The 144,179-nt window shown below is 37.4% G+C and overlaps 11 protein-coding genes and 1 pseudogene across 17 annotated transcripts in view; 8 read left to right on the forward strand and 4 right to left on the reverse strand.

Annotated features, from left to right (window-relative positions):
• The first annotated feature begins 391 nt into the window (after positions 1-391).
• Positions 392-3,088, forward strand: LOC135674336 (proline dehydrogenase 1, mitochondrial-like). Its single transcript, XM_065184104.1, has 4 exons — positions 392-1,054; positions 1,858-2,500; positions 2,572-2,812; positions 2,888-3,088. The coding sequence occupies exons 1-4, from the start codon at positions 545-547 to the stop codon at positions 2,934-2,936; spliced, it is 1,443 nt and encodes a 480-aa protein (XP_065040176.1). The 5' UTR covers positions 392-544; the 3' UTR covers positions 2,937-3,088.
• Positions 3,089-8,375: 5,287 nt separating this feature from the next.
• LOC135674338 (uncharacterized) lies at positions 8,376-13,457 on the forward strand. The gene is made up of 10 exons (XM_065184105.1): positions 8,376-8,541; positions 8,660-9,661; positions 11,342-11,426; positions 11,554-11,649; positions 11,759-11,911; positions 11,987-12,094; positions 12,578-12,697; positions 12,786-12,911; positions 13,026-13,109; positions 13,209-13,457. Exons 2-10 carry the CDS (start codon positions 8,673-8,675, stop codon positions 13,332-13,334), a joined length of 1,887 nt encoding a protein of 628 aa, XP_065040177.1. The 5' UTR covers positions 8,376-8,541; positions 8,660-8,672; the 3' UTR covers positions 13,335-13,457.
• A 1,517-nt stretch (positions 13,458-14,974) lies between these two features.
• On the forward strand, positions 14,975-16,542 carry LOC135674339 (heavy metal-associated isoprenylated plant protein 39-like). Its single transcript, XM_065184106.1, has 3 exons — positions 14,975-15,132; positions 15,244-15,325; positions 16,077-16,542. Exons 1-3 carry the CDS (start codon positions 15,124-15,126, stop codon positions 16,316-16,318), a joined length of 333 nt encoding a protein of 110 aa, XP_065040178.1. The 5' UTR covers positions 14,975-15,123; the 3' UTR covers positions 16,319-16,542.
• A 2,267-nt stretch (positions 16,543-18,809) lies between these two features.
• LOC103985929 (DEAD-box ATP-dependent RNA helicase 12-like) lies at positions 18,810-28,154 on the reverse strand (annotated as a pseudogene).
• Positions 28,155-36,319: 8,165 nt separating this feature from the next.
• On the forward strand, positions 36,320-37,351 carry LOC103985928 (LIM domain-containing protein PLIM2b-like). The gene is made up of 5 exons (XM_009403780.3): positions 36,320-36,508; positions 36,601-36,700; positions 36,819-36,847; positions 36,920-37,009; positions 37,100-37,351. Exons 1-5 carry the CDS (start codon positions 36,374-36,376, stop codon positions 37,349-37,351), a joined length of 606 nt encoding a protein of 201 aa, XP_009402055.1. The 5' UTR covers positions 36,320-36,373.
• Positions 37,352-42,885: 5,534 nt separating this feature from the next.
• LOC135674340 (F-box/LRR-repeat protein At3g48880-like) lies at positions 42,886-47,988 on the forward strand. The gene is made up of 4 exons (XM_065184107.1): positions 42,886-43,044; positions 43,272-43,364; positions 46,296-46,669; positions 47,264-47,988. Exons 3-4 carry the CDS (start codon positions 46,314-46,316, stop codon positions 47,871-47,873), a joined length of 966 nt encoding a protein of 321 aa, XP_065040179.1. The 5' UTR covers positions 42,886-43,044; positions 43,272-43,364; positions 46,296-46,313; the 3' UTR covers positions 47,874-47,988.
• A 4,001-nt stretch (positions 47,989-51,989) lies between these two features.
• On the reverse strand, positions 51,990-65,295 carry LOC135674342 (uncharacterized). 3 transcript variants are annotated; one of them, XR_010513592.1, is made up of 9 exons: positions 65,139-65,295; positions 64,939-65,065; positions 62,414-62,541; positions 61,480-61,619; positions 61,281-61,349; positions 59,301-59,439; positions 55,039-55,101; positions 54,820-54,950; positions 51,990-52,216 (listed from the first exon to the last, which is right to left on the reverse strand). XR_010513592.1 is itself a non-coding variant. In XM_065184108.1 (9 exons), the coding sequence occupies exons 1-9, from the start codon at positions 65,266-65,268 to the stop codon at positions 52,130-52,132; spliced, it is 927 nt and encodes a 308-aa protein (XP_065040180.1). In that variant the 5' UTR covers positions 65,269-65,295; the 3' UTR covers positions 51,990-52,129. The 3 variants fall into 3 exon arrangements, 1 of the variants encoding a protein (XP_065040180.1); XR_010513591.1 differs by having other exon boundaries at positions 54,820-54,957; XM_065184108.1 differs by having other exon boundaries at positions 54,820-54,863.
• A 962-nt stretch (positions 65,296-66,257) lies between these two features.
• LOC135674343 (uncharacterized) lies at positions 66,258-80,785 on the forward strand. 2 transcript variants are annotated; one of them, XM_065184109.1, is made up of 6 exons: positions 66,258-66,467; positions 69,799-69,984; positions 70,114-70,206; positions 73,920-74,072; positions 79,105-79,258; positions 79,437-80,785. In XM_065184109.1, the coding sequence occupies exons 1-6, from the start codon at positions 66,384-66,386 to the stop codon at positions 80,492-80,494; spliced, it is 1,728 nt and encodes a 575-aa protein (XP_065040181.1). In that variant the 5' UTR covers positions 66,258-66,383; the 3' UTR covers positions 80,495-80,785. The 2 variants fall into 2 exon arrangements, with proteins under 2 accessions (XP_065040181.1, XP_065040182.1); XM_065184110.1 differs by having other exon boundaries at positions 66,259-66,467; positions 73,920-74,066.
• Positions 80,786-81,617: 832 nt separating this feature from the next.
• Positions 81,618-83,553, reverse strand: LOC135674345 (calcium uniporter protein 3, mitochondrial-like). Its single transcript, XM_065184111.1, has 2 exons — positions 82,918-83,553; positions 81,618-82,294 (listed from the first exon to the last, which is right to left on the reverse strand). Exons 1-2 carry the CDS (start codon positions 83,458-83,460, stop codon positions 81,830-81,832), a joined length of 1,008 nt encoding a protein of 335 aa, XP_065040183.1. The 5' UTR covers positions 83,461-83,553; the 3' UTR covers positions 81,618-81,829.
• Positions 83,554-110,113: 26,560 nt separating this feature from the next.
• LOC135674346 (uncharacterized) lies at positions 110,114-114,802 on the forward strand. 2 transcript variants are annotated; one of them, XM_065184112.1, is made up of 4 exons: positions 110,114-110,404; positions 113,418-114,023; positions 114,125-114,235; positions 114,491-114,802. In XM_065184112.1, exons 1-2 carry the CDS (start codon positions 110,152-110,154, stop codon positions 113,735-113,737), a joined length of 573 nt encoding a protein of 190 aa, XP_065040184.1. In that variant the 5' UTR covers positions 110,114-110,151; the 3' UTR covers positions 113,738-114,023; positions 114,125-114,235; positions 114,491-114,802. The 2 variants fall into 2 exon arrangements, with proteins under 2 accessions (XP_065040184.1, XP_065040185.1); XM_065184113.1 differs by having other exon boundaries at positions 113,457-114,023.
• A 4,161-nt stretch (positions 114,803-118,963) lies between these two features.
• LOC135674347 (E3 ubiquitin-protein ligase RMA1-like) lies at positions 118,964-122,987 on the forward strand. 3 transcript variants are annotated; one of them, XM_065184117.1, is made up of 3 exons: positions 118,964-119,141; positions 121,761-121,852; positions 122,005-122,987. In XM_065184117.1, the coding sequence occupies exon 3, from the start codon at positions 122,159-122,161 to the stop codon at positions 122,864-122,866; it is 708 nt and encodes a 235-aa protein (XP_065040189.1). In that variant the 5' UTR covers positions 118,964-119,141; positions 121,761-121,852; positions 122,005-122,158; the 3' UTR covers positions 122,867-122,987. The 3 variants fall into 3 exon arrangements, with proteins under 3 accessions (XP_065040189.1, XP_065040188.1, XP_065040186.1); XM_065184116.1 differs by having other exon boundaries at positions 121,780-121,852; XM_065184114.1 differs by lacking the exon at positions 121,761-121,852.
• A 16,033-nt stretch (positions 122,988-139,020) lies between these two features.
• LOC103985648 (pentatricopeptide repeat-containing protein At2g20710, mitochondrial) overlaps positions 139,021-144,179 on the reverse strand; it is a 6,557-nt gene continuing 1,398 nt past the window's right edge. Inside the window, exon 2 of the mRNA XM_009403407.3 lies at positions 139,021-140,609. Coding sequence (XP_009401682.2) covers positions 139,284-140,609 — 1,326 coding nt within the window. The 3' untranslated portion in view covers positions 139,021-139,283. The remainder of the gene's footprint in view (positions 140,610-144,179) is intronic.

Here is a 144,179-nt window from a genome sequence, read left to right on the forward strand (position 1 = left end):
GGATGACGTCGTGCTCTTATCGACAGAGACGCCAGCAGCGTCGTGAGTCAGCCCGCCCTTCTCGGACACGCCACTGTTGGACCGAACCGCCCTTGTAACATTGCAGGAGTGACATGGCAACCTTGCGAAAACCTTACCTTCCGCTACTTAACTCGTGGGTAAATGGAAACAATTCCACCGCCTGGTCATGCGCCTTCTCGTTGCCCGATCGATTCATCGGGAAAGGGTCAGAATTGGAGTGCGAGGAAGGGAAACGGAGATCAACGGCTTCTTGTTTTTACCCACTTTCGTACATCCGTTTTTGATTCGGTGAAGAGATGGAGCCCGCTTGGGTCCACTTTCCATTGCACTCTGAAATTAAATCAGATGGGGAGACTCCTAACGGCTGAGCTTTCCAAAACGGAATTCCCTTTCCCTCTAAGAAACGGCATGTCCAACGTTCGTTCCCTCTCTCACCTTCTATATATGAAATTGGAAGCATCGAGCTCCCACGCGCAACTCAGAGAAGGAGAACACAAATCGTACCCCGAGACGACGCCATCGGATGGCAATAGCTACGAAAATCCCCACAAAAATCCCCCAAACCCTCGTCGCCCGATACCTCTCCTCCGCCTCCACCCTCGCCGATCAGCTCCCCGAGGCCCCCTCGCAACCACCGGCCCCGACACTCGACCTCTCCGACACCCGGCAACTATTCGCCTCCGTCCCTACCGCCACCCTCCTCCGGTCCCTCGCCAACCTCTCCACCCTGGCCGCAGGGCCGATCGTCGACCTGGGCGCGGCGGCGCTGCGGGCGGCTGCCGCGGCGCCGGAGGGCCGCCTCCTCCCGGCTGCCGTCCTCGGGGTGGCCCGCGCGACGGTGCACCGCCACTTCTGCGCCGGCGAGGGGTTCGAGGAGGCGGGCCGCGCGGTGGAGGCGATGTGGGCGGAGCAGGGGCTGCGCTCGATCCTGGACTACGGGATGGAGGACGCCGAGGACAGCGCCGCCTGCGACCGCAACCTCGACGGGTTCCTGCGGACGGTCGAGATGGCGTCGTCGCTCCCGCCCATCTCCGTAAGTAGTTTACTTTTGGAACAAGGAATTCATACTTGGTTAATCGTGGAACGACACCTGTTGGTTCCAGACGTTTCAAACGGAGAAGCGTGTTTTGGTAGAACGGAATCTTCGTAGTATAAATTAATTTGGGAAACGCTTCTCTACTTATGGTCGTCAATAATTTGATGGTCAATTCAAATTGAGATGATGGAGATGCTATCGTTTCAAATTCTCATTCAGACCACCTATGAAGTTGTACGTAGTTTTCAACCATTACCGGATCAAGAGGAGTAAAGACCATTGGAGAAGGAAAATAGATTAAAACATGAAGAGAACAATTCCAGTTGAGTCCAATCACTTTCATCGATCGCATCGTTGAAGTGAAGTTTGAAGTGAACCAATCAAATCCACTAATTGCATTGTCCAATAATTTTTGTTCTTTCCTCTTCGCATAATATACATGATTACTATTGTTCACATCATAATTGCAATGGTTCTACACATAATGGTGCTTCATGTTTATGAAAAAAGAAACTGAAAACCTTCATAATAAATGATAATTCTCTTTCTATTTCCTGCAATACTAGCTTAATTATCTGAGAGATTTAGAGAATGAGTCGAATTCAGACATAAGACTCCGAGCAAGTGATAAGTTCCAATTAGTCTTGTTCAGCTAATTTCAGAGTACCAAAAAAAGATCAAAATACTTGCTGAAATGCCAACTAGCTGATTAATACTCCCAGTGTTCATGTCATGTATTCAAATGAGGATGATTTATAGTTCCAAAGGACTAATGATGCTAACATAGTTTTTATGATCAGGCAAGTGTGTGCGTGAAGATTACAGCACTTTGCCCCATCTCCTTGCTCGAGAGAGCCAGTGATCTATTGAGGTGGAAGCAGAAGGACCCCACATTTCTGCTTCCGTGGAGCACCCATTCATTTCCCATTCTTTGCGACTCCAGCCCTCTCTATCTCACCCCTTCGGTGCCAGATCCTCTGACAGAGACCCAAGAGCTTGATCTCCGATTAGCCCAGCAAAGGCTGTCAAAGATCTGCCATAGGTGTGCAGAAGCTGGTATCCCGTTGGTGATCGATGCAGAATACGCCTCGCTGCAGCCTGCAGTTGATTACTTCACGTACTCAGCAGCAATACAGTTCAATCATGGAGACCAACCTATGGTCTACGGGACAATCCAGGCTTACTTGAGGGACTCCAGGGAGAGGATGGTAAACGCCGTCGAGGCCGCGGAGAGACAGGGGATCCCTCTGGGGATTAAACTAGTGAGAGGCGCTTATCTAACAAGAGAGACCAATCTGGCTCTATCTTTGGGTGTGCCGTCTCCCATCCACGGGAGCATCCAGGAAACACACCAGTGCTTCGACAATTGTGCTGCCTTCTTGCTGGAGAGGGTCAGGAGGGGATCCGGTGCAATCCTGCTTGCCACCCACAACGTTCGATCTGGTAAGTACAGAGAACACAGGGAGTTGGAAGTGTAGATCTTGCGTTGATGGTGTACCGCTACTGTGTCACAGGGCAAGCCGCTGCAGCGAAGGCAGAGGAGCTGGGAATCGGAAAGGAAGACCAGAAACTGCAGTTTGCACAGCTACTGGGGATGGCGGACGGGCTCTCTCTAGGACTCAAGAATGCAGGTTTCCAGGTGAGCAAGTACGTGCCTTTCGGGCCGGTGGAGCAGGTAATTCCATACCTCCTCAGGAGAGCCGAGGAGAACAGAGGACTCCTTTCCACCTCCACTGTAGACAGACAGCTGATAAGGTTTGTGGACTTGGTTACTTTGTTGGATGTTTCCTACTTCAAACTTGTAACATCGCATTGCTGCATGTACTACAGGAAGGAGCTCATGAGAAGACTTGCAACTGCAGTTGTTGGGAGGACTTGAAATTACACAATTTTTTTTTATTTATTTCTCTTTTTTTTAGAAAAAAGAAAGATGGGGTTATTATCACCCCATGACAAACATGTTACTAAAGTATACTAAGAGAATGTATGAATAGCGTAAGTAATAGAAGATTCGATATTGTCATTTCCTAAGTTGAGTAGTATATGAAGATTTAATTGCAGACACATATGCCTTAAAAGATTGTTGTTTAGAGGTAACCGAATGCTTACAAGCTAACTACTTACTGCAAGATAAGGATTTACATTACTGAGTCAAAGACCAGAAACCAAGATTAGAGCATAGCCAAGACTGCTTTGCGGTATCCCCTCCGTTCACTCCCATCATATTCTCTCCTTCAGTCCCTTGTCTCCTCAATCCTCATAAACATCACAGCTTTATTTTTCTTGGAGTAACTCTTCCTCCTCTCCCCCGTTTAATCCTTTTAGCCTACATTTTCGTTCTCCTTTGTCGATCTTCATCGACACATATTGAAGATCAACCATGGTGAGCTCGCTTTTCTGTCCCGAACACGAGATGAAAGAATATGTCAGTAGGTGTTCCTCAATGGGGATTGATCATGGTTTGTGTCGTTTGATATATAAGGCGAGTTCTTCGTTGGGGACGGCAGTGAATGACGAGTGCAAGCTCAAGTTCTTGGAGCTGAAGGCCTAAGAGGAGCTGAAGGATCATCATCCCCAAGATCGTGGAGAAGCTTGGCCTAACCCAAGGAGAGCGACGAAGACTTCACTGCATCGTTGCCGGCTGACGAGTGTGTTGGGTACATGGCCCCTTAATTCAGCATACGGTAGACCTTAATAACGCACAGCTTATATCAATTATTAAAATCTATTTTTTAATTTTTAAATTTTTTTTTTGTTTTGATCTATTTTAATTCATGTGGTTTTGATTATAGACCACTTAGGTCTTTATAGTTTACTCGTATTTAAAATAACCCTTATATTTTAAAAAACGCAGCACATAAGTTCCTCCCGTCAAGTTTGAGTTGATAGACATTAGAGTCTGCTTACGTGGTATGTTGATTCATAATAAACTATTAATATAATGATACATATAATTTAAGTTTAAATAAAAGATCTATTTTAGTTCTTGTGGTTTTAGTCATAGACTACTTAGGCACTTATGGTTTTGTTCGTGTCTAAAATAATCTATATATTTTCAAAAATATAACATATAAGCCCTTCCTATCAAGTTAGAGTTTACAGATGTTAGAGTTTGCTTACATGCTGACTCATATGAGGCTATTAATATAATAACATACATAACTTAAATTAAAAAATTGATATCACCATCAATAGTAAGAGAAGCGTCATCGTGGAAGTGACCACTAGCTATAGCATCAAGCCGTTGTTTCCTAGTAGGGTATCATACGCACACAGCCTCTCCTATGTTAATAATAACGATGGTTTCTTAGTCCCTCTTCCTCTTTTTAGGCGTCTTTATCTCCATCGCCTCCCACTTTGTCTTCTCTTACGTCCCCACCTATTATGATTACGATATGGTGGTCCAACTCCTCTCATCTCTGCCTCTGGCTTCTCCTATCTCTATCTCTTCTCCTTAGACTATCGGTATATGATCTGTTGCTTCTTCTTCCTCGATAAGATAGATATTTTAAAAAAGACTTAAATTTCATATATCATTAATTAATAATTTATTATGAGTCAGCATATCACATAAGCAACCTCTAACGTTTGTCAACTCAGACTTGACGAAAGGAGCTTATATGCTATATTTAAAAAAATATAGATATTAGTTTAAACATAGATAAAACCATAAAGACTTAAGTGATCCATGACCAAAACACAAGGGCTAAAATAGACCTATTTTTTCAAACCTAAATTACACGTATTAATATAGTAATAGTTTATTATGAGTCAGCATGCAATGTAAGCAAACTCCAATGTTTGTTAACTCAGACTTCACGGGAGGGGCTTATATGCTACATTTTTTAAAATATAAGGGTTATTTTAGACACGAGTAAACTATAAAGGCTTAAGTGGTCAATAACCAAAATTACAAGGGCAAAAATGAACCTTAACCAATTTTCTTTTAATATAGACTTGTGACGATTAGGACAAAAAAATAAGGGGGCAGCCATGGTTATGGACGTGGCTGGGAGAAACCACAACAACGACAGTTAAGAGCAGAGGAATAAGAGAGGAAAAGAAGAGAAGAAACAAAGGCAACATGTATAAAAACCACTGAACATATTTTAGGCCAATTATGACTTTATATATAAAGCTTAGTTAACTTAAATATGATAATATATCAATCGAACAAGTCATATTAGTATAGTATCTAAGAACATATAAAGAGTTCCCTTTATTCATTCTAAACTTACTAAACTAAGACTACATATGTCATAGATAATAAATCATCAAAAGAGTCATATCAAATGTTTCATTGCTATAATTTTAAATTAGGATGAGAATTGAAAATAAACCTTTTTATATTCTGATATAAGTTCTCCCTTGGTCAAGTCGTGATTCCTGAGTGATATCCCTTCATTAGGAAAATTAGATAGATCAAATTAATTTCATTATATTGAGTTGACATTCAAAATTGATCATATCAAGAGGTTATGGGATCTCTTTGTCTGATCCTTATGACTTGTAAATCAATTTAGTTTCTTACTATTTATTATATAAAAAAAAATATAAGTTATGATCCAAGAAATAAAATTGAAGAAGAACTAATGAGATGAATGACCTTATGACATTTCATCAATTCATTAGCAATAAAAATGTTATCATGAACATTACCTTGTTGGACAAAGGTAGATTGTTCTTTAATTAGTAATCTAACTTATCCTTGTTGTCTATTAATTAATACCTTAAATAGGAGCTTGTAAATTATATTATCGTTAGATTTGAAGTCTAGTATCATATTAAGATTATCCATCTTAGATATAAAAACTAACAAAGTTCTACCCGGGTTATTGCTTTGCCAAACATACAATGGCAATAAAAATTAGGAAAAAAAACCCTACTATACCTTGAGGTTTTCCTATTAACTTTTATAATATTTAACGTTAAATCCATTCAGACTTCTTTCAAAATCCATTTGATTAAGAGCAATATGGATACTGGTTGTATTTCTATCAAAGTTCTTTGAGTTCACGAGGGAAGAAACATCATTCTATAATATAATTAATAGGAAATGAAGCAATCATAAAGCAATTACAAAAACTATAAAGAATATACTTATTACTAGAGATATAATCCCTATTATCTAACGTATTAACTTAATTTTCTAAAAGTGACCACCTTATGGAAGAAAAAAATGTTCCTATCTCCATGGCATTAATACAATCTTCCATAGGTAAGGAATTTGTAGACTTTTAAGATTTCATATGAGTTTCTAGCTTTGTATCATCTATCAATGAGAAAGATAATGATTGATATTAGTTAACTTATGTAAAACTTTACTAAGGGGTTCATCAAGGAAATATCCTATACCATACTAGTCATCTCTCTAACCTTAGTAGATTGCAACCAAGAACTTCTAAATCTATACATCCTACACATGTTTTCTTTTAGAGTTGCCAACCCTAATTAATAAGAGAGTATGGTGAACCATAAATTGATTATATAAGAATAGTTAACTAAGACATTATCAAATCTAGTTAACACTCGAAATTTACTAAGATGATTGGTGCACTAAGTATATTTGCTATCATCATAGTAAGATTAGACATTAAATAAAAAATCTAAAAAAATCATGATAGATTGAGATAATAGGAAAATGCCCTCACTTTATCATCAATTAAGTAAACTACATAGATCACTATAAAAATAACCCATGGAGCCTACAATCTCCAAGACTAAATATTGAACCTGAAAAAAAAATTTTATATGTAAGCAAAGTTCATAGTGCAAATAGCAAAAAAATTTCTTACTTGGCTCTTCTATTATTAGGTTTGAACTTAAGAACTTTTATTGACCATATATGCTCTGAAGTTGTACTAGTACTAAGATACCAATATTTGATCGGATCTCTTGTTTGTTGTTAGAATTTACTCTTTTAGGCTCAACTTAATTTTTTTTTTTTTATGAACCACATGTTGTCCTCCTACAAGTAAGTCTCCATATTCTATGATAGAAGAATCATGATAAATATAAAAATAATTATTGAGGTTTTTGGGAGTCAACGTAGCCTTGCCCAAGACCTCCTCAACTTTGTGAGCCTTCGTTCTTCTTCTTCTTCTTCTTTGCATGGCAAATAAAAAACTAAGTAGAGATTTTATTCTTCTTCTTGTTTGCATGGCAAATAAAAAAACAAGTAGAGATTTTAAACCTTCTTTGTAAGATGCTCATGTGGTTGGGTGGATCTCTTTAGATACAAGATTGATAACTCATAAGAGATCTTCATTTATTATTCTTTGAAATGCCTCCATCTTGTTCACCAACTCATCAAGAGTAAAATGACACCAACTAAAACTTGGTTATCATCCTTAATTGAGAGCTCAAACCTATTCGTAACAAAAACCTAGAATTAGCCTAGAGGAAATTTGATATAAAAGTATTGGGTTGAAGAAATTCAAGTGACAAGCTCAAAAATTAAATCTAAGTGGAGCAATCTCAACCTCCTCTCTTGGGGGTTAGAAGTTGACCGGTTACAAGAGTAAATTCAAAGGACTAGCATTTGATTAATTAAGGGTCCCCAATAATCACTTCAGGGTGGACTCAAAGAGATATGAAAGCAAAACAAACCAACTATAAGATGAATTATTTGCACTCTAATATATGTTTTCCACAACTTGGTTAATTTAAGAAATTTTAATGAAAATTTTTTATAAGCTTTTGGAATTGAGAATGCATCACTTGATGTAAACTTACCAATGAGTGAAGCTAACAAAATCTTTTTTTTTTTTCACATATAAACTATTTATCTTAACATCCATACGATAAGCTAGCTTGAAATCCATATTATCGGAGTGAAAAAGGATAAAAGAAAGTTTGAGAAAAAGCCATAAAAAAAATCACACATCTAAAAGCAGAAGAATAGATAGGGTCATCTCCTATTAGTTAGTTGCTCTATTTTAGATATTTTCTAAAAAAATAATATTTTAGATATTATGATTTTTTTAGATATTAGTTTTAATATAACTTTTATATTTGTTAGCTTTAATTTAGAAAAAAAAATAAATTATGACTAAATATAGTTAATATTAACTAATTAAATTAAAAAGATATGTATACATATCTAAATTATTTTTAACATTTTTTTATAATTATGATGAGGTTATATAAGATATATAATAATAATAATAATAATAAAGGGTAAATATGTTAAAATAAAATTCTTCATTTGATATATATATATATATATATATATATATATATATATATATATATATTGGTTAAATAAATGTTTGAGCAGCTTATTCCACGTTCGTCGGCTTTGCGGTCAGGTCGTAGTTGTACACCGCGTTACGGTCTCTCTCTCTCTCTCCTCGACTTGCCTTCTATCTATCGATCTATCTATAAATACACACCCGCAAGAAGAAATCGTTGAATCCGTCCCTTCATCCATCCCTCTCTCCTCTTCCCTTCTCTAGGGTTTCCAAATCCACACGCAAATTTAGGTTGCGAATCCATCTTTCCTGTCTTTACTTTGTAAGGTTGTTTTGTTTTGTGTGGATTTCATGCGATCGTGTTTGAATTGCGGTGGATTTTCCCTTTTTTTTGTGGGGGATCGTGCAGATCGGACCTAAAGATGTTGGAACAGTTGCTGATCTTCACGCGGGGCGGGCTGATACTGTGGGAGCTCGGCAACGCGCTCAAGGGCTCCCCGATCGACGCCCTCATCCGATCCTGCCTCCTCGAGGAGCGCTCCGCCGACGCCGCCTTCCACTTCGACGCCCCCGGTGGCGGCGCCGCCTACACCCTCAAGTGGGCCTTCGACAACGACCTCGGTCTTGTCTTCGTCGCCGTTTACCAGCGCATCCTCCATCTCCTTTACGTCGACGACCTCCTCGCCGCCGCCCGTCGCGAGTTCTCCCAGATCTATGACCCCAAGCGCACCTCCTATGGTGATTTCGATGAGATCTTCCGCCAGCTCCAGAAGGAGGCCGAGGCTCGGGCGGAGGAGATGCGGAAGTCCAAGCAGGCCGGCCGTGTCCCCGTTGCGCCCAGCAAGAAGCAAGCCCCTGGTGGCGCCGCCAGGGGCTCGGGGAAGCAACGAAGCAGTGGTGGCGGCGGCAATGGTGGTGGTTCCGGGAAAGATGAGTCTGATGGCGATTCAGGAAAGGGGCGTTGGTTAGCGAATGGTAGTTCGAACGGGCAAGAGAACGGAATTAAGGAGAATTCTCGCGCCCCAAATACTGTTGTAAAGGGAAAAGAGAACGGAGCCCCAGACATTGGGGCTTTCGATGTAAATAAGCTACAAAAGTTGCGATCCAAAGGTGGGAAGAAGTCGCATACTGGTGGCGGTGGCACTAAGGCTGCCAAGGCAGAGCCGACGAAGGCTGTGAAGAAAAATAGGGTTTGGGATGATTCGCCTTCCGAGTCAAGACTGGATTACACGGATCCAGCGAATGAGAGAGGGGAAGGGCATGCCGAGGTTGTGGCAGCAGATCAGGGAGAGAGCATGATGGATAAAGAGGAAGTCGTGAGCAGCGACAGTGAGCATGAGGAAGATGAGGAATTGGAGAACGAGAAGCTTGGCATCAAGAAGAAGGGGTGGTTTTCGTCTATGCTTCAGAGGTAACAATTTCGACTTGGATGCCTTCTTGTTTCAATTTAGTGACTATTTTGGTGTGCATATTTCACCTGTTGGTTTGTACTGTCAGTTGCTTTGATGGGATTCATCGTCTTCCCTGTTTAAATAGTCTATTTATGATCGTAAGGGCTTTTCCAAACACATTACTCTTAGTTACTCTGGACATGACTTAAATGTCCCAGATCTTTCTATCTCTTTGTATGGTTCCTTATCAACTGATGCTCATATAGCTGAATAGTTTTCTTGTATGTTAAATGTTGCATGTGGAACTATTGTTCTTTTTTATATCAGCATTTCATCCCCTTCTGTAGTAATGTCTTATTATTTAATTTAATAACTCATCTTTTTTTATAATCCAATGTTGAGCTGTAGATTGAATATTTTGATTCTTTTCTTGTTGCATCATTCAAGTGTTACCCACCATATTTGAAATTTCATTTTCTGTAAATTCAATGGATTAATTATTATCATCAACACATTCAACAATGTATTAGGATGCCTGACAGAATTGCCCTAGCTGTTCATTTCAGTGCGTTGGTCATATTTTATCTATTAGAGAGATAGATCAGCTTTTTTGTTCTTTTATTCATCAGAATTGCCAGATTGTTTCGTGAGACTTTATGGAGAGCTCAAATGTCTATCATCCCTAACTCTATGTAGCAGATATAACAGATCACTTTTCTGGAAGAGAAAATTGTGGGGTGGTGCACAAGGTTGCCTTTTGGTTCTTGTTTATTTTTGCTTGATTATCTTAGAGCTAATCATTAATAAGGACAAGAGTTTCAAGCCACTCGAGGAAATAAAGAATCTCAAGAAATATATTTCAAAGATGTAGGACAAGTTTCAAATAGGTTTTTTCTCTTACTAATGGGATGGATACTACTATAGCAATAACAACAGGCCATTCCAATTGTTTTGGGATTGAGCTAATCATCTTCTTGGATCTGTTCTTGCCATTGTAATTTGTTGAGGGCAGCATCATCAGTTAAGTTACTGGAACCTGCTGATTCATTTGTTTGGGACCTGGCATGCTTTAGCATAGTCCATGTAGGTCCATCTTTCCTTGTGATGGATGTGGTGTCTCTGGAAATGATAAACATGAATCTGATGATAAATTATACCTCTTCCTTTCAAGCATTGATAGAGTGTTTCAAATTCCACTGCTCTTATTTAAAGTGGGAGATCTACATAACCTTCAAGCTTAACTTGGTATAGAGGTTTCTTTAGAAAATATTTCTTTTAGATATATGTTTGCTAACTTATATGAGATCCTAGAAACCATGTTTTGGCTTACTGCAGATTTTCTTCTCTGTCAAATGATGGAATTAAGGTTAAAATTACATTGCATATAGCATCCATTCATAGTTGCACAACATGGATACTCTTTCTGGTGCTTAGTCTAGAATTCCATGTCTACATTCATCAAATTAATGTGCTTGTGGTGTAAATAGTATTATACCCACCATAGTACTTCTTAGTGATAAAAAAACAGAGACTTTGCAATAATTAGTGATCATACCAGTGATTTTGCTATTAAAACAATCTTCAGATCCACAGTGGTCTTTCAGTTTGTTTCTTTTACAACTTTAACTGCTAACTCATACAATCTCAGGCAACTGCAATTGACAATTAATAATTTGTTTGGTGAATTCTCTTGGTTTCAGCATTTCAGGCAATGCTGTGTTAGAGAAATCTGATTTGCAACCAGCACTGAAAGCTCTCAAGGACCGGTTGATGACTAAAAATGTGGTATGTGGCTATGTGCTTGGTCTCATGTGCTTGCTGCTCTTTTGCATGTACATGAAATTATGATGCTTGTTTGAGCTGGGTTTGCTACTGACTTTGGCTTAGAGTTACTTTATCATGGTACTTTTAGGCTGAGGAAATTGCTGAAAAGCTTTGTGAATCAGTAGCAGCTAGCCTTGAAGGGAAGAAGCTGGGCTCCTTTACAAGAGTTTCTTCAACAGTCCAGGTTTGTTGACCCTGTTGCATTCTTTGTGTGTGTGTTTTCTGTTGCAGGTTCCATTTAACGGCAGGTGTCCTGCAGAACCTCATATGTTAATGTTGGATAACATTTGCAGACAGCTATGGAAGAGGCGCTTCTTCGCATTTTAACTCCAAAGCGGTCCATTGACATTTTGCGGGATGTCCATACTGCTAAGGAGCAAGGAAGACCTTATGTTGTTGTTTTTGTTGGTGTCAATGGAGTTGGGAAATCTACTAATCTTGCCAAAGTAAAGCATATTTCTTTTATATGCCAAACTCAACTAGTATTGTTCCATATCTAAGGTATCTTTTCTCTTTTGTAGGTTGCATACTGGCTTTTGCAACACAACATTAATGTCATGCTGGCAGCATGTGATACATTTAGGTCAGGTGCTGTTGAACAGCTCCGCACACATGCACGCCGACTCCAGGTATGCTATGTTTCTCTCCTTTTATCTTATTTTATTCATGGAGTGGTGCTACTGTTCTCTTAATCTTGTTGTTTTTTTACTAAAGAGTATGCCATCTTTCCTTCGTTTATTATTGTTTGTTGGTAGGAGCTTGTTATATGCATAGAGACTGTCAAAGATGTTCACCAGACAACTGTCTAGCCACTTTCAGAAAACATGTTTGAATTGTCACAATACCTGGTGTCTTTCTACCAAAATAGCATTGACTGGTGAACCTTTCTTCTCTGGTTTTTGTGTTGAACACTAGGTTAATATTTAGGAGATGTATTGCTTTCTGGTCAAGTCAGGTAGTCCAATGATTAAAATTAAAATAACATTAGCCAACAGACTTTGATGCACATGTACAAGTAATATTCTGATTTTGGTGCAACACGAGCAATATTACAATTTCAGTGATAAGAAAGTTGAATGGAGTAACATTGTGATACCTAAAATGCTTTGCAGATTCCTATATTTGAGAAAGGCTATGAGAAAGATCCTGCAATTGTAGCTAAGGAAGCTATCCAGGAGGCTAAACGCAACAATTCAGATGTTGTTCTTGTTGATACAGCTGGCCGTATGCAGGTAAGATTGCTTAGTTGTTTGAGGACCATTTAATTTTCTGAACACTTTGGAGTTGTATTTTCTGTAACCTTCTTCCTCTCACATATAGGATAACGAGCCACTCATGAGGGCACTCTCCAAGCTCATCAATCTCAACAACCCAGATCTGGTTCTTTTTGTCGGAGAGGCATTGGTAGGAAATGATGCGGTGGATCAGTTAACAAAGTTTAACCAGGTATGTCAACTATTTTACTCCTTAATATTGCTGGCTATTTTGCAAGAATACCTATTTCAATCTTAAATTTACATGTTTGGACTGTCCATATTACTTTGTTCAACATCATTGCAGAAATTAGCGGACCTGTCCACAGTTCCAAACGCCAGGTTGATCGATGGCATCCTGCTCACCAAGTTCGATACGATTGACGATAAGGTTGCCATCATCAACTGTTTGCTGTAAAAGTTGCTTTTACATATATCGTTTGTTACCCATTCTCTTTTGGCTTTTGTAACTAGTGGAATTTTCGTGCAGGTTGGGGCAGCTCTTTCCATGGTTTATGTTTCTGGAGCTCCTGTGATGTTTGTTGGTTGTGGCCAGTCCTACACAGACCTTAAGAAGCTCAATGTCAAGTCCATTGTCAAAACTCTGTTGAAGTGAATGTAATCTGTTTGCTCTCTCATCATCGTTTGCTACTCCTCCATGAGTTTTAAATCTCCCATGACCTCATTCCCTTGACGTTGGAAACATACGAATTATATAATATCTTTAGGTTTGGATTCATTATATTGTTGCCTCTTTGTTAACAGAATTTACTTCATTCTTTTGGTATCAGAAACTATTTATGGCTACAGAATCTTTGCTGTGGAAACTACATTGCAACTATTTACAATTAACTTAGTTCACTACATTGGATTACCATCGACTGCGTCATTATTGTACAACCCACAGCAACAATACGTTGCCACCACATTCTTCTGCCTCTTTATTACCCCTCATTGTCAACTGCACAACCAGAGTAAAATGTGAAAGAGGAAAGAGAAAGGTGGTATAATGGTTACATATCATAAACATGATATATCTATAGATATATAGCTCATGCACACATCCAGGTATGTCTACTCGTATCATAAGAGACGAAAGGAGTTGATGCCTATGGGGAGTGCCAATGCCAATCACTCAATTATGAATGAATTGAAACTCTGGTTGCCGAATTGCATTCCACTTGCACATGCATGTCTTTTGTGGTTGCACTGTATCAATAGACCAAACTTTCCCTTTTTTTTGTTTCTTTTGTTTTTTGTTTTGTATTTTGTGGGGCGAAACTTAAGAAAGTTTCAAATGGGTACCCAATAGCGATCGTACTATAATGAGAGGATTGTTCGACCTCTCCGTCATCGCACTCAACTTCTTACATATAGCTATATGAATAATTTTTAATGGCTGAGTTCTACAAAGCAAATGTTTACATGATGGTTGTAGTGAAAGAATTTATTAGATTCATCACGAGAATATCAAATTTTTTAGTGCCAATATCTAGTACAATTTATATGAGCGTGAAATTAACATTTAGTAATAGAAAAAACTTTTAATAAAAAAGAAGTTAAATTCGATCGATGAGTTTGTTCTATGGGTACAAGGTTAGGGATGACAGCTGATTTTGCTAAATGCAATATTGGAAAAAAAAAAAGATTGGTTCTTAAAGAAAGACTTTAGCTTACTTAAATTATTGTAAGGCCTTAACTATTAATAGTAAGATTTTGAGATCAAATTTCATCCTCACCATTTATCTTAAAAAAAAAAAGATATTGAGGAAAATTTATATCTTAGGAAAATGGCTGCTCTTCTTCTTCTTTATTATTATTATTATTATTAGAATAACGATGAGTTTCCATGAATTTATTAATAAATGAGGTAAGCCTCCATTTACTTGTGTCTTACGGAAACCAGTGGAGTCAGCAGCGTGAAGAAAGGAAAAAAGAAACAGAAAAAGCTGGCTGTCGAAACAACAAATGCAGAAGCGGACAATTGGATTGTTTGTTTCGTAGCTGATTTCATTCTTCCTTGATTCAATAAAGAAAGAGAATATTTTAAAGGTGTCGAAAAGTTTATCTCTCGCGGATGGCCAATGAACCTTTTTGACAATCGCCTGTTGTCATCATTCCCAAACCTGACTCGCTGTGTATGTGGCATGGCCACAATGTCAGCCAGAAAAGTCCAGCGTTCACTCCATCCTCCTATCACGAATCTCCAGAGGGTCCAGCTTGCGTCGGCAGTGTATGAGGATAGCAGAGTCCCTACGGTGTTCAGAATGAACAATGGAACTCGACACCTTTTAAAGGTACCAGCAGGTGACAGGCTCCCCCTCCCCTTCCTTTTCCCACCTTCAGTGGTTCATTTCATTTGTTAGAACTCACCGGAGCCAGTCATCAATCTCCTTCCTCTTCAGATGGCACAGGTTTGTGTGCACCATTCTTCATGCTACTTTTGGTAGCATGGATGTAAATGTTGTGTATTGTGTTGCTTAGCTTTCATCTCTGTTAATTTTGGGATCCACTGGTTCGAACAGCAAAAGGTTGTCTTGAAGGTTCTGGCCATGGTTGATGACAAAACCAAGCAGAAGGCCATCGGAGCTGTGGCAGAGATTTATGGTATGTTCCTGTTCTACCTCATACTCCATCAAGCATCATCATTCCCTTTCATATGATGGTAAATCATTGATGCACTAAAGTAGATCAAGTAGGAGCCTTTCTTCTGGTTGGAGCATCAATATTTGAGTTCAGAAACTGCAAAAGGATTTCTAGCTTATTGCACATATAATTAGGATAACAGGGATGTTAATGAAGAGTTCAGATCTTACAACAGAGGTTGCACATAAAAACTCTACAATATTGATTTAATTACATCAATCAAAATATAAATATAGCCTTTGATTTGGACTTTTGGTAAGTTTTCTTTTCTTTTTCTTTTTTTTCGTTTTTGGTAAAACCAATCCATGGTTTTATCAGATCCTCTGGCTTTTCACCTACCAATGAAATCTAACATTAAATAGATTACTATTTTTGCACCAGAATAAGTAGTACAAGAAAAGTTGCATCTCTGCTACCAACAAAATGAGAACAAAACAATTATTATAGAAAGAATAATGAAAAATGAACTCACAGTCCGTAATATGGTCTTCCATCTTAGTCTATTTTCACTAACTTAGCTTATTTCTTCGAAGAAAATTATTTTGATAATGCAAGATATAAAACTAAATCGTCTGACATTACCTCCATCAAAGTGGCGCATAAATTTACCAAGAAAACTTGTTTGCTGTCCCAAGGTATGAGCATCTTAGATTACTGAGACATATAAACTATTATGGGCTATCCATTAGATACGATGTGATTCTTGGCTCAGGCATTGATTTCATAGAAGCTGATCTGAAGGAGCAGAAGATGACCATCATAGGTGAGATGGACACAATTGCCATAGCTAAGAAGTTGAAGAAGATGGGAAGGATCGATATAGTATCAGTTGGACCGGCTAAAGAGGAGAAGAAAGAAGAGAAAAAAGACGAGAAGAAAGAAGAGAAGAAAGAAGAGAAGAAAGAAGAGAAGAAAGAGGAGAAGAAAGAAGAGAAAAAAGAAGAGAAGAAATGAATGATCAAGTGGCAGCACGTCAGCATGGTCTTTCGTCACAATAAACCGAGGAGCTATCCTATGTCTCGTTAATGGCATCAAGAAATCGTCAACATCTTGCATCAAAACCATCCTCAAATCTTTTGAGTTGCACATCATAAGAATAACCCCCCCCTTGGAAACATTTTGCTGTAATGAAGAGCATCCGTCTTTGAAATAGCCTTGATATGCTCATGCGTTGCTTACATAGTGTCCATCTATGAATGATAGGCAGCATGGATGTCAAAACTCTCACACAGTGTTCTTGGCAGCAGATTTATACAGCATTTTCTTCCTCCTCTCTGTGTTTACGTAGGTCAGTTTGATTCAGCAGTAACCATGAAAAGAAAAGGAAAAAAAAATATTAACCCTAATCACAACAAGCTTCATAAAGAAATTGAAATGCACAACTGAGGCAGCCACTACAACCAGACACAAAACAACAAGCTCAGACGCAATCGAATTTATCTGTTGCTTTTTGCCCAGATGCAAACAGCTTGACAAATGTTGTGCTCGAAAATGACAGCTTAATTAATCTACATTTTCCAGGTTGTATGTGCAAACCAGTTAAGATTTGACATTTTGTATATATATATATATATATATATATATATATATATAATACACATGTGTAAACTTGTCATTCATCATGGGCTTGTCTTCAAGTTCAGATACCTGATTGAATTATCAGAGAAGCCAGCAGCGAGGTGTCTGATCCACCGACTAGTGTTTAGCCCTCGAGAATAAGAAGGATCTGCCCTCTTCTACGGTAGCAAATGAAAGATCTCTTACTTCAAATCAATAGGAAAATGATGGCTATAAAATGGAACTTCCTGCCAAACCATCCAACACCAACAGAAAAAAAGGAAGAAGAGGAATTATTTATTCTTTATGCAAGTAAATTGATATATAGATTTATATAACTTTTTTTTGCAGTGATAAGCAACGAAAGTGAGATTAAGTAATGTAGCTGACACCTTCAAAATTTGTAGGATAAAACCTAAACCCCTAATAATCTAAGGCAAGTTAATTTGATGATACATCCATAAACAGGTGGCTAGAAGTGATTCACTTGATCTCTAAGGGTTTCTTGACTTGCATTATATGCCAACATCACAAAGCAAATCAGTGTTAACTAATGTAGGATGGTAAGATTGTGTATGAGGTTATATCCAAAACAGGATGTTTCTGGTCCTAATCAGTTTGGTTTGAAGCATGGAGAACCCCACGAACTCTGCCAAGGACAGACATACATACGTAAGTCCACCAACAAGGGATCAACAACAACATGCCATTCCCCCCAGAAGTGCTTCGTTCCACTCGACTACTCTCTGATCTAATCGCAAACAAAAAGAAATAGATCGGTGTGTCGGCCACAAAATCCATTAGCGGCCGACGACACTAACCAGAAACTTATTGCAGTTGTTGGAGTGCCGTCTTCGTGGACATCAAAGTTGGCTTCGTGCTGCACGGTTACCCACACGAATCCATCTCTGTGAGAGTCTCTCAGATTTTGAGATGTGTTCTTGAGTCGACGCATGAAGCAAACCAAATAAAAACAGCACAGATGTCGGATGAGCTGTTGATAAAAACTATCAAATGAGACCAGAAGATATTGTGTAGGGCAGCACAAAACCATGACACAGATGTGTTTCACAAGTCATAAGAATAAAACATAAAATTACTTTCAATCTTGAACTCTAACCTTGTTCCAAAGAGATACAAAATGTTGACAGTCTAAACCGACAGTAAACATAAAATCTGTAATATGTTGTATTAAATACGAAAATAATTTTTTATGTCATGATTGAAATCAAATAATTAGATCTGATTTAACGATGCGTACCTTTTGATGTCATCTAAAAAAGAATCTCTGTTTGATATGCAAATGCATTGTCTTTAATCCAAGATCGATGTAAATCTGCAAAGAGGAACTAGATCCTTCTCTTCTCTTTCTATCATTTCACACGACCATCTAGATTGATGGTTAGAAAAAAGAATTGAGAGAAAAACTGTAATTCCTCGATTGAGATAACCTTTCTATTTCTTCTTATGTTCAGTCCCTAGAGGTTCTGTCTATTTATAAGCGAGAGCAAAGGGTCTAGAATAAATAATTAGAAGAGTTCCTCCGATCAAAGTTATCTCTTAAAGAATCATACGGACTTTTATTAAAATCTAATTAATTATATTATATATATTTTATCCTATTATAAAGGACGATAAAATCTAACACCATTCTCATTCGAACGTGATGAACAACCAAGAAAACTGGGATGACAGTATGAAACTCCGATCAGCAGCGATAAAAAACCCGTGAAGTGAGAAAAAACCTTCCACGGTTTTTGGTTTGTGCATGATGACTCCATCATACAAGTTGATATATATTATCGAGGAGTGATAGCAGATAAGATTTTTAATAAAGCTTTTTCAATAAAATTTGTTCAATAATTTTTTTTATCTTCTATTTTTTCTATCAAAGAGTCCCTACAGAGTCATCCTCAAGGCACTGAAATGAACCCCGCAAAAAAAATGCATTAGTGAACTTACACAAAATGGAATCGAGTGGCATCCACCACCTGATAAATAACTATATTTATCACTCGATGAAAATATGTAACCCATACATGTATGCACTTACACAAAATAATCTGCTTTATTTCAGTTCCAAGTTCTTGCTCGATCCTATACCTACAGTCACACAATAATAATTCCTCTATCAGAAGGAATAAGAGTAGGAACCAGAAAAAGAGGTATTAACGATTCTAGGACTGGTAAGAGTGGATACAAGTTAAAGTGGTCTTTGTAGGTGATGAGATTTGCTGCTAAACAGAGGTGACCAAATCTCCCAGACCGACCAACCTAACAAAGTCAGAAACAAGCCTTAAAATTGTAAAAATTCATGGAAAATTCCAATTTGAGAATGCCATGTATAAGAGAACCTATGATTGTTGATGCAAGCAACCAAATAGTACAAATTATGACTTCTTCCTCTGAGCACTTCAAGTTAGAAATCATGGACTGCTAGCCAACTTCAATAAAGTAATAGCATATATACATACACTTACGATTGTAGCAATACCCAATGGAGTTCTTAGGGAATATCAATTCCCCTAGCAAACAGATCTGCAAAATCAAGGGAAAATCCTTCAGAAACCAATAAAACTTTTGCTGGTCTTTTGCTTTTCTCTTTCCTGCTAGATTTCAAAGGTTTAATAGTTTAGGCTTATTTGTCAGTGGAAGTAGGAAATACAAAACTGTTCTTTACTCCAAGAGATTGCTTTCTTTTAGAGGCCAATTCCAAGAGTATAAAAATAAAAAGAAGCTCGCTACCATAGAATCCTCTCCATTTAAGTTTCCTCAAGTTAGTGATATGCAGCATTTAGGTGGTGGCAAATCACGCACAACTTTGTTTGATACCAATTTGCTTTCTTACACTGTTCCACAAGCGTTTCTTCAGTCGACTAGTATTCATGCATATATATAGTAATTAAGTTAACCACCTCATATCAGGTAATCTGAACAACTAAAAGAAAAGTATTGATGTAAGCCATAGTCAACATTGACTTGTAAGTCTGGGAGAAATACAACAGTCACTAACAAAGGCTTTTAGTAAGAATCAATTATATTCCATCATCATTCAGTCCTTTTTCAAATCACAATCGTAATGTTGTTGGGCTGATGGCCCATATTCAGCCCATGTGAGCTTTATCAGCCCATAGCCCATACCCCCTCTTAACCTAACCCTAATTAAGATTAGGGGGGTGTGGTGGCTGCGTTTTAGAGGTAGATTAAAGCTATAAAAAGGCAGCAACGAGGCGGATCTTTGGAGCCACGAGATTCCAAAGAGAAGAAGGAGAACAAGGCAGAAAAGGAAGAGAAAGAAAGGGAAAAAGACAAGGACAACGCAGAGAAACTGTTCTCAATCATCTAGCAGTGTTCTCATCTTAGGTTAGATCAAATCTACAATAGGCTCTTGCTGTGATTACTTAGGAGGTTTTAGATATTGTGGGCAGTGACGTGATTCTTGTATCCCAGTTATTCTCTTGTGGTTGTTGCTAGGGTTTTGGGCAAGAGATTGAGATTTGTACATTCATTATTCTTATAGTGGATTATCTCTAGTTTGCCCCGTGGTTTTTACCCTTCACATTGAAGGGGTTTTCCATGTATATCTTGGTGTTCTGTTTGACTGTGTTTCCATTTTATTCCGCTGCGTATTTTGGTCTTCTAGTATTTGTTCCTATACAAAGGTTATTCCTGTTTATATCCCCATCAACTGGTATCAGAGCGGGGTTTTAGTAATTTAATTTTTTGTATTTGAACATGGAGGCCAGTAATATTTCTCGCATGATTAGTTTGAATGGAAATAATTATATGATATGGAAACCAAGAATGGAAGATCTCTTGTATTGCAAAGATTTGTATGGACCTTTGCAGGGGGATAGTGCAAAACCTACAACTATGACAGATGATGAGTGGAAGAGGTTAGATCGAAAAACAATTGGGTTTATTAGATAGTGGCTTGATGATAGTGTCTTTCACCATGTTTCTACTGAAATTTCTGTATATTCTCTTTGGAAAAAATTGGAAAGTCTCTATGAAAGAAAAACAGTTGGCAACAAAGCTTTTTTGATCAGAAAACTTGTGAACCTAAAATATAGAGAGGGTGCTTCTATTGCTGAACATTTGAATGAAATGTAGAGTATTACTAACCAGTTATCCTATATGAAAATGTCTCTTGATGATGAGTTACAAGCATTGTTACTTCTCAATTCATTACCAGAAAGTTGGGAGACATTGGTGGTTTCCCTCAGTAATTCTGCACCATATGGTATTGTCACTATGAGTCAAGTAACAAGCAGTTTGTTGAATGAGGAGTTGAGAAGAAAGAGTTTAGCAACATCTCAGAATGATTCACAAGCACTTATCTCAGAGAACAGAGGAAGGTCAAAGTCTAGAAGTAGTTCACGTATGGGTAGGAGCAAGTCAAGATCAAGAAAAGATAATGTTTGCTATAACTATAGTGAGAAAGGACATTACAAGAACCAATGTAAGCAACCTAAGAAGAACAAGAAAAAGGGAAAAGAAGTGGAGTCTACAAAGTCAAAGAATAATACTACAGCTATAGTGCAGGGTGGTGATTATTTGATTTTGTCTCCTTCTGATGATATTTTTTCTTGTGTGTGTCAGGATCTTGAGTGGGTGATTGACACAGGTGATTCTTATCATGCTACACCACGGAGGGAGTTTTTTGCTACATACAGGTCTGGAAACTTTGGTGTTGTCAAGATGGGCAACTATGGCACATCAGACATCATTGGCATGGGTGATATCCATTTAAAGACCAACCTTGGCTGCAAGTTGGTACTTAAGGATGTGAGGCATGTGGTTGACTTGAGGCTGAATTTAATTTCAGTTGGAAGACTAGATGATGAAGAGTATGAAAGCAGATTTCACAGAGGGCAATGGAAGCTCAGTAAGGGTTCTCTTGTTATAGCTAGTGGAAAGAAATGTCATACTTTGTACAGGTTGCAGGCTAAAGCTTATGGTGAGCAGTTAAATGCTACAGAGAAAGACTTCAGTATGGAGTTGTGGCATAGGCGATTGGGACACATGAGCGAGAAGGGGCTGCAAGCTCTTTCCAAGAGAGAGGTATTGCCAGATCTCAGAGGTATACATCTAAACCCTTGTATTGATTGTTTGGCTGGTAAACAACATAGAGTTTTATTTGCTAGTGCTGCTTTGTCTAGAAAAATGCATGCCTTAGACCGTGTTTATACAGATGTATGTGGTCCTTTGAGGACAAAAACTCCTGGTGGATCTGTTGATGTTCTTGGTATAAGTGGTGCACTTTATTTTGTCACTTTTATAGATGATTTTTCTAGGAAAGTTTGGGCTTATGCTTTGAAGACCAAAGATCAGGTTATTAATGTCTTCAAAGAGTTTCATGCCAGGATTGAAAGGGAGACAGAAAAGAAATTGAAATGCATAAGATCAGATAATGGTGGTGAGTATACGAGATTGTTTAATGACTATTGCAGGTCACATGGAATTCAACATGAGATGACAGTTCCTGGTACACCTCAGCATAATGCAATTACAGAGAGGATGAACCACACCATCATGGAAAAGATCAGATGTATGCTTTCACAGGCCAAGCTACCCAAAAGGTTTTGGGATGAGGCTTTGAGGACTGCAGTCGATGTGATCAACTTATCACCATGTACAGCCCTAGATGGTGATGTTGCAGAGCATGTATGGTCATGGAAAGATGTTTCCTACAGGCATTTGAGAGTATTTGGTTGTCGCGCATTTGCATATATTCCAGACAATGAGAGGTCCAAGCTGGATGGTAAGTCTAAAGAATGTATTTTTCTTGGTTACTCACATGATCAGTTTGGTTACAGACTTTGGGATCCAAAAAAGCAGAAGGTGTTCAGGAGCAGAGATGTGGTCTTCTTTGAGGATCAAACCTTTGAGGATTTGAAGAAGAAGGCACCAACCAAGACTTCTATAGAAGGATTAGCAGATTGTGACCCAGTTATTCCTCCAGTATATCAGGGTGATGGGGGAGATGTGCAGGAAAATAGTGTGGAGCCTGATGTTGATTTACCTGCAGGACATGTTGAGCAAGAAGAAGTAGGAGAGCAAGTTCCCGCAGAACCTCAGTTGAGAAGATCTTCTAGACAACGTCAACCTTCCAGAAGATACTCTACAGATGAGTATGTGATGCTTACTGATGCAGGTGAACCAGAGAGTTACCAGGAAGCAATTGAGAGTGAGCAGAAAGAGAAGTGGTTAGTTGCTATGCAGGAAGAGATGGATGCTCTTCAGAAGAACCACACTTATGATTTGGTGCTGCTACCAAATGGAATGAAGGCCTTGAAGAACAAGTGGGTTTTTAGGTTGAAGACTCAAGAGTATTGTTCTCAACCAAAGTACAAAGCTAGATTGGTTGTGAAAGGCTTTGGTCAAAAGAAAGGTATTGACTTTGAAGAGATATTTTCTCTTGTTGTTAAAATGTCTTCTATTCGTGTTGCTCTTGGTATTGCTGCTAGCCAGGACTTGGAGGTTGAGCAGTTAGATGTGAAGACAGCTTTCCTTCATGGTGATTTGGATGAGGAAATTTATATGGAGCAACCAGAAGGCTTCAAAGTCAAAGGTAAAGATAATTTTGTCTGCAAGTTGAAGAAGAGCTTGTATGGGCTAAAGCAAGCTCCAAGACAGTGGTACAGAAAGTTTGATTCATTTATGACAGAAAATGGATACAAAAGAACAGCTTCAGATCATTGTGTGTACATCAAATGGTTTGGTGAGGATTTTATTATTCTCTTACTTTATGTTGATGACATGCTTATTCTTGGGAAAGATATGTCTAAAATTGACAGGTTGAAGAAGGAACTGAGTGAGTCTTTTGCAATGAAGGACTTGGGGCCAGCAAAGCAAATACCAGGCATGCAGATTTCTCGTGACAGGAAAAACAAGAAGATTTGGTTGTCACAAGAGAAATACATCGAGAAGGTATTGGAAAGATTCAGTATGAGCAATGCTAAGCCAGTTGGTTCTCCTCTTGCTGGTCACTTCAAGTTGTGCTCAGAACAGAGTCCGTCAAGTGATGAGGAGAAGGAGAAAATGAAAAAGGTTCCTTATGCTTCAGCAGTTGGAAGTTTAATGTATGCAATGGAATGTACAAGGCCGGACATCGCATATGCAGTGGGTGTTACTAGCGGATTTCTTGCAAATCCAGGCAAAGAGCACTGGGCAGCAGTGAAGTGGATTTTTAGATATCTCAGAGGGAGCTCTAAGGTTTGTTTAAGCTTTGGAGGTGGACCACCTGTGTTAACAGGTTACACAGATGCAGATATGGCAAGAGATATAGATACGAGGAAGTCTACTTCAGGTTATGTACTTACTTTTGCAGGGGGAGCTATGTCATGGCAATCCAGGTTACAAAGGTGTATTGCTCTCTCTACCACAAAAGCAGAATATATTGCTGCTACAGAGGTATGCAAAGAAATGTTATGGATGAAAGAATTCTTACAAGAATTGGGGCTAAAACAGGAAAATTATGTGGTGCATTATGACAGCCAGAGTGCCATCCATTTGTGTAAGAACCCAATGTTTCATTCCAAGTCAAAGCATATAGATGTCAGATACCACTGGATTCGAAATGTATTTGAAGAGAAGCAGTTGCAGCTTTCGAAAATTCATACAGATGACAACGGAGCAGACATGTTGACGAAGACCTTACCAAAAGAAAGATAGGAGATATGCCGACAGTTGGTCGGTATGGCTTCACATTGAGGAGTCATGGGACAGCCTCCCTTATGGGCTGAAAGGAGAGGTTTAGTTGGGCTGATGGCCCATATTCAGCCCATGTGGGCTTTATCAGCCCACAGCCCACACTCCCTCTTAACCTAACCCTAATTAAGATTAGGGGGGTGTGGTGGCTGCGTTTTAAAGGCAGATTAAAGCTATAAAAAGGCAACAACGAGGCAGATCTTTGGAGCCACGAGATTCCAAAGAGAAGAAGGAGAACAAGGCAGAAAAGAAAGAGAAAGAAAGGTAAGAAGACAAGGACAACGCAGAGAGACTGTTCTCAATCATCTAGCAGTGTTCTCATCTCAGGTTAGATCAAATCTACAGTAGGCTCTTGCTGTGCTTACTTGGGAGGTTTTAGATATTGTGGACAGTGACGTGATCCTTGTATCCCAGTTATTCTCTTGTGGTTGTTGCTAGGGTTTTGGGCAAGAGATTGAGATTTGTACATTCATTATTCTTATAGTGGATTATCTCTAGTTTGCCCCGTGGTTTTTACCCTTCACATTGAAGGAGTTTTCCACATATATCTTGGTGTTCTGTTTGATTGTGTTTCCATTTTATTCCGCTGCGTATTTTGGTCTTCTAGTATTTGTTCCTATACAAAGGTTATTTCTGTTTATATCCCCATCAAATGTCTAATTATTAAACTAGTATATGTATTAGTAGTGTTAGGGGAAGAAAAGAAGGAAGACCGAAAATCAAAAGAAAATACTAAATAAGTATTTTGTCTACTTTTGTGTCTCCGAAGAGAAAATACTTTCTCCTTCCGATCTTTATTGCTCATTCTTATTGAATCTCGCCATGGGATTTTTTTTTTTTTGGCTCTAATACCGCTTGTTGAGGAGAGAGAGAAGTAAAATAAATAAATAAACAAAGATCAATCAAATAATGTACCAAAAAATTAATGCAAGATTAATGTGGTTCGACAAATTTCACTTACATTTAAACAGAAAATCAAAATTTTTACCATGTACAAATCAAAATCAATCCATCTCCCTTGAGTTATCCTTACTTGAGTATAAATTTTCATGCACTTCATCTCATATAAACCTCAAAGAATTTATACATTTTCTTTCACCCAAACCCTAAAGAGTACCTCTTTAGACACCATAAAAAGAAACTCAAAGTACACTAAAAGTATTCTTCATTTTTTGTTCTCCCCATCAAAACCCAAAGATACATAAGATATTCATAGAAGAACCAAACCTTAATTTTCAAGATTTTCTTCAGAACTCTTTGTAATAGAATTTCTTATCATACTAGGACATTAAGTCCAGAAATCCTAAAATATTTACTAATCCCAAAAAATAGCTAGAAGGAAAAAAGTTTGAGGAAGTAACGGCAAACCTACGCAAACTAGATTCCTGCATGCACCATTGGGGAAGTCATGGAAGACCTAATTCGGATGATCTTGCAACATTTTAGCATGAACGTAGAAGCAAAAGAACAACTAAGTTCAATAATGTTCTTTGCTAATAGCTCAACCTGATTAACAAAGTTGCGGTTTGATTGATTTGAAGCCTTAAGAAATAGTGCATGTTTCCATCATTAAAAAGAACTACAAACAACTTAAAATATTTAAAATATTAATTTTTAAGAACTAATCTTTGAAAAAAGAGTATTAAGGCAGTGGACCTTCTGCCTTTCCTCCACAAAAAGAATAGTATTGAGTTATTCCCTTGAAGGTAAGTTCGTCCATAAGATTGACTATATATGGTTTAGAAAGATACCTGTCTTTAAAATCCTTCAGTCACAGTGAAGTGAATGTTTCTGAGAACAGTAAAATCTCTCCGTTAGCAGGAAGGAAACGTATAAGCTGCTCTAGAGACACAAGTTTGTCTGCCTACAAAAAGAGAGATGCATTTTTTTGTATGGAAAAATATGCAAGTTCATATATTTTTCTCTGCAAAAGACATAAACAGGAAAATATGTACATGTAAAATGGACAGTTTGTTCTCAGAAGGAAGTCATATTTCCCTTTGAAAAAGCCATACAGCAAAATGAATTAATAACTATGAAACATACATAGCACAGCATTTCTCGCATGTAAAATTATCCAGTGGCCTGTAGAAGCTACTTGAAAAATGCACACAAAACAGAATTAGTAAGGTATACACTCATAACTTATACCAAATACTAGATGCCAAGGATTGTCTACACTTGTAATATAAAGGTAGATAAAGGTATCACATATAGTTGCATTTGGAATTAAGATTAGGAGAACTGCAGCACATTAGTCAACTACAGAATTTAGAATAAACAAGATAGCACCAAATACTTCCCAAATGGACAACCAAGGAAAAAAGACTGTAAGCTAAATGAAAAAGGTGGCTTTGAACTCATCAATATTGTGAATCATGTAACAAGAGATCACGAGAAGCAATAATAGTAATCGAAAGAAGAAATGATCATAAATTACTTGAAAGAAGAGCACGTTAAGAAAGTAAAGGACATGTCAGATAAGAATAAACAGTGAAACACACATAAAATGGCGATAAATTATTGATGTATGTATAACTCGGTAAAGAAGTAAAGAGAGACGTTAAAATAGAGAGAGAAGGAGACTAGAGGAGAGAAGATGTAATTCTTTTTATTCAATCAAATGATTCATCCGTAACTCATATACTTTTAGAAATCTAAAATATAGCTTCTACAATACCTAAAATGAGTGTAATTAATACAAAAAGAACCCTTAGGTTAGTACCTAAAAAGACTATTTAATTTTTAACATAATTTTTAAAAATTTTAGATCAACTAATTGATGACTTTCTATTATTTTTTTTTGTCTAGAATAAACTTTTACGAAATCCTTATAAAGCTAAATGATTCTCTATCATTCTCCCTTGGATTACTTTGATGAAAATGAACTTGATCTCCAAGAATAATCTATAAGGTATTAGTCCAATAAATCTAGCACAAAGTCACGAAGTTCCTTCAAAGTAATCCAAGTTAAGGATTTTAATACCATTACACCGGTCCACCGATACGTAGACCTCCTGCTACCGAGCAGCATCAATCTTTTGGCTCCGTATTGGGTGATACGAGATTGTATCAGGCGGTAACAATCAAAATAAAGCTCTCACGGAAGAAGAAGTTATCTCCCTCCGACCTTGACTCCTTCGCTTCTGGTGTCGACCTCCCTCGTCGACCTCATCGTCAATAACCACAACCACTTGAAGAAGCCCTCATGGAAGAAGAAACTACCTCCCTTTAACCTTGACTCCTCCACTTCTAGTCTCGATCTCCCTCATTGACCATGTCGTCAAGAACCGTGACTGCTTGAAGAAGCCCTCGCAGAAGAAGAAACTACCTCCCTCCAACCTTGACTCTTCTGCTTTTGGTCCCGACCTCCCTCGTCGACCTCATTGTCAAGAACTGCAACCACTTGAAAAAGCCCTTGTGAAAGAAGAAGCTTCCTCCCTTTGACTCTTTTGTTTTTTTGTCCTGTCGCAACTCCCCTCGTAGCGATGTCTTCGAATGATGGAACTCGACCTACCATCGCCTTCATCTCTCATTTCTACTGAAGATGCCGAACTCAAAGAGTTTTATATATTCTTTTTATGCATACTGCTTGGTATGCCCCTGCATACCACTCGATACCTTGTACCATGCCATACTAAGCAAAGCTCAATGCATCGATACAATATAAAATTAAAAATCTTGATCTAAGTGGTATTTGAAGCTGGATAATCACACTACTTGACAAAAAAGTATTGAGTAATTCTAGCATATATCTAAGATAACGTATTTGATGACACTTCTCCATATCAACCTTACGGAGAACAACATAAAGCGGTTCGATTGCTATTATAATTTCATTCACAAACTCCCAAAATCTAGAAGATAGAATTATCTTCTTTACTTTTTTTTCATCACTTGATTTTGAATATCGTGAATCTGACCAATCCTACAACATCAGTATTGCCTTGAGACTATCTCTTTTCTTAGATTGACTTTAATCGATGAAATTTATAATGAACTAAATGGTGTTGAGTTAGAGTATCTCACCATTTATAAACTTTTACATCAAAGAGTGTATCCAATAATGATTGTATATAAGCTTTATTATGGACTGTGCCCTTGCCACACATTGTCTTACTAAAGCATAATCATCAAAATAGAGAAACTCTTCATTAAGCTGGTCTTCTTGAAATTAGTTTCATAATCAATCATAATTTAAACAATGTATTATGGCTCAATCTCCTCTATCATAGTATCCATTAGGTTCTCTACGTAGTTTGTATCTTGAATTTTATTTGAAGCATTAACTGACTTGTGAAATATAATTCTTTAGTTGTAATAGAAAAAAAAATTGATGATGCACATTTTTGTAGGTTCGATCTAACTATCACTTATTAGTGTTATCTCATACTCATCCGACTACTTTTTGAAGGATTTGATCTAAGCATTTAGTTTTGCCACATCCTCATCTAGATAAATATTATGTATCTCCTTTGGTGTAGGAGGTTAGATACTCGTGCTAGCCTTTTAGATTGAAGACATATACTTTGATAATAGGGGCCTTGAGTTATGTGTGTTGGAATCTTGTTAAAGTTGAACTACTTTGTTATTGTTTTATCAATATCCCACTTCTTTTCTTTTGGATAAGCATCATCAATTCTTGTCTATTTTACTAATTGTAGAAGATAAGTTTGCGGATCAATATCAATAATTTCAAGTGTTGCCCTCTTGCCAAGTCCTCTCATGAAACCTCAAATTTAACCCTATCACATACTAATAATCCTACTCAACTGACGGGTAGTTGATTACCTTATGCTGTCACTCATCTAAAAGTGGTGTAGACTCACTACCACCGCTATACTCTTATTCTAAATTAAGTCATCGATGTCTCATTGCTTTCTCATATATATAATGATACTCTAGTGATGCACGAATATTAATGATAAGATTTAGGTCAACATCATCACCATAACTTTCTTATTAATTATATATGGGTTCTGCAAAGCCTGCTTGTATTCTTCTTGTTCTTTGAGCTTTTATAATTTATCTTAAAGTACTCTATGGATCTTTTTATATTTTGTAACATTGGAATACCCACCAACCAAATGTTACTTTAGTTAAGTGATTCATCCACCTTGACTGATGTAGTCAATATGAATGCATTGTCAATGATGTCGGTTATTGTCCAAACAGTAGGCATGATCCCAAGCATTATCATATGTATATTCCTTTGGTATCGTGTTCCTATAAATATTTATCAAATTAGTAAATTATGATTAGCCCTAACTATCATCAAATTTGAAATAACAAACTATGATTATATATAATGAATTATACTTTATCTAATATAAACATGTGTTTGACCCTAAAAGACATCAACTACATATAATTGACCAAACAACACTAATTATGCTAATCACATATTAAAAACCTAGGATAATGTCTAATTAACCCTACTTTGCCACTAATACTTTGCCACTAACCATATGTGTTTGACCCTAAAAGACATTACCTACATATATTGAATATTGATGAAAACAATATTAGATCTGCTAATCATAGCATTAAAAACCCGTGATAATGTCTAATTAATCCTATTTGGGCACTATAAACATGTGTTTGACCCTAATTTACATTAATTACATAGAATTGACCCAATACAAGTCTAATATCAATGAAATTAGCATTAATTCCACTAAGTACAGTATTGAAAACTGTATTATTACCTAATTAGCCTTATTTTACCACTATAAACATGTTAATCACCCTTGATAACTATATATATTAGAGATAATCTTGTTATAAATTAATAAAGAACTAGTACAGGAATACATACTTTTTTTAATAGAGTAATTCTCGAGGTGTTAGATAGCTGTAAACCTCCCAAACGAGTCTACAATCACCAAATTTCAGCTTTGATTAAGTTGAAGAGTGAGAAATAGTGAGAAAGGAGTTTACAATCACCAAATTTCAACTTTGATTAAGTTAAAGAGTGAGAAATTGTGAAAAATGAGTCTGAAATCACCAAATTCCAGCTTTAATTAAATTGAAGAGTGAGAAATTGTAAGAAAGAGAGTAATTTGAGTAAGAATGAGTTAGAAAAAGTGTAAGAATAAAAGAGATTGAAAGAGGGGAGAGAAATGAGCTTTTAAACTCATTCAAATGATGTTAATGGTCAAATTGACCATTAGAACTAGTTAAATTAAGGTTGTAGGATCAAATCGATTGAACTCCGACTATTACCGATCGGTACAAGTTGATAATAATCAAATTTCAGACATATCACCAGGAGGGGGTGTATTATTCGATATGCCCCCTCGGACACAAACCACTTGGTTTAGGGTGGTCCACATTCCAATCACCCATCAGACCAGTACATACATCTCATAACATATCGACTCAAGTGAAATGACATTCCTCAGTTTAAGCCTATCAAAAATTGAAAGGCTTGACCAGTCTTAAGCATTTTTATGTACCGAGCATTATTAGTAACACATGATCACTTAAAATCATAAAAAACATTACGTTTCAAGGTATTACAGTTTTTTTTTAACACTAGTATTATCTTGTTTAAGCTTTCTGATCTTGTTTTAGGCTGAATTACCTATATTTGAATATATATATATATATATATATATATATATATATATATATATATATATATATATATATATATATATATATATATATATATAAGGTTTGACTATATATATCTAATTCATATAAGGTATTAGGCTATTGATACTTTTAGGTATATATAAATAAAATAGAGAGACAATCATAGAGAAAAGTCAAATTATTAGATCTGATAGGAGTAATAAATTTTATGATAGTTATGATGAGCTCAATCATAATTCTAGTTCTTTTGTAGCGAAATCTTTATGCTTAGTGTGTTTTTACTAAACATGTCACATAAGAATAGAATTATTTAAAGGTAAAATCGTACTCTTATAATATAATTAGGAGCATAATGAGTTTTTTTTTTATACTCAAATCAATTGGAGGTAACACTCTAAATATGGTTATGTATATCTTGAATATGATTTTTGGTAAGTCAATTCCATCAATTTATTTAAAGTTATGGACTAGTAGGAAACCCGATTTGAAATATTTATATATTTTTAATTGTTCTGTAGAGATAAGAATATTTAAAGCACATGAAAAAAAATTAAATTCAAGGACTATTTTTAAATATTTTATTATTTATCTAAAAAAATTTAAAAGGATACAGATTTTATTATTCTAAACAAAGTATGAGGATAATTGAATATGGTAATGTATGTTTCCTAAAAGAATAGTGAATCAATAGGAGTTTTTAAATATTAAAATTTAATTTTGATATTAAGGAAATATAAGTTCATATTTTTTATCATTTTATATTCGATAGATTATTGTTTCTCAAATCACTAAAAGAATTGATGTGGATCAATACAAAAATAATATTAGTGAACTCCCACATGATATTGATGTCATCACTAATGATCTTATATAATAATTACAATCAATAGCTTTAAGAATATCTGAAAGGAAAATATGACTTACTATTTTTTTATTATATAGTATATCTACAAAAATCATATTATGATATAAGAATCAAAAGATCCTTTATTGTTTTCATAAGTTATGAAAAGTAATGATTCTATAAAATGGTATGATGTAATAAAATAATAATTAAAATCAACGGATAAAAATGATATCTAAGAACTTATCAAATTTTTTAATAATTATAAAATAGTCTATTATATAAATATGAGTCAAAAAGTAATATCGAATAATATAAAATATAGACGTATGGTTAAATATTTTACTCATAAAGAATGCACCGACTATAATAAGATATTTTTTCTAGGTTTTTAGATAAACTCATTAAGAATCATTATAATATTAGTTGTTCATTATGATTTTGAATTATATTATATGGATATGAAAATAAGTTTTCTAAATGAGGATATAAATTTATATGTATTAACCTACATGATTCGTAAAGAAAATTAAAAAATATAAAATTTAGTATATAAATTTAAGAAATCCATTTATGATCTTAAATAAGTCTCTAAATAATGATATATAAATTTTCCTAATATCGTTACTTTCTTTAGAATTTAAGAAAATACTATTGATCTATATTTGTATTTGAAGGTTAGTATAAACTAATTTATTATATTAGTTTATATGTAGATAATATTTTGCTTACTAGTAGTGATCTTAATTTATTATACCAAATAAATAAATTTCTCACTAAGAATTTTAAGGTAGTTAATATAAATAAGGTAGTTTATATTATTAGCATTGAGATATTTAGGAATAATTATCAAGATTACTAAGATTATCTCAAAAATAATATATTTAGTATATAGCTTTACTCAGCAAATGGTAGAATTAAAAATTTTAGTCAAAATAAGTATTCTTAAAATGACTTCAAAAATAATTTATAAAGAAAATATTCTTTATATATACGCAGTTAGAAGTTTATTATATGCTCAAGCCTATACTAGATCCGATATCAATTTTGTAGTCAGAATATTATATATATATATATATATATAATTAGATCAACTTAAAATAATGATATTTTCATATGTTAATTCTATAAATTAGATTGATAATAGGAAGTCTACTTTATGTTTTATATTTATTAGTTGAAAGAATAATTTATAGAAAAAAATAAGTAATGCATTATTGTATTATTTATAATAGAAATTGATTCGTGACAAACTTTGAGGCTACTAATTAGGTTTTATGTTTATGAAATTTTATCTCAAGACTTAGTATTGTTAAACTCAATTACCAAATCACTTAAAATACTTTGTGATATAGTGTAACAATTTTATTTTGTAAGAATGACAAGTACTCTAGTAGTTTTATGCATTATGATATAAAGTACTTTATGGTCAACAAAAAAGTTCAAAAATAATTAATATCAATTAAAATTTGTGTTTCACTATATTGATTATTAATCCATTCACTTAGGACTTATGGCCTAAAGTATTCGAAAAAAAATTATGATGTATATTTGAGTGAACATTATAATTAATATTCTTATTTATGTAATTAAAGTTATTTATTTTTACTGTCCTGTTCACATTTATGTATGCATATATTATGGTCGAGTGTGATAATAGGATTGTCTTGACAAGATAAATTATATGGATAATTTTAAATTATATTAGGAATGACTAATAGTGTTGTGTTACATTAATAGTCAAATTTAATATGATATTATTATATTTATTAGATTTATTAGTTTATTTTATAAAATTTGTGTGTATGTGTGAGATATTTTTAAAAAAATTTACAATACAATTAAGTAAAATTATTTTTTAAATAAATTTTTATTTTATTTATTTTAATTTTAAATTCCTTTTATATCTTACCAATTAATGAGTCATGTGAGAGAATCTTAGATTATAAGGCTTTACCTAATTAAGTAAGACGTATTATAGATATAATTGGATTCTAATTATGATTATCAATCAATAGAAAGAAATTCCAATTATAGTATGATTCCGTAGGAGATACCTTGATCGGAGAGATTTTCCTAATTATTTATCCTAGATCCTCTGCTCTCACCTTTAAAAAGATAGGATCTCTCAGGAATAAAACAACCCATTATTGAGAGATTACAAATTTTCTCTTATTTCTCCTTTTTCTATAATCCATTGCTTATAGCAGTTCGGTAAAGAATAAGAAGAGAGGAGAAGACGAGTCTAATTCATCTTTTAGATCGATATCGCAACCTTCAGATTTGATGACAGTGTAATTGTAGATCAAATAAAAGCTTTTCGAGTAGTATCAAAAAGGTAAATATTGTAGATTTAATATATTATTATTTAATTTTAGCTTCTGACGTTAAAATTTTTTGTATAATAATAACATAATCATAATTTTTATGCTTTATAAATATATCTATATGTATAGAAGACTTAGAACTTCATAAGATTCGGACAATTGAAATATTTTTTTTTTTGTGCTTGAGTTAGTATCCTTGCTAAATTCAAATATAAAAGACTTGCGAGGATGTGAGAAAATATTTTGAGTGTTTTTTACTTTGGGCTATAAAGCATGAAAAAAAAAGAAAATTTTTGGGTTTATATAAGAGGATTAGAAAGGAAATTAATTTTCATTTGTGTAGAAAGGAAATTAATTTTTATCATCGATGTGATAAGAAATATCGAACCACATAATACTGACATTTTTATAATTTTCATTTAATTATTGATCTTTTGTATTGTTTTTTTTTTACCTATATTATCTTTCAATATATTTTATATTATCTTTCTCCTACATGTCTTCGTTGAGGCATATGACAATTGTGCTTAACCCAAAAGAACTACTTAACCTTTGTCAAGTTCTGGCAAGCCATGACCAGCTTACAATCTTTACTAGCATGCTTTTCTTTAAAAATGAAGCATGCAGGAATAGTATTGCCTTCGAAGCTGTCAGAGTTAAGATTAGATATACATCAAGTTATTGTTTATTGGAGGTAGTTATTTTTACTAGTAAATTCATTCCAATCCCACCTTAGCTATTTACAAATTGTTGTTAAAACAATAATTTTTTTAATTAAAGTTTTTTAATCAGATTCATAAAAAATTATCGATGCTATGGTTCTTAGATATTATAGATTAGAAAATTTAAATTACTTTTCTTTTTATAAAAACATGTGAAATTTAGGATCCTCTAATTACATTAAAAATCTCAAAACTTGCAAGACTAAGGTACAATTGTCTGCTTATTTATAGATTTGCAAACACAAATATAATAAATAAGTCAATAGGTTCCTCCTTCTATATGTTAACTTTCAGAGTTTCATAAAAGAAAAATCATAATTTAATATTATTATAATTAAATTATTATGATTTCTTCAAAAACTGGCTCCAAATTCTGCCAGGAACCATAGAAACTGCATGTAGTTTGCAGGCTATTTTTGTGTCCACTTAAAATAGGACTAGGAATTGACAGGACATAATAGAATAGATTAAATTTCTTATATTAGTTCTCATCCTTCTCTTGAATGATAGAACTTTTCTCTTCCCTCATGACAGAAAAGAAATTGAACCTATCCTGTGAAATTTGTATATTTATCCGGCTCTTATGGAGAGTTTAGTTCATTCAAGAGAAGAAAAAAAAACATATATTTATTCTCACAAAGTTCATATTTACCCTTATAAATTTTGAGACAACATATTTGTTCTTGTAAACATTAAAATTAGCATACATCCAGAAAATTGAGATCAATCATATATAATTATGCTTAAATATAGCTAATTCAAATTAAATATATAATATAAATTTTCTAAATACTCTAATATTTTATAATTGTAATAAGCCTTTAAAGAGTATTAATGTCATTTAAGGCTTTAGGTAACATATATGCAAGTTTTTAGATTTTGTAAGGGCATATACAGCCTGCATATATATGCAGAGGGAGGGATATATAACGAAATTCACTTATGTTATATATATATATATATATATATATATATATATATATATATATATATATATATATATATATATAAGAAATATAATAATAAAAAATAAAAATAAAATAAAATCCTTTTCCTCTCCTCATCAGTTTGACTGAGTCTTGTGGTCTGAAACTTGCATCCCTCCGGTTTCACCTCCTACGTTTCCTCCCATTCTCCCATATTTCTTCACCCACTTCATGCAAAAGGTTAATAATCTTGGTTTCGCTTGGCTTCCTTCGTTTGTGATTGATTGCAGGAAGAACTCCTGGAGTTTGGTTCCTTCACCATGTCCTTCAGTGGCACCCAGGACAAATGCAAGGCATGCGAGAAGACTGTCCATTTCATCGATCTCTTGACCGCCGATGGAGTCACCTATCATAAGACCTGCTTCAAATGCAGTCACTGCAAGGGCACTCTCTCGGTACGTCTCGATCCAGAATCGGCAGAGGTGGATATTTTCGCATTAATCATCGCATGCACTCTACTGTTTAAGATGTGTCTGTCTCTCCCTAGATGTGCAACTACTCTTCCATGGATGGTGTCCTCTACTGCAAACCTCACTTTGAGCAGCTCTTCAAGGAGACAGGAACCTTCACCAGAAAGTTTCCTACAGGTGTTCATCGACCCTTCGTCTCTGATCAGATACATGATGCTTCTTCAGTGATCTAATAGCGTTATATGTAGGATTATTATATTTTCAGTATTGATGCTACGTTCATACATGATCTCAGGTACAAAGTCTGGAGAGAGGAATGAACAGGTGAGGCAATTCGATCATGCATGATTCAAACTCTAAGCAGATGGTTATCTGATATGACCTTGATCTTACCAGTCCAAGGCACCAACCAAGATCTCCTCCATGTTCTGTGGAACTCAAGACAAGTGTGCCACCTGCAAGAAAACAGCATACCCCTTGGAAACGGTCTGCTCTACCCTCCCATATTACACGATAAGTAACCACAGGTGAGAGACTTGACGAGGCTCGTTTTGCTGATGCTGCTTGTGGTGGCAGATGACCATGGAAGGAGAGTCGTACCACAAGACCTGCTTCAAGTGCTCCGTCGGCGGCTGCATGCTCACGCCTTCGTCCTACGCCGCGCTCGACGGCATCCTCTACTGCAAGCACCACTTCGCGCAGCTGTTCATGGAGAAGGGCAGCTACAACCATGTGATCCAGGCTGCTTTGGAGAAGCAGAATGCTGGGGAGCAGCCGCCGTCGTCCGAGCCAACGCCTGAACCCACCGAGGACCAGGAGCAGACATAAGGGCGTGAACACAGCGAGAACATTAAACTTCGTCTCTTCTGTTTGCCTTCTTCCTCTCCCTCTCACGAGAAAAGATTGGTGTGTTTCTTCTTTGTTTGACTTAATACCGTGACAGATGCAACAAAGGAAAGAATGGTCAACTTCAATTTACTTGATGTGTTTCATGCTTAATATAACGAATGATCATTGGAAATAAACGCAGCACAGAAATCTGTGCTACTTGTATGCCTAAGAAACAGTTCTTTTCTTCTACTAGTTGAGGGAACATGATTGACCAAAAAATAAATGCTACTTTTTCATGCCACACTACTTTTACGTTGAGAGTTCATAAGTTTCATACGGATCGCAGATGACTTTACATTGAAAAATTAACTAAAATCTTTTCATGTGAGTATTATTTACAAGTTTTCTTAAATTAACTCAAATTCTTACGTATAGATCTTAATTTTTCATGACTGACTTTGCATCCTTTGGGGTGAGAGCTATAGCATACGATCTCTGATGTCTAAAATAGAGTAGTAAAAACCCATGAGACAATGGTGGAATCCTTAGGGTAGTGAACTAACTACATTCTATGCATCAGATCCAAAGAGGTTTCAAGTTGACCAGCCAGAGACCTTTTATCTAATAATGTTGCTCATCAGTTTGACCCGTGGATATCCAAGTCACATTACCCAAGTGAGGTAAGATGGACTACGTAACTCAGGTTAAACCATAGTTTGACTAACTGAAGAAGATGAACTACCCCATAATAAAATTAAAGAAAAAGATTAAAGTTGGATAGGTTAAATGATTGAAGTTAGATTATCCAAGGGAACCTGATGAGATATGTACTATAGGTCAACTATAACAAAATATATTTTTGCCTACGTATGTAAATGTCTACATGTTAATGTAGTATCTCAACTGCAGTATTATATTGTTTCACTCCACCATCGTCAATCATAAGAATACATCATGCTTCATTTTACAAAAAATAACTATAGTAATAGATCATGTGAAAACAATCAGATAATTTTGCCCAATGGAAATAATTGCAATAAAAGATAGATTTTTATGGAAAATGATTATGTTTTATCCCACAGACGACAACTACAGTAATAAATTATAGAATATATAAGATGATTTATCTATGATTACACTTTACAACTAATTTCACAAAAGACTATTAGATTCTTTTATCAAAAATAGGGTTCATATTATTAGTTCGGCAAGCCTTATATAGTCTCGAGAAAATCAAGCTTGTTATCTTCTGTTATAACTACAAATAAGGGCTTGGGCTTTGAAGCTAGATTACCACCAGAAAACTTAATTGTTTACTTTAAGTTTTTCTTGTTTAATAGTTTCATATGTTTTATGGTCTAAGAATATTTTCGTAAGACATTTATAATTGTCCTTTTTATAGTAAAGTTTTACTCTTTCTTCGTCCGTGGATATAGGCCAATTGACTGAATCACATAAATATGGGGTTCTTGTCTCTTTTATTTTTTTGTTTTATTGTCTTTATTGAGTTACCAAATTACCATTTCTTGGGACCAGCTCTAACACATATATAATTAAGCATAGCCAACTTCAAATGCAAATTTTCATATAAGTTTGTGGTAATATAATGTGAACAACATTTTACAGAATAATTTTTCATCTGATCCCTCAATTGACAGCACCTGAATAGAGAAATTAATGATAGTTAGACAATCTTAATTTCTATACAATGATATAAATGTTGAGAAGGAAATACAACATGAATCACATAAAATTGATCATTTTATGAATAACAAAAAATATCATCACAAAAAATTATGTCCTATACAAGCTACATTATTTTTTTTTTTTAGCAACATCACTTGGTTGAAAAAGAACATCATTTAACTTCAATTTTACTAATACAATCTTCAAGATGTTTTTGTTAAATTTGGGTTAGATAGAACTATTGCTAAACACACATCATTTGAATTCAGTTTCATGAAGTTTTTCTAACTTTAGTTCTAGATTATAGTTCTCTAGCTTTACATCAATAATTACATATTTTCTGTTCATAATTTTATGATGGTCAATGTATATTTTTCTAGAAAACGAAAATTTAAATGCTTCTTAAACAATATATGACGGGTATCATCAAAATAAAATAACAATGACTCACATACTTTCTTTTAGTTCCTCTTCGTGTTTCCCACGCTATAGGTTCTTTCTCCCATTCCGAGATCTAGAGAAATGAAAGCCAAAAAAATTAATTGCATAACCTCCATTTACCTAATACGTGATCCTTTATATACAATGAGCAACAATATGAGATTTATTTTTATATGACAAACAACAAGATAGTAATATTCTCAAGAATAAGAAAGAAAAAAAGGTTCATGGAAATTATTTTTGGTGAGTAATTTAGTATGAATGAATGTTCAGAAATGAAGTAGATCAATAACTCACAAGAAAAAATCTTAAAAGAGTGATAAAGCATTATTAGTTAATTTGCTCGTTCACCATCCAAATGCACGAAATGATGATATATTAGGCACCAAACTCACTACCCACCATCCAAAATGGTTTTGGCTATCAGAATTCTTATCCCTAAGAACTTTTTATTACTAAGAAGATATAACAATCTTTTGGTATAAATAGTATGCTTAATAGTGAAAAGATCTCTAAAGTCTAAACCTCTAAAATTCTTAGGAAAGATAACTCTACTCTAAGGAAAATTTCTAAAAGCCTTGATGATGTGCAAACGTATTTTGTTTGAGATATTCATATTTATTAAAGAATGCATGTGTCTTAAGTTAATCACCGAGTTGTTGATAACAATTTTTCTGGCTTGAGAAAAGAAAAAATTGGATCGATCTTGTATTCGACTCGGCTTAGAAATTTATCTACCAGAACTTATGGAATCTTTTAGAGATTCTACTAGTTGATAGGAAAGAATCTAAATGTTTCATAGGCCAATCCCCAATAGAGATACCCAAGAAAGTATAAATTCTATGTTTGTCATCACTACTATAATTGGGTGGAAAATATAGATTAGATGTAGATATATTAACCTTTAGATTTGTGATTGAAGAATATAAATTGCTTAATTGATGGAGTTGCATGTGGCTTTATTTGCTCTAAAAATCAGTAAGACGTGATCGACAAGCATAAGGTGACTAATAGTAATCCCTTTGATTTGAAAAGGGAAAATTTTATTTCGAGAAACCATATGGTTGAATATGCTAGAGAGAAGTTATTAGGTAATAATGAAAATATAAGAGGGCAAAGGATCACCAAGATGGATCTCTTTGTATCCTTGGAATCAATAAGAGAGATGAGATACAGGCATAAATCCAATTAATGGAACATTGTGAAAAACTATATGTCAATAAATTATATTAAAAGCTTTAGCAAGATCAATCTTGATGAGAGTAAGAGGTTTAAAGCTTTTGGAAAAGATCAATCTTGATGAGAGTAAGAGGTTTAGAGCTTTTGGAATGCCTCGGGTTAACTCATTGGCTATAAGAATATTATCATGAATGTTTCTACTTGATATGAAAGTCAATTATTTTTAAGATACGAGATTGTTTAATAGGGGGTTTATGATAATTGGCAATAACTTTCGAAAGAAGCTCGCAAAGAAAATTATAAATAGCAATAGGTCAAGAATCTTTTGTTTTTCAATAGTTATCTCGTTTTAGATAGGGAAGACAAGGAAAGTTCCCTCCTAACCATAGGGAATGTGAAAGGGACTATGGAATTTGTTGAAAGCATCAAGTAGATTAAATTTGACTTTGTCCGGAAGAGAGTTTTAAAAGCTCGACAGCAAAGGAATCTCGCAAGGGATTCAAGATTTCGATCATCTTAGAGATTTATAAAAGGAATGGACAATTTAGTAGGAAGAGGAAAGTTATTGACAACCTCCTTAGATTGCTAGAGAGTTCCATAATAATATGCAAAGACAACACCAATGTCCTTATTGTTAGTTAAATTAGATCCGTCTTGAGATTTGAAGGCAAAGCATTTTATTTTTTTTCACTTTTAAAATAGTTAATTTATGAAAATATGTTATATTTTTATCCTCATCACCAACCCATGGGGTTTTAGCTATAGTCCACCAATAAATTAGATTTTATTAATTTAAAACTATAAGTTTATTATTAAGAGATCGAAGCACAAGATATCAACATCATCGATAATTGAACCTTTGTGTTTAAGGTCTAATTGGAAATCAAAGTTTCAATATTGAAAAGGTTACAATGAAGGGAGGACATTGGACAAGGTTGATCATGCCTAAGAAATCATTTGTTTTGGATAATATCAATGAGACTAGAGTCTTCGTCCTAGTGAGTCGAAAAGAAAAGGATCATGATAAGAGAAGATCTTAGGGTCTATTTTTATACGAAGTAAAACGAGCTAGAAAAAGAAGAACGATTAAAAGAAAAGAACCTTCCACCGATTTTATTAGAGGCATTAGAGACACATTAGAATCACTATATAAAAATAATATATTTTCACAAATTTCAACTTGAGCAAGAAATTTCGAAAAATCATTGCTAAAGGAAGGATTAAGTGCTAGCAAAAAAAGAGGTTTGGATCTCTTTGACAGTAAACAATTTTATTCCTTAGCTATACTTAAATCTTTTTTCTTTTCCTACAATAAGGAAGTCTTTATATATTTGAATACTTTTTCTATAAAACAGGGTTTCCAATAATCATACTTGTTAAACAAAAAAGTCTTGTGTATTTATATTCCTAGTTCCACTAGTCAAATTTTAAAAAAAATATTTAATATATGATTCTTGAGTGAGAATAATCCTTAGGAACCGGTGACCCATAACATAATATTTAATAGTAATACTCCTTTTATAACTAGTTAAATCTCGAATGGATTCTGCTAAGCTTTATAGCTTAGACTTACTTTACGCTCCAAAAAGAAAATTATATTTTTTAGATTTTGATAAGGGATAATTTGATCGGTTGATCATTGGTGTGACTCATAGCGTACCTATAAAGTTTCGTTCTTTTCAGAACGAACAATATGAACTCTAAAAAGTACTCTAAAAGTAAGAGAGATCTGACGAACTTATGAATCCGTGGTTCTTGTACTCCTCAATCAAGGTGAGACTAAATGACCTGACTTTTAAATAGAAAAGTTTTTCTTTAGGTTTTTGGAGAACGCTGAGTTGTGTGGAAACGCTTGTCGAGCTTCCTGTATATGCTACCAGCCATGCAATTTAGGGACGGAGGAAAAATCACGTGCTCCTGGAATTTCCATCGCGTACTTTGGAGGTCGCTCTCGAGACCAAATCAGTGCCTCGTCACCTTCTGTGGGTCCCACGAAAGTTTGGTCTCCCTGAGTTGATTGGTCTCCCTGGGTGGGGTGGGGTGGGGTCCCCAAACGAAGTACTATCCAAACTGCTTTTCCGCACGTGCTTCGTGACGAATCTTGACGACGCAACAAGGGCCAACGAAAAGGAAGGGAAAGTAACGGGGCTTCCCCCACCCCACCCCACCCCCCCCCTCCTCTGTTTATTTATTTACTTATCTATTTATTATTTTCATTTTTTTGACCCGTTAATTCCCCCTCTTCTTTTATCGCATCTTTTCTTTCTTTGGTTCGTCCCTTCTCGTCCCGATCGCAAACCCCCGCCCCTTCTTTCTCCCGGCCCCGTTCCTCCTCCGCTCGCCGCCGTCGTCCGCCGCCGGCGATCCCCTACCCGTCGTGCGAGGTAACGACTTCTCTGCCCCTCTCCTTCCTCTCTCTCCCCCCCTCTCTCTCTCTCTCGTTCCTCTTCTCTCCCCTCGCCGTTCGCTGCTCCCGCTTCGGGCCGGGCGCAGCACCCCTCCTCGCTCTCTCTCTTTCCTTCCTCGACCTTATGCAGCCGTTCTTTTCGGCTGCCGAGCTGCCGGTTGAATAGGCGATGACTCTGACGCCCGTTGATCGACGGAATTACAGATTCTTGGACGGTGCGGCAAAATCTTCCGCGACATAGGTGAAAACAATATAGGGTGAGGAAGAAAATAAGCGGTTTTGGAGCAATAAACGCTTGTAAGTTCGATCGGACTTCTGATTCATTATGAATCTTTTGAATGTTCTCCTTCTTAATGTTCATTATTTTTAGAATTGTTTGTATCGAAACAATTGATGTAATGGACAATCTTATTCTTCACTTCATCTTTTGCTCGAATTGTATATTTTACAATATAATGACATTTTAGACAAATTAGACCATCCATCCCTTTGGGGCTAAATCTGAGCCCTAATTTCACCTGCTTGTCCGGCTCCCTATATAGTATTGATTCTCCCTGAAGAATGAGCGAGATTGCCTTTCGGGCTTAACTTGAAGATCTCCACACCTTTTAATAGAGCATCAATAGCTGAATCACTTGTCTACGAATCAGGGCCCAGCTATTGCCAAAGAGTGTCTGCCTTTTGCGGGATTGCATAGATATATCATCATATAGGCTTTTTTTTTCCCCCCTTTCTCTTAGACAAAATTATCGTAGTTCCGTTTGATGCATGGATTTTAAGTATGTTGGGCATTATACTAACAAGTAACATCCGCTATCACTGAAAAAATATTTTAATTAAAGAATACTTAGCAGCAGCAAAATTAGTGTACCATTATCAGCTCTTCATCGGACATGTAAATTCTGGATGGTATGAACAGTATTTAAGATCATGATCTATTGTTTTATTATTTGTATAAACTAGAAAAATCTTTGGTTGGATCGTCATATATGGGCTCGCATAAGTGCCTAATTAGGTAGTGAAACATAGGATCCACATCAAATTTTCATGAATTGTAGAATCTTCCATGTTACTAAACTATCTCTTATTATCATATTTATCATTTACCAAGTAGGTGTAATGGAGTTGTTGAACAGTATGTTACTTACATCTGAAGTGTTAGATGCCACATTTGTAGTTAACATGAATCTTTCGTTAGTCACATTTCCTCCTCAAATCTTCACAGGATTTGAATTATAGAGTTTCTCATGTTCAATCTACACGGTCAGTGTGACAAGAATGTAGGCTTCATGTCCACAATATGGCAGTTGAGAGAAGGGAGTTCTGTCAGTGTAGTGGATCACGTTGGCACCATCAATGTGGAGAGGTAACATAGCTCCAGTGAGGCGAGTGGTGAGAATAAAGGTCTTCTTGTATAAGGCAGTGGGGAAGATTGGTTAGGCTTTGCAAGACACATTGTGCTTGAGAAATGTCCATTACGGGGAATGGTGATGTCGATACGGTGATGTCAACTGCCCAATTTCAGTGCTCTGGGAATTTAACGAATGAGAGCTAGGAAAGAAAGAAGAAACTTCAATTTTATTATGATGAACTGATAGAGCCAATAATTGTTTCGGCAAATAAGAGAAGGAATTTTTACATCCATAATCACATTGAATGACTTGAAATCAAAGGTTAACACAAGTACACAGCTCCGGTAAATAAAGAAAAATAAGGAAAAAGATAATAGCACTCTTTTTTTATTCATAAAGCCATAATGACTTGTATAAATAAAAAGAAAAATCATTTAGCCATCTAGGAAATGCTTAAGAAACTTTGGAGTGAAATTGAGGTAAAATATTGTTGGCTAGCTGACACCCAGGTTTATGTTTGTACAAGAAGAGCATAACCCCATGTGGACCCTTGAAAAGTTAGGAAGTTCCTAACTTTTTATAAGCTGGAGATACATTCTGGTATGCTCATCACATCTGCTTCGTCAACACTAACCTTGATTTATTATGGTTAAGTAATGTATTTACATACTAAATTTGAACATGCTTATTACTTTGGCCTCATCATTTTCCTATTACTTTATCCATCTCTATAACGACCAAGGAAGAAACAAAGAGAAGGAGAAGAGAGGTGAAGATTGAAGAGTACGAGAATGTAAGGCTGGAGGAGGAGAGGTAATTTTCTGTAGCATGTAAGAGGAAAGGAGAGAGGAAGAAGAAAAACAATAATAGAAAATTCATTTAACCAGTCAATAACTACGCAAGAACTGCTGATTGACATTAATGTAATTTATGAAAGTTAAACGAGTTTATAGTGGTACGAATAATATTTATGATTATGGAGAGGTATATAAGTAATTCATGTCATTTGGTACTTGCAGGGTAGACCTAATTTTCCCTCTAAGGAGACTGATATTTTGGATTTTAACATGGTATACATGAGTATAGTTCTTTTACAAATTTAGCTAGTGACGATTGATAGTTGGAATTATGCTTGAAGCACCTTTTTTTCAAAATAAAAGCAACAAAACTTGAGGTGTACAGTCTTTTTTTTTCTAATTTGGGGAAGGAAGGAAATAAGATATGCACAAAAATGCTATTGACGCATGGGACAGGGGCTAATAAAAAAAAAAGGCAAGGAAAAAGATGCTTGAGAAAACTACATATTCATGTGTGTATTTGTTGTGTACGCACATATTCATGTGTGTATTTGTTGTGTACGCACACAGCCATACACCAATATATATGCATTTTTTGGAGAAGTGGGATAAACATGATTCTAAAAGATGCTATACTGCACTAAAATTGAGTAAATTCAACTTACAACCAACAAAAACCTTGAATGATTAATCTTTCTTGGAGTATGATGGATCATGAATTCTTAACAATCATTAGATATTCTGCCCCGTTTCCCATCTAGAGATATTCACATATTTGAACATCAGTAGGAGTGTAAGATCTAGGGCCTTCTTTGTTTGCTTCAATCAGGTTTTATGATTCATCCTTACTATTGATATGCATGATGTGTTTATTTAGTATTTTTGGCAGTTTTAAATTGTCTCTGAATTTATGCCACTTTTAACACTTCCTTTTTAGTCTACTTCTGTAACTACCTTAAGATAAATCATGCATGTTCATTTTGTAAGCTGTGCCCTGCCTACTGTTAGTTTATGGTACTTGTGAGTTTAGCTTGACACTTGGTGAATCGAAGTATCTAATCAAATGTCCATCTTTTCAGATCATCAATTTGGTAAAGATGGCAGACACCAAATTCATTGGCAAAAGATGGGAGGAAATGGAGACTGATGTCTTAGTGAAGATATTTAAGGAGTTGAACATGATCCAACTGGCTCCAGTTTCCCGAGTTTGCCGTTCATGGCGCTTGGCTTGTTCAGATCCATTCATATGGAATACCCTTGATCTAGGGCTTCTGCAGTCCAACTTTATCCAGACAAGAGCATCACCATACATATGGGTGGACGAAAGATCTGATAAGAGGCTGACTCGAATATTGCGGGTGGCTATGGCTCTTAGTCGTGGAAACATTACATCCATGATATTTCATTTTAATTTATACATGAAGGATGACCATCTTAGTTACATATCTGAATGGTAATATCTTGCCTTGCTTTTTTAATTTATTTTTTAATTAATTTAATTGATATCAGTTAAAACTTTCTAGGTCTCCAAATGTTATTTGCTAAGTGACATATTGGCAAATTTGTTTGAACCTATTAGTGGCACTCGGCTCACCTATAAGCTACCAACTATGGCCCACATACTATTCAGTATATTGGTTATCCTTTTTCCATGTACAGCATGATTGAATGGCTAGCATCAACCCATTTGAACCTGCAGGTTTTCTGCATCTCTTTTCAGGACAAACAATATCTAGCATGGAGCTTCTAGGGTAGATTTTACCTTTGGTTATGCATAACTGTGGTGAATTTCAAATTCTCTAGGTCAATTTTTTTTTCGTAATTTCTATTAAAATTGAAGGATAGCAATCCATGGAGATCATCAGATATTGTTGTTTGATTTATAACACATTTAATGGTTTATATTTTGAGTAGTCACAATAAAGTTCTTCATTTGCAACTTGGGTGATTAAGGTTCAACTTGTAAGAATAGCTTATTTTTTCCTTCCTAGCTTTTACATGGCTAAAGACGCATCCTCAATATGTGTTGTTACTATGACTTTGTCAGGTCACCTCATCTTAGAAGACTAGTTATGCCTGCTTGGAACCGCATCACGAAAGTCGGAATATGCCAAGCTATCCGGAGATGGGAGAATCTAGAATCACTTACAATGCCCAGCATTGCCCATCCTCCATACATAATGGAGGAAATAAGCAGGAGCTGCAAAAATTTCTCACAACTCAAGGTTATGGGTACATTTGACATGCACTTTGCATCTGCCATTGCCACAAATCTTCAAAAGCTGAAAGTATTAAGTCTGCGGTGCTCGATAGTTACGAAGGAAGCCTTGTTGTATATCTTGAATCGCATGGATAATCTGGAGGTGCTCAATATATCCCACTGCCTTCTGCTTGAAGCCCTCGCAACTTCTGGACGGAAGCAGGTTCGTTCCGAACTAGACCAGTCCATCCTTCAGAAAGCTTCACGGATACGAGAATTCTTTCATTGCCAAAGCAGCTCATGCACCACATGCAAGAGAATGATTGAAGACGAAGGTCTGATGAGATGGTATCGGTACGAGGACTGGTTCTGGCGTCGGGATGAAGTGAGCACCCTTGATCTCGGAGACTATGGAAAGTTGTTTGGCAAAAACTGTGTGAACAGCTTGACTGCATAGTGATAGTAGTTATTCTAAGAATTTAAGTTCATTTTTCAGAAGCTTTACAAACATTTTCGTAATATTGTAATGAACAATAATAGTTTTGACTGATAATTTGTTGCAGTGTTCTCCAGCTGTATCAAGTGAATGCTAACGGTGATCAGAGCTTGCATTATTTTTGGGACCGGTAATAGTGAAAGCCCTTTTCAAGTGTTAGTTTTCCTGATAAGCTAAAAAAAAAGGAGAGAGGGATTTTTTTTTTCCGATTTATGTGCTTTTATCTTAAAATAATTATACAACAGGTTTAAGGCAGCACGTGGAATTCACATGCGACGGAAATCATACTCTACAAATAGCATCTCACTGGAATTTGTCACGTGCTTTGTAAACTAAACATTATTTGTGCTTTAAAATACCCTTGTATCCGGACGAGATACAAGGGTATTTTAAAGAACCTGATAGCACACCCTAAAAGCATCGGATCACAACCATTATGACATGCCCTCACGACGTGGCCACATCCTATTGGGTAGTGACAAGAATTCGGGAGCCTCCGCCTTCTCCAATTGGATGCTTCCGCGTCGCGACGGTATGAACGCAACATAGACGCGGACAGGACGGGAATGTAAAGGCACGGTTTAGAAATCGACACCTCTTTTGATCACATCTCGGCCGTCCATCACAAGATGCAATAGGGAACTCAACTCACGTGACCCTCATTTCCTATTCGTTTCGTACTCCTCACCGACTCCGCTCGAGAGCAGGGGAGAGAGAGCGAAGGCGGTGGCGGTGGCGGAGGCTTGGGAGGTGGCACCTTCTTCACGGTGCTGGCGATCGTCACGACGACGCTCTACCAGGTGTCTGTCGGGGTCCTCCATCGCCATCACCGGAGTCCGAGATCTCGAGTGTGGTAGAAATATTTATTATTGGTATGAATAAATCAAAATAAAAGAAAAAAATTCAGTCGGTCAAACTAAGGTTTGAGAGAGTCTTGTAATATTAAAAAAAGAAATAGATTATGGCTCGAGGAGTAAATTTATAAATAACAAATAAACTTCACTCTCAAGCTCAAGGAACAATCTTTTTAAGACATTTCAGCTCCTTATGCATGACACTCAAAGACCTCAATCTATTCTCCGACGATGCTCCTTTTAATAAAAGTAAAAAGAATATAATTATATCAAATCAAATATATGATCGATCCTTCCTAAAGAAAGATAATATTTTGACTTGATTTGAATAATAGTATTTTTTATAAATAATATTCTTTTGTTAATAAAATTTTATCCTAATAAATATAAATATTTATAATCTTGAATATTTATAATTTTTAACCTTAAAAAGTGTCTTTTAAATAAAGAGAATAGAAAAAGAAGAAAGAAAGATAATATTTTAAATATAATAAATAAAAAATAAACTACCTTTACCTCAAGGAGCAAACTCCAAAGACGAAGAAGTCTCACACCTTCTCGCACATACATAATGCGATAATTTCATCGGTAAACAGCTATAGTTTCATACCACTTATACTAACATGGGAAGTACTCAATTTACTGATCTGATCTATTCTTTGACATAACAATGTCCAAGTATAAGAAAAAAATAAATATATGATTATAATTATAATCATAATTGTAGCAAATTAAATAACAATGCCCTTTTGATAAGTCCAAGTATAAGAAAAAAACAAAAATTATAATTGTATCAAATTAAATATATGATTTGTCATTTCTTCGAATAAAATAATATTTTTAACTTTATTTGAAGAATAATCTTCTCATCTTTTTTGATAGACTTCTATATTCTCGTGGATATAAATCTTGAAGATCTTCAATCAATATCTATAATCTTTCATCACAATCATAATTTAAATTCTTTCTTTTTTTTTCTCCTTAAGTAACCTAAAAATTATGAAATTTACAAAAATATCTCTAAACTAATTAAATTTATTCAAATAAAATATAAATTAAATATCTTCCATATCGTACTCTTTTACTACATAGCAACTTGTCTCAAGTTCATATAATTACGATATGAATTGATCTTGATTATAGATTATTTTGGCTAAACCAAAGACTTTTATACCAAATCCGATATAAACATGTACTCTCGATTTTCTTAATAGATGAAAACGAAAGAAAGATAATAAATAAAAGATAATTACTAGATTCACTCTAGCTCACTGAGCGAATTACTATGATGAAAGTCTCGTATCTCCGTACGTCTTACACATCCCTCAAGGTCCTTGAATAATTCTATTCAAAAAATAAGGAAAAACTCAATTTATCTACTCTGCGATAAGAGATTATAATGTTCTAGCAAGGATCAAGTACAAAAAAAATAGAAATAAAAATATAATTAAATCAAATCAAATATATGATCTATTGTTTGAAGATGATAATACTTTTGAAAAAATAATCTTTCCTTTTTATGATATTATTTATTGATAGACTTCCATCCTCCTAGATACAAATTATTAATATCTTCAATCAGGAGATCTAGTTTTCAATTATCATCATCATTTGACTTGTTCCATTTGCTTTCTTTCTTCCTTTGAGTTCAATAGAAATGACCTGAAACTTACAAACGTTCCTCCCAATTTAAGGTTTTAGTCTTACTAAAACATAACAATAGAATCCCCAATGCTAAAATATCCTAAACTTTCTGAAACCCACCCAATCTTTCCATGGCCTTAGAGCTAATAACATTAATTTTTTATGATAATTCATTTATTAATAACTTCCATTCTGTAGGTATGGATTTTTGTTTTAAAAATTCGATGGATCCTATCCATTTGGTTGGATAAATCCAAGTTCCTAAATGGTTGGTTCGTACACAAATTTTGGTAACACAGGATTCAACATCTCACATCAAATGCCCTGCATCTTTCAGAGATCCAATGGTGTTTCATCTAGTGGTCATCCTCTCAACATAAATGCTGAAGTCCTTATTTCTAACATCCTTGATTGCATGTTTTGCCTTCTCTTAAACTTGACCTATAGATCTGTATGTTGCCTTCTCAGGATGTTCTATGCACCTGGTGGACCATATGCCACTATAAATGATGGTAAAGCTGCAAGTAGAGCATTGACAAAGATGCCATTTGAACCAAAAGATCTGACTGGTGATATACCTGGACTTGGGTGCCTGTGACCGATGGATCTGGTGGCAATACCTCTGAAATGACACAAACAATCACAGAGATAAAAGGGTGTCTGACTAAACCTCTTTAATATTTCTTTTGCCCATTGCCTCCCGTGATGGTACTTTTGACATTAATAAGATGTGGTTCCTTCTTGCTTTAATCTACTCCTTGCAAGGTAAGCAATGGCTAAATAAGTTTCCTCAGGTATAACAGGTGGTGAACGAATTATATAAGATGGAACTTCCACCATACATGGACATCAACGTAGCAAGCATAGAACAAGGAGATATTTGCCAGATAAATAACAGCTCAACAGTGAAACATATTAAACTCTAATTTTGCCAACTTATTATCCCTTTTTCTTCTCATCCTTTTCTCTAGAGCAGATTTCCAGTATGACCAATTTTTGCATATGATGTCGACATAAAACATAGCATCTCCAAATCAGTGCCTCAAATAAAAACAGAGCAGAAGGCAAGTTATTTGTTATGCATAATGTTTCTTGGCATGCAAATAATGCAGTTGCAGGATAAGAAGAAAGGATTCAATTAACATACGGAACATTACGATTACACTTACAGGGAAATAATTACCAAATGAGGTATGACATGCCATGCACAAGTTTTAAATAATGGTACTTCCACCTTACATGATCGTCACTGTGGCAAGCCGAGGAGATATTCGCCGAATAAATAGCAGCTCATCATAATATACACTCAACAGTGAAATACGAGAACTCTTATTTCCCCAACTTATTAACCTTTTTGCTTCTCATCTTTCTCTCTAGCGCACTCAGCTTAATTGTATGGACAGCGGAGTGGGGAAGCATTACAATGTTTCATTTCCAGTACGTCTATTTTTGGCATATGATGTCAACATAAAACACAGCATATTTAAATCAATGCCTGAAATTAAAAAGAAAAAATGAAGGCAAGTTCATTGTTTGTAAAACTTAAATGTTATTGGCATGCAAATGAGACAGATGCAGGGAAAGAAGAAAGGATTCAAATTTATATACAGAACATTGAGATTTACACTTGGAGGGAAACAATTACCGAACACACGGTAATATGTTTCACAGAATACTTACCTGATCTGATCAGTACCTGAAATAACAATGTAGTCTGTCTTACATCAACTCAGTGCCTACAGGATCGACAAGGAAATGTAGCAGAAGAGCTTTTCCCGTGATAGCATGGAACTTCAGCTTCCACATCTGCATAACATTAAGCATTTTAGTCCTAAAAAAATAATGTTCTTCGTATCCAGCAATAAAATAGAACGATTGGCAAGAACTTCATAGATACACAATAGGTCTCCTATGAGTCGAATCTTTCAAGATTCTTTTACAGTCACCAATAGAGAATGTAGTACCATCCTGTATTAAAAGGTTTCTCAGGAACATGGTTGTGCAGCAGCCGACTATTATAATAGATGACTGGGGTCCTAAAATGAAGCTAAAGAACTTCAAATATGTGATTAAATTATTAGGTGTGCATAAGATAATCGACAAATTAGAACCTATGTGGCAAGTAAACATGGACATAAGACAATTGATTCAGATGCCCATGGCATCTTCTGTGATCAAATTTTAAGGTTACAGAGTTGTTTTTCTTTTTCTTTTTTGCATAAAAGAAGAAAAGACCACTGGTACATGCCCAACCACTTCAAGCTAGTCCGAAAGAAAAATGATTTGTTCATATCAAGGATTGAAATATTGTACCGTATCGAAGTTTCAATATTTTCTTGGTACGGTACGGTATACCGAACGGTATACCGTTATATATATATATATATATAATATTTTATTCATATATCTATTTATTTATATATTTATATATAAAAGTTTTAAAAAAATGTGCGGCGTCGTTGAGAAAAACAAGGTGACGTCACCTTTATATATATATATATATATATATATATATATATATATATATATATATATATATATATATATAATTTGGCGACGTCGCCTCTCACTTCTCCCCTAGCGGGGCGACATCGCCGAGGTGACGTCGCCTCGTTTTTATATATAATTTTTTTTTATATATAAAAGATTTATATATAAAATATTTTTATAAAAGGTGATGTCACCCTTTTCGGTGACATCAACTTTATATATATATATATATATATATATATATATATATATATATATATATATTTTCCCTTCTCCGAGCGACGTCACCTTTTTCGACGATGTCGCCTTAAAAAAAATAAAATAAAATAAAAAATTTATACACACACACACACACACACACACACACACACATATATATATATATATATATATATATATACCTTCGATGTCGTCTTTAAAAATAAATATATATGTCAGTGATTTTAAAAGCATTATGCGCCAAAAGACACCAACGTCTAAAAACGCCCAAGGCCCTAGGCGCTCGCCCAAACGAAGCGAGGCACTAAAATATAAAAATATATAATATAATTATTTAAATAAAAAATATGCTATTAAATTAAGAAAATTGGGTACCAAATCATAATAAATAAATCATAATAGTATATTTTTATTTTTTAAATAAAAAATATACTATTAAATATATAAAAATTAATAGTATTAAAATTAAAAATAATATATTATTAATCTAATAAATAAAAATACTATTATTAGTATACAGTTAGCAGTATACTGTTAATATATTGTTAACAGTATAGTGAGAAAAGTGTAAGAAGACAGAGGCTGCTGAGGCAACGGCAACGACACCAAACAACAGCCGTAGCTGGAGCAGGAGCGGGAGCGGCAAGCAGCGGTGATAACGGGAGTGGCGAGTGACAGTGGGAGTGGGAGCTGCGAGCGGTAGCGGGAGCGGCGACAACAGCGGCGAGCGACAGCAACGACGAGCAGCGATTGTGGTAGCGGCGAGCAGCAATTGTGGCAGCGACGAGTAGCAACAGTAGCGACGAGCAGCGACAGTAGAGAGCAGCGACGGTGGAGAAGAAATCTCGTCAGCAAAATCGCATGTTATGGTTGGGGAAGTCGGGGAAATCACGAGAGGGTGCATGATATCAGTGATTTAGTTGGTTCAAAGCATTAGAGACCAACCAGACCTAAAAATCTGGTTCGGTCGCCTGGTTTAACCCAGGCGCTCGCCCGAAGCGCTTGGCACTTGGGCTCGGGCGAGCGCCCAGGCAGCGCCTCTTTGAAGCGAGGCACCTGGACATGAAGCAAGGCACTCGGGCCTCGCCTCGCCTTGCCCGAACGCCTAGGCGAGCGCCCGAGCGCCTATTAAAATCACTGATACCTATACCGTCCGGTAACGGGCGGTCCGTGTACCGATCAGTTGACGGACCGATACGTACCGCTCGATACGGGCGGTATTATTCAAAACTACGTACCTTGTATATATATATATATATATTTATTTATTTATAAAAAAAAATATCACCCGGTAGCGAGTTGTCCGCATACTAGTTTACTGTCAGACTAGTATACCACCCATATCAAGCGATATCATTCGAAACTATATACCTTGATTCATATAGCCTGCCATTTAACAGTATTGTTGAGCATACAAACTGAAACCAACTGAATGATGGTCAATCCAGTCATTTGAATGCACAGGGCATAATAATGCAAAAATGCTTTTACCTACCTTAAGAAAGGACATCAGGTTGAAAAGGAAATATAGGACAGAATTGGCCCAACACGATGTAATTCTGATTCCAGTGACAATTATAGAAAACATATTAGTATGCAATGTAGACAAACGTTCGACTGATGATAGCCAAATGGGTGGGACGACATTATAAACACAAGTAAAACAAGAGAGAATCTAGTGAATGGTTAAGTGCTCTTACGTCCTTGTAGATGGGGCTTTCTGTGAATATCTTGAAGGCTTCAACTGCACAACACCAAACCACAATGAAACATCAACTAGTAGCCATTACCAAAGTCATCATCACATCTGTCTGAGAGTGGTTTATAGACCCTGTTCACTAAATCCATCACTGAGCAGGCACCTTCACCAAGCATGTCTATTTTCAAAGAATATGAGCAATAGATTTTAGTACACTTACATGATGGAAATCGCATCACTGCAGCATGAGTGTATTCACTATCTGCAACATTGAGATTGCAACCTGGTTTATCATTATACCAGAAGTGTAAGATATATTTGCTTCATCACAGTTAAAATGTTTCACAATTTTCACAATATAAAGTTAAAAGGAAGAAGCATATGATAATTATTGCATTTTTTTACTGACAATATTATGTCTAAAACAATTTAAATTATTGTTCAAATCAAGTCGTCATCTAAAACAGAAGCCAGGCACTTCATAAAGCTAATTGTGTTTCATTGGAAAAATAATGTAAATGTAATCATTCATATAAACTGCTGTTCCCTTCATTCTTAGATTTTGGAACTGATCAGTCTTTATCAAGCCAAATCCAAATGAGTTTTATTTGAGCAAAAAAGCTGATTCTTGAGGCCATCCACCAGGGGCCAGACCAGAACCATCAGAAACTTCACACCTAGTAAGGTTTTAATGAATGTCAAGTAAGGTTTTAATGAATGTTCTGAAGTGATCAGGACAGAACCTTTTAAAAGATATGAAAGTCCTCATCTATGTAAGAAGTATATATAACCTTATATGACCTCACAATAGAAGCAAGAGGAAAGAGGATAAGAATCATAGAACATCAGATAATATTATATAATATGCACGCAAACACACAAGTTATCTAAAACCAATGACAATTAAGTCTTAAAACCATGGTGAAGCTTGCCAAACTAGCTTCACTCCAAAAAGACAAAATACATCTAGTACCAAAGAGTTGACCAAAAATTTGGTTAGTCCAAAGTAAAAAAACAATGATTTGGCCTATAGCATAACACTGCCAATGTTGGTCCCAAGTCCGAACGAAAAGTTAGAGGGTTGCATTAGGTCACTAACAACCAACGCAAAGCTATTTTCAGATCTCATAAAAGTGGATCTTAACCAATTTCAGTATAGAGCTAGGTTGTCATACTGAAGTGACGCCACCTTCACCACCTAGGTGTTCCAAATTGAAAACGGTGGGCTAGGAGGTCGCCCAGAAGCGACCCATCACATCGACGCTCGGATATGGTGCTAAGTAGGCAAGGATTCTCTTAATATTCTGGATCAATAAGAGTAAAGAAATTAGTCCAAGAATAGAGGGTTAGGTTTGCAACTTGGAATATAGGAACACTTTCAGGGAAGAGATTAGAATTAACAGACATTATAATCAAAAGAAGAATAAATATTATGCTTACAAGCAAGGTCCGCCATACCGTATCATACCGGAGTTTCGACCCAGGCTCGATACGGTACGGTACTGGTGTACCGGACAGTATACCAGGGCGTACCGATAATTTTATATTATTTTGTATACTGTAGCAGTGCTACAGTGTAGCACTGTAGCGGTACCGGGCGGTCCGCATACCGAATACCTGTCGGACCGGTAAGTACAGCCCGGTATGGGCAGTACGTTTCGGTACGGCAGACACTGCTTACAAGAGACTAAGTAGGCATGAAAAAAGTCTAGAAATATAAAATTTGGTATATTTAAAAAGTTAAACACAATATAGTGTAGGAATTTTTGTTGATAAGGACATTAAAAACAATGTTGTAGATGTAAAAAGATTTAGAGATAGAATTATGGTTTTAAAATTTGTGAAAGGATAAAATGTTTTGAATGTTATTAGTCCTTATGCACCTCAAGTCGGATTAGATGATTAAACCAAAAGGAAATTTTGGAAAGCTTAGATGATGTCATTCAAGAAATGTCTATAATAAAAAAAACTTATAATTGGAGAAAATTTTAATAGTCATATAGGAAAAACATATAATGAATATAAAGGGGTGCATAAGGGCTTTGGTTATGAGGAGAGAAATGAAGATGGTGGTATGATTTTGAATTTTGCAACTTCGTATGATCTTATAATTGTAACTACTCACTTTAAGAAGAGAGAGAGACATTTAATTACTTATAAGAGTGGTCACAACTGTAATCAAATAGACTATTTTCTCATTAGAAAGATAGATAAAATTATAAGAATTGTAAAGTTGTACCTGCTGAAAGTTTAACGAATCAATTTATATTGGTGATATTAGAAAATGGAAGAAGAAAAAGATAGTAGAAAAAATTACTAAGACTAGATACTAAAATTTTAAAGATGATAACTAATAAGATTAAGAGCTTAGCAAAGGAGATTCTTGGTGAAACTACAGGTAGACATACTCTTAAGAGAGAGTTGGTGGTGGTGCGAGGAAGTTCAAAAAATAATTTTTACTAAAAGATCATGTTTTGAAGTTGAAAAATTATAAAAATAAAAAATTTAAAAGATATAAAGAATATAAAAAAGAGGCTAAAAGATAGTTATCATAATAAGATATATAGCTTATGATAATTTTTATAATAAATTAGATACTAAAGATGATGAAAAAGATATATATTGAATTGCTAAAGCTAAAAAAAGAAAGTGTAAGGATTTAAGAAATATTAGGTGCATTAAGGATGAAGATCAAAGAATGTGTATAAATGATAACGAGATTTAGAAAAGATGAAAAAAAATATTTTTATAAATTATTTAATCAATATTCCACATAGGACTTAGATTTAATGATAAATAATAGTGGTAGATTTAATAATCAAAGATTTATTCATAAAATTAGAGCTAATGAAGTAAACGATGCATTAAAGAAGATGAAAATAGCTAAGAGTGTAAGGTTTGATGGTATCCCTCTTCAAGCTAAGAAAAGCCTAAGGGACAAAGAAGTAGCTTAATTACCAAGCTTATTTAATAAAATCACAAGATTTGGGAGGATGCCTAATGAATTGAGAAAAAGTTTTCTAGTATCAATTTCCAAAAAAAGGGCTGACATACAAAATTGTTCAAATTAAAGAGGAATTAAAATTATGAGTCATACTATGAAACTTTGGAAAAGAATTATTTAAAGTAGGATAAGACTTGAAACAAATATCTCTAAAATTCAAATTAGTTTTATGCTTGGAAGATTAACCATAGAAGTTATTTATTTATTAAGACAATTAATGGAAAAGCATAAGGAGAAAAAGAAAGATTTACATATGATTTTTATTGACTTAAAGAAAGCTTATGGGTTCCTAGAGATTTATTATGATAGGTTTTAGAAAAGAAAGGTGTATCCACTAATTATATTGATGTTATTAAAGATATGTATAATAATATAACTACTAGTATTAGAACTATAAATAGTGTGTCTAGTGAGTTTCCTATTAGCATATGATTATACTAAGGATCCACAAGTCTCTATCTTTTTACATTACTAATGGATGAACTTACTAGTTACTTATATAATAGACCTCCCTAATGTATATTATTTGTTGAAAATATTATTTTAGTTGATGAGAGTCTAAGTGAAATTAATTATAAACTTGACCTATAGAGGCAAGCTTTAGAAACTAAAAGTTTTAGGCTATATAGGACTAAAACTGAATATATAAAATGTAATCTTAGTGAGTCTTGAAATAAGCAAGAGAATATAGTTAAATTGGATGAACAATAAGTTTCTCTAAGTAAAAACTTTAGGTATCTTGAATCAATTATTTAACAAGATAGAAAGGTCGATTAAAATATTATTTATAGAGTAAAAACAGGATAGATTAAATGACGAAGGGCATCAAGAATCTTATGTGATCATCGGATACCTTTGAGATTAAAAGAAAAATTTTGTAAGACAGTTGTGAGACCAACAATACTTTATGGATTTGAGTGTTGGGTGGTTAAGAAAAAAATATATACAAAAAGTTTATTTTGTTGAGATGAGAATGATGAGATAGATGTGTAGAGTTGCTAGGAAAGATAGGAAAAGAAATACTATTATTCATAAACAACTAAGAATTAATTTAATAAAGGATAAAATGAGAGAAAATCATTCAAGATAATACAGGCATGTGATGAGGAGACCTTCGAATGCGATAGCTAAAAAAGGTAAAATAATTAATGTCAATGATACGAGGAGAGGTAGCGGAAAATCTAAAAAGACTTTAATAGAAACTATAAATAAAGATTTAAGTACTTTAAACATAACTAAACATATGACTATTTACAGATCTCAATGGTGGCAAAAGATCCATGTAACCAACCCCAAATAGTTGTGACTTACGACTTTATCATTATTGTTGTTGTGGTATTTAGCCTATAGCATGTCTACCTAATTAGCAGCACCTAATCACTAAAATAAGTTATGGTGGCCAAGATCACAACACAAAATGACTGGAACACCAAGGTAGAATGCAGAAAGAAAGCATGTAAATCGAAAATTAAACATACCTTGTGTTGCCTGTACAATGTCTGAACCAAAATCCAGAGTCAAGTTCCATAGACTAGCTAATGCATCTTCTACAGCATGTTCTGGTGCAGTCTTGGAAATAGACATCAGAAGCATGCACTCAACACCATAGTTGAACTCCTAATAAATCATACAAAGCAAGAATGTTTCCAGGTACCAGTACAGAAGACTTGTCAAATAGTATGTAATGCTGGAAGTAAATTAATTGAGAACTGCTAGATGATAAATCTGGGTAAGACAATCCAAGGAACTATGGGTATTTTATGACATTTTACAACCATAATTCAACAGATATAAAATTCAACTGCAAGTAGTTTCACAAGTGTCCTAGAACAGTTGATAGTTCTTCACAAGTGTGAAGCTACACATACAGAATACAATCATTAAAAACAAATATCTGTTCCTGAACAAATCCATCAATATTGAGATAACTAATGAAGGATAATAATATCAATATTTGCCAAGTCATAGATTTTATATTGAAATTGTTCCAAGATAAGATCTGAAAATTTGTTATCAAATGTTTTAATAACTTGTGCTGCAGTACCTGCCATACAGCCTCCAACTATATTAAGTCCAGAACATCCACTTACAAGTATTAACGAGGAATATCACAAATATGTATCAACCATCAATCACTTTAGTCTTCAAGTAATGCTAGGCCATAGAAATTAGTTGCATTATTATCTGTGACATACCGACCCATAACTTGAGTAAGGTTGGATGTTTATTTTGGTTGTGCTATGGTCATATGGATGTATGTAATCCATCTCAGATAGAGCAATCAAAGATTTTACTTTTTCACATGGTGTCAGGCCATGACTGGAGTGAGACCAGGCCATAGTCCATAGGACTAATTCCTAACAATTCAAATAATCAAAGCCTAACATTCCCATTCTGGGAGGTTACAATTGTACCAGAAAAAGGTCATGAAAGTGGTTCCTAGGTTCCAAAGTAATCCCAGGGATTTATAGATTATCAATAACTTTCCATCTTTAGATGTTTGAAAGTTGAAACAATCAATAGTATTCCACAAATTAATTTTCCATGCTTCTTTTAATAATTACGGTTTTGTTGTTGTTGCCTTATGCTTCTTTTGATCTACTACACAAATTGCTTGATCTTAGATGAATTATAAGAGGTCTTCCCGCTGATCAATGATATTAAGCTGCAATTTATATCACAATCCAATGATTGGAATTATCCTTGCCTTTCTCTTGAATAAAATTTTTGTATTGCTATGAAAGTGTATAAATTTAGAACCACAAATTGTACAAATTTATTCCTTACTCTTACAAAGTCAATGCTTTTTAATTGCAAGCCAAAGCTATGAAACCCAACATTTCTGTCTTCTGATGTACACCTCTTGTGTTTCTAGTTTCCAAACTAAAATAAATCTAAAAACTGGACTGAATGCCCAAAACCTTGAATCATCAGTTATTGTTTAGAATTTATCCCTTCAATGAAGGAATGCATGCCATACATTCATAACGTTCTGTAGAAACTGTTTAACCTTCAATTCTCACTTATTTGACCTCTTGCTAATAACCTGATCTGAGTATAAATTGCATCAAGTCTAAATCATCAATATCCAAGTAACCTACTTCCCACTGCAATCCTTCCATTTCATTAATCTCTCACAATGTAATAACATGTTGTACTATGAGAAGTAACTAAATTTCAAGAAAGGCATTATAACTCTTATCCGGATAGTTCTGGAGGTACTTCATGACATGCTATAGCTTTTGCATATCAAATCCTGACTAAACTGAGCCAAGAAAATGTTCCTGTTGTGATTGTCGATAGCTTCACCAGATATCATTTTTCATAACCAAATAGCTTTTGTCATTATGCTTACAGCTCAAAAATAGCACATAACTACTACCTTAAATATATATAATCCAACAAGATCAAACAGTTTGAGCAGGTAAATGATTTACATAACTTCAAGTTCACCTAACCTCTCCCCTCCGGAATATGGGAATGATATCATCCTCTACTTCAGATTCATAATCGACAGAAATTGATCCCTACAACAGCCAAAGAATTATAAGTGTTACTAGTAGTAGCTTCAAAATACAAGTACTTTCATGATAGTCAATATTGATTTAAAGAAAAATGAAATAGGAAATGGAAAGGTGATTACATGTTAGGGCATACATAGCAATATGGAGTGACATGTTCCTTAAGAATTCTGGAATAGTAGGAATTTGAGTAAAATTTGGCAAGATCTTCTTTTCTTTGGAAACGCATGTATACTGCATGAGTAAAATTATCAAGATTTGGGCACTCTATACGACCTGCGATAAAAGAGACTATAAGTCACCATGGTTATGTTTTACAGACCTCTCTTATGATTGTTGTACATGAAAAGGAAATGGTATGCTTTCACCAAGAAAAAAAGAATTTGCACTATACTTGATAGAACAATATCATCAAGCTGATCTAATGGTACCCCACCTATTTTTTAATTATTTATGAAAAGAGATAAAGAACTCCATAACTAATTACATTACTATCCAAAGAGATCCAAAATATCTACTTAAGAGCCCTTGTGGTCTTCTAGTCATGTGATAACTAATGAAAAGACTTGATTAAACATTCCACACTAATGAAATAACTTTTGCTCTTTGAAATTCTTTCTACAGCTGAAAGTCTTTTTCTTACCTTGTCAGTTCCTCTACACCACATCAACAAAAAAAATGATGCATACAATTTTGACAAGATAAAGCTTCTAAAACTTGTGTTTGTGTTGGAGCTACCATATTGATCATCCTCAAAAGTGAGTGACACTGAAGTGGCTACTAATTAACAGGAGAAATTAATATTCTCATGGTTCAGTCTAATTTTTTTGACAAACAAATTTAAAAATAAAAAAAGGAATCAATCAACATTCTTTGGTAATGCCACATCACGAATGTTATAGGCTACAAAAAAAAAAGAACAAAAGTTACAAGTAACCAGCACATGAAATAGAAAAGAACTATCAGATGTCACCAATAGTAGAAACAAACACAGGTCTGAGCATGGTACTAATAAAAAAAACATATGGAATTAAGACAACATTTAACAAGGGAAGCATCAGAAGTCTGACCTAATGATATTGCAATTATTCCACTCATCTGATATTGAGATGTGTAGAGATAATCAAGCATGTCCTTTTCCTCAACATCAGATAAATTTTCCTTTGCTCTCAATAGAAGAATATGCTCGACGATATTTCTGTAGGAGTTAATAAATTACATGCTTCATGCATTTAAAATCTCTCTAGAGCATAAAAAAGTTATATTTCTATCATTAGAAAGCTGAAAGTAACAGGCACAGGCACAACATCTTAAGGCTCAATGTTTAAAACCCAGATACATTTTCTGGATGCCTTAGAAGCAAACACATTTTAAAAGGATATGACAGTAAACTTATTGATTTTATTTTTCCTACAAAGATACTCTACTCAAGCATCCAGAAACCACAGGATTTGTAATATTTAATTATTAAATTAAATAAATCAAGTGCAACTTTAGTATTTTGAGAAAAAAAAAAGAGGAATGCAACTATAGTACTAAAACAGATGGACAAGAAATTTTCGAGAGCAAAATTTTCTCCATTCTTAGAATCGTTGTTCAACAGAACAACGAGACTGAAGAAGATATAATATGAAGAGTCAGAAGGGGATGATCAGAGTGGAGAGAGGTTGGAGTGTTTGTGATCACTGTTTGCTTTTTTTATTATAAAAACAGTGTAGACAAATATTTAAATTTTGGGCAGAAAGAAACAAATATATCTTTAGTGGATTGTATTGCAAAGACAAAGATGCTAAGATGGAAATGGAGTATTATCTGGAAAGAAAGACAAAAATTGAATTCATGAAGAATTAGAGGAAGTGCCAACAAAAACTAAAATGAGGGAAATTAGTTCAAAGGAGACATAACAGCATTGGTGAGGCAAGCCAACAAGAAAGACAAAAATTGAATTCATGAAGAATTGGAGGAAGTGCCAACCAGAACTAAAACGAGAGAAATTAGTTCAAAGGAGACATAACATGGTGAGGCAAGCCAACAAATCAATTCATATTAATGGTGTAAAAGAGGTTGAGGAGGGTTTAGGATGCTTAAATAGGAAAAAAAAGAAAGAAATGTTCAGTTAGTTGGTAGCAAAGATTGAAATATCGTACCGTACCAGAGTTTCGAGATTCGCTCGGTACGGTACGGTACTATATATTGAGCAGTATACCACTCGATATATATATATATATATATATATATATATATATATATATATGTAAAAAAATTTGCGACGTTGCCGAGAAAAACGAGGCGACATCGCCTTTATATATATATATATATATATATATATATTTATATATATTTATTTATTTATTTATATATATATAAATATACCGAGCAATATTATTAGACATTGAAGACCTCGGTTGTTAGTGATATTGCTCACAAAAAGGACACTTGCATAGAAAAACTAAGAAAGAATCTGGTGTATGTTAGTTCAATAGAGATAATGCACTTAATAAAACTTAATGGCGAAGAAAGAACCATGCACAGCTAGTTGTCGTGATCACCATTGTTGTTATTGTTGATGCTGTACTATGTTCAAGAGAAACAAAATTATCATACATCATGATGATCCAGAGCAGCATGTGTTTTCTAAATGCCACTGAAATTACACAAGAATTTTGCAATCTTGATTCAGCTGTGACCATGACAATTGATGCAATCTTACAGGAAGGGATTTAACATTGACACATAAGCTCCCCCCTGGCTAACAATATAGAACCAACAAACTCAAGAACTTTGCTATATTTTCTAGATCCTGATTGTTATTAATAATTTTGGCAAGCCAGAAAAGGTTAAAGAAAAAAGGATTTATTCATCCTGCTACACAGCATCTTGTAAATTCATGATGTTTTCATCTTCCTTCCTATTTACCTGGAATTCATTTACAAATATATTTATAGATTGCTTTCTTCTAGTGAGATATCTCATTTTTATCTTCACAAGTCAAATCTGATCATTGTATGAAGCTTGCTTAACAACAAACATAGCTCATAAGTTTAAACTAATACTATCTCAACCGATTTAGAGATGAGCTAAAGGTGCAGATGCTGATGATCAAGTTTATGATATCATGTTTAAGGACTTGAGCTCAAGAAGATATCAGTACTGCTCCAAGTTGGCCAACTGATCTATCCCCCTTGCAGGTCTATTGAACACATTTGCAGGAGAATTGAAGTCATAATACTGGAGCAGACGAAATTGAATAGGATCATGATGAGATTCACTGTATGTTGCAACTAAGATGTACGTCAAACCTTTATTATTGTATCCAACTTAAATATTATTGTATCCAACTACTGCAACTCCTGAATAAATTCTGAAATCACTTCAAACAAAGAAACCGTAGGCATGTCTAACAGCTACATTTTCACATCAATCGAACAACGACGACAATTTATGCAGCCATTCGCTAACCCAACCGGGTCATAACCAGGTTCCACCTTTCAATCCGACAAAATGTAGAGGACAGCAATAATGATAGAAAATAAAAGAACACGATCCCTTAGAAAATCAAGAATTTATCTAAAGGAAGAAGTACGAAAGAACGAACCTCTTCTTAACGTATCCATCCACCGACGAACCATTACCGGAATCCAAATCATCACTGAGCGAAAAATATATTATACCACTATTCCATCGCTTAGAGCTCACTCTCGAACCCACAGGCGATCTCAACACTGCACGAGGTTCAAATTGTAAAAGACTACAGAAAGTGGAACGAGAGAATCTCGATCGATAGAGCAGACTCACCGTTGATGGATCTTCCCCAGGTACGCAGTCCAAGAAATCGAGCACAAGAGTGGAAGAAACCACTGGGGGAGATCGATGCTAGGGTTCGATGTAGAGGATACACGAGGAGGGTTGGGGTACACAGAGCCATTCTTGGCGATGGAGCGATGTCCTTCGCAGGCTCAAGAGCGGGATTTTTATTGCAGATCGGCGGTGGGTAGGGCGGCAACGGGTGGACGGGAGAACGGTGTCCTAAATTACTCGACAGCCCCTACCTAGTCGATAATTTACGCGAGTAGACGCTGAACGAAGACAATAAGATATAAATCGGTGGGGACAGAACGGTCCACAAAGACCGATTGATACATAACGGTCCTTCCCCCTCTTTGTTTTCCTATTTTATACAATAATCGTTTCCTCCTCTCAATTTCCGGATTCCATCCGATCGGATTCAAATATCATCTGATCAAGTTCGAAACGAACTTAAATAGAAATTAATTATATGATTTAGATTTAAGTTTGATTATCTTGGTAATTAGTCAGTTCTCGATTTTAATAAAGGTAAAATAAAATATTTCGGATTAGATTAAGATGAAGTAAAATTTATGGAAAGATTATCTATTATTATTTTTTATTAAATTTATGGATTAGATTAACTTTTCATATATTTATAATCTAATGTTCATCTTAACTATTACATTTTATTTATATTTATCTCGAGCTTATTCAATGACGGGAACAAATTCATGTAACTGATCTTAAATATGATCTTGAAAAGTTGATTTGCTCTTACTGTCGTGTTCATTTCAAACTTTTATTTACTTAAGTTCATTTACGGGTGGAGTTAAGAACGCGAGCATCACTATCGGGTCCCGCAGTGGGTCCCACGCCGTTTATCCAGTCGCCACAAACGTGAGACGGCCACTGGTGTTGGAAAATTTTACGCATCCTTTCCACCTCTATCATATCGCCAGAGATCTCTACAGTGAAAAAAGAAAGAACACTAGAAAAATTATAGACCGTCGGATCTTATCTTGTCAGCGCCCAGACGCGGCCACGAAGCCAGTGGCACGAATCGCGAGGAGAACCGGAGTCCAACACGTGAGACTTGAGCCCGTATCTCGGAGGCTCCCTATCAACTCGAGCGTCCTTGGCCGGGGGGCAAACCACACGGGAGGTCAAAGAAAAGAGGTAAGCTCAACGAGGAGTGCACAAGACGATCCCGGCGAGATCAGATCGGAGCAACCGTGGTGGTGGATTTTCGAGATGGCGGCGGAGAGTCGCCCCGACTGGCTGCCGGAGGGGTGGACGGCGGTGGCGAAGACCACCAGGAGCGGAGCGGTGCTTTGGGTAAATCCAAACGATCCTTTTAGTCTCTGCTCCATTTCTTTTCCTGTTTAATGTTCGCTTTTTTCTTTGTGTAGAATTTGTTTCTTGCTTTGGATTCCGGGTTCTGATGTAGATCAAAACGCGGTAGACTTGATTGGCTCTATCTTCTTTATGCATGACCGTCAGCATTTTTATTTATCTTGGTTGATAGCTGCTTTGTGGATTTGGAGAGTGTGCATGAAAGAAGAGCAGGAAGCAGAGAAAAAGGAAAAATTTGGTAACTGGTGATTTTAAATGTATCTTGATCAGTTAGGGCAAAGGAGATGGGATTTTGAAAGAGGTGCAGATGCTTTGGCCTAACTTTAAATGACTCGCTTTTGTTGCGTAGTCCTACGAGATAACCAAGTTGTTCTATGAATTCTTTTGGTTGAGGAAAAGATCGACAAAAAAACAATTTGAACTAGGAATTTGTGTTTATTTCTATACAAGTCATAATTCAATAGGGCCAAAATGATTGAAACTTATATTAATACTATTTAGTGATAGAAGGGTCGTTTCTTGTGGTTATGAAAAGAATAATAGTGTCCCTGAAGTAGAAATAAGTGAGCCCTCAGATTTTCTTGAAGTGCAACAGAAAATTCTATTCTGTTATAAAATTCAATTTTTGTATCCATATGCATGATCAAGAAGCAAATGACCCATGATTAATTCTTTATACCTAATTTCTGTATGTTTCATATTTGTAAATGAGCTAAACTTAAGTAGGTAAAACCATAAAAAAATTGAAGAAAAAACTAAAATAGTTTCTTCCTTTTAATTTGATGAGGTGTAGCTTAATCATAGATATTGCAACTTTGTCGGCTTGTTTATTTTCATTTCCAGTGAATTCCATGATTTGTTCACTTGGAAAGTTTAGATGACGAATTTATAAGGGAACTTTCTGAGCATTTTTGGATACTGAAGTATGCCATGTATTATGTATTGCCATTCTACTGAGAGTGATAATGCAAGTTGGAGGGAGCTTGGAACAGATTATAGTTGAATTTTCTTTTCTTTGTTTTTTTTTGGGTAAGCAAGACATGCAAGTTGAAGGAAACTTGGAGTAGATGATAAGTTGTTTTCTTCTGGTAAGCAACAAATGCATTTTATTCAACATCAAAAGAATCTACCATCATAATCTCAAGTCAGTTTCCATCTACCTAAGAAGATTGTGAAAGAGGTGGAATGCTATGCAGGAAATACTTATGGGGAAGCCCTGACTGCAGATAATGTATGTCTGACTGAGTAGAAACAAGCACACAAGCCTTATGGTGACACGGATTTGGCATAAAATTTATCCTGGAATTGAAAATGAATCAGCAATGAAAAGTATATGAAACCTTTTTTCAGATTTGCGTATCCATAATATGAAATTGATATATGCAAACAATTGGAATCACAACCAACAGAGCATTCAAGTTGTGTTTGGAAGAAAATTGTAGAAGTCAGGGAAGCATCAAGGGAGCTCAGGATTTATAAAATGGGAAATGGCAAATTTATTTTTCCTATTTTTGGGATGGTACATGTTACCTGATGGAACTCTGGCAAGTACGTGTTTCCTTTTTAGATGTGGTGAATTTTGATGTTGCAGAAAATGTCAAGTATCAGCTGTTATTATCAATGGTAAATGGCAACCCCTTTAGTTATCGATCAATCTTTTTATAATTTATAGGAGGAAATCAGAAAGCTAAAGCTTTCCAAATAAACTGAAAACTTGCAGCAGAAGCAATGATGATACCACCCGGTGGCGGGTGGTGACGATCGAAGAAATGCTTGTAACAGTACGGTACGAAACTCGGATCTCTAGATTCTCCTCTTCTTCTCCGTCTTCTTTCTTCTCCCTCGGCTAATACCATTCGGTAGCAGGCGGTGACGACCGATTTAGGATGGTAACAGGACGGAAACAATCCCAATCGACGGTACTGCCCGGTAGCGGGCGGTCCGCATACTGCTAGCGGATCGATACATACCGCCCGATATGGGCGGTATTATTCAAAATTAAAATCCTTAATTAAAATGATGAGAGATTGTCGCTTTATGTTAAATTACTTAAGAAGAGGTATTTAGTTCTCGATGTACATTTTCTGAGAGCAATTTAAAACCATTCAGCATGTTTTTGACTGTCTCATTACTGCTAGTATATAGGGTAAGTCACTGATTTACAAAAGTCAATAGGTGGTCTATGGCTCCAGAGCAGGATATTATATGGATCTATGAGCAACACAGAGGTAAATATTTGATATTTTGTTCAAGGAAAAGTTTATATCCAGCTGTAGTCTGTCAAATCTGGACCAAGAAATAGTAGGATCTTCAAGCAGCAATTACTGACAAGAAAATTCTAACAAAGGTGAATATGGAAGTGGTCAAGTTCTCTGTTGATTCTTCTGTTCAAGATAATTTTTTGGGACTGAGAATATTTGGAATGTTTGACCTTGCCTAATCAGGGTTATTGTATCCGAAAAAATTAGATAGGTAGCTGAGGATTGAGTTAGTTCAACTTTTAACTATCTAATACTATGAACTGTGTATCATTTGCATATGGAAAGCTGGATAGATAACTAAGCTGCAGTTGAATGAGGGGTGTATGGTTGATCTTAAAACATTATCAGGATGTATTTTTCATATGTTTCTAGAATAAAATGTTTTAATTGATCGCCACTTGCTTATGTCCAAAGAAACCAGGTCTCCTCACTTAAACTTCATCATATATAGCAAAATATTAGTTTATAGCCATTTACTTATACAAGTAAAAATAGTCCTTTTATTTAATTCAAACTAGAAATTCTGACTTTTAACTCGCATTCAAGCACCACACAGATGATATTTTCTTGCAGCCCAAATCTTTCCTAAAATATACCAGATACCACTGTTATTCACATTAATGAATGGTCAGCAAAACAATGTACTCTAGGTCTCTGAATTTTTGAACTAAGGGACCTATTGGCTAATACTTCCTTCCCAAACAATATTACATCTCAGTATTATAAACGAACATAGACATCCCTCATATCAGAGTTGAGTGCCTATGGAAGAATCAGAAACTATCTCACGGACTCAAAACTTAGAATTATCTGGATTAAATACAATCAAGTAAGTTTGTTTTAATTACTAGGACTCAGATTAAACTAACTTGACTTGAACCTAGATCTGACTAACTTTGTTCTATAACACCAATTCATTTCAGAAATATATCAGAATCGATTTTTCTGTAGATAATGTTGATAAATTATTGTTTCTATTTTTCATGGTGCTTGATGGAGGCTTTCTTTTCTCGAGTTGTATAGCTGACCAATTTATCTCTGTTTTCCTGCAGTGCTTCCATGATCCATATACTGGATCCAGATTTTGTTCAAAGAAAGAGGTACTTCAGCATCTAAAGTCTGGAAAATTTCATGGTTCCCCAACCAAACAGACAAGGAGCATCACCACAAGATCTATGGAAAAACTTTGTGCATCAACCAATTTGGAAGAAGAAAACAAGACAAACTCTGCCAAAAATGTTTGCTCTCAGCAAACTCTCCTAAATTAACTGTGTTTCTTGTTCTGGCTACATCTTGTGCATTCAGTTAATAACTAATCAATGCCCATGAGATGAAAAATTCTGACTTTAGCTTGTGAATAAGTGCAGGATCAAATTGAGAATACTCCATATGAGTTGCCTCATGGCTGGATCAAAGAGATCAGATTAAGAAACTCTGGAACAAAAATAAAAAAGGATCCGGTACTCCACCATACAACATTGGCTTTTACTTCTATATTGTGATAACCTGTCATTTTATGAGAAGATGAAAATAATCTAATGTCTTTATTTTGAGGTAGACAGTAGATTCTTGGCATTGCACAATTTTGCACCTATGTTTCTACTTACAGCTACCTATAATATTACGCCTTTTTTATTGAGAACACTTCCTACGCAACTTGGAGTCAACTTCATCACATCTTCTTCAGAATTCAAAAAGTTTTCCTATTTTGTTGCCTGAGCATAATATTTATACAATTGAGGAAAGTGTTGCAGTTCCTTCAGTTATTAATCGTTTCTCCAAAATGAGTCTGCTCCATGTTACCAAGTCTTCCTCTTTTAAGCTACATTCTTAACAAATAATCGGTGACCTTACATGGCTTCTGGCCAAATGTTTATTGACCAAATTGGGATAAACTCTATACTAAGTAATAGGGGCAAATATCAACTACCAAACATCTTAGACTAAGTATTTGAGACTGAATATATTTAGTGCAACTTTAGTGAATCCAAGAGTTGAAGGTATAGTTGAAGTAGATGGTAAAGAAATTTCAAGGTAAGTTTTTGATATCTTGGACTTAGATTCATGTTTCACTACCACATCCAATTTCTCCGGTGGTTGGCATGGCACATGCTACCAACCTCGCATGGAAAATGTCGTGTCACTATGAGGTGTGAACAGCTAGAAAAGAAAACCAAGGAAGCCCACAATTTCCTGAAAGATACCCATGCATTGCTGGTTTTCCTTCCTTCCCTCCTTTTCTTCAGCATCTCCTTTCCAGAGCTGGCGGCATTGCATAGTGAGGCGTAGTCAGGCAAGAAGCGATAAATGTGATTCAATGATGTCAAGCTTTTGAAGACCTATGCAAACCAGTTCAAGCTTCCCTTAATCAGGTCGCAGAATCTCATCAGCTCAGTTATTGAAACTTAGATCATTAATCTTGGACCTATATTTTAGTAGAAAGGTGAGATCTAAGGTTGAAATTCCTTTATTAATGCTAAAACAATAGTTGCAAGCCATAACCTAGAGGATTATGGTCCTTGGTAGGACTAAAATACTTTTTGATGCTATTAATTGCAATACTGGATATTAGAATCTATTTCAAACCCTTTTCCTTATTTACTAGTTGTGCAGATTTCTGTTAATTGTAATAATCCTAGCCTGTGAAAAATTGACATGACCAAGCCATCTTTTTTCTTCAATATAATTTGTTGTAACCTTAGACTTTCTAATTTGGTATAGTTTCAGATTATCCAACTGTTATCAGCCATCTGAACATGTTGATTAGTCAGTTCGGCTCCATGTTTATATTAACAAGCCTATGTTGCTAGTGCATGCAAAATACCATTATGAATGTATGCACTTTAGAGAAAAGTTTTGAATATCATACCATACTAGTGTACTGAGCCATGCTTGGTATGGGACAATATGGCATATCGAGCGGTATGCCTAAACATAGCGAAACCAAAGTATAAAATCTCTCGATAAATTATACAACACATAAACATATTAAAGGCAGGAAAACATTACCGAATAGTACTGGTGCCATAGTTTAAAATCTCATTTTGACGACCCTAAACACACTAATAGAAGCAAAAGCCCATAGGAGCAGCATTCATCAAGCTTTAGCCATCCGATCCGAGCATAAACCCCAATGAAAACCCTAAAAAATCTAAAATAGCAAAGCAAAATCAGTCTTTACGCAAATAAACGAATCAAAGAACAACCGAACAAGCAGATCAGGTTAGAGAAGGCCGAAATCAAAGCGAAAACCGATCGAGAAACAATGAATAAACTCCCCAAGCAGTGGAAGGATATAGTCAGCACAAGGAGCGGGGGCCATGACCGCCATGGTCGAATATGGAGGTGGTGAAGCTGAAGTAGTGGGCGATTCCGGAAACGATCGGATGGCCCAAACCCCAGAGAGGATGGCTGGGGGGAGGAGAACCCTAGAAGAGAGAGGAGGAAGAGGGCGCGCCACAGGAGCAAGGGAGAGAGGGTTTTGGTCTTAATGAGAAGTCAATAAAATAGCACCCCTGCTCTGCCTTCGCCACGAGAGCCTAATTCTAACTCGATACGAGGCCAAATGGTTGATATCGCCTGATAGCGTGCGGTCTGCGTACCGATCTACTAGCGAACCGGTACATACTGCCGGCACCGGGCGATACGGTATTGCAAACGTTGCCCTAGAGAATAACAACTTTCATATTGTTACTGCATTTTCTGAGTTCACCATAACTTGATTTATGGTTAATGGCGATATTGATTAGAGTTTTTAATTTTGAATAATACCACCCGGTACGGGCGGTACGTACTGGTCTGACAGCATACCAATACGCAGACCACCCACTATCGGGCGGAATGCTCAATATCGCGCTGTATCGGATGATACCAGGGTATATCGGACGGATGGTAACGATTGAAATTTCGACCGTTATCGCTCGACATAGCTCGGTAACAGTCGATTTCGATCATTACCGCTTGGCACAACTCAGTAATGGTCGATTTCGATCGTTACCGATCTGTAACAGTGCTACAACGGTCAAAATGATCATTGGAGCCCTTTCTCATGGGTTTTTAAACTCATCTTCTCCCTGATTTTACTCTATTTCATTCTTATACTCTCTTAAACTATCTCAAACTCATTTTTTCTCTCATTTACACTCTCCTAAACTCTACAATGCAACGATTTGTGAATTGATAATTAAAATAATTTTTCTGTAGATATTTCAATATTTGCAAAAGAGCAATCCGTAATGAACCGAAATACAAACCTTGCATAAGGCTATTCCTCAAAGTCTAAAAAAGATATGTGATACTATTCTTACCTAATTTACATTGGTTTTGCTAAACTTATACTATTACTATATTTATTTATAACTTAAAAACTTTATCCTAACTTATACTATTACCTAATTTATTTTCAGGTATTTTCGGAGGATATTACGCCTAAATTAGGTGTGCCGCTCAATACGTCCTGGTGTACCGCTTAATACGTCCTAGCGTACCGCTCGGTACACAGTACCATACCGTACCAAGCAAAGCTCGAAACTCTGGTACGGTATGAAATTTCTATCTTTAATACTGATAATTGACTTTTCTCCGAGATCATAAAACTACTTTTCAAGCAAATCTATCAATTTGGGTAAGATTTGATCTATCTTTTTCTACCTTATAGCTGTGATGAACAGAATCTCTAATATGCATCACCAGATTATGGGAGTTTATTTGTGATGAACACCTAGAAGCAACATTTTGTTGTTAATGACTTCTTGTGGTAGCATCCTCTTATATTTGCTTCTACCATTAAAGTGCTTCATGAGTAGTGCATGTAAATTAAGCTGTTTTCCAAATCCTTCTGGGTTCCGGCTGTCTTTGCTATTACTTACTCTTGTCATGCCTTTTGTCTCATTCACATGTAGGAATTGACTCGAGTTTATGCAATAATATCACATCCTCCCTTAAGCTGGCTGTCAAATTCATTGACCAGTTAATAATGGCATAAATCATGAGCCCACCTTGGTCCTTACATGAGTAGCTTGCCTACATAGCTTTGGTTTTGCCTCGATTGTTTAATTTTCCAGCTTGTTTTTCCTAAATTACTGTTGATTTTTCTGGTTTGTTTTTCATTTTTGTTATTTGTTCTCGGTGTCTCACTGTGAAGCTACTGTTGTTGATGACTTGATTGCTACAGTTCTACTTTGACCCTGTCAGTGGTTATGAATTTCGCTCTCTAAAGGATGTTTTTCGCTATCTTGAAACTGGTGACATTCATAGCTGTGTAAACAAACCAAAGAAAAGAAGTATTGATGACATCCATTCCTTAGAAAAGGAATCACATGTAAGTGTATGTCTGGTCCATCTTTAGCAAAGTGCAACCTTATCTATGCCAACTTGTTCTAGCTTTCTTGATTTATTCTTTTCTGTCTTCCTATCTGTATGGTGTGTTTGTATTATGTATACTTGAATTTTTATCCTTTTGCACTTATTTTTTGTGACAATGAAGTTAATGTTTATAACTGATAAAATTAGAAACTTTCTATATATGTCTGAACCTGGACATATTTAGTCAATTGTATGAGGATTCTTCATAGCAAGTGATTTAGCAGAGGAAGATAACAATATAACAATAATTTCAAATCATAAGGTTAACAACAGAATTTTTTTGTTCATGGGCAATTTGACATATGCAAATCAACTAACAAGCAAAGTAGCTAATGATTGAGACAGATTCTAGAACATCAATTCCCAATTCAGTATATTTGGCAAGTAGAAGAAATGAGGTCCTTATATAAGGATACAAGTGTAGGTAGCTACCTGGTCCTCACATCAGAGATATAAGATTCATGATAGAAGTATTACTAGCAAACTGGTCCTAATATCTTTTGGGAACAGAAAGCTGACCAGCAAGGTGAACATTACCAGACTTAATAAGTGATTGGAGGAGGTTAATATTCATTTAGAATTGCTCAATGAGCTGGGAGTAGTGGTGTTCTATATAGATGTACAGTTTTAGAATGTTCTCTAAAATGGTAGCACAAAGGAGGTGTTCAGGCTGATAATTCATTGCCAAACCACACAGGACCACAAGGGACCCATGGAGGACTATAAGCAGCGTCAATCAAAGTTGTGAATTTTCGAATGTCATACGATAACAAAATTTAGTAGTGTATCTTCAACACAATTTGAAACTAGATCTGACTTAATATAAGCGATCCTACCTTGAGAAAGATTTGTGTGATCAAGAATCAGTGATCATTTTCTGAGATCGTTGATGGTTCTGTGAACCATGCAATTCCAGTTACTGCTACATTGTGCTAGCTGAAGTGTATAGAGCTGTTCGCTAATTGGGAATGACAATAAGACAGGAACTAACTGTTGAGATAAGAGGAAAAACGCAAATATATTGAAATAAACTGCTAATCGATTTCATGAAATGGCATGATGTTTCATCAAACTTGATGGACCAGCACACCTCTATTTAGGATAGTTTCTTGCTCTTTTTTAAAAAAGATGGCCAAATACTTAGGACCTGATAAGATGTTCAGAAATTGCTTTTTGTGATTATAAGGTTAGATTGAAATAAAATAAAATACATTTTAGTTCAAAGTTCTATAAGGATACAGATCTGTTCATTAAATCCGCAGACTGTTCTCTGCTATTGGTGACAAAAAGTTACATAAGGTACTTGTGGAGGAATCAGCTTAAGAAGACCCGAGAATAAAGGAATAAAGATTAGTGATAAAAATTGTAGATGAATTAAATTCATGAGTCAAGAAAGAGGGGCAGTAGGGCAAGACTTGAAATAAATATATCTGAAAATCAATTTAGTTTTATGTTTGAAAGATCAACAATAGGAACTAATTATTTATTAAGATAATTAATGAAAAATTATAGAGGAAAAAAATATTTGCATATGATTTTTATTGATTTAGAGAAAACCTAATAGAGTTCATAGAGATTTATTATGGTGGGTCTTACATAAGAAATGTGTGTTCATTATAGAGGATATCTATGATAGTGTAGCTATTGGTGTTAGAACTAGTAGCTATATCATGGATTTGATTGTTGTTGGACAAACAAATGCTTTATGGATTTGAATATTGAGCATTTAAGAAACAATATATACAAAAAAATAAGTCTGTGTTGTTGTCTTGTTGAAATGTGAATATTGAAGCGGATGTGTAGAGCTACTAGGAAAGATAAGAAAAAATATATTTTTATTCGTGAACGATTAGGTATTGCTTCGATAGAGGATAAAATGAGATAAAATCATTTAAGATAATATGGATGTGAGTTCGGGAGACCTACAAAATACAGTAGTTAGAAGAGCTAAAATGATTACTATTAATGGTATGTTAGAGTAGAGGTAGAAGAAGAAGATTAAAAATACTTTAATAGAAACTATAAATAAAGATATAAATACGCTTAACAGAACATATGACTTTTTATCTCAATGGTGGCAAAAGAGTCATGTTGTCGATCCTAAATAGTTGGGATTTATGGCTTTGTTGTTGTTGTGACAAAAATCGGAAAGACAAAAGCAAAAACTTAGATAAGAGGGAAGGGATAGGAAGAAAAGAGTTATATAGCCTAGTTACTAAACATTGAACTAGTAGTAGCATATTAGAACAGCAACTTTATGATGTTTGAGTTTACTTGACGGAAGTATCCTAGTATCACAAAGATCAGCATTGCCCTCAAATAGTTTTGAATGGAAGTGAGTGATAGATACTTGTTTTCTGGTGAGATATATCTCTTACACAAAAGTGGGGCACCAGACTTGGGAAAAGTTCCCAAGGAATCTTATGTGGTCTTACAAGGGATGATATCAATTCCAAAGCACCTTTTTCTAGTAGGCCAACTGCCTGCTTTTGTGCTTTTTTATCAGTCATTTTCCTCTTCCAGTAGGAGCTTACAGGCTATAGCTCATATCCTCCTTGTCTGATAACACCAACTGACATAAAAGAAGTTGTAGCTAATGACAAAATATTTGAGAACGAAAACTAGAAGGTTTGTCACTTAGGTGACTGGATATGGTTTTGAAGGCATATATGGATATTAGGGTTCTGGTACAAGGAGAGAGTATGATGATTTGGTGTGGCTTGGTTCATTTGGTAAATGTGGCTGATTTTTATCTTTGTAATGAAGTTTACTACAAATTAAGCAAGGTGATATGGATGGTCAAATTTGGTTTACTTTTTGGTTGAGATAGAGGTGGACTTGGGATTTATTATTATTTTTTCTCCGTCTGTGCAAGTGAGCATGATTTGCATAGAAGCAGAGCTGTTTTTTGTCTAGGTGCTGACAGTTCTTATCAATAATTGAGGAAAATAGGTGAGTATGTGACCTATGGTTGGAGATTATCTGAAAGATTTTGCAGATGCCAACAAATACAGTGAAAGAGGATCATCGTGTGAAGAATATAAATGATCCCTTAATTGTATTGTTGGAAGTATATTCCATTACTTGCATTTAAGTATAATTTTTTTAGATTTGACATTGTCATGCATCTTGAACCAAGGATTGACATCTTGTGCCGATCGGCAGTGCTGGTCTTTGGCCAGACTAGTACATATTGGTCTATACTGACATATCATGTGTTGGTATGTTGGAACATGCCGAAAGATCAAAAAATGCCCTAGAAATTCCCTGAAAATACCTAAAAATTAGGAAAAAAATCTAAATTTGGGTATTTTAATTAGAACCAAATGCAGTATTAGTTTAATTTCAATGAAAACATATCCAAATAAGAAAGGGATAGCAGATATATCTTTTTCGAACGTTGAGGAGCATCTTTGCGGCATGTTCCACATAATTAAAAAGCTGTGATTATGCCTAATTAGCCCTAATTTGGCACTATAAACATGTGATTCATCCTAATCATCATTAACTAGAAAGAATGGTGCTAATCATGTCATAAATTACCAAGTAGTAAGGGAATATGTACCTTTTAGTTAGAGTAATCGTCCTCCAAATGAATTGTTAGAATGCCTTAAACCTCTCAATTGAGCCTCTAATCACCAAATATCAGCTTTAATTGAGAACAAGAGTGAGGATTTATGAGAAAGAGAGAGTGATTGAGTGAGAAAGAGTGTTAGAAGATGTGAGAGTGAAAGAGGGGGAGGGAATGGGGTTAAATAGCCATTCAAATGGGTCCAATGTTCAAATTGACTGTTGGAACCAAATCACTCTGTGCCGTTGGTTGACTTTGGTCGAAATCAGACCATTACATGTTGGTAACGATTAAATATCGACCATTTGTCCAGTACAGGGTGGTCTGTATTCCAATCAGCTGACAGATTGGTACGTAGCGCCTGTACCATACCATTTTGGGCGGTACATCAAACCATGTCTTGAACTACTGTCATAATTTGCATGTTGTATCTATTGGCAAAAGGAAAAGAATATTGTATTCAAAATATAATCGAGTGCTGTTGTAGTAATTGTTTAGATTCATTGGATTTCGTAGGAGCCATTGTTATCTTATTTTTTTCCATCAACAAGATGGCAACCTCTAGTACAACTATCCGATGAATATTATTGACATCATACAAGTATCTACATGTTTTAGGAGCATGGATGAAAAGCTAGTCCAGTTGAAATATCCAAGAACCAGGGTGTAAAATAAGTAGCCAATATAGGAAGAACACAAATAACAATGTTCTCGTGCTCAAGGCAGAATGCATCAATCTGAGCACAAAATACTGCAGCACATATTTGAGGTACAAATACTAGGCACCCAACACCAAACAAGTCCATCACCAAGCACCACAAGTTAAATGGATCAATGAATGGAACTGGAAGCAAAACCATTTGAAATAACTAGACAAATATTTGGAGCAGAAGATGAGCTTGTATCAAATAAAAAGTAAGAATGATGAGTGCGAACACGATATAACATTTTAAGTTATGAACTGTATATTATTTTCAAAGTCAGGTTTTGAATTCCTTGGATGTTGAAATGGACAAAATACTTTAGTTGTCTTTAAACATCTGTGCTAGGTTTGTCAAATGCTCCAGTGGGGCAATCGAGGGCTTCAAGTGTATTTCTTTCAGCCATAGTTCCTATAATAATATATAGCTAAATTGAATAAAATTGAACAAGGATATCAAAGAAGTCACTGACCACTTGATATTGCCCTACTTTCCTCAAAATAGCTAGCGTGGTCATTATCTGCTCACTCCACCCATGTTGCCTTCATCTAGATAGAGTATATCATTTTAAAAGGATACTCGTCTAGCGTTAACATATCTTACCAAATATTTTGTAACAATTTCTAGATGCCCAGTTGGGTTTTTATTTTGACTTATTTATTTATCTTAATCAAGTTCATCTTAGATACTAAGCAATTTTCTCCTGGAATATCCCTTTGCAGCCTCCTGCAGCCAAAAGGGTAGAACATAGAGGGACTACAGTAAAGAAATGCCTGTTTCCAGGTGTGAGAAATAACTCAGATGTGAAAATGGTGACTCAGGTCAACGGGTCTCCTGGAAAGTCACAATTCCATCCAGCTCGTGTCATAGAAACAAGTAAATCCATTAACTTCTTAATAGCATGAAGTTGGTAATGTTGCTTTCAGTAGTGAAGAGACTCGATCCATATTTTCTTTGTGAATATACCTGATAATGCAGTCAGACTTGTGTAAAGACTAGAAGCAGCAAAAGAGATTTGAAATTTGACCCTCTGATTCATGCTCTTGCAAAACAGGTGTGGGAGAAGCTGATACAGGTTCAATGACGTTAGTCAATATTAAGCACCATGATAGAGGTGATGTGGCAGAGATTAAAATAGACCCAGAGCTCAATTCAGTGCAGCAAGAACTCAAAGTTTCAGGAGAAGTGTTGGAACCAGGTAAAGAAAGTGTCAAGCCAGCAATAGAAGATCAATCAACCATTTTTAGCTCTCATCTCTCTGGTTCACAAAATGTTACATCATATGGTCCTTCACTGGGAAAGCAGCTGAATGAATCGAACAAGTTACAACATGTGTCGGGCTTGCCAGCTTTGGAAGGCAATTTGTTGGAGGGAAAAAACTTGGTTTTAAAGGAAAAGGAGCAAATGGATTTCAAGAAGCCGAAAAGGAAAAGTGTGAATGGATCAAGAAAAAAACAGGGTATGAGAATAATCACAATGCCACACCGAGCATCTCCAAGATTGGCTGCACTTAGGGCTAATACGTTGGTGAATTCTGCACTTGTTGAAGAGTTTTATGGGACCGAGGCACACCAAGTGAATTCATCGAGTCAGGATCATGGTACAAAATACACACCCGTGGTTGACCAACAAGAAATGTTACCTGGGGTGGACTTTGAACATTCTAAGAAGCTTGAAAGCAAGGATTTTCTTGGAGAAGAAGCTACTTTGGAAAATCTCGCTGGATTAGAAGAAAAGAGCAAAGATAAACCAGTGTCACAACTCACATCACCATTTGGAGATTCGTGGCCAGACCCATGCATAGAATTTGCTTTCAGGACACTCATCGGCGATATTCCGGTTTCGGATAATACTGTAGTATTCCAAGACTATCCCCAACAGCAGCAAATGAGCTCAGCTATAAGACAATCCCCGAGAAGCTCGGATGCATTAACTCTGCGTAGTAGTGGAACCGTCGACCAAACCATGCATCTCGGCCGGTTGGAGCCACCGAATAAGAATAATCATGTGTTATCCTTTGGAGACATCACAAGGCCTTGCTTTTTGGAAAAAAGCCTGCAGTCCACAAAGAAGCTGGAGGTAAGTCATCAGAGGTCAGAACTGAATCCATAGCTTATACAACACACGATGGAGCTAAACCATGTGAAATAATGACATGGCGTAAATATTCTTTTGGACTTTGACCTTCTTGGTGCCTTCTGAGGCAATGGATTCCCCTCAAATACTGGTGATAAGACTCTCCCATTAAACCCTTGTGGTTTAGGTTGTGTGGTAATTGACAGAAGGGGTTCAATGTGTTTAAAACAAGATAAACCCTGTTTTGATCTGCACTCTATCTTTTGAAAACTTGGCCTGTAAATGGTGATATCTGGTATCAAGTAATTTGGTACAGCAACCAGCTCATTCATTGTGTTGTTTTAGGTTCTCCTCAAGTAGATTCCCTAAAAATTTTGCTGCTTGTAAGGGCAATTGGACTCGCACGGCTGCTCTTTTAACTGACTCTGTAGGTTGAATTTTGTAAATCTTTAGGTCTATAGAACAATGTGGGCCTTTGTTCTGCCTGGTGAAGAACTCATAGGCTAAATTATGTCACAACTCATGAGCCATTTGACCATTTAGCTGCATGTTTTTCACTCTGGCGTTTATTTATTTTTTTTAGATTTATGCTTATGAGTTGTGACCAAAAATTTTATATTGGTTGTTAATGGTCTAATGTGACCATTCACATGCATCCTATTTATTCATCATTAATGTCCTCTTCTATTACTTGAAATCATCACTCTTTCCTGTCATATTGATTGTTCTGATTTAGTTCTAATGACCACCGACTTCATGTTTCGAACAATTCAAGCAACTACATGGATCCAACTAGATTTTAGATTTAATGTGACCCAAGCCGAAGAATAATTATATGGGTTCATACCTTTTCATAAGGATACCGAAAGAAAGACTTGGAGGTGGATGGATGGTGGTGCCTAATATATATTATATAAAATTTTAGCACATATTTGATATTGGATTATTTTAGGATATAATTGATCACCTCAATTTTCATTTTTGTTTTGGTAAATTGTAAGCATATAGGTTTATAGGATAAGATTTTGAATTCTTAATTTAAGATAAATGTGTTAGGCATACTTTGATTCATATATCGTCATTAAACTAATGTGTTGGGATTTACATAGATCACTGAGATCCCAACATGGCTCATATATAATAAGCAATTTAAAAGTCATCCAGAAAACAACATTTTTCTTTCCAGAAATTAATTCTTCACTGTACTTTTTTTTTTTCTTGGTGTGTGGACTGCATGAGAATTATGTTTTCCTGTTCATTGTGATCATTTCCATCACTGGGCTCTCCCATAACCCGCCATCTGTATTCCTCTTCTTCGTTTCAAGGTTCTGATGAAGTCCAAGTCTTACAAATTGGCTTCTCTCCTTCAAATTAGGACACAGTTTTTGCCCTCGCATTGTAAGAAGGGGGTGTGAGCTGTCGGTGAGGAGGGGGGGAAGCTCGCCTGAGCTCGTCGAAGCGATGGATGTCGAAGTTCCTGGCCTTCATCAGGCGTTTCTGCCGGGCGGCGAAGCGTGTGGCGAAGAAGCCCTCGAAGGAGGGCTCCCTGGAGGTCCTCAGGAAGAAGGCGTAGCCGGCCATGAAGTAGATGGAGGTGATGTAGAAGCAGATCGGCTCCATGACGTCCCAGGAGAGCTCCCAGAAGGTCAACCGCATGAACGCCGCCGTCTGCGCCGCCAACAGCCCCAGCCCGCAACAGAGCTCCCGTCTCACGTGCGCCGCCGCGCTCCGATCGATCTCTGCCTTCGTCGCCTCCATCTCCCTGAGCTCTTCTCTCTCCGCGTCGCTCCAGCGGGCCGGTGATGGCGCGATGACGGTCTCGATCGCTTTGGCCACCTGCAGAAGACACGGAAGGTAGAAAAAGATGTACTCACTCTGGTGGCAGTCCATTTGTCAACGCTTTCAGATCGAACGAGAACAAAATCCTAAACCAAATTGCAGCAACAAGTTCGGAAGGAAAAAAAAGGAGCAATCTTTGATTGCCAAACCAACGAATAATTAGAGATCTATCTCAGCCTTGGACAATCAAATGGTTCAAGTTGCATCTATAAATAATGGGATACCATCACAAGACCTCTCTTTTGATCTTATAGTCCAGTTTCTCAAATTCGTATTGTTTTCTTGGAAAATAAGATCAAAAGATTCCATTTTTAATGCTGTTAGTACGTAATTTCCGCAAGAGTATGTGGGGAAGCATGAATCATATTGTTAGGGTCTTCGTCTCCGGCCAAAAGTTACCATATCAAACACGGGTCGAGTCTCTTGTTATGACCTCTTCCTTCAGTTCCTGCTGAAAGAGAATAGAAACACCCGGAGAAAAATGGAATCAGACAGCAATCCTGTCTCAATGTCACTAAACTTTGCAACCTCCGAATTGAAACTAATCCGCTTTAAATCTTCAAAGAAAGCATTGGATCAAGCTGTGAAACTAAGCAGAGAGAAGAAACTGTGAACCGTACCTCTTCCGGCCGTAGAAAGACCACGTTGCCCCACACGACCACGGCTCCAGACTCATCCAGCGATCGGGCGACCTCCATGCCCCGGTCGCCGCCCGACGCCTCGCAGCAGATCCGGACGAACTCCGCGTGGGAGACGCAGCTCTTCCCCGTAGCCCTCAGCCTCGCCCTCGCAGCATCCACCCTCGCCACCGGCGGGCGCTTCTCCTCCTCTTCCTCTTCCTCCTGCTCCGCTGCCGCGGGGATCAGTGCCGACGGCGGAAGGAGCAGGTCGAGGCGGATCCGGTCCGGGCTGAGGCCGCAGATCCGCTCGAGCAGCCGGTCACCGAGGGGGAGCGCGTGGCGGTCGGGCGGCAGGGCGGGGTGGAAAATGGGCCGCTTCTGGACGAAGGAGGAGAGGAAGCGCCGGAGGAGCCCGTGCTCGTCGCGGGAGCCAGAGTAGAGGAGGTGGCTGCTGGCCCGAGAGGCGGAGGAGGAGGTGGCGGGGGAACCGACCCTGGTGATCTGCCACAATCGATGAGCTAGGGTTTTACGGAATCCCGCCATATCGAAGACAGACAAAAAGGGAGCGGGAAAAGAAGAACGATGAGTTGGGGTAAGGAGGAGGAACGGCGAAATATATAGATGGTGGGTAGCAGGGATGAACGACTCGAAAGCGCGAGCGAACGTATCGATGCGGGGTATCATATCGCGATTATTCCTCGGGAGTCAGAGCATATGCTAAGACTGGCAGTAACGGACGGAGATGTGCGCTTCGCCTTAGCTTTGAGATGCGTACCGGGTGATCCTTTCTCCACTGCCCGTGCCGCTGGCATTCGGTTTTCGACTCCTAATTTAACACTAATTTGATGCAATCGTTGTTTAGTAGCGCACAATCAAAAGTACCCGACAGGTCGGCGTAACTAATTTTTACTCCGATCGCAAAGGATTTACCACACAACCTCTGAGCCTTCACACAATTGATGGAGGAAGCGCCACGTGGCAAACCGAGATGAGGATGGCGACGGGGCAAGAAGGTTTTTTGGATGTGACGTCACCTCTGTCATTTCCGGCGGAGGCTGATGGGGAGGGGGCGGGGGCGGCACGTGTGCGACGGGAGAGGCGTATGGAACAGCGACCGTCCGCTGCGCGAGAGCGCCTTGTGCGGCTTCCGGTCACGCAACCACGTTCCCCGCGCCCCGCGGAGACCGTGACGGCGTTTGCGTGTCCATGATTCCGGGGGCCCGAAACATGGAGGCACGTCAGCTCGCTCATGTGATGTTCCCGGTAGTGTCGTTGTACAGCTCCTCGTTCGTCGGGCCAAAACGACGGGAGATCCAACCGGAAACAATAAATAATGGTATGGTCTCGTGGTAAAAGCTCGGTCAGGAACCAAGCATGGATAACAAATGATGGCATGTCTCGTATTAGAAATTAGATCGGGAAAACAATGTGGGCGTTAAATTAAATTCGATTAAATTTTGATGATAATTATCGATCAATAAAAAAAAATAATTATAATAATTTTTTTTAAAAGATAATATTGATGGAAAAGACTTTTCTATTTACATATCCTATATTGTTTTGTTATAGACTTAGTTAGTTTTATCTAAGTCATATAATATTTTTATCTATAATCTTTTTATGACTCTTTAAAAACATGTAAAAAAGAAGATAGGTTAGATACAACATTTTACTAATGATTCATAAGTAACTATTTCAGTAATAAATTTCGTAAGCTACACTATCCTAAAGGCTCATCCAATCATGTGTACCTAAGTAACTCCAATGTGCTAGTTAACACTCCACACTATTGGAAAATCTTGGGCGATATTACATGTGCAGCAAAAGAATAAAAAATAAAAATCTTAGATTTCCACATAAAATAGTTTCTTGTCGTCATGCAAAAATTGGTATGCAAAAATCTGCGAAATCAAAATATCACGCGTATTAAGGGATGTGTCCTCTTCTCTAGCAGTGATCCACAAGACAGGGACTGCGAAGAAGCTCCTCAAATAGCTGTTCAAATCTCCTCATTACGTGCACATGCAATCAAGAAAGGATCGACCCTTCTTGTTGTCCATACGTCGCAAATAGGGGTTGTTGGCTAAGGAGGAGAGGGAGAGAGGAGAATATGATGTGGCAACCAAAAGAGGTCTAGCCTATGACCCTTTGGTTCCCTCCTATTTATAAAGGCCCCCTATCAACTTAACAATAATAGATCATGCCTTATTGGGTACTAGATCTCCATCTAACCACACCCAAGTCTATTAGATTAATGGGTCTTTACCCAATAATCTCTCATTAGCTCTTATTGAATCTCATCTATAGGATCCAATAATTCAATGGCTTATTGGATGCCCAATAAGATATGAGCTCCAACAGATATATTATATCCGAATCTTTACTCGTTGTGACACCTACCATATGTGTGTAACCCTCTAGGCCTAATATTAAGATGGTCGCGAGTCATACCTATCGGAACTTCTTCTAGCTCAATGAATTATTATCTCTATAATAATTCACTCAACTAATCGACGATGAATGTATTATGCCACTACATCGCAGTCCCCAAACGATACAGGGGAATCCAATCTATTGAACCTATTTATCTTCAATTACTATGTATCTATAGTCTCTTATCCATCTAATATCCCAGAGACTATATACCGGACATGGTGTTATCAGGCTCATACAGTTTCTACTCAAGTCTTGCCCTAATCAGATTCTCCCGAAGAACTCTTTCTCTCCCAATCCAAATGACACTCGCTAAGGATTTGCCTAAGCAAGAATACATGAGATATTCCTCTTATGATATCGAGAGAGGATGATCCTCTATTGATACTTAATAGCCCTCATAAGATTAGCTAACACTCCCAATGAATGGTTATGCTAGATCTATAACTTCTAGGTTTATAAGTCTGGTATCAAAGAGTGAAGTATTCATATAAAATATCCTTGGTGTCACATATACTTACCGTATGTGTGTGACCTTCTATGTCTAATATCGAACTAGTAGTAAGTCATATCTGTCAAAACTCCTTCTGGCTTAGTAAAGTATTATCTCTATAATAATTCACTCAACTCATCGACTATGGACATACTAGGTTATTGCGCCACAGTCCCAAGATGATAAAGAAATACAATCCATTAGACATATCTATCCTCAATGATCCTAGCTAGATATTTGCCTAAGCAAGAATAAATAGAATATTCTTCTCATAACACTGAGAGAAGTGCTAGTCATAGGTGCCCAGCAAGCCAATCACGTGAGTGATGGCACGTGTGACTTGATACAGAATCTTTTTGCTAATTATATTTTGGCGTATATCACTTTATAACTATTGCATAAATGCATATATATATATATATATATATATATATATATATATATATATATATATATATATATATATATATATATATATATATATATATATATATATATATATATATTATGATGTCCTTAGATTTGTGCAATGGGAATCGGATCGTGATGAGATCACGATAATGAGATCGATTCACTTTTAAACACATATCCTAAATAATCCCGGTCATAGGTTACTCGAGAGGGACATCGTGATAACCGGATAGACTGGTGTGCTGTATACCCGTCCATATGATGGATGCAGCTGGTCTCATAGCTGCTCGTGTAGGGACACTAGGGATACAGTACAGGTGCTCATTGGAGAATGAGTTCACTGATTGATCCGCTTACGGAATGCTGGATGGTTGATGATGCCTTATTGTTAGACAGCGATTCCGTAGTCCTAGTGGTGTATCTGATCCTTAAACTTGAGACACCAAGGATGTCCTGTATGAGTGCTCCACTCTTTGATACCAGACTTATAGGTTTGGCTATCCCAAATCTAGTACAGCTGGTCATTGGGAGTGGTAGTCGACCTTACGAGGGCTATTGAGTGTCGACAAAGGATCATCCACTCTCGGCGTCATGAGAGGAATATCCCATGTGTTCTTGCTCAGACAAATCCCTGGCCAGGGTCATTCGGGTTGAGAGAGAAAGAGTTCTCCGGGAGAATCCGATTAGAGCGAGACTCGAGTAGAAACCGTATGGGTCTGACAACACCATGCTCGATATACGGTCTCTGGGATATTAGATGGATGAGGGACTATAGGTACATGGTAACTGAGGACAAACAGGTCCAATGGATTGGCTTCCCCTGTATCGTCTGGGGACTATGGCGTAGTGGCCTAGTACGTCCGTAGTCGATGAGTCGAGTGAATTATTACAGAGATAATAATTCACTGAGTTAGAAGGAGTTCTGACAGGTATGACTCACGGCCAGCTCGATATTGGGCCTAGAGGGTCACACACATATGGTAGGCATTGCGATGAGTAGAGGTTCGGATATTAGATATCCGACGGAGCCCTTGTCTTATTGGATGCAGATCCAATACCCACTAGGGAAGGACCCATTAGGGTTTGACATGGAATCTCTATAAATAGGAGGGATTCACAGCCTCATAGGCTAGAGTCTTTGCTTGCCCTTCCTATTCTCCTCTCCCTCTCCACCTCAGAGTAGGCCTGGAGTTTTGAGGAGCGTCGTCGCAACCCTGCTGTGTGGATCACCGCTAGAGAGGAGGACGCTTGACCTCCTTCACCCTCTCCTAAGGATCTGCAAGGAAACAGGGATATACGATCTCCCTAGGTAACACAATCTCTATACGCAGTTTTGTGTTTTACGGATTTTTGCGCACCAATCTTCGCACGACGACGAACATCTTTTTGGGAATCGGGGATTTTTGTTTTCTTGTTCTTCCGCTGCGCATATGATGTCGCCCCCCATGATTTCCCAACAGTGGTATCAGAGCCAGGTTGTTCGTGCGAATGATTGGTTTTGAACTGCGTGTGTTGTGTTTAGGAAGAATATTGACGTCAAAATCGTTGACGCAAAAGCGAGGAAGGGCAGCAACAGTTGCTGCCCTCGATCTGCATGCCTGCAGCCACCTGCAGCGGCAGCCTCAACCGCAGCCAAGCAGCACAGCGCCGGCGCATCCGTAAGCGCTGTGCCTGCAGCAGCCGGTCGGCGGTCTGCTTGCAGCAGGCTTGCTGCTGGCGGGGCTGGCAGTCCACGGGTAGAGGCGCCGCAGGGCAGTGGCGCCTGCCACCTCTGCTCCCGCGGGCGAAACCCCCCCACAAGGGCGGCCGCCCGGCGGTACAGCACCGTCTGCGGAGGCAGCGGCGCCCGAAGGGGGCACCCACCCGTAGCGGTATCGCCGCCAGCGCGCGTGCCGCCTGCAGGCGAGGGCAGTGCCCTCGCCCCGCCGCACAGGCCGCCGCCGGCAGGGTGGCGGCGGCGGCAGCAGCGAAAAGGGGAAAGGGTATTAGGGTTTTCTGGGCAAAAGATAGTTTTGCCCCTCGGAATTTGAGAAATTCCAGTTTCTGTCTTTTGTCCAAATTACAAAAATACCCTTAGGAATTGAGAAATTCCCTACATGTCCCTGATTTCAGAAAAATATTAATTAATTAAAAGGTTTAGTTGATTATTATTTTATTATTATCTAGTAGTCGTACATGATGATGATTATTTATACATGTGATGTATGATGTGTTGACGGATTATCATGGACCGTGTGATGTGTGTACTTGTGATTATTATTATTGAGGTCTGCGAACCTCCATTATATTTCTCGTTTATTGTCGGGCCTGCGTGCATATGATTAAGTTGTAATCACATGAGGAGGCGCAGCGGGAGCGTGGAAGCGATAGTAGGACCCACGAGACGGACGATCGTGATGCATGGAGATGCATCAAGATGTCGACGGAACCGATGAGGACGAGATGGACGATCACATGGCATGGAGATGCACCGTTGCACACATAGATCTTGATGTGAGTGATTAGGCCTACTGGCTCGGGCCTAATCATATTAGGTTGTGGTCCATGATCATCTGATGTGATTGCTTATACACATACTAGATATGTATATATATTTGCATGCGATGTAGATATATATTAAATATGTATATGTGTGACATGTCATATTAGGAGACCAAACTATAGAAATATCTCTCGATAATATTAAGTCGGTAAACGTGAGGCAATTAGATTGACCCACGTGGCCTTCCATCGTTATGAGTAGGAACCGATTCATAGTGTAGGTTGAGTTGGTCGAGTCCCTCGAGACTCACCTATATCGCGATTCGCTATCTTGCTTACGACATAGAGATGTCACCGGTGACCTGAGGGCATGGTATGCTTGGTCGAGTCCCTCGAGGGTATATCATCAAATCAGACTCATCTTGTAACGAAGGTGTTGACTTAACCGAGCATCATGGTTGGTCGAGTCTCTCGAGGCCATGGTGATTCGGAGGCCGAACAGGACGGGAATCACAAGGAGTTGTGATCGGCAAGAGTTGCCTACCTTTTAGGCTTAGTGTGATTGGTCGAGTCCCTCGAGGTTACACTAAGACGCTGATTGGATCCTGATCCCCACTAGAAGTCTGCCGGAGACTTCCGTTTCACGTGCTGAGGGTGTCGCGTGACTCGTTAGTAAAATAGTGGGAGCATATTAAGATAGAAGTCCATATCTTGATAGTTTATTTCTTGCAAAATCTGCATATTATTCATTTCTACTACATCTTTATTTTCAGAAAATGTCGCTTTCAAATCCCTTACGTGGCATACTTGATGTCAACCGCCTCACTGGTCCAAATTATACGGATTGGCTCCGTAACTTGAGAATTGTTCTCACAGCGGAGAAAATCGTGTACGTCCTTGATACAGTGATGCCTACGCCCGAAGAAGGGGCAAGCGAGGATGAGATCGCTCGCTACGTGAAGTACATTGATGACTCCACTCTTGCTCAGTGCTATATGTTGGGCTCTATGACTCCAGAGTTACAGAGACAACATGAAAAGATGGATGCCAGATCCATTCTCCTACATGTCCGCAAATTGTTTGAGGAACAGGGAAGGACTCAACGATATGAGATATCCAAGAGCCTTTTCCGCGCTAGGATGACTGAGGGGACACCGGTTCAGAACCATGTCCTAAAGATGAATGAGTGGATAGAGAAACTCACGGGTCTAGGAATGGTCCTAGAGGATAACTTGTGTGTTGACATTGTGCTTCAGTCCCTACCAGATTCCTTTTCACAGTTCATAATGAATTTTAATATGAACAAGCTTGAGGTGACTCTCCCAGAGCTCCTCAATATGTTGAGGGAGGCAGAGAGTACTATTAAGAAAGAGAAGCCAATTCTCTACACTGGTGAGACCAGAAAGAAAAGGAAAGCAGAAAGGTCCCTTAAGAAGGGAAAGGGCAAGGGCAAACAAGGTAAAGTAAAGGTTGCTAAGAAAGACCCAGCAAAGGACAAAGGCCAGTGCTTCCACTGTGGTAAAGATGGGTATTGGAAGAGAAACTGCAAAGAGTACCTTGCAGAAAGGGCGAAACAAAAGCTTAATGAAGCTTCAGGTATATTCATGATCAGTCTCCATTTGTCAGACTCTTATGATAACACATGGGTATTGGATACCGGTAGTGCTTATCATATATGCAATTCGTTGCAGGTTCTAGCAAGGCCTAGGAGACTAGAGAGAGGCGAGATGGACCTCAAGATGGGTAATGGAGCAAAAGTTGCTGTATTAGCTGTTGGCGAGGTCGCCCTACATCTGCCTAGTGGAGCTTTTATTGCATTAGATGCATGTTATTTTGTTCATTCTATTATCAAAAACATTATCTCCATTTCATGTTTAACAGTTAGTGGATATAAATTTGTTTTTGAGAACAATGGTTGTTCGATATTATTAGATGATAAGATCATCACGAAAGGAACATTGCATAATGGTTTATTTATGTTAGACACCACTCCACATATCATGAATGTAAATATGTCCAAAAGGAAACGAGATGAGTTGAACATTGCATACCTGTGGCATTGTAGGCTAGGTCACATCCATGAAAGAAGGATTCAAAAGTTGCTAAATGATGGATATCTAGATCCATTCGACTATGTGTCTTATGCAACTTGTGAGCCTTGCATTCGTGGAAAACTGACCAAATCTCCATTTAATAGAACTGGAGAGAGAGCCAATGAGTTGTTGGAACTCATACATAGTGATGTATGTGGACCCATGTCAACTCATGCCATTGGAGGTTACTCCTACTTCATTACATTTACTGATGATTTCTCAAGGTATGGATATGTGTACTTAATAAAGTACAAGTCCGAGGCCTTTGAGAAATTCAGAGAGTATAAGAATGAGGTGGAGAACCAGATTGGAAAGAGTATCAAAACTCTTCGATCAGATCGAGGAGGTGAATACTTAAGTACAGAGTTTACTCAGTTCCTCAAGGACCATGGGATATTATCCTAATGGACACCTCCTTATACACCTCAGCTCAATGGTGTCTCTGAAAGGAGAAATCGTACATTATTAGATATGGTACGGTCCATGATGAGTTTCGCTGACCTACCCATCTCATTCTGGGGATATGCCCTAGAAACCGCAGCTTACCTTCTGAACAGAGTTCCAACTAAGTCGGTAGTGTCTACACCATATGAGATATGGAAAGGGAAGAAGCCTGATCTTAAGGTTGTTAAGATTTGGGGCTGCCCTGCCTAAGTTAGAAGACACAACCCCGATAAGTTAGAATCAAGGACAGAGCGATGCAAATTTGTGGGATACCCCAAGGAAACTTGTGGGTATTATTTCTATCATCTCGAGGACCAAAAGGTCTTTGTAGCTAAGAGAGCAGTGTTCCTTGAGAAGGAACACATTCTTGACAGAGACAGTGGGAGAATGATAGAATTGAGCGAGGTTGGAGAACCAAGCTCAAGCACCACTCTACAGTCCGAGTCTGTTCAGGTACCTAATACACAAGTATCAACTTTATGCAGGTCTGATAGAGTATCCCATCCTCCTGAGAGATATGTGGGACATATTAGAGTAGAGGATGTAGAGGATATTGATCCTCAGACCTACGAGGAGGCTATTATGAGTATAGACTCCGGGAAGTGGAAAGAAGCCATGAATTCTGAGATGGATTCTATGTACTCCAATAAGGTTTGGAACCTAGTTGATGCGCCCGAAGGTATTGTACCCATCGGTTGCAAGTGGATCTTTAAGAAAAAGATTGGAGTAGATGGAAAGGTAGAGACCTATAAAGCAAGGCTAGTAGCTAAGGGGTATCGTCAAAGCCAAGGTGTTGACTACGACGAAACTTTCTCACCCGTAGCAATGCTAAAATCCATCAGAATTCTATTGGCTATTGCAGCACACTATGATTATGAGATCTGGCAGATGGATGTGAAAACCGCATTCCTCAACGAGAACCTCGAGGAGGAGGTGTATATGATGCAACCTGAGGGATTCGTGTCCAAGAACTGCCCAGATAAGGTGTGTAGGTTACTTAGATCCATTTATGGACTAAAGCAAGCTTCCCGAAGTTGGAACATAAGATTTGATGAGGCAATCAGATCTTATGACTTCGTTAAGAACGAAGATGAGCCTTATGTATACAGAAAGGTAAGTGGGAGCGCTATCACCTTTTTGGTGTTATATGTGGATGACATCCTCATCATTGGGAATGATGTAGGAATGCTATCCATAGTAAAGGCTTGATTATCTAGACACTTCTCCATGAAGGACTTAGGGGAAGCATCCTATATTTTGGGGATTAGAATCTATAGAGATAGATCCAAGATGATGCTTGGCTTGTCCCAGTCCAGGTACATAGAAACCATTATCAAAAGGTTTGGCATGGAAAATTCCAAGAGAGGTCTCATACCGATGAGACATGGGATATCGCTTTCTACGAGTATGTCCCCAAAGACTCCAGAAGAAAGGGTGAACATGGATATGATACCTTATGCCTCAGCAATAGGGTCTATCATGTATGCCATGCTATGTACTAGGCCTGATATAGCGCATGCTCTGAGTGTCACGAGCAGGTATCAGGCGGATCCAAGCTTGGAGCACTGGAAAGCAGTAAAGTGTATCCTTAAGTACTTGAGAAGGACTAAGGATCTTTTACTAGTATATGGAGGTAATAGCCTTAAGGTTGAAGGCTACACTGACTCAAGTTTTCAGTCTGATGTCGATGATAGCAAGTCGAATTCAGGGTATGTGTACACCTTGAATGGAGGAGCAGTGTGCTGGAAGAGTTCCAAGCAAGATATCACTGCTGACTCGACCATAAAGGCGGAGTACATTGCTGCATCAGATGCAGCAAAAGAGGGAGTCTGGGTGAAGATGTTCATAACAGATTTGGGAGTCGTTCCAAATAGCGAGAAGTCGACTTCCTTATATTGCGACAACTATGGGGCGATTATTCAAATAAGGGAACTCGAGTCTCATCAGAAGTGTTCTGAGGAGGTTCCAACTTATCAGAGAGATCGTAACCTGAGGAGATGTAGCAGTGGAAAGAGTTCCATCCGAAGATAACATTGCAGATCCACTAACAAAGTCGTTGTCTCAGATTGTCTTTGAGCGACACAGGAGTTTGATGGGGATCAGACACATAGGTGATTGGCTTTAGGTCAAGTGGGAGATTGCTAGTCAAATGTGCCCAGCAAGCCAATCACGTGAGTGATGGCACGTGTGACTTGATACATAATCTTTTTGCTAATTATATTTTGGCGTATATCACTTTATAACTATTTGCATAAATGCATATATATATTGTGATATCCTTGGATTTGTGCAATGGGAATCGGATCGTGATGAGATCACGATAATGAGATCGATTCACCTTTAAACACATATCCTAAATAATCTCGGTCATAGGTTACTCGAGACATCGTGATAACCGGATAGACTGGTGTGCTGTATACCCGTCCATATGATGGATGCAGCTGGTCTCATAGCTGCTCGTGTAGGGACACTAGGGATATAGTACATGTGCTCATTGGAGAATGAGTTCATTGATTGATCTGCTTATGGAATGCTGGATGGTTGATGATGCCTTATTGTCAGACAGCGATTCCGTAGTCCTAGTGGTGTATCTGGTCCTTAGACTTGAGACATCAAGGATGTCATGTATGAGTGCTCCACTCTTTGATACCAGACTTATAGGTTTGGCTATCCCAGATCTAGTACAACTGGTCATTGGGAGTGGTAGTCGACCTTACGAGGGCTATTGAGTGTCGACAAAGGATCATCCACTCTCGGCGTCATTAGAGGAATATCCCATGTGTTCTTGCTCAGACAAATCCCTGGCCAGGGTCATTCGGGTTGAGAGAGAAAGAGTTCTCCGGGAGAATCCAATTAGAGCAAGACTCGAGTAGAAACCGTATGGGTATGACAACACCATGCTCGATATACGGTCTCTGGGATATTAGATGGATGAGGGACTATAGGTACATGGTAATTGAGGACAGACAGGTCCAATGGATTGGATTCCCCTGTATCGTCTGGGGACTACGGCGTAGTGGCTTAGTACGTCCGTAGTCGATGAGTCGAGTGAATTATTACAGAGATAATAATTCACTGAGTTAGAAGGAGTTCTGACAGGTATGACTCATGGCCAGCTCGATATTGGGCCTAGAGGGTCACACACATAGGGTAGGCATTGCGATGAGTAGAGGTTCGGATATGAGATATCCGACGGAGCCCTTGTCTTATTGGATGCAGATCCAATACCCACTAGGGAAGGACCCATTAGGGTTTGACATGAGATCTCTATAAATAGGAGGGATTCACAGCCTCATAGGCTAGAGTCTTTGCTTGCCCTTCCTATTCTCCTCTCCCTCTCCACCTCAGAGTAGGCCTGGAGTTTTAAGGAGCGTCGTCGCAACCCTGCTGTGTGGATCACCGTTAGAGAGGAGGACGCTTGACCTCCTTCACCCTCTCCTAAGGATCTGCAAGGAAACAGGGATATACGATCTCCCTAGGTAACACAATCTCTATACGCAGTTTTGTGTTTTGTGGATTTTTGCGCACCAATCTTCGCACGACGACGAACATCTTTTTGGGAATCGGGGATTTTTGTTTTCTTGTTCTTCCGCTGCGCATATGATGTCGCCCCCCATGATTTCCCAACAAGTAGATGATCCTATATTGACACTCAATAACCCTTGTAAGGTTGATTGCTAGTCATAGGTGCCAGCAAGCCAATCACGTGAGTGATGGCACGTGTGACTTGATATAGAATCTTTTTGCTTATTATATTTTAACATACATCACTTTATAACTATTGCATATATGCATATATATATATTGTGATGTCCTTGGATTTGTGCAATGGGAATCGGATCGTGATGAGATCACGATAATGAGATCGATTCACCTTTAAACACGGATCATAAATAATCCCGGCCATAGGTTACTCGAGAGGGATATCGTGATAACCGGATAGACTGGTGTGCTGTATACCCGTCCATATGATGGATGCAGTTGGTCTCATAGCTACTCGTGTAGGGACACTAGGGATACAGTACAGGTGCTCATTAGAGAATGAGTTCACTAATTGATCCGCTTACAGAATGCTTGATGGTTGATGATGCTTTATTGCCAGATAGCGATTCCGTAGTCCTAGTGGTATATCTGGTCCTTAGATTTGAGACACCAAGGATGTCCTGTATGAGTGCTCCACTCTTTGATACCAGACTTATAGGTTTAGTTGTCCCAGATCTAGTACAGTTGGTCATTGGGAGTGGTAGTCAACCTTACGAGGGCTATTGAGTGTCAATAGAGGATCATCCACTCTCGACGTCATGAGAGGAATATCCCATGTGTTCTTGCTCAGACAAATCCCTAGCTAGGGTCATTCGGGTTGAGAGAAAAAGAGTTCTCTGGGAGAATCTGATTAGAGCGAGACTCGAGTATAAACCGTATGAGTCTGACAGTACCATGCTCGATATATGGTCTTTGGGATATTAGATGGATGAGGGACTATAGGTACATGGTAACTGAGGACAGACAGGTCCAATGGATTGGATTCTCCTGTATCGTCTAGGGACTACGGCGTAGTGGCCTAGTACGTTCGTAGTCGATGAGTCGAGTGAATTATTACAGAGATAATAATTCACTGAGTTAGAAGGAGTTCTGACAGGTTTGACTCATGGCCAGCTCGATATTGGGCCTAGAGGGTCACACATATATGGTAGGCATTACGATGAGTAGAGGTTCGGATATGAGATATCCGATGGAGCCCTTGTCTTTTTGGATATCCAATAAGCCCTTGAATTATTGGATCCCATTGACGAGATCCAATAAGAGCCCATGAGAGATTATTGGATAGAGATCCACTAATCTAAAAGGCTTGGGTTATTGGATGCAGATCCAATACCCACTAGGGGAGGATCCATTAGAGTTTGATAGGGGACCTCTATAAATAGGAGAGATTCAAAGCCTCATAGGCTAGAACCTTTGCTTGCCTCTCCTATTCTCCTTCCCTTCTCCACCTCAGAGTAGGCCTAGAGTTTTGAGGAGTGTTATCGCAGCCTTGCTGTATGGATTACCGCTAGAGAGGAGAACGTTTGACCTCCTTCACCTTCTCCTAAAGATCTGTAAGGAAACAAGGATATACGATCTCCCTATGTAACACAATATACTCTATACACAGTTTTAAGTTTTGTAGATTTTGCGCACCAATCTTTGCACGACGACGAATATCTCTTTCAGAATAGGGGATTTTGTTTTTCTTATTCTTCCGCTATGCATGTGATGTCGCCCCTAAGATTTCTCATCAATTGTCACTCTTGATGATCGGTTGTACTATATCTGAAACTTCTAAGTCTACAAGTCTGGTATCAAAGAGTGGAGTACACATATAAGACATCATTAGTGTCTCAAGTCTAAGAACTAGATACACCTCTAGGATGACAAAATCGTTGTCTAACAATGAGGTATCATCAACCATCCAACATTCCGTAAGCAGATCAATTAGTGAACTCATTCTCCAATGAGCACATGCACCGTATCCCTAGTGTCCCCACACATGAAACTATGAGACCAATTACCTCTATCATATAGACGAGTATACGACACATCAGTATTTCTAGTTATCTCGATGTTCTTCTCGAGTAATCTATGACCGAGATTATTTAGAGTTTGTGTTTAAAGGTGAATCAATCTTATTATTATGATATCATCATGATCCGATTCTCATTGCATAGATCCATAGACATCACAATATATATAATAGGCTATATAAAGTGAGAAAAATATTAAATAAATAATAAGCAAAAAGAGTGTGTACCATATCACGCGTGTCATCTCTCATGTGATTAGTGTGCATGACACCTATGACTAGCACACACTACTCTACGAAGCTAGAAAACTCCCAAAATGGTTGCTTGTATAATTTATTTTTAGATAGTTTTATCTTTATACGACAACTGCACATAATTTATGTTTACAAGCCTGAAACGACCACAAAAGCTAATCAAAATAGGGCTACCAAACCCATTATAAGCCCTCTGTATGCTATGTAAAATATGAACAAAATCAAAAGATATGAATATACATGAGCATTATATCGAACACCATGGTTACTACTTTGTTCGTGACATTCTCCCCCACTTATTCATTCGACGTCCTCATTGAAGCTTTTGCTTACACTATATCTCCTCGTTTTTGTTGAATCTTTAATTTTTTACTCCAATTGTAATATGCCTTTTGACTCTTAGCTGCTCTCTGCTATTGTTGTTGAGTAATCAAACTTTGATTTACCATGCTGCTTCAACTCGTCAATGACTCTGACTCTAGTGTGATATCAATCTAGTTATGCTGATCTTTGTTGGTTCTTATAGATCCTTCAAATGAAAGAAAAAACCTTCTTTGTTATGCACTACTATCTCAAATGTCTTATACCCCTTTAACTAGGTGGATTCATGTTGGAGATTTAATGAGCATCGCCTCACAGATTTCGAAGTTCTTGAGATCTTTCCTTTGTAAAATTTATCATTTGATTCCTCTTATACTTAGTTGTTGCCTCCAAGTAAGTTTGCATCACTTTCACTTTCAATTAGCATTTTGTTGAAAAATGAAGTAGACAGTCCACTCCTAGTAGCACCGATCAGCATTAGTGAGGATTTAATAACTATTGTCTTACATTAAGTTTCTTTAAAAAGTCTTTAAACCTATGCAAAGCTCCTCTAATGTATAAATAAGAGAACTAGGAAACTTAGTTTCGCCCATTCAATTAAGAGTTGAGAAGACAAATGTTACTTGACTTTACCCGCCTTCTTGATGATTGTACTTCATGCATCGAGCCAATTACTAGTCTTCAACTACACTTTGCTCATACTTCCAAAACACCCAAAGTGTTTACATTTCATATGTTGAGTTAGCTATTATATTTCACCTTCTTACTACCATCAAACTTTTGGAATGCAAAAAGTTTTGCCCAAAAAGAGCAAAAGTTCACCCCGACTTGGAGCAAGTCTCCAATAGCTTTGGTCACCTCTAAGATTGTTTTGTCTTCTCCATCATTTATGTCATCTACTCTTCTGAATAGAAAAGGTATAGCATCGTATGCTGCCTATTTCATTTCTTAGTTGAGCACTCCTACATCAACCGAAAGCCACTCATTTTCGGTTATATTAATGAGAAACTTGTTAACACTAGTTATGCGAAGATCACTGACCTTTATCGTTTAGTCTTGTCCCGGTACTTAGAGTTTGCCTCTGAATTCTTTACCACCTTGGCTTCTTTTATGACCAAGCGCTCTTCCTTCATGAGAGCAAATGATCGATGACTCCACGGAAGTCTCGCCTCTATGGTATCATGGCGTTGTCAGGCCTATGACCCTACTATTTATTGTCTTGTATCTCTATCTCTTTTTTTACGATCAGTAGATTCACCTCTATGGCATTGTGATACCTTCGAGTCTACTTCAATTCTAACTAACACTTAGTTTTGGATAACTAAGTCCCTTTGGACCCATCGTCACTTTTTCACCCATTTTGACTACCTATTTTAATGCCTTTGTATTTTTCAAGCAATTCTACATAGTCAATGGAAAGATAGACTACAACTCCCATACACGACCTTTATTATCATGTTATAAGGCTCACGCCAATTTTGTTCTCATTTGCTTCTTTAGTAGCAACATTCACTTACTCGACCATGTCATTTGACTTGTTGGGCTCTCTTAAAAGAATATAAGTTTTAGAGTAGTCCAACTCTTCAACTGCTCTGATCATACATTTATGAGATCAAGTCTCCCATAGGACTCACTAGTACTTATACTCAAAATTCTCCCTCGCTGGTACACAACCCTTATATGCTAATGAATATTGCTTTCATCTGATGCAAAATTTGATGCACACATAGAAGACTTGCTTTTATAATATTATGACATTCATTGCTTGAATACATAGCTCTTCTTATTGTAATGTTATTTACTAAAGTGGAGCGCTTAATAGCTCCCGATCATACTTCCGTATAATCAAGTCCCTCAAATTATTCTACCATAATCCATTGCACCATGTCGCCTGCCTGTGACAACCTTATTACATTCTAATCTTTGTAGGATGAACTCAGACTATGATTTCTTCATGCATGATATCTGCCAACATATCACAAGGCCTCTGCCACCTCTGATTATGTTCACTCTTTTGATAATCAACCTTCGTTCACCTACTCTTCGATCACACCTAGACGAAATATAGCTCTAGGACAATTCATCGCCTAACAGCTCCTGAAGTCCACTGACTTCTCTAAAATTTATGTATCATTGTTTGGATCTTGGACCTCTACCCCCCAACATAATCTTCATTGTATACCTACCTCTACATTCTCTTGCCCACCTTTTGACCCCAACTTTGCCTCTATAACTTGAGTTGCCTTAATTCCTCCATTAAATGCTTCATCGAGATAAGGTGCATATGCCTTGAAGCTCCCTTTTTGGTACTATGTAGAATAAGTCTACTCTATTAGAATGAGAGGCTCATGGAATAACATAATTTCGCTTTTGCCTCTACAAAAGTTTATGTCCTTAACCTCTGTCCAAGAAAAGCTTTGTGCCTTCGCTCTAACATTTGTCTTCTATGTTGACTCCTTTTATATGATTTGAGCACTTCATCATGTTTTACTCAAGTTGCTTTGCTTCTCAGTTTGCATTGAGTTGATGGTAACCCTTGTAACCCCTCATTCCATGAGTTAGGCCTCTATTAAGTTCGATCATTATATCGACTCTAAGTGTACCTTCGTTTAGTGTTGCCTTAGGTCGCTCCCCCACTTGATCTCTCAATGCATCCGCTAATACATTACCTCACATGAGATTATGTGATGCTTCACCATTTTCTTGGTTCATTGAGCTTTGTAAAGTTATTATCTTGAGGTATCTCTCCTTAACATGTGTGATCTATTGCACATGATTCTCCACCTGAAGAGCCATGGCTTATCCTTCCTGGCTATCTATTTTATTAGGGAACTTCTTCTTCATATCATTTTCTCTAAAAGTTTCAAAGGCAATCCCCTTGGACTACTCTGTCTTATTGAATAAACTGTACATTATTCTACTCTCATGAATGTGTTTGCTAGATTGTGACCCTTCGCCAATACAACCCCCATTACACCCCTCAAGGCCTAATAACATGCTAAACTTACTATATACTTCAACCTTCTATAGACGTATCATTCTCATGCTAAAAAGAAAGCTTCAATACTTTATAATGTTGAGTTTTAATTATCTTGGGATGGCCATAGATAGTTCATCGTCTGTATACAAGCCTTTGCATGAGTACTGAATTCTTTAAGTTAGCAATTTCCCTCTCCTCTATGAGATTTACACAACTCTTTTAGTCACTGAGCAATTTATCCCATCTTGTATAGTTTTATCCTTTGCCAAGCATCCCACTTGCCTTTAGCATAGTTAAGTTTGTTTACCAATATCGAGTCATAGGTCAAACTTAGTTATCTCAACTTTTATGCACTACATGTTCTTCCTAGCTCGATTGTCCTTGTGGTGCCTCTCATGTAAAAGGTTAGCCATTTCTCTAAATGTTAATCACAGATGCCCGCTCTTCTGAGTAACTTCTTTCCCTATATCTCAATGTCTGTTTCTTTTAAATGGTTATGTGTATTGTTACCCTCAATAAAACCCCGCTAGGTCTTCCATGTTTGTATGTCAAGTGTTTCTAAGTGTGCTTGTCCTGCTCTGACATCATCTATCATGGACTTAGCTAGTTATACTTAAGTCATGTGATACTCTTGCGTGTTCGCTCACAAAGAGTCAGCATTCTAGAAATCTTTTATGATCCATTAAGAATGTGTAAAAGAGAAAATAAGTTTAAAAAAGTATTTTACTTAGGATCTACAAGTAGTCATCTAAACAAAACTTGATAGACAATGCAAATTACAAACATAGACTTTGTAAGATCTAAACGATTATGTGATAAAGGGTTCAAAGTGATGTATTGTAGTTAAAAGTTATCATAAGTACTCACATGACACTATTATAGAACAAGATAATGAACCATCCCTAGACACTATCCGAAATGCCTATCCAGTTATGTGCCACCTAGGTAGCTCCTGGGTGTTGTGTTGGTTGACACTTTGCACCACTTTATGGAGTTAAAAAACCCTCAAAATGACTACATGAATAGTATATTTTTGGATAGTTTTGCCTCTACATAATGATTGTACATAACTTATAAATACAAACTTGAAATGACCATAAAAACTAACTAAAATGGGGTTACCAAGTCTACTGCTCTATATGTTGTATAGAGCATAAACAAAACCAAAATACATAGATATACACGAGCATTATATTGAACACCATAGTTATAACCTTGTCTATGACACTTTACTCTCGCCTATAAATAGATAGGACGTCCTAATGACTCAATATAGATATGTGACATTATTGAGAATGACAGTTCTTCTTTCATCTCCCTGTTATCCCTAATCCATCTCTCATAGCTATTGTGTGAAAGATAGAAAGAGAGGAAAAGATGAGTCTAGCTTTTCTTGCATATCGATATTATCACAACTTTCGAATCTGATGATGGTATACTTATAAATCAGATAAAGGCTTTTTAAACAATATACAAAGATATACATTGTATATATAATCTATCGTTATTTGATTTTAATTTTTTGACATTAAAGTTTTCCACACAATAGTAGCATAATATGGATTTTATGCTTACAATTGGTATTAGAACCATATTTGAAATTAAATACTTTAGATCTATTTTTTATATTTAAATCTGTTTATTATCAGTTTTCGCTTGAGGAAAGATGTTATTTGGATTTGATTTATGATGCTCGAACGATCTATTTATGTTGTCGATCTACTTTTTATCTAGTTCGTCATATCATCTACTTGTAAATGATATGAAGTTCATCATGTTTGATCGATGGACCACTATCGACAGCTTGTTGTCGATGATAATTTTGTTGAGGGTGGCAGCCTTCGATTGTTGTCAACTTAGTTATGGACAATGACTACATACACAACAAAAGCATCGTGGGGTATGACAATCTTACAGTGCCAACGATAACTACAACAACATCACTGCCTATGAAGGCTGTAGTAGTGCCACTACTTGTGCCACATGCGATAACTACAATAGTGTCGCTACCTATGATGCTTGCGAAAATTGTAGCAGCGCCGCTACTTATGCCACCTACAACAACTACAATAGTGTCATTACTTGTGGCACCTGCGGCAATTGTAGTAGTGCCATTGTAGTAGCATCGCTATGTGTGGTGATTGCAATAGCATCATTATCTATGATGGTTGCAACAACTATAGTAGTGCTACTGTGTGCGATGACATTTGTTGGTCATGACTGACATCACTAGATGTTGAAGACCAATGGTTGTGCTAGGCAGAAGCATTGGCACAACCACGTTGTAATGGTCATGGGGGTTTGTTAGACAGCATGTGTGCATAGCTGTGCACATGGGCGGGGCAACGCCACACGAGCGATGGTCGCAAAAAGGAAGTGATAATTATGTTTTGTTTTAAAAGCACATTTTTATCCTTAAAAATAAAAAAATTCCAACACGTGCCTTGAAAATTATTTTTTCATTTATGCCCTTTAGAAATCAAAATTTTTCACTATATATCCTAAGTAAATATTATAATTTTGCCCTTTAAAAATTAAAACTTTTTAAATTATGTCCTTAATTTAAAATTAATTGATTTGATTTATTTTAATCAAATATTTTGATCGAACTTAGTCATGATTATATTTTGACTACTTGATTGGATTTAGATTCAATCAATTATATTTTGATCGAGAATAGTCAAACTTTGATTAATTTTTTATTTTAATCAATATTAACTTTTGATTGACTTAACTAGGCTAATGTTTAGTCCAATTTTAGGTATGCCCAATTAAATAGGGTTAAGTTATCTAATTTAGTATTTTACATGAAATTAAAAAATAAATTATGTAAGATATATTATAAATCTGATTAGATTTTGATGATGATTATTAGTCAATAAAAAGTAAGTCCAATTATGGAATGATTCGACTTTGATGGGAGGAACCCTCTTAATTATCATAGACACTATCTATAAATAGACAAGAACTCTTAGGGATTTAGTGTGAATACATGATATTATTGATATATTATAAATCTTTTTTCATCTCTTTTAGTCATATAGGTCAATTATTAAGATATTATAGATCTTCACATATCTTCCTTTTATTCCTAATTCATCACTCATAATGGTCTTACGAAGGCTAGAAAAAGAAAACAAGACGAGTTAGCTTTTCTTGTAGATCGGTATCCTCGTAGCTTTTCGATCTGATAAAGATATGTTTACAAATAAGATAAAGTTTTTTTGAATGATATATATGATCTATCATTATTTGATTTTAATTTTTTAGTATTAAAATTATTCGTACAATAATAACATAATATGTTTTTATACTTACAGAGGGATCTAACTAGTGATAACAAATGATGACAAACTTTTATGCTATAAACTCGATCAGAAATACAAGGAGAGATCTAACCAAGGATAACAATCTGAGCACCCAACCGAAACAAAAGATTATTCTTCATCGGTATTATTCATAAATTTCCCTATAAAAGCTTATGTGGCTCTCGGGATCGAGCAACATCTAGACGCGATTCGAGTTCAGCATAATGCATCAGTAACAGATACAGAACCTCAACGCATCCCAAGTTAGACAAGTTAAAGATATGTACTTCAGTCCAAATGCTAAACGAAGAAATGTTAACTTGTGCTAACTTATTCACTCTCTCTCTCTCTCTCTCTCAGAGAATGGCATAACGTGTTTTGGTGAGATCAATTTCGGAGATGACTCCAAGAGGGAGAACCCCACTTCTACTAATTTATCCCTTTTATTTCGAGCTTTATCGAGATACCCTTTGACTCGAGGGCAATTGCTGATCAACCGCTACCACCTCTCATCTATATATATCTTGCAGGTAAAATCTCCGAGGACTTGAGCATAGGAGCAAGATAACCCGACATGGTTAGAATCCTAAATAGGCCACAATTGGATTTGATAAAGCCATGGAGCGTCGAACGAGCCTCACCGGATCTACCCCAGCCATTACTTGTAGCCAATTAACGTCAAGATTAACATCCGCCAATTACAAACCATGTCGATTTGATAGATGATGCTGGAAAAGAATAATATCTCCATCCAATTCCATATTCACGCCACTGTTAAGATTCCACCGAGAGAAAACGTCGCAATCCATACCAACGTATAAAATAACATCTACCCCAATAATTTTTCCATACGTCATGTCGTCGTTCTCTTATTATACTACAAAGAAACACTAGTGTGCACAGTCACACCGACTGAGTTCTCTCTTCGATCCCATATCCCTTTTCTTTTGGTTTCATGTGGTTCAAATTGAGCTAGCGATCTTCCAGAAATTTGATTCCAGCTTAATTACGTGATGCTTGGCTGAAAGCATCAGCCGGGGGACTGCATCCTCTTTCTTGAGGATGGACTAACAAAATTATTGCACCACCAACCTAACCATGTGAAAGTGCATACAGCTGATTTGCATCTGAGGTCCACATGCCGGCCGGAGACAAATATAAACAGAAGAAGAAGAAGAAGAAGAAGAAGAAGAAGAAGAAGAAGAAGAAGAAGAAAGGATTTGATGTCTGTGGTTGAGCGCAAGCTGGCCCACTTGGATTTAGGTTCCGTGATTCCCTGGGTAGTCTTTTGTTAGGTCGACTAGCGAATGGTGGAGACGAAACCTCCAAAGATTCGTCATGTGTGACTCCGACATGCATTTTGTTTGTGTTGCATTCGATCGGCAAAACTCCATGCTATTTATTAGTTATCGGCACAGACACAATATAGATGGTAGGTCATTAGGCCGTGTGACTTCACCGAGAGGATGGCTTGGTATCCTGATGGATGGAAGTGAGTGGATTGGACCAGCCAAGCTTATCCAACAAACGGCAGACAGGATGAGCCACAACATTCGGTTCCTCCAATTATTTACGTACTGCTTTTTCTTTTTCGTTTAGATCAGATGGGTGTGAAATGTGACAACTTGTTCTTCCAACATCCATCAGGCCTGTTGTCGATATTATTGCTCGGTGCAGTGACATTGCTATATATTCTTATCAGCTTCGACGATTCCTAAGGCTTCTGAACGACAGACTGACAGCAAAAGTGTTTAGAGAAAGGGACAGTCCTTGTTCTTAACCTACCTTACGAAGTTTCCTCTCACGTAAGTACATCAAAAATTATGCGAGAGGAGATGTCCACGGTTCCACTCCTATAAGCAAATGGGTTGCATTCATTCGATCTTCATCCTCAAAACTCAATGTGCCAAAATTGATGTGACCTTTTCGGAGAGTCATCACATATGCAAGAGTTAAAAAAAATTTATTTGAGGATAGAAAATGCATCTACCTTATATCTCACATTAGTTGAATCAAATATATATATACATCTCATTTCTTATATTCCATAATATATTTATTAAGATTTCTATATTTACGAAAGCGAAACATCTAACCCTCAGTATTTCTTACATCGTTGACTCTACTAATATAAACACACGTGCTCAATGGTAAACCAAAGTGAGATAGACAATGCGTGCTAAGCGGTAAACCTTATAGTATTTCTATCAAGAAATAAGGTTAAATATTTTATTTTCATAAGTATAAATCTCAATATAATTTTTAAATATAAAAGGATCATAATATTAAATATAGCTAATTACAAAGAATAACATACAATTAATGTAACCACCTATTTAATTAGGAAATATACCCTTTAGATGTCATGCTGATACAATGTATCCAATTCAAATTTAGATTTTTCTGATAGAGAGAAATGCGTTAGAAGGTGAAGAGTTTGGAGTGGTCATAATCTTAACTCATAGGGTTGATAGCATATTATGTTTTTCTGTAAAAAAAAAAATGATTTGGATTAAATAAAATTGGCACAGAGTATTGTGCCATTATTAATTTGACAACGACAACAAATTATATCGCCACTGATAGATAGTGGAGGCCGACATTTGCAACATTTATTCCCTCCAACCAATGGAACGATCGGGCAATTCCCACACGCAGAGAAATCCCAACACTGAGAACTCCTTCCTGATAAGCCACATCCAATCCATGGCACCTCCATAATTGGTCTCCACTATGGTCTCTCGACCTACTTGGATTCGTCATTGAAGATTCCAATTGGATTCCACATAATATTCTTAGAATCTGGGTTTCACGCACCCCGCGATTCTTCTATAAAGTCAAGAAAATATCTCAAGTATTACATGAAGTTTTTGAAGAAGAATACTTCTATATATTTATAAATAAAATATCGACGTATTGTACATCTGAATTGGGACATGTGATTTCTGATCAGATTTATCTATATCGCCTGCATAATTGTTTGAAATAAAGGCTATATTAAACTATAAATCTGCCCACATATCACAAAACTCAAACAACAAACATTGTTTCTTAATTACCCAAGTAGAAGGCTTGTGGGTGAAAATTTGAACTTTATGTAAGACCAAGTTTGGGGTCAAACACCTATATCCATAAACAATTCTAATAAAATAAGAATAAAGAAATAAATAGAAAAGCTAATATAAGATTTACATAGTTCGACTTTCCTTACCTACATACAAAACACGATTGTTCATCGTAAGTATCGTTGATTTGACTCATATTTTTTTTTATGTCCTTTTATATAAATCTTAAAGAATCTTTTTTTTTAAAACATGATCTTCTAACAAAAACATAGAAGAGATGCATACATAGGTACCTATAGATTAATTAAACTCTAATTTTTAAGATTTTTTTAGTTCACATATAAGTCTCTCCATGCTTCAAGTTCTTAGGATCACACTAAAAATTATAGCCATTATTGCAACTTGATAGCAGCGGTCAAGAAATATCTATTTCTAATATCAAATCAGATCAATAGTTTAATATCAAACCTAAATCAATTTGTGGTCAATTTCAATTCTTAGAATCTAGAATCAGAATGGGAACTGACGATTAAAAATCAAATGCCTATCCAAATGATGAATTTGTCCCTTTCAATAACTTAATAAACGATTAATTGAAGATATTATTTCAAAAATTAAAAAAATAAACATTAAAATTTGAAAATACATGGTCACAAATTCAATAAAATTGAAATCATTGATTCTAGAACTCAAATTGTCCATTTTAGACCAAGGTTAAGGCTGAGCAATTACACCAAGATTTGAATTGTAAGACTCCAAAAGAGAGTCCAATCCGTATATAAATGAGCTCAATAACATGATCATGAGTAAACTTGGTTATCATATATCACCATTGAGGTGCCAAGTAGATGCACATCACTCTAACATTTGAGGAGGACATCATCCCCTGGAAGGAGAGCACCCCCATCCTTTTCTTTGATCGTCATATGTTAAGCTAAAAGTTTGCATGCCTCACCTGTTAAGTATCTACCAGTGCTGGCATCCAATTGTGTGTGTGTGTGTGTGTGTGTCATGAGCTTTCAGCGGTAAACAAAGATGGAATGTCTCGTTCATTATTACGTAAAGCTTCCCATGCCTCCTTTAAGCTTTCTCACACAACTAGTCATCGTCATCGTGGGTGAAGCAGAAGACAATTCAGCTCTTGAAGATGTGGTCAATCATTCTAAAGTTGTTCTTTCCGTCCCATCTCACGTAGGATAGATACATTTTTGGACTAAGTCATCATCAATCTTCTAGAATTGTACATACACAATCACCATTAGAGGTGCCGTATAAAACTGAGGTCTGACGTGCTCTTCCGAAGAGAGGATGAATTATGGGAGTGATTCACTTCAACTATTATTGACTACGCATAGGACATTAGAATATTCAACTCAACTATGCATAGGACATTAGAATATCCAACTCAACTATGAAGAGATTTTAAGGGATGTCAGTCGGACTTCTACAAGTATTAGTAGAGTTTTCTACACTTGGAATTAGTTTCTATTGTTTGGAGTCACAAAAACAGTATTTTTATGATTTTTTAAATTAAAACTGAATTGGCCAATTTGATCGACAAAGCATGCATCAATCAAATGAGCAAACTTCTTTTGGCACAAATTGAATGACCATTGAGGTGCCAAGTAGTTGCACACCATTGAATCCATCGAAAGTACGTCACCCCCTCGACAAAGGAGAAACAAAGCCATCCTTTCTCTTTGATCATCATCTCAAATATCTACCTATGCATTGTGGCCAGGGTTTGCAACGGTTGGTGGAGGAGCTTCAAAGTATGATGAATCAAGTGCTTCTTTAGATGTGGGATCCAAATGCCAATTCCAATTGTGTCATGAGCTAGTCATTATTAAATAAAGCTTCTCATGCCTCCTTTTAACTTTCTCACACAATTTGGAAGTCATTTGAAGGTGACGCGAAATGCAATTTAGTGCTTGATGGTGGAGCTAATCTAAGCCTAGTTATCAGTCTCCTAGACTTGTATGTACTTGTGCAATCAAGGGTTATTATGATGTGCAAGAAAGAAAAACCCATGACTGGTTTTCTCACACTTAGAACTAGTTTCTAGTGTTTGGAACCATGACATAAACCCTAATTTTAAGGTCCCTATGATCAATTTGATCGATCGGACCGATGACCACTTTGATCAAAAAAGCTAATTGTCTCTAGTCAAATCGATCGAACCCTACAAATTAAAAATGAAAGACAAAGAAAAAGATTAAATAAGAGAATAGTCTATTCTCATTCAATAATTGCATAATTTTTTTCACTATTTTCTCTCCCTATGGGCATACCCATAAGAACGTTGATGAAGATTTATAGTATCAAAAAATTTTTTTTTTATACCCAAGACATTGGTTATTCAATAAATTTTACACCTAAAACATAACGCTGGTAAGAACATATTAAACACATTTATTAAAAATTAAGGATTCAAAACATCGTCTAATAAAAGAAAATTTTGATAGCATATCAAACTATATAGCCTTTGAATAAAAATTAAATCTCATTGCTCATTCAAAGATCTTTCTCCCTAATTTCTAAGAAAAAGAATGCATAATATCTGATGGCGCATCTGAATTTGGTATTAACTGAGGTAATAATCATTAAGTACAAGCATCTCAACATAATAAAAATCAAGTAGAAATAAGATTAGCTGATTACTCTAATTTTTTATTCAAAGAATATATATAAACATATATATATATATATATATATATATATATATATATATATATATATATATATATATATATATGTATGTATGTATGTATGTATGTATGTATGTATGTATGTATGTATGTATGTATGTATGTATGCACGTAATTGTTTGTGAGATAAAATATTTCAATTTGGTGTCAATAATTCCGTTTTACATCTTGAACTAAGTTTCATCTTTGTGATTAAGATCTACCAGACGAGAAAAATAAGAAAAAAAATTTGCCACAACATTGACCAAAATGTTTTGTACTAATCTTTTTTTTTTTTTTTTGACAAATTTGCATATAAAGCATATTTCATTTAATTTTCACTTTCTTTTTCTTGTAATGCAACTTCACAACACCGGCATTCAAAAGTTCATGCCACCTCTGCTGAACATTATGATGGTTTTGATGGATCAACTTCATATCATCCGGAAATATATCGTAATTTTTTGATATGAACATCAGATATGATGTAATTATGCAACTACTTGCGAAGATGCAGTCTTATATGGCGACTAATTGAGCCTTATCGAAGCCCAATGTAACCTGAATTGGGCCTGTTCTCGGCCCAATATAATTTGCAGGACACTCTCACCACATGGTTTAATTAGATGACACGCGTCCACCCTCCCACCAAATCAATCGCGCTGTGAAACCTTACCCTTTCGCATTTCATCCTCCTGCTCGCATGGCTGCCACCGTGGTCGAATCGATGGCGATTTCCCGCCTGGCCCCGTCAGCCTCGGCGCCGAGGGCGGCAGCCGTGTCCCAGGCTTCCTCTCCCCGCGGTCGTTGCGACACGAGGCTTCTCCCTGGCTTCGATGGCCTGAGGATGTCCTCGCGTGTTCGCCCGATTTCGCCCGCGAAGCGGCTGGCCGGCAGCTTGATGGCGGTCCGCCGCGGCGCCGTGGTTTGTGAGGCCTCGGAGGCGACCATCCAGCGTATGGTTTTCTTACCTCCCTAAGTTCTGTTGCCTTGAACAATTAATGTTTGTAGTGTCCCTCGGTGTAGTGGTTAAATTGGAGTGATTGTCTGTGGTTGTGAGCAACTTTTGGAGAAGGAATGTGGTTTTCTGGCATTAATCGCTGGTTTGTCTGGTTAGGAAAAGTTGAAACTATGATAATGAAGAACTTCTTTTGCTTTGTTTTTAGAGAGATATTATGCTCTCTGTTGCAGCATCATGAATCCAAAGTTTTTCGAAATTCCATCTTACCACTATAATGGTCTTCATGGTGGCAACTCGCTCTATTCATATGCCTGGGCATCATCTCTATCCCTCTCTGAGCATCTAAGTCAATTTCTCATCTATAAGAAGAGTCCTCTTGGCAACTTGATTTTGTGAATTTAGATATTATAGAAATTATTATTCTTTATTAAAGCAGCATTTCTAAATGACGACAATTCAAAATTTGACCTTTAGTGAAATTGAATACTATGATTCACGTAAAGGAGAAAACGAAAGACTTTTTAACGCAAGCTGATCCAATGGAATCGTCCATTAACAGTAATGTTTTTGTTTGAACACTTTACTGACCTTGACCTAAGGTGCAAGACATGGTTCATTGTGTAACAATTTTCAACCTTGAACTGAGGCCTAAGAACCAGCAGTCTGCTGTCCAGGAAGAAAGCAATTTCATTGCATTATAAAACTCAAAAAATCCTTTGTTAGCAAAACCATCAGCTGTCTTGTTTTCATGCTTCTGACGATTTCCATTTCTCTTCCCATCACTATTGTCTTATCTTTTACTAAATTATCCTCTGGAGCGTATAGAAAATATTGAGAAGTAGAAATGTAAAGAAATTCATTATCTCAATGTATTGACAAACAATTTGAGATAACTATTGGTTGTTGCCGGACTGGCATCTGCCAGTCTAAGGTTGTCTACCAATGGGAAAGTATTGAACCTATAAAAGGCACCTTCTTGAGTTGGAGTTTCAAATGATGCATGATATTTTAATGTTGTACTTTTACATTATCGGTATATAGAATTCATACTTGCATTTTATGTTACTGCACTTTTTTTAAAACATCTTATTCATAACTAGTTCATAATGATATTTATCTAGGTCCATCCTCTTTGCTTGACGTGCGTCCTTTAGCTGAGTGCGTGAAGTTCTTTACACATTTCTTGCCTGTGAACGAGGCCTAACTGTATTTTGAGTTCCACTAGAGCCACTGACCGCCTGAACCAAAGTGTAATCACCTTTACAAGACATCTCCTGATTCTAGACTTGGAATTATATGAGATTTTTGGAATCAGGAAGTTAGATGTATCCATCCTTAGTTTTTGTTACCGGCATCACAACTCTGTTGGATTGAAAGTCTAACCTGAAAGTTTGGAGAATAAGTTCCTCAATTCCTACTTAAGTCGTCTTGGATTGTAATTTTCGAACCTTGACCAACCTAATTTCAGTTAGAACTAAGTTTGTCGTAAAGATGGAGCGGGTTGGGTCGGTTTGAATCAGGTTACTTAGTTCATATTATCACCAAGTACTTGTGGTTAAAAGTTTAAAAATGATGCTGCAAACAATATATATTGTATGTACTCTTTATTCATGCATTGAGTTTAACTGGGGTAAAGTTAAGTTAATCTATGTTTGACATTTGTTATGGTTGGACTTGGATTGGATTTTACACCAAATTCAATCAAACCCAAGTGGAAGCAAGGTTTAGATTTTCCAACCCTGACCCACCGTTCCTTTTTTTAATATTAAAAAAAGACCCTATTCAATCTGGCTCAATGATCTGATTGGGCCTGATGCGTTCAGCTTGTGCCAAAAGCCAAATAGCAACCTGTAATTGACTGTATTTCTAAGACACAAGGCTTTGCATGTAAGTTTGATTTTATTTCATGTCGCTGTGGAGTGGACACTTTGTAATAGTTCTTGTTGTAACCAGTGATTTAAAAAGCGCTAGGCGCCAAAAGGCGCCAAGGTCCAAAAACGCCCGAGGCGCTAGGCGCTCGCCCGAGCGAAGCGAGGCGCTAAAATATAAAAATATAAAATATAATTAATAAATATAATTATTTAAAATTTTAAATAAAAATATAAAAATATATAATATAATTAATAAATATAATCACATTAACAGTATAAATCTGTTGACGGAGAAACGAGGAAGCAGCGACGAGCGGCGGCAGCAGCGGCGGCGAGCGGCAGCGGTGAGCGGCGGCAGCAGCAGCAGCTGCGAGCGGCGGCGGCGGCAGCGGGAAAGGGAAAGGGAGCGGAAGGCGCGAGCAGCGGGAGGCCTCGAGGGAGGCGCGAGCAGCGGGAAGGCTCGCGGGAGGGCTCGCAGGAGGCGAGAGGGCTCGCGGGAGGCGCGAGCAGCGGGAGGGCTCGCGGGAGGCGTGAGCAGCGGGAGGGCTCGAGGGAGGCGCGAGCAGCGGGAAGGCTCGCGGGAGGGCTCGCAGGAGACGCGAGTAGCGAGAGGGCTCGCGGGAGGCGCAAGCAGCAGGAGGCGCGAGTAGCGAGAGGGCTCGCGGGAGGCACGAGCAGCGGGAAGGCTCGCGGGAGGCGCGAGCAGCGACAGCGAGCGACGAGATCGCGATCGGCAGCGGTAGCAGGTTAGGGTTGGGGTTATATCGGTTTAGTTGGTTCGATTGAACCAACTAACAACCGAACCAGGACCGAACCAGACCTAAAATTCTGGTTCGGTTTACCCAGGCGCTCGCCCGAAGCGCCCAGCGCCTAGGCTCGGGCGAGCGCCCAGGCGGCGCCTGATTGAAGCGCACCGCCTGGGACATTAGCGAGGCGCTCAGGCCTCGCCTCGCCTCGCCCGAGCGCCTAGGCGAGCGCCCGAGCGCCTTTTGCAATCACTGGTTGTAACATATTTGTGAAATTTTTGATGAATTCAAGCTTAAGTGGCTCTGATATATCTTTAACTCAATTACGTTTGTTTGGCTTTTTAATTGAACTTTTTTTCTTTGTTTAACCACTTTTATCACCCTACCACAGTTCCTGAAGTATCTAAGATGACTTGGCAGTCTCTTGTAGTGGGGTCTGAGATGCCGGTGCTTGTAGATTTTTGGGCTCCATGGTGTGGTCCTTGTCGTATGATTGAGCCAACCATTGTCAAGCTAGCGAAGGCTTATGAAGGAAAGCTCAAGTGTTACAAGCTCAACACAGACATCAACCCCGACATAGCTACACAGTATGGTATTCGAAGCATCCCCACTGTGATGATATTCAGAAATGGTGAAAAGAAAGATGCTGTGATTGGGGCTGTGCCAGAGGGTACCCTTGTTTTGACAATCGAGAAGTTTGTAGTGAGATAGACACATTTGTGTTCTGGGTACTGGACTCTTGGATTTCAAAAGGCTATCATCTATGTGAGTCTGGGCAATTTTCTCCTTGTAATAATACTGTACATGGTGAACGATTTGCTCTAGTTGGATATCCTTCAATCTGCTACACTCCTAAGTGGAATTTGAAGAATAAAAGTGTTGCTTGGAATCAAACCAACTGCTGCTTATGCACAATGTTCTTCCCACATGAAATGTGGATGTAAAATTTTCATCCCTAACGCAAGAACATATCATGGAGATCTTTGGCTCCTATGAGGTACCTCTCTGGACCTGGTGGTGTTGGGTAACTTAAAATGAGTCATGGCATACATAAATCTGCTATCAGTTTCTAAGTTTGCCCCTTCAAAATTTATGTAGGATATTCTGCTATCGCTGTGCTGAATGGAATTGGCTAATGCCCAGAATGGTTGCTAGAATGGCAATGGCTCGGGTGCTCAAGAACCTCATCCGAATCTAAAGTTAAAGCAGGTACGTTACCTAATTTCCTATTTGAATCCTCCTGTTTCGATTGAAGGATGTTTGACTACTGTTCAAGTAGGTTGGATTGTATCAAGTATTTCCTTGGCTCACATTATCAGTGATATTTTCTTACAGCTGTTCAAACACTGTCGGAAACCTAACCTAACCCCATCTATTTCTTTAGATCGAGTATCCGAACACTGTCTCTCGCCTCGAAATCATTTTTGTTTTTGTATAGCTGATGGGTAATTTTTATTGGTGCAGGATAATAAAGACTATAAATTATACTGTCCTTGTGAATTGAGTGCGGCTGGTGATGCCTTTTCTGAGGGCTGCTTTGGGGTTCTCCACCGAACGATATATTGTGGGCCATACGGGGATTTTAACCTGCACGACTGCGCTGCATGTGAGTTTTGTTTATTTATTCCAGGATTATTTGACTTCACAACATCTTTCCACCTGTTCCCTCCGTCCATCCATGGAATCCTTATAATCCAGAAAACAAGCTTAGGGTTATTTACTGAAAGCTCCCAGTAAAATTATAAAAAAAATGGGCCTTCATATTTTTTTATTTTTATCAGGGATATTTTTGAAAAACTTTAACCAAATTAAAATTATAAAAAAAAATAATCATTATCCTTTGATTAGATTTAATTTTAGTTTTTTAGAGTTGAATTGATTTTTTTAAGATGAATAAAATCATATTGGTTCAACTATACTCTAATTATCCAATTTGATTTAATTGATCCCTAAATTATCTTTTAATTTTTTATAAAATATTCTCTCACCTTCTCCATCTTCACTCTACCTCCTCCTCTTTCTCTCTCTTCATCTTCTTCTCCCATTTTACCTCCAATTCTACCTATGTTTTCTCTCACTTTGCCTCCCACTTTTATCTCCATCTCCTTCTCTACCTCCACTATCTCCTCTCCTCACTCTACCCCCACTCCTCCTCCCTCTCCCATTAGCCTTCTTTTTCCCTACCTCCCCCTATCCCTCCTCTTCATTTTCTTCCTCCTTTACCTTTTTCTAAACCTCTACTCGCTCCGTCCCCTCTTCCTCCACCTTCTCCTCCTTATAATTTATCTAGAAAAGTTATTACACTCAAAATTACAATCGGGTTACACTTGAGTTATATTCATTGACAAAATATATAAAAAAATATATATTAATTTATATATAGAAGTATTCTAAATATATCGTAAAACTAAAAAATTCAAGTTATTCTAATAAATTATATTAATTTTTATATAAAATTATCCTAATTTATCTAAAAAAATCATTATACTCGGGTTATACTTTTTCACAAGATATATTAAAAAATATATTAATTTTTATATAAAATTATCTTAAAATTCTTATGAATTAGAAACATATCCTAGTAGTTTTAGAAAAGTTTGGATTGATTTAGTGAAAATTAATTCGAGTTATACTTGTTCACATATTCAATAAAAATAATTTCTTAAATAAGTGATGATACCGTCTAGATTTGTAGTGTGACTACTTAGGGCTAATACTCTATTTAAAAATTTTAATTATCATAAATTGATAAAAAAATATATATATAAAAAAGTGATACTAAATATCTTATAATAATGCTAGTAGTTCTAAAAAAATTTAGATTGGTTTGTTAGGAATTAACTTGAGTTACACTCGATCATAGATTCAATGCAAAAATATCCTATTTAAAAATTTTTAATCACGCTAAGTTTATAAAAAATTAAGAAAAATAATATTATATACCTTAAAATAATGTACTAATAGTTCTAGAGAGGTTTAGATTGATTTAATAAAAATTAACCCGAATTATACTTGGTTATACTCTATCACAAATTTAATATAAAATACCTTATTTCAAAAATTAATCATCCTAAATTCATACAAAATAGAAAAAATAATACTAAACATATTAGCATCTCACACTAGTAGTTTTGGAAATTTTGGATAGATCTGATGAAAATTCAACGAGTTATGTTCAATCATAGATTCTACCTAAAAAATATCATATTTTAAAAATTAGTCATCATATATTCATAAAAACAAAATGATACTAAAGATATTATCATCTCACGCTACTAGTTCTAGAGAAATTTGGATAGGTTTAGTGAAAATTCAATGAGTTACACTCGATCATAAATTCAACCCAAAAATACTCTATTTAAAATTTTATCACGTGTCAATAGTTCTAGAAAAGTTTGGATTAGTTTAAAGAAAATACCTTGGTTACGCTCGAGTTATACTCGGGTTACATTCATAAAATTGAGAAAAGTGATACTAGTAAACATCATGACCACATAAAATTTACACAAGACATTCAATTTTCACAAAATATTAATCATGTTACTAATATTACTCTCATTGTAAAATAATAGTATTAAGAACATATTACCAAATACAATATTCCAATGTTCAAATATTTCAACACAAAGTAAGACATTTCATCAAATCTCTCAGTGACTAGATACAGAATAATAATCATCCAAAATAACATTTGTAATCTACCAATCTAAACAATGATACTAGGGATATCAACGAGACAAGGTGAGAAAGGTAACGCTTCCCTTATCTCCATTCTCATCTCATCCACTGTCCCTATCCTTGCCCTATTCCCTATCTAGATAGTATGAGGGCAAGGATGGGGAATCCCCATAAGGTGTGAGGAACTCATAAGTTCTATGTATCTTTCCAATTAATTTATTTTTTTTTAAAAAAATAAAACTTCTATCAAACCTAATTAATTAATTATATATATATATATATATATATATATATATATATATATATATATATATATATATATATATATCATAATTCATGAGAGAAATAAGGGAAAGATGGGGGAGGATCGAGGAAAGAAACAAGGAAGGAGGTGAGAACTACAATGATCGACTAAGTAGAGCTATGGGGTGGACGAGGGCGATTGTGTTGAGGAGGAGAGAGAGAGAAATTGAGCGGCTGGATGAGGGGGAAAGAGGGAGGAGGGAGAAAGGAGTGTGTGATAGAAAGAGAAGGAGAAAGAAATAAGAATAGCAAAAAATCATTGTTGTTGTTTACTATTCATCGTTTGTAGTCGTCGATCGTTAGAAGAATCATCATTTGCAAATGGTGAAAGGAGAACTAATAAAAACAAAGTCAAACAATCACTATGGTGTCGCATGCGATTAAAGATTGAGCACATGCAACGCATGAGGTCACGAGGAGAGGATGTTATTGTTGAATGAATAGATGTTTTATTGGACTCAATTGAATCAAATTGTTTTTAATTGAATCATAATCATTTCAATCAAGATTCTCCTAATTTAATTTAAATAATGAAAATTTGACCATCTAATGTTTCGGTTCAATATCTTACCTTACATATAAATAGGTCGAGAATAAGTAAAAGGTGAGGAGTGTTCTATTCATCCCCGCCTCTTATTTGCACGGATAATATAAAATATCTACCAACCTTATCTATTTCCCCATCCTCGTCCCCTTAGGTGTGAGTTTGCAGTATAATTGACATCCCTAAAATGATATATCTCTTTGGATAAAATTAATTTCTTTGTCCATCAATAATCATTATAATTTATCGATATCAATTAATCAAACATTTAAGAACCTTCTAGACAAATGATAGATATCAAAACTATTATTGGAAAATTTGAAGACGGATCTTGAACTATTTGTTAAGAGGGAAGTAACAAAAATTTTTGTCGCTCAATTCATTTTCGCTATCTTTTCTTTTCTTTTCTTTTTTAATATTCCGATTCAAGTTTTTTTATCTTGACAAATATCGATCTGATCAGGTTTAGTAGTCTGCACCGTTTTCTATTTTCATTTAAGGCGGCTATCTGACGAGGGAGACTTAATTATCTTGTTTGACCCGCCGTGGTTTTCGATTCTTAATGGGAGGATGAGCAAAACAGGGATTAGTCCTGTCCACAGATTAGGTGGTCGTACTCTCAGCATCCGGTGGGTGGCCAGCACTGCAGACTTCGATGAGTTGCTACTGGCGTTCGCGTCTCCCGAGGAGGTGGCCGGTCGACGCCTCACATGGCCCCATCCGCTGCAGGTGCGAGCGGGATAGGAGAGAAGAGAAAAGCCCTCCCGACGGTGGGTCCGCCCATTGGGTAGAAGAAGGATTGCTTTCCTCCGACGGCAGTGCGGCTTCGCCCTGCAAAAGCTTGGATTAAATGTCAGCGAAAATAGTGGGAAAGGGACGTTGTGAATGGCCATCGCTGAGAAGGTGACGGAGATCGCAACGTCGTTTCAGTCAATAAGAAAGGCGATGGTTGGAGCGACGTAACATCAACACTCGGCTACTTGGGACTCATAAATCAGGCTCGGTGACGTCCAATCAATTCATTCAGTGTGACACACACCGTCCAACCAACCCCCCTGAGAGCCGCCGCTCATCGCTGAATCATGCGTTCATACATACCGCCCACAGATTAATATTGTGCACGTCGACGACGCAACAAAAGAAGACACGAGTTGTGGAACAACTATTGGTGGCCAAATAAAATTTAAATACTCTCAATTTAATTAAAAAATAGGACTTTTTTGTTTGTCTGTTTTGCTATTATTCTTAGATGATAATGAATAAATATAAATTATATTTCAAATGAATATTGGTAAAAAAGACAAGTATTTTAATCACCATGCAATAAAAAGAAAATACAAGTAAATCGTTCTTTTTCTTAATTTTGATTTCCCTTCTCCTCCATTTCCCTCCTCCTCCTATATAGACGGCATCGCTGTCGAAAGGATACGGCGCGGACGAACGACTCGGCCTCGGTCCGTCGAATATATCAATCTCATAGTTAGTCTGGTTCAGAGCAAATCCATTCGAACGAAAGAGAAGAGACGCCTTCCCCAACGGCCCCCCATCGCCTTCTCCGCCTCCAGAATGCGGAGGAAGGGATCCCAATCGGTACGTCGTTGCCACAAATCTTTCTTTTCTCGTCTCTCTTGTTTCGTGGTGGATGGATCGAGCACAGATGACTTGTTGATCCACAACCCTAATGACGAACGTTTGCCATTCCGGTCGTGTCTTTCGCAATGCGTGCTTCTTTCCCCCCCCCCCCCCCTTTTTCTTCTTTGATTTCTGATCGTTCTCGTACGACGAGACGAAGGGTTCGTTCCCGATTTCTTTCTTTGCTTCTGGTGATCTTCTCTCCAATTAGATTCTTAAATCTTTTTTGGATGTGAAGGATTCATCGACTGCGTTCTCGAAGTGGAATGCGTTTGGATGAGCCAGTTCTTCATAATTTGTTTGTCTTGTGGGTAGAATTTAACAAGCTAAAGATATAAAAAAATGAATGCATTAATCAGGTCAAACATCAATTCGATTTTGATTAGGGGCATGATGCTAAAAATATGACCCACTCTTATTTGGATAATAGTAGGTTATTCGTTAATTTATTTGGGCTAGCTTTGAATGGTTCATCCAATTCTTAGTTAATAAAAATATTATTATTATTATTATATAAAGTAGCATAAATATGAAAAAAATAACTGCTAAGAGCTTGGCTTTAATAATTTACAAGATGGTAACTTAGGTCGATTCCTCTTCTAATTTATGATGAAAACAAAAGTCAATAATTATCACAAATCTGTCAAAAACGAATTTTTAATCATTTTCAAGTGGTTAGCACTAATAATTTATAGAAAAAAACTGATCCATTGGATCTGATTCAACTCGTTCTTATAATATATTAGATTTAATGTTCACATTGGACTGCCTGATGGTTGGATTTCCTTGGGATTGGACGGTCAAATCTGGTTCTTATAAATAAGTATGCTATTTACGATGACTTCTCGAATGATTTACGATTGTGTCAGTGGTTGAAACCTAAGGCTTGTTATTGTTGTTGGGTAGGTGGAGGAGGACTCTCCGGTTAGGTAGGCTATTCTGTGAACTGCATAATCAAGTGACTGATGCTTTATTTTAGGAACAGAGACAAAAAGGATATACAGTTGTGTTTGTATTTGTAGCCCAAGCTGTAGAGTTACTCACTAGTTTATATGAAAACAAATATAAATGACACGTTAGAATTCATAAATAGTTTTCGAGATCCATAGTAGCTCAATCAAAATCTTTTTATGGTTATTGTCTTTTCTGATAACTTTAGTTTCTGAAATTTATGATAAACTAATCGAAATCTATGATTGAGAATATTTTTACTTGTAAGATGATTTTTACTGAAATATGTATCTTTTTAATTCATTGAGTTTGTTTTCCAAGCTTCACTGAGTTACTGAGTTGAACTGCTGGGTTATACCTGTATCCGTAACATATACCATGGCAAATGATTCAAAGTTACTTGGTAATTTTGGAAGTAGATATTAGATTAATATTGTATTAAGAAAATGGCACAAGTAGGTTTTTGTAAATGCAGTTATGTGGCTTTTCTTCACGGTTACTTGGTAACTTTTAGAAGTAGATATTAGATAAATAATTTCTTAACAAAAGGTTAGGTTTTCTTAATTGAAGTTTTGTGCCTTTTGTTGAATTAAATGTCTGACCAAAGAGTCATGAAAAGTCAGAACCAGATCTGAGTAAAGGACTTGTAACAGTGTTTTGAAGTCTCTCTCTTGTCTTTTTCTTGTGCCTCCAGAATCCATAGGTAAAAGCTGATGTATACTCACTCCCTGTTTTGCTCCAGAATAACTATCTTGAAGGGTTTGTTGTTTTTCTTACAGTCATTTATTATTGACTTTGCCTTCTGAACTTGTATGTATTCTTAAGCTTTTCTTTCTCTCTTATCCCTACCTTTAGGTATATTTAAAATGTCCCAATAAAATAGCCATGCTAACCAAGTAACAGCGGACATAGGATGAAAATATGACATTTAGAACCAAAAGAAGAAGAAGAAGAAGAAGAAGAAGAAGAAGAAGAAGAGTTCATTAGATCTTTTAGGTGTAATGCGTTAGGACCTTCCAGCTAAAATCAATAAAGCTCCGTTCATATTGAATTGCCGAGACTGAAGACTTGGGAAGATAAAGTCTGTACAAATGACGTATCGAAGACTGTGGTGTGGGGGGCTGTGATAAATGACTTTGTGATTGTGTGCTTTCTGGTCAATCGATGCGTCCTTTTTTTGTCCGTTTGATAGCGACACTTTCTCATCTTGCTGCAGCATTTCCTTTTTTTTTTCCTCTGCAACGTCTTGATAAGCACAATAATTATCTCAACAACTCACTCTCTAGGATAATGACTTGTGATCGTCTGCTTTGTTATCCATATACTTTCTTATGAGGCTTGTGATAAGTAAGGTGGGTATGGCTCTTCATATTATTAATCTTGATTGGTTATTGGTGAGTTTACATAGTAACATGACATCGAGACCTGATATCATGAGATATGTGTGTGTGAGACAAGTAGCAGTGTTCATCTTCTAATAGAAATATGAGTCCATCTATGTATATATATATAAATATGAAAAATATATAAAAATGAAAGAGGATAGATAGGCAATTGGGTTGCCATTTGGTCCATCATATCATTTGTGTGTTTGACCTCCTACCTTCCTGCTTTGGCTTCACTAAGTGAACGGTAGGTGCCGCAGCTGATGCTCATGCTTAACAACCGGCTCCTACTTCATCATGGAGGACCACATCCAATGGCTTCCCTTTCAGAAGGTTGAACCTAAAGATCATGATGCACACTTGTCATGATTAAAAACAAAAACAACAAATATTTTTTATATATACGGATATGTCTATCCATCCTTATCTATTCATAAATCTAGATAATAAAACAACTGATTCTTTCTTGGGTGTTTTACTTTCAGCCCTGCGTTCTTCCCATGCTTAGATAAGGAAGCAGGAGTTCGTCTAGTTTTCTGTGCACCAGACAAAAAAGCCTTCGGCCGTGGTCTTGCCCAGAGGAGAGCTTGTTTTGTTTGGGCTACTTGTTCGATCTTGTGTCCACCGGGCTGAAGCGACATGGACGCCCACCGGGTAGCCGAAGCGCCACTCCCGACGGCGGAACGCCGTTGCAGTGACGAGCCTCGGAACAAGTGCGAGACGGACGCGGGCGCGCAGGCCTCCGCCAGCGCGTGCTTCGACTGCAACATATGCCTGGACTTCGCGGTGGAGCCGGTCGTCACTCTCTGCGGGCACCTCTACTGCTGGCCATGCATCTACAGGTGGCTGCAGCAGGCGGACGGCGCCGCCCCGCAGCAGTGCCCCGTCTGCAAGGCCGCCCTCCACCATGACGCCCTGGTGCCGCTCTACGGCGGCGGCCGCCACGGCGCCAAGAAGCCCCGCCCGGACCTCGAATTACCGCGCCGCCCGCCGCCGGCCCACCCCCCGTCGCCCGGAGCGAACGAGGAACAACGGTACCCGGAGACCCGACCGTATTCTCGCCGTCACCACCAGCACCCTAATCACGGGTGGGAGTACACGTCGGGAGCGACGAGGGTGATCCACTCTACGGCCGGCGGGCTGCTGGGGGGGTTGGTGATGGCGGTGCTCCCGTGGGTGTTCCGGAATCAAGAGCGGCCAGGCATTTACTACTCGAGTCCTTACCACATGGGCGGCGACGTCGGCAGCGGCAGGCTCAGAAGGCAGGAGATGGAGCTGAAACGGTCACTCCATCAGATTTGGCTCTTCCTTGTGTGCTGTGCCGTTGTGTGCCTGCTCTTATTCTGACAACTCTTGTGCGCGTCAAATTTTGGTGAGGGACTTGGCGGAAAATATTTACAATGTGAGTGCAAGAAGCTAAATTTGAATTAATCTAATGGATAAAAATAGAAGATGATGCTTATATTTATGTTAGAGGACTTAATCATATTTAGATAGATTTTTATTATTAAAAGGATCACGCAAGATGATGAATGAATCAAATCATTCTATTATTTATAGTCAAATCAAATATATATGTTTCTCCTTAGATTATTATTTATAGTCAAATCAAATATATTAATTTGTAATAATCTAAAATTAGATTATGCCGCTGCATCATTCTCCTTAGAATTTATAGTCAGCTCCTTCCAAAGTGTCTCGTCAATCTTCGCTTCTTTCATGACAAATATTTGTTTTGTAAAGACTTTTAATAAGCAAAGCTGATGTTCTTTAAAAAGATAATCATTCACTCACGATGCAATACTATTCTTTTTACTTATCACTTTTCTAAAACTTTAAAGAAGAAAAGGTTAACTGTATACTTTTTTTAGTTAGAGATCAAATCCAATAATCTCATAATAAAAAGTGATCGATAAGTTGTACTTCCTGAAGGCATTTACTTTTTTAGTAAGCAACCCATGCTGCATGTTAAAGCTTGATGTCTGAATAAAGAATAAACTCTATTCCAATAAGATAACGTTTCTATTGCCGAAAAATTATCGCATATAATTTGTTACGATAAGTAATTTTTTAAGCCGTGGCCTCGGGGCCGACGCGGCTCGGTTCTGCGGTTCGAATGTCGGGGATCTCGGGCGACGTCCCTCGGGGTCTCCCTGCGGTCGGGATCGGTCGTTCGGGGTGGTAGATCGGGTTGGCAGCTCCGCAGCAGCGCCAGGAAGAGACCACCTCGCCTTCGTTCCTGCACACAGGTCGGGTCGGAAGCTCGGCCCGACCCCTCCAACGATCAAGTCAGTGATGAGGAGAGGAATTTTGGGTGAAGTCGTGCCCTGCCACTTTTTTCTCCCTGCTTGCTTGGAACCCAAGGGTATTTATAGGTGAGTTCGACGTTATCTGGTGCGCTATCCTGTCGGGGCAGGGTCGTGCACCTGATAGTGTCCGTCGTCGTCAAGGGCGTTGCGTGGAAGACCGAGCTGCCGCAGGGTATGGTGAGCCTCGTTTGACGCTTTCCTCTGCCTCGTTCGGTCGTGCGAGGTCAGATGATGATGTTGTCTGGGGGTGGTGAGCGAGGGTGCATGTTTCGTCGGTGTTAATACTCGCCTCCTGGGGCAGTGTGCCGCCCAGGGGTGGCTGACGTTGGGTGGTGCTACGTCCAATCCGGTGTGTCATGTCTTATTTATTTTTACCCCTATCATATTCCCCCCCCGAAAGGAGCTATGCGTCGGTTTCTTCCACGTAGGGGGCCCGATGCATGGCCGCTGTCTTCTGGTGACTTGGCCACGCGGGCTTGAGGGGTGTGTCGTCGATGGGTTGGCTGGGCGGAGTCGAACTCGGCGATCGCAAAGCCGACAAGGGCCAAGGTGTTGGGAAATCATGGGGGCGACATCATATGCGCAGCGGAAGAACAAGAAAACAAAAATCCCCGATTCCCAAAAAAGATGTTCGTCGTCGTGCGAAGATTGGTGCGCAAAAATTCGCAAAACACAAAACTGCGTATAGAGATTGTGTTACCTAGGGAGATCGTATATCCCTGTTTCCTTGTAGATCCTTAGGAGAGGGTGAAGGAGGTCAAGCGTCCTCCTCTCTAGCGGTGATCCACACAGCAGGGTTGCGACGACGCTCCTCAAAACTCCAGGCCTACTCTAAGGTGGAGAGGGAGAGGAGATTAGGAAGGGCAAGTAAAGACTCTAGCCTATGAGGTTGTGAATCCCTCCTATTTATAGAGATCCCCTATCAAACCCTAATGGGTCCTCCCCTAGTGGGTATTGGATCTGCATCCAATAAGACAAGGGCTTCGTCGGATATCTCATATCTGAACCTCTACTCATCGCAATGCCTACCATATGTGTGTGACCCTCTAGGCCCAATATCGAGCTGGCCGTGAGTCATACCTATTAGAACTCCTTCTAACTCAGTGAATTATTATCTCTGTAATAATTCACTCGACTCATCGACTACGGACGTACTAGGCCACTACGTCGTAGTCCCCAGACGATACAGGGGAATCCAATCCATTGGACCTGTCTGTCCTCAGTTACCATGTACCTATAGTCCCTCATCCATCTAATATCCCAAAGACTGTATATCGAGCATGGTGTTGTCAGACCCATACGGTTTCTACTCGAGTCTCGCTCTAATCGGATTCTCCCGGAGAACTCTTTCTCTCTCAACCCGAATGACCCTGGCCAGGGATTTGTCTGAGCAAGAACACATGGGATATTCCTCTCATGACGCCGAGAGTGGATGATCCTCTATCGACACTCAATAGCCCTCGTAAGGTCGACTACCACTCCCAATGACCAACTGTACTAGATCTGGGACAGCCAAACCTATAAGTCTGGTATCAAAGAGTGGAGCACTCATACAGGACATCCTTGGTGTCTCAAGTCTAAGGACCAGATACACCACTAGGACTACGGAATCGCTGTCTGACAATAAGGCATCATCAACCATCCAGCATTCCGTAAGCGGATCAATCAGTGAACTCATTCTCCAATGAGCACCTGTACTGTATCCCTAGTGTCCCTACACGAGCAGCTATAAGACCAGCTGCATCCATCATATGGACGGGTATACAGCACACCAGTCTATCCGGTTATCACGATGTCCCTCTCGAGTAACCTATGACCGGGATTATTTAGGATATGTGTTTAAAGGTGAATCGATCTCATTATCGTGATCTCATCACGATCCGATTCTCATTGCACAAATCCAAGGACATCATAATATATATATGCATTTATGCAATAGTTATAAAGTGATATACACCAAAATATAATAAGCAAAAAGATTCTGTATCAAGTCACACGTGCCATCACTCACGTGATTGGCTTGCTGGGCACCTATGACTAGCAATCTCCCACTTGACCTAAAGCCAATCACCTATGTGTCTGATCCCCATCAGACCCCTGTGACGCTCAAAGACAATCTGAGACAACGACTTTGTCAGTGGATCTGCAATGTTATCTTCGGATGGAACTCTTTCCACTACTACATCTCCTCGGGTTACGATCTCTCTTATAAGCTGGAACCTCCTCAGAACACTTCTGATGAGACCCGGGTCCCCTTATTTGAGTAATCACCCCATAGTTGTCGCAATATAAGGAAGTCGACTTGTCGCTATCTGTATCGACTCTCAAATCTGTGATGAACTTCTTCATCCAGACTCCCTCTTTTGCTGCATTCGATGCAGCAATGTACTCCGCCTCTATGGTCGAGTCAGCAGTGGTATCTTGCTTGGAACTCTTCCAGCACACTACTCCTCCATTCAAGGTGTACACATACCCTGAATTCGACTTGCTATCATCGACATCAGACTGAAAACTTGAGTCAGTGAAGCCTTCAACCTTAAGGCTATTACCTCCATATACTAGTAAAAGATTCTTAGTCCTTCTCAAGTACTTAAGGATACACTTTACTGCTTTCCAGTGCTCCAAGCCTGGATCTACCTGATACCTGCTCGTGACACTCAGAGCATGCGCTATATTAGGCCTAGTACATAGTATGGCATACATGATATACCATATTGCTGAGGCATAAGGTATCATATCCATGTTCGCCCTTTCTTAGAATTTTCAATGCCAAACCTTTTGACAATGGTTTCTATGTACCTGGACTGGGACAAGCCAAGCATCCTCTTGGATCTATCTCTATAGATTCTAATCCCCAAGATATATGATGCTTCCCCTAAGTCCTTTATGGAGAAGTGTCTAGATAACCAAGTCTTTACTGTGGATAGCATTCCTACGTCATTCCCAATGATGAGGATGTCATCCACATATAACACCAAAAAGGTGATAGCGCTCCCACTTACCTTTCTGTATACACAAGGCTCATCTTCGTTCTTAACGAAGTCATAAGATCTTATTGCCTCATCAAATCTTATGTTCCAACTTCGGGAAGCTTGCTTTAGTCCATAAATGGATCTAAGCAACCTACACACCTTATTTGGGCAGTTCTTGGACACAAATCCCTCAGGTTGCATCATATACACCTCCTCCACGAGGTTCCCATTGAGGAATGCGGTTTTCACATCCATCTGCCAGATCTCATAATCATAGTATGCTGCAATAGCCAATAGAATTCTGATGGATTTTAGCATTGCTACGGGTGAGAAGGTTTCGTCGTAGTCAACACCTTGCCTTTGACGATACCCCTTAGCCACTAGCCTTGCTTTATAGGTCTCTACCTTTCCATCTACTCCGATCTTTTTCTTAAAGATCCATTTGCAACCGATGGGTACAATACCTTCGGGCGCATCAACTAGGTTCCAAACCTTGTTGGAGCACATAGAATCCATCTCAGAATTCATGGCTTCTTGCCACTTCCCGGAGTCTATACTCATAATAGCCTCCTCGTAGGTCTGAGGATCAATATCATCTACATCCTCTGCTCTAATATGTCCCACATATCTTTCAGGAGGATGGGATACTCTATCAGACCTGCGTAAAGTTGAAACTTGTGTATTAGGTACCTGAACAGACTCGGGCTGTAGAGTGGTGCTTGAGCTTGGTTCTCCAACCTCGCTCAACTCTATCATTCTCCCACTATCTCCGCCAAGAATGTGTTCCTTCTCAAGGAACACTGCTCTCTTAGCTACAAAGACCTTTTGGTCCTCGAGATGATAGAAATAATACCCACAAGTTTCCTTGGGGTATCCCACAAATTTGCATCGCTCTGTCCTTGATTCTAACTTATCGGGGTTGTGTCTTTTAACATAGGTAGGGCAGCCCCAAATCTTAACAACCTTAAGATCATGCTTCTTCCCTTTCCATATCTCATATGGTGTAGACACTACCGACTTAGTTGGAACTCTGTTCAGAAGGTAAGCTGCGGTTTCTAGGGCATATCCCCAGAATGAGATGGGTAGGTCAGCGAAACTCATCATGAACCGTACCATATCTAATAACGTACAATTTCTCCTTTCAAAGACACCATTGAGCTGGGGTGTATAAGGAGGTGTCCATTGGGATAATATCCCATGGTCCTTGAGGAACTGAGTAAACTCTGTACTTAAGTACTCACCTCCTCGATCTGATCGAAAAGTTTTGATACTCTTTCCAGTTTGGTTCTCCACCTCATTCCTATACTCTCTGAATTTCTCAAAGGCCTCGGACTTGTACTTCATTAAGTACACATATCTATACCTTGAGAAATCATCAGTAAATGTAATGAAGTAGGAGTAACCTCCAATGACATGAGTTGACATGGGTCCACATACATCACTATGTATGAGTTCCAACAACTCAGTGGCTCTCTCTCCAGTTCCACTAAATGGAGAGTTGGTCAATTTTCCACGAATGCAAGGTTCACAAGTTGCATATGACACATAGTCGAATGGATCTAGATATCCATCAGTTAGCAACTTTTGAATCCTTCTTTCATGGATGTGACCTAGCCTACAATGCCATAGGTATGCACTATTCACCTCATCTCGTTTCCTCTTAGACACTTACATTCATGATATGTGGAGTAGTGTCTTGCATAAACAAACATTTATGCAATATTCCTCTCGTCAATCTCCCCTTAGCTTTGCTAGAATTTACAATAAATTGTAGATGTGATAAGCAACATTAGTATCCAATACCAATGCACTATCACAAAAATCTAACAATTAGAGATTGATCATGAATGTACTTGAAGCTTCACCAAGCTTCTTGTTTCGCCCTTTCTGCAAGGTACTCTTTGCAGTTCCTCTTCCAGTGCACATCTTTACCACAGTGGAAGCACTGGCCTTTGTCCTTTGTTGGGTCTTTCTTAGCAACCTTTGCTTTACTTGGTCTGCCCTTGTCCTTTCCCTTCTTAAGGGACCTTTCTGCTTTCCTTTTCTTTCTGGTCTCACCAGTATAGAGAACTGGCTTCTCTTTCTTAATAGTACTCTCTGCCTCCCTCAACATATTGAGGAGCTCTGGGAGAGTCACCTCAAGCTTGTTCATATTAAAATCCATTATGAACTATGAAAAGGAATCTGATAGGGACTGAAGTACAATGTCCACACACAAGTTATCCTCTAGGACCATTCCTAGAACTGTGAGTTTCTCTATCCACTCAACCATCTTTAGGACATGGTTCTGAACCGGTGTCCCCTCAGTCATCCTAACGCGGAAGAGACTCTTTGATATCTCATATCGCTGAGTCCTTTCCTATTCCTCAAACAATTTGCGGACATGTAGGAGAATGGATCTGGCATCCATCTTTTCATGTTGTCTCTGTAACTCAGGAGTCATAGAGCCCAACATGTAGCACTGAGCAAGAGTGAAGTCATTAATGTACTTCACGTAGCGAGTGATCTCATCCTCGCTTGCCCCTTCTTCGGGCGTAGGCATCACTGTATCAAGGACATACACGATTTTCTCCACTGTGAGAACAATTCTCAAGTTACGGAGCCAATCCGTATAATTTGGACCAGTGAGGCGGTTGACATCAAGTATGCCACGTAAGGGATTTGAAAACGACATTTTCTAAAAATAAAGATGTAGCAGAAATGAATAACATGCAGATTTTGCAAGAAATAAACTATCAAGATATGGACTTCTATCTTAATATGCTCCCACTATTTTACTAACGAGTCACGCGACACCCTCAGCACGTGAAACGAAAGTCTCCGGCAGACTTCTAGTGGGGATCAGGATCCAATCAGCGTCTTAGTGTAACCTCGAGGGACTCGACCAATCACACTAAGCCTAAAAGGTAGGCAACTCTTGTCGATCACAACTCCTTGTGATTCCCGTCATGTTCGGCCTCCGAATCACCATGGCCTCGAGGGACTCGACCAACCATGATGCTCGGTTAAGTCAACACCTTCGTTACAAGATGAGTCTGATTTAATGATATACCCTCGAGGGACTCGACCAAGCATACCATGCCCTCAGGTCACCGGTGACATCTCTATGTCGTAAGCAAGATAGCGAATCGCGATATAGGTGAGTCTCGAGGGACTCGACCAATTCAACCTACACCGGGAATCGGTTCCTACTCATAACGATGGAAGGCCACGTGGGTCAATCTAATGCGGTGTGCTGCGATCACGCGCAGCTGTTGTTTGTCGATCCCCTCTCGGTTCACATGACAAGCTGCCCTTACGTCTCTCCGATGCACGCACGCTGTAGTCTGCCGAGAGCATGCCCAAGTGCTGATGCATGGCATGCCAATAATCAATGTAATCTGTATGTGTTGTTGTTGTTGTTGTTTGGGCACACCGACGCCACTTTGTATCACCCAAGGGAGGTACACTGCAAACTGCAAAGCTCTACGCTGCCGGTGTCGAGCACGAGATGTTGCCACCGTAATTACGGTTAGACTACGCCCAGCCATTGTTGGAGTATGATGTGTAATTGGAGTGCGAATTTGGCCTATTGTTTTTCGTGGAGGACCCATGGAAATGTGTGCAATATAAGAATCGTTTCATGAAATTATATTTCAAAATTCACTGAATATTTATAATATTCATATTCGAAATACGTATTTGGTTCTCACTATACATATTTCAAATGTGTTGTCAAATGCACTTGTAGTTGCCTCATTAATCTATTATTGTGCCTAATCGAAAGATATGATGAGTCGCAATCTTGACTTGTTGAGCTACTGTCGTAGCATCGTTGAATCCCTTGCAAGTGTTAGGAAGGAGAATATGGAGACACTACCATTGTCAAATAGCTTATCGAATTTGTTATAGAGGTACGTACTGTTGTATGTCGTGTGATCCTCCTCCTTGATTGCCGAGTTGCTATTGATTATAGAGCTACTGTTGCATGTGGTGCAGCATTGTCGGACCCATTCAACTTCGTCGAGTTCTGCTTGCCAAATAATGTGTTACGGTTCATTCTATTAAATTGAAATTTAATTGTCTGATTGAGATGTTAATTCGAAGCTAATTAAGCTAATTCTTCTTTTATGTCTATCATGGTTCAATTTTGATCAACACCACACTCATCTAACAATAGAGATGTTGAACTCTATATAACTATATTCATGACAAATGTCCTTCCAATGGTCATTGAAAGGGGATAAACGAGTTTGAAGGTCGTTGAAAGTCGAATCTACAAACTTTTCACTTCTTTTATAATCTCTTTGGCTTCTTGGGTCATCTCTCTTAGCCACCAATACATAAGCAACATTCCCTTTCCGGTAAGATGGCTCAAACTCTTTGTAAGTTATTAAACTAAATAATCTTTTAGATTTTACAGTGGTAGGAGCTTTTTTGAATGGATACAATTGAAACTTTACTCTGACTAGAGAATAAGTGTTGTTTAGTGAGCATTTTGATCAAATTGTCATCTACTAAAAAAATAAATGACATGCATTTATAAGAAGTACATCAAAACAAAGTTTATCTTTGTCCCTTCCAATACAAAATTTGATCTTGTATTTTTAGACACCAAAATCTCTTCACCATTCTTGAACCATGAAAATTTATATAGCTTTGGATGATGTACAGTTACAAGTTTTAGTTTATCCACTATAAGTTTTGAAACCATATTATCTATACTATCTAAATTAATCATTAGAAGGTATTTTTTTTCTATGAAACAAGTAATATATGTCTTGAAAATATTATTCAAAGTCATCGATCATCTTCTTGGACTGTCGTCATGTTGCATTGGATAATAAGATTTTTCACCCTCAAAATTTGACTCATAGCTTTCTTCTTCGATAGCACCTTTAGGTTCTTTATCATAGATGAGCTCATTATTCTCTTCCATAACATTACTCTCTATGACACTCTAAGAACAATGGTCGAGTTTATTATATCTCAAATATTTGGGTTGATTTTTATTTCCTCCCCTAACATGTGGGTTTGGATGCTCATATATTCTACCCTTCTTTCCTTGGAATATCATTTTTTTTTGTTGTAGTTCAGTACTTTGGACCTTGTTGAATGGTCTCCATTTACTTTTATCTTCAGCCTCCTTTAGAGACCCAATTGAATGCATCAAAAGTTCATCTTGTTAGTTGAGTATATAACCAACCACAAGTTGATTGCCATTTTCATTCAAGATAATTTGGCTCATTAGCTTATAGAATTGCTCAGTATAATCAATAACAGATTAAACATTCTTCTAGTGTAATTGGTGGAATTGTCGATAAAGAGTTTGAGGATAATCCAAGGTGAGAAACTTCTCATCCAACTTCAGTTTTATTTCATTCCATCTGTTAACTCATGGAACACCTCTTCGCTCAAGTCAGTCTCTGTTGATATTTTTGTCACCAAATTAGAGCATTCCCTTTCGGTTTTGTCGTGACAAACTATATATCTTTCGAGCCTCACTAAAAAATTTTCACTCAAAGAGTGCTTCCAAAGAGACAATTCAATCACAATATTCCTCGAGATTAAGTGACCCTACAAATTCTGCTAAATTAATTTGAATACTCCTATTCGTTCCTTCAGGAGCTCTCATCATTTGATCTATGATCCAATGAGCAAAACTGGAAGAATCAATTGCATCATTACCATGCTCACTTCTTGCACCTATCGAATTACTTCGTTGACTTTGAGCAAGACTAGTTGGAATTCTATAGAGGAGTTCAGTCATCACTCGTTGTAAAGTTTCGTGGGATGATGCAATGGCTTACTCAGCCATTCTTGTTTGTAAATTAACTTCTTTAACATGTCTCCTTTTCCATGAGCGATTGATAAAAAATTGAGGATTTAAAAGAAAACCATGACGACTCTGTTGGGCCGATAGCCCAAATTCAGCCCATGTGAGCTAGGGCAGCCCACAGCCCATACCCCCTCTTAACCTAACCCTAATTAAGATTAGGAGGGTGTGATGGCTGCGTTTTAGAAGAAAAAAAGGCTATAAAAAGATAGAAACGAGGCAGATCTTGAGAGCCACGAGATTCCAAAGAGAAGAAGGTGAACAAGGCAGAAAATGAAGAGAAAGAAAGGGAAGAAGACAAGGACAACGCAGAGAGACTGTTCTCAATCATCTAGCAGTGTTCTCATCTCAAGTTAGATCAAATCTACAGTAGACTTTTGCTGTGATTACTTGGGGAGGTTTTAGATATTGTGGGTAGTGACGTAATCCTTGTATCCCAGTTATTCTCTTGTGGTTGTTGCTAGGGTTTTGGCAAGAGATTGAGATTTGTATATTCATTATTCTCATAGTGGATTATCTCTAGTTTGCCCCGTAATTTTTACCCTTCACATTGAAGGAGTTTTCCACGTATATCTTGGTGTTCTGTTTGATTGTGTTTCTATTTTATTCCGCTGCGTATTATGGTCTTCTAGCATTTGTTCATATACAAAGGTTATTCCTCCTTATATCCCCATTAACTGGTATCAGAACGGGGTTTTGGTGATTTAATTTTTGTATTTGAACATGGAGGCCAGTAATATTTCTCGCATGATTAGTTTGAATGGAAATAATTGGATGATATGGAAACCAAGAATGGAAGATCTCTTGTATTGCAAAGATTTGTATGGACCTTTATAGGGGAATAGTGCAAAACCTACAACTATGACAGATGATGAGTGGAAGATGTTAGATCGAAAAACAATTGGGTTTATTAGACAGTGGCTTGATGATAGTGTCTTTCACCATGTTTCTACTGAAATTTCTGCATATTCTCTTTGGAAAAAATTGGAAAGTCTCTATGAAAGAAAAACAGCCGGCAACAAAGCTTTTTTGATCAAAAAACTTGTGAACCTAAAATATAGAGAGGGTGCTTCTATTGCTGAGCATTTGAATGAAATGCAGAGTATTACTAACCAGTTATCCTCTATGAAAATGTCTCTTGATAATGAGTTGCAGCCATTGTTACTTCTTAGTTCATTACCAGAAAGTTGGGAGACACCGGTGGTTTCCCTTAGTAATTCTGCGCCAGATGGTATTGTCACTATGAGTCAAGTAACAAGCAGTTTGTTGAATGAGGAGTTGAGAAGAAAGAGTTCGGCAACATCTCAGAATGATTCACAGGCACTTATCTCAGAGAACAGAGGAAGGTCAAAGTCTAGAAACAGTTCACGTATGGGTAGGAGCAAGTCAAGATCAAAAAAAGATATTGTTTGCTATAACTGTGGTGAGAAAGGACATTACAAGAACCAATGTAAGCAACCTAAGAAGAACAAGAAAAAGGGAAAAGAAGTGGAGTCTACAGAGTCAAAGGATAATACTACAACTATAGTGCAGGGTGGTGATTATTTGATTTTGTCTCCTTCTGATGATATTGTTTCTTGTGTGTGTTAGGATCTTAAGTGGGTGATTGACACAGGTGCTTCTTATCATGCTACACCTCGGAGAGAGTTTTTTGCTACATACAGGTCTGGAAACTTTGGTGTTGTCAAGATGGGCAACTATGACACAGCAGACATCATTGGCATGGGTGATATCCATTTAAGGATTAACCTTGGCTGTAAGTTTGTACTTAAGGATGTGAGGCATGTGATTGACTTGAGGCTGAATTTAATTTCAGTTGGAAGATTAGATGATGAAGAGTATGAAAGCAGATTTCATAGAGGGCAATGGAAGCTCAGTAAGGGTTCTCTTGTTATAGCTAGTGGAAAGAAATGTCATACTTTGTACAGGTTACAGGCTAAAGCTTACGGTGAGCAGTTAAATGCTACAGAGAAAGACTTCAGTATGGAGTTGTGGCATAGGCGATTGGGACACATGAGCGAGAAGGGGCTACAAGCTCTTTCCAAGAGAGAAGTATTGCCAGATCTTAGAGGTATACATCTGAACCCTTGTATTGATTGTTTGGCTGGTAAACAACATAGAGTTTCATTTGCTAGTGTTGCTTTGTCTAGAAAAATGCATGCCTTAGACCGTGTTTATACAGATGTATGTGGTCCTTTGAGGACAAAAACTCCTGGTGGGTCTGTTGATGTTCTTGGTATAAGTGGTACACTTTATTTTGTCACTTTTATAGATGATTTTTTCAGGAAAGTTTGGGCTTATGCTTTGAAGACCAAAGATCAGGTTATTAATGTCTTCAAAGAGTTTCATGCTAGGGTTGAAAGGGAGACAGAAAGGAAATTGAAATGCATAAGATCAGATAATGATGGTGAGTATACAGGATTGTTTAATGACTATTGCAGGTCACATGGGATCCAACATGAGATGACAGTTCCTGGTACACCTCAGCATAATGCAATTGCAGAGAGGATGAACCGCATCATCATGGAAAAGATCAGATGTATGCTTTCACAGGCCAAGCTACCTAAAAGGCTTTGGGATGAGGCTTTGAGGACTGCAGTTGATGTGATCAACTTATCACCATGTATAGCCCTAGATGGTGATGTTGTAGAGCATGTATGGTCAGGGAAATATGTTTCCTACAAGCATTTGAGAGTATTTGGTTGTCGTGCATTTGCACATATTCCAAACAATGAGAGGTCCAAGCTGGATGGTAAGTCTAAAGAATGTATTTTTCTTGGTTACTCATATGATCATTTTGATTACAGGCTTTGGGATCCAGAAAAGCAGAAGGTATTCAGAAGCAAAGATGTAGTCTTATTTGAGGATCAAACATTTGAGGATTTGAAGAAGAAGGCACCAGCCAAGACTTCTGCAGAAGGATTAGCAGATTGTGACCCAGTTATTCCTCCAGTATATCAGGGTGATGGGGGAGATATGCAAGAAAATAGTGTAGAGCCTGATGTTGATTTACCTGCAGGACATGTTGAGCAAGAAGTAGGAGAGCAAGTTCCCGCAGAACCTCAGTTGAGAAGATCTTCTAGACAACGTCAACCTTCCAGAAGATACTCTACAGATGAGTATGTGATGCTTACTGATGCAGGTGAACCAGAGAATTACTATGAAGTAGTTGAAAGTGAGCAGAAAGAGAAGTGGTTAGTTGCTATGCAGGAAGAGATGGATGCTCTTCAAGAACCACACTTATGATTTGGTGCTGCTACCAAATGGAATGAAGGCCTTGAAGAACAAGTGGGTTTTTAGGTTGAAGACTCAAGAATATTGTTCTCAACCAAAGTACAAAGCTAGATTGGTTGTGAAAGGCTTTGGTCAAAAGAAAGATATTGACTTTGAAGAGATTTTCTCTCCTGTTGTTAAAATGTCTTCTATTCGTGTTGCTCTTGGTATTGTTGCTAGCTAGGACTTGGAGGTTGAGCAGTTAGATGTGAAGACAGCTTTTCTTCATGGTGATTTGGAGGAGGAAATTTATATGGAGCAACCAGAAGGCTTCAAAGTCAAAGGTAAAGATAATTTTGTCTGCAAGTTGAAGAAGAGCTTGTATGGGCTAAAGCAAGCTCCAAGACAGTGGTACAGAAAGTTTGATTCATTTATGACAGAAAATGGATACAAAAGAACGGCTTCAGATCATTGTGTTTACATCAAATGGTTTGGTGAGGATTTTATTATTCTCTTACTTTATGTTGATGACATGCTTATTCTTGGGAAAGATGTCTAAAATTGACAGGTTAAAGAAGGAACTGAGTGAGTCTTTTGCAATGAAGGACATGGGGCCAGCAAAGCAAATACTAGGTATGCAGATTTCTCGTGACAGGAAAAACAAGAAGATTTGGTTGTCACAGAAGAAATACATCGAGAAGGTATTAGAAAGATTCAGTATGAGCAATGTAAAACCAGTTGGTTCTCCTCTTGCAGGTCACTTCAAGTTGTGCTCAGAACAGAGTCCGTCAAGTGATAAGGAGAAGGAGAAAATGCAAAAAGTTCCTTATGCTTCAGCAGTTGGAAGTTTAATGTATATAATGGTATGTACGAGGTCGAACATCGCATATGCAGTGGGTGTTACTAGCAGATTTCTTGCAAATCCAGGCAAAGAGCACTGGGCAGCAGTGAAGTGGATTTTTAGATATCTCAGAGGGAGCTCTAAGGTTTGTTTAAGCTTTGGAGGTGGATCACCTGTGTTGACAGGTTACACAGATACAGATATGGCAAGAGATATAGATACGAGAAAGTCTACTTCAGGTTATGTACTTACTTTTGCAGGGGGAGCTGTGTCATGGCAATCTAGGTTACAAAGGTATATTGCTTTCTCCACCACAGAAGCAGAATATATTGCTGCTACAGAGGTATGCAAAGAAATGTTATGGATGAAAGAATTCTTACAAGAATTGGGGCTGAAACAGGAAAATTATGTGGTGCATTGTGACAGCCAGAGTGCCATCCATTTGTGTAAGAACCCAATGTTTCATTCCAAATCAAAGCATATAGATGTCAGATACCACTAGATTCGAAATGTATTTGAAGAGAAGCAGTTGCAGCTTCAGAAAATTCATACAGATGACAACGGAGCAGACATGTTGACGAAGACCTTACCAAAAGAAAGACAGAAGATATACCAACAGCTGGTCGGCATGGCTTCACATTGAGGAGTCATGGAACAGCCTCCCTTATGGGCTGAAGGGGGAGGTTGTTAGGCTGATAGCCCAAATTCAGCCCATGTGGGCTAGGGCAGCCCATAGCCCACACCCCCTCTTAACCTAACCCTAATTAAGATTAGGAGGGTGTGGTGGCTACGTTTTAGAAGCAAAAAAATGCTATAAAAAGGCAGCAACGAGGCAGATCTTGAGAGCCATGAGATTCCAAAGAGAAGAAGGAGAACAAGGCAGAAAAGGAAGAGAAAGAAAGGGAAGAAGACAAGGACAACGCACATCTAGCAGTGTTCTCATCTCAAGTTAGATCAAATCTACAGTAGACTCTTGCTGTGATTACTTGGGGAGGTTTTAGATATTGTAGGCAGTGACGTGATCCTTGTATCCCAGTTATTCTCTTGTGGTTGTTGCTAGGGTTTTGGGCAAGAGATTGAGATTTGTATATTCATTATTCTGATAGTGGATTATCTCTAGTTTGCCCCGTGGTTTTTACCCTTTACATTGAAGAGGTTTTCCACGTATATCTTAGTATTCTGTTTGATTATGTTTCCATTTTATTCCGCTGCGTATTATGGTCTTCTAGCATTTGTTCATATACAAATGTTATTCCTCCTTATATCCCAACGAGACTCGATGCCTATTAGAATATTTGATAATAATCAGTAGACAAATAGAGCTTTCCAATGAAATATGGCACGCCTTTAAACTCCTTGTCAATAAGAACAATTTAATCCGTAAAGCTAGCGAAGGACTCACTTCAAAACAACAAAAGGTAATATAGCTTTGTTACCAAATTGATGTCGACTAGCGCATGCCATTTAGGCTTGAATCCAAAGAAAGATTTTTATTAAGAAGGATATGTCCTAAGATGTTGCTCAATGGGGGGGGGGGGGGGGGCAATGGTTGCCGCTCAATGTAATAACTTTGAGAATGATCTATATTTTTTCTAGAGAAGAAAAAAAATACTAACTTTCCTTTTATTTGATAGGAAGTATACTTCTGAAAGGAGACCATTGAGCTTCTACAATAATAACAAACAACATATTTAACCAAAATACATGTTCACAAGTAGTCAACACACTACTCACTAAAAGACTTTTAATGAAAGGAATAAAAATGACTATAGAAATTAGAAAAAACGGGTAACAATAAGGACTCTAAAATATGATTAATTAGCAGTAATGTAAAATTAGATTTTTCATTAGAAGTAATATAAAATTATATTAAGCCATCTTATATGTTTTTTCTTTTGTTACATTAAGACTGACTACATATGAGATATTCTACACGAACTCGTGATTGAGATCTATCAATTGTGTATTGCGTTCATCATCCAAATATCTCAGTGGAAGTGTTAATTCATCAACCAACCTTAGGGCAGTTGGTTTTGTCCCTCATCTTGCATGTTTTCTTTTCCCCCCCATAATGTGCATGCTCGCTCTGCTTTGTGGAGCTTCGGCTGCCCTGTAAAGAATTCATGAGTAAACAAATTTTAAATGGACAATATATCGGACATTGATCTGGGATAACCTTCTACTATCTCAGTTCTTCAATAGGTTTTGAGTGGATCTTTGTACCTATGGGACCTTGTGTCTATAACTTGGGACTTGTATGCTCATCATAGAAAAAAGATGGGAAAGAAAGATCTATTCTTGATGGATATGCATGATACATTGCATGCTTACACAATTCAAATCCACACAGATAGCTAAACTAGTCTAGGATTAAGAATCAGGATGAACTGATGACACACTAGCTGGTACAGTAACATGAAAGAAACATATCAGAAGACACATGTCCACATAGAGGATGTAAATAATAGCTGGTAAAGAAATATGGCATGTCCGCATATGCTCAGGCACATGCTTAAGGCTCCTGTCTGGATATTGTTGAAAGTATACAGATATCTGTCTCTATCAAGATCATGTTGACACCAACAAGCTACAAATGCTGGCTTCAACATGAAAATTAAGCTGCTAACTTTGCAGACTTGCAATCTGTTTCCGTACCTTTGATAGCTTTCTGCTCGACATTTTTCTTCTTTTTCCTTGTTCTTTGAGGTATGATTTTTTCACTTTTCTCTTCTAGTATTTTAAATGTGTCTTCATCCGCACGAAATCCATCTTCTGCCATTTGCTCAAGCAGGTCAGTAGTTGATTTCCCTGCCCACATATAAATAGTGAGCAAGCAATTATAGATTTCTTGTGCCAGGGGACCATGACGTTTCAACAACTTCACAATCCCTTCTGCTTCTTCCACACCCTTTTGTTCTTTCATGTACTCTAAGGTTCTCATGACACTAGCAGGATTTGGCTTCCATGGCGCTTGCCCTTCTGCCAGTGCCTTCTTCATCGCCTCCACTGCTTTCAAATTCTGCCCACAATCAAAATATAAACTAGCTAACCTATCCCACGCATTAGCATAAGGGGCCAGGCCACTTTCAATGGCTTTGTTTACTAATAGTTCCGCCTTCTCCAGAAGACCTCTTGTACAATACGCTCCAAGTAGAAGATTTGGCAATCTAAAATCATGAAAAGAAGTCACAGATTCCCACTCCTTCAAGATGGCTTCTGCGCCCTCTACATCATCCAGCTTTAGAAGTGCACCCATCATGCACATATACATTGAGGTAGCTACCTTATCCGATGACTTGTACATATTCCACACTCGGTACATCTCAGATTTATCTCCGATGTCAGAATAAATCAAGATCAAAAACCCATAAGCATCATTGCCCTTTCTCCGAGGCATCAGTTTCTTTGATTCCTCGAGAAGAACTAGAGCCTCGTCAATCAACCCAGATTTCACATAACCTTTAGCTGCAATTGCGTATGTGTAACAACTGGCTGCAATTTCTGAATGCTTCATACTTCCAAGAACCTTTTTTACCCCTTCCACATTGGCACCCGTGGCATATGCTTCTATCAGAATGTTGTAGGTGAAAATGTCAGGAGCAAACCCCTTGTTTTTCATTTTTTGAAAGATCTTATCCACTAATGCAAGCTGTCCAATGTCATTGTACATTTTCATCAACATATTGAAAGCAAAACTATCAAGCATGTTTGCCTCCTCCATTCGATGGAAGAAAGCCTCTGCCTTCTCCACACATTTGTCTTGTACATAGCAAGACAGAAGAGCACCATGAACTTGATAAACTTTTAATTGTTTTGGTAAGTTACCAAAGAAACTTTCTGCCTGCTCAAGGCCATGAACTTTTTTAATCAAGTCCAACCGATCTGCAACATCACCAGGTGACAAGCAGAAGTACCTCCTATCGCTCATCCATGTAGATATCTGTACTAAGCATAGAGAGACATTATTAAAAGGAAAGTTTTCAGAGGCTTCAATAGTGCTGTTTCATGTGTGAATGCAGAACAATATTGGAGTCACTGACAAAAGAGTAAAACAAAAAAAGAACCAAGTCATCTACAGAGGATAAAAGAGATTAACCTTACTATTTTAAGCCCAAAGAAATTCACTCCATAACTAAGGAAGGCTTTTGCTTTACCACAGCAAAAGAGTCACCAAATATCAAAATAAAAGTATAAGCAAAATAGCTTAGACAGAACATCTTTGTAAGACAGTATTTCCTTACATACATTACATATAATCTCAAGGTCAAATAATCATCTTCGATAATTAAATGAGGTCCACCCATATTCTTGATATAGCTCTGTTAAGTTCCACTTTTTTATACTGTGTGTGAGAGTTCAAACCAATTAGATCAGGTTCCACCTACTTCTACTAATAATTCAGGACTCTCCAGTTATGTCCAAACAGGTAAGGTGATATGCCCTTATGAGTGATCTTGATAAGGTCCATCTACATCCAGCCTGTCTACTATCAAAAGCCAGCAGGGGCAAAGAAGGAGAAAGGAGAAGAGGAAGCAAGAGAAATATAGGATTATGTTGGCAATTTAGGCCATGTCGGCCGGTGAATATCTGTGACCACCTTTGATATGAATGAAGAACCACTATAGAGGAGACTAGGACCGCCAAAGAAGAGATCTCAGGCAATTTCAGGATACGTTAGCCTTGAGTGTTCACAAAGCTGCCACAGAATGGGAACAGCAGGAGCACAGCTTCCGAAAGCTCGACGTTGCTTCTTCCTTTGGTTTTCTGGTAAGCACAAAAGTTGGGTGATGCTACAATGATCAGAATAGAAAGACTTGCTGATTTTTGTTACTTGTAGCAAGAAATGAAGAGTAAATGGCCACTGAAATGTACTGGCAAATAGAGGAACGAACAAAGAGCAGATAGAGAGACAAAGATAAAGAAGAAGAGACAAGGTATCAGAGGAAGAAAGAAATGGAAGAAGAGAGGAAACAAGAAATGGGTGGCCAGCAGCTAAGAAAAGCCATGTAACTATTAAATACACAGTACACGGTTTTAAAGCAATTAATGCTCCGTCTACTTCAACACAGCTGATCATGTCAACGACTAAGATTAGGACTCTAATAAAACTATTAAGGAAACAAATAAATGCTTACTATGACCAAGCAATCAACCATGAAGAAATCAAACTTGTAAGGAACAGGAACTCTAATAACAAAGCAAATAGCTATGTAGTTCATAATATTAAGGGTTGTAATTTCGATTCGTACTTGTGTACCGAGCCCTGGTCAATACGGTACGTACCGAGGCATACCGATAATACGTTGGGATGTACCGACAATATGCTCAAAATCATCAAAAAAATCTTCAAAAATGCCTGAAAATAGAAAGAAAATTATATTATGATTTTTAAGTTAAAAAATATATATAATTTTAGTATAATTTTAGCAAAAATAATATATATTAACCCAATATCGATCAAATTTTGATTAAATCATCATTAAAACCACTAATAACAGTATTAAAAAAACTTAATTAAAACCTAATTAAATCTATTATACCATCATAATCATATGGTCCAATCCTTAATATGCATGAAATATAAAGATTTGACCTATTAAGTATCTAATTTGAAAAAATCAATAGTAAACACACTAATCATAACAGTAAAGACCTTAATTACTCCCTAATTAATACTACTCTACCATCAAAAACATATCAAACAATATATTAGACATTAAGTTATACACCACATAGAATATGCTTAATCATCTCATAAATCAATAAAAATCTAAAAAGAAAATACATCTATTGATTAGAGTGTTCTTCTTAATCCTCCCAAATTATAGCCTCCTAAATTTGATCCAATCCAAAAATCGTAGGTTTGTAAAGTTTAGGAGAGTGAAAAATGTAAGAATAAGAGAGAGGTGTGAGTGAAAAAGAGTTTAAGAGAGTGAAATGAGTTGAAAGAGGAGCGAGGAAAGGGTTTAAAAACCCTTTTCTACGTCTCAAACGATCAAATTGACCGTTTGAAATAAGGCAATCTCAGCTCTTGATCAGTAACAATCGAAATCCGACCATTACCGATTGGTACAGATCGATAATGGTCGGATTTTGATCATTACCGCTCGATAAAAACCCCGTACCACCCAATACAAGGTCAAGTGACCGATATCGTCTGGTAAAGGGCGATCCGCGTACCGGTATCCTATCGAAGCAGTACATACCTCCCATATCGAGCGGTATGCATCGATACAGCAAACCATGCATAATATATAAGACTCCAACCTTGACTCAAATACATCCAAAATATACTATAATTAAAAATTAAGTCTTAGACCATAAAATAACTATTATAACATGATTCTAGGACTCAAAATAAATTTATAACAGATCCAACTTGCACCAACCTTTTAGTCACCTTTGCAAGCAGAAGAGGTCATAGTAATGTGAAGTGTCAGTCATTACTTTTTAATTTCCTTACACAAAGCTTCTTGTAACACCACAAGTTATATAAGAAACAAATAATTCAACTCTAGATTATGCAATGCCATGCATAAGACGATGCTAATTTTATAAACACAAGGCATTGATAAAAATTGCTCTTTTGCACTTTAGCACAACAATCAAAGTTTCTCTAATTCCAATCCCAAAATATCCGTGCAAACTTGAAAGTTTCCAATTTCGTGTTTGTTCTTCTCTTACATGTCGAATTGTTGCATATAACTAATTGTGTTTTAGTTTTGTGACGGAATATGGTAGCACCATTGCTAACTAACAGCACCATTTTCTAAAGGATCTCAAAAATTGTATGCAATAGTTACTATAAACTTCATACATAAGTATAATAAATTTCTTCAAATAGCTTTGATTCTACATTATTTCTATACATTCACATATTTGTATACCTTTGTTATTCCTACCTTAATTTTGCATATATTTTTGTCTCTCTACCTTAAACCATAGTTTAACTTTCCATCTTCTGCAAACAATATTACCGTAGGATGCAAATCACTACTAAAAGGTTTGAATTTGTTTGCATCATAGCAACCCTTGACTTGTTGGAGTCATACACCAATTGGCAAGAACAACTTAATTGATTAAAATAAGAATAACTGATTTAGGGATATTTTGCATATGTAATAAATTGTCACAGGACAACATCTACTCAATGAGGAGAAGAAGAAAGAAAATACAGAAAAAATAAAAAATCAGATTCGTTCTTGATTGAAGATTACATATATTGACTAAATCTTGGATCTACCAAAGTCAATATTGGATCTATTAACTCTCCTTGATTGTTGCTCATTCTACATTAGAGCTTTTAGTTTAGGCAAAATATTTTATCATCCGAATTAATCCATGCTTCAATTACATGAACTCGGGGTGAGTTCTTACGTAGTGAAAGCAGGTGATGCAAGAGCAATTTAGTTAGTGTATTAATAAAATAAATTTGATGAGTTTTAGGGTATTTTACATAGGTAATAAGTTGTTACATGACAATATCTTCTTAACAAGAAGAAAAAGGAAG

Source organism: Musa acuminata, chromosome BXJ1-5, assembly GCF_036884655.1.
Source record: "Musa acuminata AAA Group cultivar baxijiao chromosome BXJ1-5, Cavendish_Baxijiao_AAA, whole genome shotgun sequence".
NCBI lineage: Eukaryota > Viridiplantae > Streptophyta > Magnoliopsida > Zingiberales > Musaceae > Musa > Musa acuminata.

Excerpts from the sequence above, each read along its gene's own strand:
- LOC135674336 (XM_065184104.1), top strand. The coding sequence starts at position 545 with ATGGCAATAGCTACGAAAATCCCCACAAAAATCCCCCAAACCCTCGTC. Across the intron at positions 1,055-1,857 it reads CGTCGCTCCCGCCCATCTCC|GCAAGTGTGTGCGTGAAGAT; the intron begins GTAAGTAGTTTA and ends TTTTATGATCAG. Across the intron at positions 2,813-2,887 it reads GTAGACAGACAGCTGATAAG|GAAGGAGCTCATGAGAAGAC; the intron begins GTTTGTGGACTT and ends CATGTACTACAG.
- LOC135674338 (XM_065184105.1), top strand. The coding sequence starts at position 8,673 with ATGTTGGAACAGTTGCTGATCTTCACGCGGGGCGGGCTGATACTGTGG. Across the intron at positions 9,662-11,341 it reads TTTTCGTCTATGCTTCAGAG|CATTTCAGGCAATGCTGTGT; the intron begins GTAACAATTTCG and ends TCTTGGTTTCAG. Across the intron at positions 12,095-12,577 it reads CACATGCACGCCGACTCCAG|ATTCCTATATTTGAGAAAGG; the intron begins GTATGCTATGTT and ends AATGCTTTGCAG.
- LOC135674339 (XM_065184106.1), top strand. Across the intron at positions 15,326-16,076 it reads AGCTGTGGCAGAGATTTATG|GCATTGATTTCATAGAAGCT; the intron begins GTATGTTCCTGT and ends TTCTTGGCTCAG.
- LOC103985928 (XM_009403780.3), top strand. The coding sequence starts at position 36,374 with ATGTCCTTCAGTGGCACCCAGGACAAATGCAAGGCATGCGAGAAGACT. Across the intron at positions 36,701-36,818 it reads CACCAGAAAGTTTCCTACAG|GTACAAAGTCTGGAGAGAGG; the intron begins GTGTTCATCGAC and ends ACATGATCTCAG. Across the intron at positions 36,848-36,919 it reads CTGGAGAGAGGAATGAACAG|TCCAAGGCACCAACCAAGAT; the intron begins GTGAGGCAATTC and ends TGATCTTACCAG.
- LOC135674340 (XM_065184107.1), top strand. The coding sequence starts at position 46,314 with ATGGCAGACACCAAATTCATTGGCAAAAGATGGGAGGAAATGGAGACT. Across the intron at positions 46,670-47,263 it reads CTTAGTTACATATCTGAATG|GTCACCTCATCTTAGAAGAC; the intron begins GTAATATCTTGC and ends TGACTTTGTCAG.
- LOC135674342 (XM_065184108.1), bottom strand. The coding sequence starts at position 65,268 with ATGGCTCTGTGTACCCCAACCCTCCTCGTGTATCCTCTACATCGAACC. Across the intron at positions 62,542-64,938 it reads GATGGATACGTTAAGAAGAG|AAATATCGTCGAGCATATTC; the intron begins GTTCGTTCTTTC and ends TAACTCCTACAG. Across the intron at positions 52,217-54,819 it reads AAAGCCCCATCTACAAGGAC|ATGTGGAAGCTGAAGTTCCA; the intron begins GTAAGAGCACTT and ends AATGTTATGCAG.
- LOC135674343 (XM_065184109.1), top strand. The coding sequence starts at position 66,384 with ATGGCGGCGGAGAGTCGCCCCGACTGGCTGCCGGAGGGGTGGACGGCG. Across the intron at positions 69,985-70,113 it reads AGACAAACTCTGCCAAAAAT|GATCAAATTGAGAATACTCC; the intron begins GTTTGCTCTCAG and ends GAATAAGTGCAG. Across the intron at positions 74,073-79,104 it reads AAAAGGAATCACATGTAAGT|CCTCCTGCAGCCAAAAGGGT; the intron begins GTATGTCTGGTC and ends ATCCCTTTGCAG.
- LOC135674345 (XM_065184111.1), bottom strand. The coding sequence starts at position 83,460 with ATGGCGGGATTCCGTAAAACCCTAGCTCATCGATTGTGGCAGATCACC. Across the intron at positions 82,295-82,917 it reads TCTTTCTACGGCCGGAAGAG|GTGGCCAAAGCGATCGAGAC; the intron begins GTACGGTTCACA and ends TGTCTTCTGCAG.
- LOC135674346 (XM_065184112.1), top strand. The coding sequence starts at position 110,152 with ATGGCTGCCACCGTGGTCGAATCGATGGCGATTTCCCGCCTGGCCCCG. Across the intron at positions 110,405-113,417 it reads CTCGGAGGCGACCATCCAGC|TTCCTGAAGTATCTAAGATG; the intron begins GTATGGTTTTCT and ends ACCCTACCACAG.
- LOC135674347 (XM_065184117.1), top strand. The coding sequence starts at position 122,159 with ATGGACGCCCACCGGGTAGCCGAAGCGCCACTCCCGACGGCGGAACGC.